The sequence below is a fragment of the Hetaerina americana genome, unplaced genomic scaffold (assembly GCF_022747635.1).
Source record: "Hetaerina americana unplaced genomic scaffold, ioHetAmer1.1.p SCAF_192, whole genome shotgun sequence".
In the NCBI taxonomy this organism is placed as follows: Eukaryota; Metazoa; Arthropoda; class Insecta; order Odonata; family Calopterygidae; genus Hetaerina; species Hetaerina americana.
Genome location: NW_027286755.1, coordinates 41,178 through 185,356, shown reverse-complemented (window position 1 = coordinate 185,356; position 144,179 = coordinate 41,178). Strand labels below are relative to the sequence as shown.

Below are 144,179 nucleotides of genomic sequence, written 5' to 3'. Positions count from 1 at the left end.
GAAACTATCACTTTTGACTATGGAATAAAAGATCTAGTAATGTAAACTGTGTCGCAATAGTGTCTGGAGTACACTTTCCTAGAATTCCATCTTCATGTTTACAAAAAACATTTTAATTCTAGTTTTTCTTATGCCTTAAAAGATTTTGGCATACAGCACTCAAGTCAATTGTAATGAAATAATTATTTGAAAAGAGTTATTCTGCAATAAAAATTCTAGTTTAATGTCGGGAAAATCTAACTATTCCAATTCTGGCTAAATCAACATCATTATCAGTGAATCTATCCATGAAAGGACTTAAGTGGAATTTTTATCACAGGCACTACTTCAATATTGTGCCTTTTCCTTCATTTCTCATTATTAATATCCTCTCCTAATGTTTGTTGGAATGTCTAATTTTTCCTTCTTCCTCTATTCCCACTTCCATTCCCTTTCATAACCATATTCTGCATGCAGGCCCTCATTATGTTATGGTTTATCCAGTCAATTTATCTTCCCTTTCCTTACACTTTCAGGCATATCTCTTTTTTTCTCCATTTTTTTCATTACTTCCTCATTCCTAGACCTATCTGACTAGTGAAATGTTCTCAATAATAAACCGCAACCCACATCTAAAAACTTCCCCAGTACTTTTTTTCACTTTTCCTAATATTCTTTGTTTCACATCTATATACAGTGTTGCTCTCAATATAGCAATTTGTGAACATTTTTTTCTTATTTCTCTACTGATACTCATAGTTGATAACTTCTTTTGCACATCAATCGTTCCAAATGATATATTCCCGAGGATGTTAAAATACTGTTCTTACTTTCTCAACTTCCTTCCCTTAACAGTCGCTTCATAAACCTAAAATCTTTCCAGTCCCCTCTAATTTCTTTTGAAATCCTCCATAAAATTCTCCAGTGGATCTATAATATGGTGATTACTTTTCCTTTTCACCATCATATGCCATTGGCTGATAGTTGGTCCAGTGCCTTTGGGAAGGATTTCTTCCCTTAGGGATGGACAAAAAAATGTCACATCTCCATCTTGTGACAATATTTACTAATTACTCTGGAATTCACTTCTTCTCCTCTATTCTCAACCACATGCCTAGCCTTGTTTGATCACGTATCGCCCACTCTCACCCATGAGGAATTGAGGGCAGGGGTTTATCTTACATTAGACCTGAGACCTATCTCACATTTCTCAGACCATCCAGTACTTTTAGAGAGCCAATGCAATGTAGGAAGTGAGTAATTCAAAACTATAAACAGTCCCTGGCCAAGGTAAATTAATATTGCAATTGTCTTCCCTATTCAGAAAATTCTGGCATCTATATTCATTCCAATATCTTTCCAGAATACTCGTAAGTTGTTTGAAATATTTTCTAATTAACAGAAAAGAAAATATTGAACACAATGAAACATGAAACAATCATTTACCATTCGATTAAAAATAACTGAAAAATGTGGTTATTATGAGTAAAATGGCCAAACGTTTCATAGTTTTCCCTCCTGGTTTCATTTAAATTTATAAATAGAAATGATACCAGATAGCCAATGGTTACAGGGACCAACTATGGCTACTTCCAGTATCCTCCATTATAGAAGCAAAGCTCTTATCAGTTTTGAATTGAAGAAAGTGTTATTTTCTGTAATATTTCTTTCGCCGTATGTTTTAACTTTTGAGAATCAATTATCTTGTTGTCAATTAAATGGACACATGCACATGGCCTTCACCGATGACATTGGACTGCATGAGCAGGGTGAGGAAAGAGAAAATAATGTGGCCAATCGGACATCTTGTTTGTTCTCTGTCTCTATCTAGATACACGAAGATCTCCATACCGAGATAATTTTTTTGAATCATCTGAGGAACAGATTGTGACATTTATTGAATTTTATTCACTTTCAGGATCGGGATCATTTGTAAAATTTTGCTCGCAATTGGACTGACGCCTCACGCCATACCACTCATGTTTGTTTCCTAGGCATTCGATGTCAGTCGAATCCCCGAGGTCATCAACTCACCTCGTAATTCTTGAGCGAGATCTCCTTCCCTCCCCATGGTATGTAGCAAGTGCCGTGCGCTGGGTGCACCTTCCCGGGGACGAATGCGTTGTTATACCGAGCCCGTCCCACGTACAGGTCGGTGCTGCCGTCTTTACCCGCGACGAAGGCCTCGGCGGGAACGTAACCGTTGCTGGCTCCAATCCACATGACCGTAGTATTTCCCAATCTGCCTGCAATTTCACAGGGTTCCGAAATGTTTACGTCGGATGGGGAAGGGTACTTGCCATCGTCGTATTTTCGAATTATAAGCTTGCAGCTGGATGAACCCCGTTCACAAAATAAATCGACTTTTTTCGTGTCCAAAATTACTTTCATCGGAGGCGGAAAGCAGTTTAATGGTGGCATTCACAATTTAGCGGTTTTTAAGCAATTGATCGTGTAAACTGAACAATCCTGCCTACTGATTTTGACGTATTCATTTTCCCATTTATTTGTGCTAGCATATTTACTGATTCGTTTTCGTTGTAACTAACGAAATAAACTTTCGCTCGTATTTCTCTTTGAAATTGTCCCACATATGCGTATGTAAAGAAATAGATTTCGAGCCATTCACTCCTGAGCTTCAATTTGGAACCGACTCATATTCGAAACAGCGACGCCAGTGACTGACAGCCGAGGCTCTTCTCTTTCGATATCCTTCATGCTCGATTCGCGCACCCATTTGGCACTTCTTGTCCCATTAATTACCATTTCGACTCCACCATTTTCTTCGCATACACTTTGAACGGCACCAGTGATAATGATAAAGCCTGCCTTAGTCCGGCGGCTTTCACTGTCATTCTTGAATCTCACCCGATACCCGTACCCGGTCACTCTGAGAAGTATACATTTGAGATAAGTCACATAACCCTTCCGTCTTTTCCAATTTCTACAAAACTTCCTTAGCAGCTTTTTTGCTCCATTATTTCAAATACCCTCTCAAAATAAATCTACGAAACATACACAGACCTGGTTGTATTCTATACTCCTTCCCGTATAAGTGCTCTCATTACCCTTTTAACATTATGCTCATACCCTATTTCTTGACTCAAACTGATGTTCCCTTAAGTAATGATTTAATGAGGTGGCGTTGTAATCTAGGGGGAAAGATCGTTGGACTACTAACTGAAAAGCCCGGGTTCGATTCCAGGGCACGCATCTCGGCACTCTCAGTTTCACCCACAGCTCGGGTGAAGCTGAGAGTGCCGAGATTTTTCGGTCCAGGGAACGGAACTGGTCTCCCTTGTCACCCTGATGTATGAATTTCACACGGGGTTGGGCTTTGTTATAGGTGAGCTCTACCCTCACCTATCATACCGACCTTGGGGTTGATAACTGTGGAAATTATTTACCTTTTACTCTTCTCCATTATTTAGCTATTTATCCTAAGTACTACCTATACTGTTTGAGAAATCAAACGCATCGTCCTGTGGCTCGTTAATGCTACCTCCTTGCCATTTTTTGTGATATAAATTAAAACTAACTGATTGAGCAAAGTCCTCAGGCAAATTCTACATGAGCTCATAAAATTTATTCTTCTACCCTTATTTAAACCTCATTCTGGCATTAAATATTCCTTATTTATTTGGCCAAGTACTTATGAAGCGAAACTTAAGGCTTTACTAAGAAAAGATAGATATCCGAAATATCGCAAACAGTTTTACATTGATAAATATTTTTTACAGGAGAAATATTTGTTCGCCGATATCGTATAAAATGCTTTTGGCATTCTTCTGGGAACCCCTGGAGTGTAGTCTTTTGCTGAATTATGCGCTATTTCATGCGAAAAGGTGTCGATTGTTGTAAAATTTCTCGTTGAATTTTTATTGAGGAGCGAAATAATGTATTTTTGAGGTCTTTGGCTGCATGTTGATGATATAGCGGATTTATATATTGTATATATAAATATATAAAAAACCACAAATACAGTAATCAACCCGAAGGTCGGTTTGGTAGGTGGTGGATGGCAGAGTTCACCCAGTATTAAACCCGACGGCGTGTGAAATTCACACATCAGGGTAGGGGGGCCAGTTCCTTTCCCTGTGCTGGTTATGGTCTTCCCAGGAAGATCTGCATTGGGTGGAGCTGCAGGTGACCAGAGTGCCTTGCCTGGGAATTGAACCCGGGACCCTCCGGTCAGTAGTCCAACGCTCTACCCACTGGACTACCGCGACCCACATAAATATATGCATACACACGTATATAGCGTGTGTGTGGGTAACCTATTCTGTTCGTACCCTTTCCTTGTTTGCCATTCTCCCCTCTATCACAGTCTTCAACATCCCAATGTCGATCAATACGCCCTTGATCCATTTTTCCTACCTCCTTATGATTTCTCCTAACAATATAGTCTCCTCCCCCACCGCACCTAGCACTTCCTCATTTGTTTTCTTTTCCGCCCACTTCATTTTCTTCATCATTCTCCACACCCACATTTCAAAAGTCTCCTATCTACGTCTATCATTCTGCTTCAATGACCATGTTTCCGCGCTGTACATCTACTGTCGCATTCCAAATCCCCATAAATTTCAAATGCTTCTCTGCAGAAACACACCCTCTATTATATCCTCTAACTGATCGTATATCCTATAGATTACTTCCTTTTTATGATTGCTTGGTGGCACGTATACCTGAACAATGACCAAGTTCGTCAGTTTCGATTTTACCTCTGCTAGAAATATTCTATCCGTTGCTTGCTCTATGTTGACTCTGCTTCTTCCTACCTTTTTACTCAATATTATGGCAACCCCTCGCAGACTATCGTCCCCTCCGCTGTATATAACTCTAACTATCACTCCAATAATTCCTGCCAACCTTCCGCCAGTGGTTCATGCTTGTACATTTTATATATATATAGGAATGCTCTTATTTCAATAATCGGACATTTCATGAGTAATCCCCCACCATCGATAAGAATTGTGTTTGAAACTTACCGATAGTGATATTAGTTGAATAATTTTTCTCTTGGCTATCGAAATCTGAGAAAACCGTGCTCACATCAGTGGAAACCACTGAACTGTTCTAAAAAATTCCGATCTTCGATTTATTTGGAAAAAATCTTATCTTATCGAAGATGTAAAGTAAACGCTGGAAGAAATGAATAACAAAGATATTTAAGTGGATTTCTAACCGTGGGGAGAAGTTCTTCCTCCTAATCAGTTGTCGAGTGTTCTCATGTACAATGCCACTTCGTACGAGGGTCATCCGGAAAGTAGTACCCGTTCGTGAAATAAAGACACAAAAGTAAATATTAACAAACATAAAAAATTTTATTTGAAAGACTTTAAACTACTTCTCAACATAATCTCCAAGCAAATTAAGGCATTTGTCATAACGTGTGACAAGTTTCTGTATTCCTGCTGCATAGTCCTTCGCCGCCAGCTCATTGAGATACGCGAGGGACCCATCTTGCACAAATTTTTGCATAATGCAGATGGTGTTTAACAATTTCATGAACAATTGTTCGAGAAACATTGGGAAAATGCTCACAGATGTCATCAATTGTGACGCGCCGATCGTTCCTCACGAATTCGTCAACTGAGCTCACCAGTTGGTCTGTAATGACAGACGGTCTCCCCGAACGCTCATCGTCGTGTGTGTTCCCCCTCCCCATGTTGAAGTTGCGACACCACCGCCGAACAGACGACTCGTCCATTACATTGTCTCCATACACCTCCTTTAATTGGCGATGAATATCACATGGGCGAACGTTTCTTGCATTGAGGAATTTAATCACTGCCCTCACTTCACAACTGGCGGCGTTCTCAATTTTTTTTAAACATTGTAAACAATCACAGAAACAACACAGGCAATGCTAGCGTCACGCAACTTGGCTCAGAGAAGGCAGACAAGCCACTGAAGCTATCTGACCTCGTCCAGCGGCTACTCGCGTCGTCAGCACTTCATGCGGCACGAACGGGTACTACTTTCCGGATGACCCTCGTATATAGGTTAGATAATATTAAGGTGGTGTATGGCCTCTTTTGGAATAGTTGAGGCGTAGTCAGCAGCCGAGTAGCGATGCATGCAAGATGCACCATTAGAAGAAGAGTTGAGGCCGCAGTGAAATCTGGCCGCTGATTCCCTAGGGATCACTTAATCTATCCTTTACCTAATATGTTGCAGGGAATGGGCACAAGTTAGCTCGATAACAAGTGAGTATCATATTTCTGTTGTGGGAATGGATTGGGGGAAGCCAGATTGAGTATTTTAATGCGAAATTGTGTCAGTCTGTTTCTCTTCGTAAATACGAGTATTATATGGGACATACGAGTATTATATCGAGTATTGCAACATCCAGGGTCTTCAACTACCGATATAATGTTGGTTTTTATGAATTCCCACTTCGGTGCCGGCGGTAAAAAACTCGGTAATGCAATACCTGTGTACAGGAGAACCACTTAGTCAGAAAATAGCCAGGAATTGCGATACCCAGTTCGATTCAGGAAAAGGCAGGGAAAGGGCCGATTTCCTTGTAAACCTGAAATTCGGAATCTGACTCGGGTTTTGGAATGGAAATCGGGAAATCCCGATGTCAACGATGTTCTCTTAATAATGAGTAATTGTTTCTTGGTAGGCCATCGTGCGTTCAGACCCTGATAGAAACCCGACCTTAAGTTGCGCCGGTTTCAACTAAAAACAGCGGCCTTCGAAGCGATGGGGCGACGTCCGCAGATATACGAATCACATTCCATGCATTCGGGAAGTGTTCGTCGAGAAAATCATCGGGAAAAATCGGAAATGGGGAATCCGTGAAATGAATGTCCACCCTCATGTAAAGGTTTGCGTCTGATCTGTTCTCCTTTGGCCCTCAGCCTGGATAGTGTGTATTCATTAGCAGGAGTTGAAGGTTATTGGGAAAGGGGCCAGTTTCAAGTGGTTATTCCTTCGAATTGCTTCGTTTTTGTTATCTTGGGGTCGGAAAAATCCACGAAGGAGAAAATTATTTCAATTTATTTTTCTGAAAATCTCCAAATTCTCAACGAAAAACCTTATATTTCACTTTTCTGTAAATTCTAGCGTTGGTGGTTTTCGAAATATTTTTCGGTCTGACGCCATCAACCCAAGCTGAGCCACGTTAAGACTAAGCGAACCCTTATTCTCATTTAAAAAATAAAACATCGTCTCCTTACTTTGCTATTTCCTCCATGAAATTTTGCAGTGATTGTGACCCCTATGTACCTGAAACGTAGCAAGTTAAAATAGCTTGTAGACAGTAAGTATCGTGTTTCCCATTCCTTTTGCCTTCGAAACTGATTGACCGAGTATTTGCTCCTGTTTCTTTCTAATCCACTTTCTGCAATACAATTGATAGGTGACTATTAAAATGATAACGGTCAATCTGAATTGCACGTGGAGTGGGTTTTGTCCTCGATGGCTATGCACGACTTTTCCATCCCTTCATAGGGTTCAACGCAACTACTGCTAAGTATTCCGAAAGTCTTAAGGCTTTGGTCTATACATAGCCGCGCACAGTGCTTGATATCACGAGTCGCCGCTAATGTTCCATTCGATGGAGGGGCGATGAGGCTTGTGCTTCGGAAGGCGGACAGGGAACCCAGATTAATGAATCGCCCGTCTGTGGGACCAGGCCGGATGGAGGAGAAATTCAGTACGTGGTCTCGCGAAAAGGGTTCAGAAATTAGTAGAAATTTACGTATTACTTACATCCGTCCATTTCACAGTTTTGATAGTCTCAGCGTGTGACGAGTGGCAGGCCGACCAGGACTCACGCCATACACTAATTCGCTGTATGTAGGCGCTGATTTTTCGTAAAGTTATCATCCGTGTTATCAAATTTTTTATCCCTGCCCACGTCTCCCTCCCTCTCGACCTCTTGGAAGTCTGTCTGTCTCCCTCCCTCTTCCGTTGTAGATAGGTCTCACTCTTGAGCGGGAGCACGTAGTACGGACGGTGCTATTTCCGAGCAACTGTGCCTGGTCCACGGCGAGGGTTAATGTACGGAAGAAGCAATTTTTAGGTCTAAGTTTTTGGCATCCTCATTTCCGTTAAGATAAAAATTTACTGATAAGTGGCCCAATATTTATTAAATATTGGATTACTTATCCATTCATAAATACATTTTTTCTTAAAAAAATGAGAGTTGAAGTATTTTCTTAAATTCCATAATTACTTTTAATGCGATTAATTTCCTACGCACTTCGAAGTACCTGGAGTTTATAGCTTCCATTGATTTCTTAGACCAGGATTTTTTTTAGAGCTGAAGGTGTGTATGAAAACCAAATGTAAAAAGGAAAACATAGTATTATTATCACTGGTAGTTTACTCATTAAGGTAGGCTTAGGATGGACACAGACTGAACAGCTGCTAAATTTTTAGCTTCGTCTAACGTTTCCTGTCCTTAAACTCCGCATACATCCTTCATTTCATCCAACGTGCCTGTCCTTTTACTCCCCCTACCGCGCCTACCAAATGACCTCCTCTCTATCACAGTCTTCAGCATTCGGTCGCCAATCAAAATACTCTTTTCCACCCTTCTTCAAATCTACATTTCGAAAGCCTCCGATCTACGCAAATGATGTTGCTTACGCGGCCATGTTTCCGCGTCACAGAAAAACACACCCCAAATCAAAGTTTTTTCTTGCCTTTCTAAGAATTCCTACTTCAAGTCCCTGTCATCAATTCCCTTCCCCTAGTGAAAGCTTCTTGGCCTAATGCGATAATTCGTCTTATGTCCTTACTACGTACTTGGGGCATTTTGGTCCAACCAACTTCCGAATTACGTATTCTGTTCCAACTGCTCTAGTTTATGAACTTGTATTTTGACGTTCATATTAAACAAGTGTAATTTTTCAAAGACTTGAGAAAGTGTGTGGAAAATTTTGATCCCATTTCGACCCGTGTCGAGCCGTGAATTCAATTTTAATTGATATCCTACGAACACTCTTAAAATGAAATTTGACACTTTCCTCCTACCCGTTTGTTTCACCCTGAGGAACCCACGTAGTTACGCCCAAGGGCTCCTGATGGTTATTCACGATGACTTACGGACATCTGTCTGCAACTTGATGAGAATCTGGAGAATGCTATTTGGAGTAAAACGTTTTTAAGAGACCCTTTGCCATTATCCCGCTGGCTTATTCAAGAATAGCGACTTCTTGTGTACCTCGTATGCTCAATATTGCATGCAGTGAGGTGCCTTTTTCCTTGAATTGTGTTACTTAGGCGGATAAAATCCGATAAGCCGAAATTCCATTGCTATCGCTACAAAGATTAACTCTATCAGTGCCATAATTCAACATCGTATTGGTAAACGTCTATAGGGATGACTGTTTCAATCGCTACTTGCTACCCGGGCGAACTATGGGCTCTGGGTAGCATTTATGACCTCTGACAACATAAAGCAAAATGATCATACCAAATGTCCTTTCGGCCCCTATCTGGTAAAATCGACTCGTTCGAAATGCGACGTACGGAATGTAAGCTGCACTTGGTCAAGGAACTCACGCACCAGTGAGCTCCAGCAAACATCCATGCATCATGCATGTCGCTCTGAAATTCTGCTCTGAAAAAATGGCACCCCGTTTCTCTTGCCTCATTCTATTCTCATAAATGTTCTAATGTTTGACGATGCATTTAAGTGTGCTGAGTCTTCATGATGTCGATCGTTCATTGCTGTCCGTCCTGTTAAGGTAGGATTTGGATGTACATAATACACAACAGTACCGTTAACTGATACATTCCCTCACCTCCATCATATTCTCTTTCTATGTCCAAGCTTGCTGAACTAATATCTTTTCCATACAGTTCATCCGTATACTCCTTCCAGCTCTATTGATAGTTTCCTGGTTCAGTTAATAATTTTTCTGACTTATATTCCTTTACATTGATTATCCCCTCTTTCTTCGTGGTAGATTTTTATCTTTCTGTATAGTTCAACCATTTAACCGTTTCTGCGCAAACATTCCATGTCCCTGCACTCCATCTTACACCATGCTTCTTCCTCCGTGTGTTTCCTGCATGAATTTATTATTTAACTCTTTATCTCCTACCTAACAATGTGTTCGCAGTTCCCTTCTCTCATCTAACTTTCTAATCATCTCATCTATACTCCTTAGTTTTCTTGCCCTTTACCTATTCACTGTTCCTATGTTTTCATTTGCGGGTTTCTATATCTCTTTTTTAATATTTTCGCAATTTTCTTGTATTGTATCATCTTCATTTCTTCACTCATAATTTTCTGGACTGCCTGTTGATACTCCTTACTTATCGCCCTTCATCATCAGTATTTCAATCCTAAGATTGGTTTAGTGCAACCCTCCATTCTTCTCTATTTAGTGTTGATTCCCTCACCCTCTGATAGGTTCCCTGTTTTACGTCCTTCTCCATTTGCCCTATGTACTTGTCTCTTGGCCTCCCTCGCGGGATTTTTCCTTCAATATTTCTTTCTATTATGTTTCTAACTAATCCATTGTGCCTCCAGGTATGCCCAGTCCATCTAGTTTTTCTTTGTCGTAGGCAAAGCTCTCCATGTGGTCCTTTCCTCTTCTGCTCTTCTATATTTGTACTTCATCGTTCCTCACTTTTTCTGTTCATCTAATCTTCAGCATTCTCCTCCAGCACCTTGTTTCAAATGCTTCTATTCTTCTTTGGTCCAATTTTCCAATATTCCATGTCTCCGATCCGTAGAGTGCCATGCTCCACACGAACGTTTTGAAGAACTGCTTCCATGTTCGCAATCTTATGTTCTTGGAACATAGTAGTTGCCTCTTCTCAATGGACGTCTTCTTTTCTTGGGCTATTCTTCGCTTGCTGTCGGTCGAGCTTCTTCCAATCCATGTTATGCTGCTGCCCAGATGTAGAGGAAGGATTCCACTTGCTCTGGTTTCAACCCTCGAATTGTGATATCTGCATTCAGCTCCTCTCTTCTACTCACAAGGGTTTTCGTTCTCTTCTTGTTGATGCTCGTATTATATTCCCGAAGTACTTGGTCCATGGAATTCAGGTTTGCTTGCAGGTCCTCTCACGTCTCTGCTACTACTGCGATCATCGTCTGCAAACCACAGCATGTTCATTTCTTCGCCATTCACCTTGACTCCTTTGATCCCCAATTCTGTGCTTCCTATTTTGCCTCTTCTAGATATACGTTGACTATTGCTGGCGAGAGGTTGCATCCTTGCCGAACACTTTTGTTTATTTTGGCCTCTATTTTCCTTCCATTTTCCATTTGCATGGTTGTTACCTGATTCTTGTAGAGGTGGATTATTCTTCTGTCGTTGTGGTCCATTCCAAGCGCTCCTAGTATCTTGAACATTTTGTTCCATTCGACATTGCCGCAGGCCTTCTCCAAGTCCACGAATGCCACATATGATTGCTTGTTTATTTACATGGATCAATTTTTCGGCCAGTGCCCTCAAGCTGAGCATTGCCTCTCTTGCTCCTCGGTTTTTCGTGAATCTGAATTGGTTTTCCGAGAAGCTTTCTCCTACTTTTCCTTCTAATTGTTGGTTTAGTATCAGATTAAGTATTTTCGATGCGTGAGAAGTCAGGCTCAGTGTTCTGTGTTCTTCGCATTTATCTTTTCTCGGTTTCTTTGATATTGCAATCATTACACTCTTCCCGAAGTCCTCAGGTAGTCTTCCACTGTCACAGATATATTTCATTATTTCAAATAGGGTATCCCTTGCATTGGCCCCGAGTACTTTGATAATTTCTCTGTATATTTTATCAACTCCCAGTGCCTTGTTGTTCTTCATGTCTTTCACGGATCGGTCAAATTCACTTCTCAGTATCTCCGGGCCCCGTTCGTCTTTTCTATCATGCTTTCTTCTTTAAGTAAGCCACCTTCAAGTGGTTCGGACCCTTGATAGAGATCTTCAATGTATTCCTTCCATCTCTTCCCAATGTCTTTATCTTCTGTCAGTATCTCTCCATTAGCATCTCGGACGTTGTGGGATTTTTTTCTTACTTCGAATTGTATCTTCACAAGTTTATAAGCAGTTTCACTGTTTTCCTTCCTTATGTTGTCATTGATTTCCTCGCAGCAGCTTTCTATCCACTCTCCCTTGGCCTTCTTGCACTCTCGTATGACTTGGTTCCGCAATTTCTTGTAAAGGGCTTTCTTAATTTTCTTTCTTGGATTCTTGTATTTTCTTCTTTCTTCTCTGTGGTACCTTATTTGAGCTGTTATCCACAGCCGTTTGGTTGGCGTCGTCTTACTCACGAGTTGGTCATCTGCTGCTTCGGTTATGATATTCTTCATTTCCTTCCATAGTCCATCTATGCTAGTCACTTTTATTCACTATATTTTTCTGTCAATGGTCGTGGTGAACTTTCCTCTTGTCTGTTTTTCCTCAAACATTTTTGTTCAATCTGGGTTCCTGTGTCGCTTTCTCAATTTTTTTGTGTCGCAGTTGGCTGGCTGTCCATGGCCACTTCTTGATCGCTATTTAAATTTTCGACGGGTATCCCTTGCATTGCTTAACTTGGTTTCTGTATCTCGTTCTCACGAGGATGTAGTCAAATTGGAACATTGCCCTGTCCCCTGGCATATTCCAGGTGTATCTTCTTCTCTGATGTTGCTCAAAGAGGGTGTTTGCCACTACCACGTTCTTCTCGGTGCAGAAGTCTATCAGTCTTTCTCCCTTGGGGTTCCATTTCCCAATCCGAACTGTCCCACGCTCCTTCCCTCTCGGCCCTTTCCAACCACAGCGTTCCAGTCTCTCATCACGGTTAGGTTCTTCTTCCCTTTAGCTGCTCCTATTACGTCTTCCAGTTATTCGTATAATTCTTCTATCTCCTCTTCTGAATGGCTGGATGTTGGCATATACACCTGCACTATCACTGTGTCTGTAGGCTCTCCCTCTAACCTTATCATCAGAATCCTCTAAATTTGTTGCCAGCACGATTTGACTCTTCTTGCCCACTACTTTAACAAAATGCCCACTCCTGCAATTCTCTGTTCGTCTTCTGAGTGTATAACCCCGTATCCGTCGCTCCAGTAGTTGCCGGCCCCGGCCCACTTAATCTCGCTCACTCCTAGGATGTCGATTCCTTATCTGTCCATCTCCACTTAGCATTTTCCAACTTCCTGCCCGCTCCCAATGATCTTGTCGCGTGGTTGGCGGCCGCTACATCATTGGTGGTAGCGTAGCACAGAATAAGAGAGTTTTATTCGGTTTATGAGTCTTTTATTTAACCATTATCAAGCAATGGGTTCAGGAGTAGGGACGAGCGAGCACTAACGGGTGTAGGGTGCCTCGGGCGTGGTCGTATGCTAGGCCAACGGACTCGGAGGGGGCACGGAAAGTCGAGAGAGGTGCAGGGCCAGGTTGGGCGTCTCTAGTGTCTCTACCGACGGGCTCAGAGACAGGGTATCGGGTGAGCAATCGGAAAGGGAATGGGGCCCCTGCTCCTCCTCCCTATGTGACAAGGGAATTGGGTAGAGGACATTGTCTTGCCTTGGTTTCCGAGAAACCCGCACCACATCACCATACATTGTCCGGAATGCTGGGGGGTACACCTTGGGAGAGTTAACCAATAGTGGGGGTTTCCGAGAAACCCACACTACAATCTCACGTTCCATATTCCTATCCTGCATTTGTCTACCTTGACTGATGTTCCCCTCCCAGTAGTCCCCACCCGGAGATCCGAAAGGGGGACTAGTTTATCTCCGGAATATTTTACCAGATGGAAATCCATCATCTTGCATTTGAATGCAAGGCTGCATCACCTAGGGAGACTAATGCGGTGGTTTCCCGTTGCCTTCCACATCGCAGTACTGCTGCCGGTACCTAACTCTCGCCCACAGCTGTGGCAGCTGATGCCGGGCCGACTCACTCGGTCTGCGCCACCAGTGCCTAATGGTGGAACTGCTGCCTTTAACCATGATGTATATATTTTTTCCGTCATTTTAATCTTGGGAATGATAACTGAGGTAGTTTCCCGTTGCCTTCCTCAATAGTGTTTTTAACGTGACACCATCACTTACTGGCCGCCCCACTGGGGTCAGACGCCATTGCAGGCGGCTCACTGAGGAACAGACGCTTCGTGGACTACCTTTCGTCTGGCTCCTAGCCTTCGACCTATCTGACATGGGTGACCCTACCAGGAGCAATTATCATTACTCCCGCCAGCACAGCTCTAGGGGTCATCGGAACGCACAAGCCCTTCCACCACGCCAAGGTTGTAGTCCATGGGAGGGGTTTTATTGTTATATTTAATGCATATTCATTAAATTCCATCTCAGCTCTCAAGGCCGCAAAACATTTTTTTTCCTCTCTCTATCTCCCGCTTTATATTTTCCAACGTATCTGTCCTTTTCCAACGTCTCTGTTCTCAACATTTTCGTGGAATTCCAGTTCCCTAACAGGCTTATTTTTCTCCTCTGCTACTGCTGTTGATTTTGCTTTGAGAGGATTTTGAGAGATGAAAACCACCCAAGTCTTGTTTCTCCCGCTGCCTGGCATGACACACGGCCGCTTGAGCCGAGTCCCGTAGTTGCCAGGACTCATATTCTCTCTAGTGACCATCATATAAAACTTGGAAATAATAATTGAGGTAGTTTACCGTTGACTCACTCAATAACGTTTGTAGCGTGACACCATCACTCCATGGTCACCCCTCTGGGGTCAGAGTCCTTTGCAGCTGCCTCCCTGAGTAACAGGCACCGCGCTGACTACCTTTCGTCTGGCCCCTACCCTTAGGGGCCAGGCGAAAGGTAGTCAGCGTCTGGCCCCATCTTCGAGTATCTCGTAGCATGGATGACCCTAACAGGAGTAAATATCATTGCTGCCGCTAGCCAAACTTGTCCTGAGGAAGGATCTGGTGCATTAATGGCTAAATTAATATTTTATCTGTGTTAGCGTTGTATAAAAAATTTACCAATCATATTTTTAGATCTAGAAATGGCGTACCTAAGAATGATTCTTATGGCTACTTCAGACTTGAATATGGTCCCCTCTCACCCCGCCCCCGTCCACAAATTAATGGATATACCATCGGTTATCGCCTCTGTTGAAGAGACGGTTTCTATATCATCGAGAAGGATTCGGAATTAAATCATAAAATAAGAAACCATGTTCCTTTTAGTTTGTCAGATGAAATTTGGACTAATGCGATTGCCAAGCAAGCGGGGGGGGGGGGGGGTGTGGTCACTTACATGCCCAGATGAACATTTTTCAGTGGATTTCGGGTTTCAATTTAAAACCTATTTTCGCCGTCGCTCTAGTTAAGTAATGTTATTCTTCGACGTATTGAGTGGAGAAATCCCCGATTTGAGGCGTCATTTTGCTTGCCACACATTTAAATTGGTGTTGCCACAGCACCAGAGGGGAAATAGACAAATTTGGAATTTACTTTCCTAAACAAAGGACGAAATTTCCACATTTCTTTGGTCCTTAAAAAGTAGAAAGCTTACAAATCGGGTGGTCAATAAAAATCAGCATTTTCCACTTAGTAACTTGTTTATAGCATGCATATGCCTAATAAGCGATTTTGATTCATAAAACATAAAAAAATAAATAATAAATTAAAAATTTATCTCTATACGCCCAAGCGAGTGGAAGTGCGATTCACTAGAGTCTTTAGAATCAAGCTAAAATGTGCAAATTTAGTTCATCATTCAACTGGGTCGAAGTGGTTGATGTATCCTCGTGACTATGTGATCCACCGTGCATCGGCAGTTCATCGTGTGGTGACGACGTCTGGTGCTCCGGACGCCATGACATGGTGTCATCGAAATAATCACGGTTGACGGAGTTTTCCCCAAGTGTCGGCAAAAAGCATTATTGCCAAAGTCCTTAAGCCATGAAAACATTTGAAACCCATGGAACATTAAGAGGATCGCTTTAATGTTTTATCTCTACTTGGCGAATCAAAAAAATTAAAATTTCACAAGTTTTAGCTCTCGCGAAATGTATCTAATATAGAAAAAATGTGGCCTTGCAGTGGTTGTGTTGGTAGAAGTCGTGGTAGAGATATTTATTCGGGAGACTTCAGTAGGAGGGTGAGCAACAATCAGAACAGCTGGCATCATTGAACTTTTCCAAATATCCCCTCTGTTTCCATCTCCTGTCTCTTTATAAAAGGCAAAAGAGCAACTCTAATGATGAAATTAGAATTTCATGCTGAACTCGACAAAAAAATATTAACTAATGAAGAAAATTGTTCCTGACATAAAAAAATTGTCTAAACAATTAAAGTAGTAAAAAAGTAATAATAATGAGAAAGTCATAGCAGTAAAAAATATTATGAAGTTCATCTTTTCTTAGCATGGTCGACGTTGAAAAACTATATTTATGCTTTAAAATTTGAAAAAAACAACCAATGGTGAGACTCGCTGGAGGTAAATATGCATGCATTTAGAGGTTGATGTGTGAAAGCCAACATGATTCAAGTGCATGAGAGTGTGATGATATGAACTGTGCATGGGCAATTCCATTATTTTGAACTGACAATCATTCGCCACTTTTATTAACGTCCACTCTCTATCACTGGTAAATATATTTAATCTGATGTCAGTGAATCTGAGAACTATTTGAAGCACATTATGAACTGGCAAAGTTCAGCCTAAGGAAGGCCTGTCCCCCATTTTAAAAAATGTTCTCCATATGTACTCCAAACAAGACATTTCTATGGAGCCTCACGGAAAACGGCAGTGTTTACGTTTACCAAATATTTCATCATGAAATTACTGTTGATGGTCAAGTTATTGCCCAACTAGTAGGTTTAGGCTGACAGAATTATTTTATTTACTTAGTACTCTGCAAATCACTGCCAGTGTGTGTGGCAGAGGATGATTGCACTCCGGACTACTTTGGAACGAAAATGCTTTACCCTCCTGGATCGGTTAGACAACGTTATTCTGATCCCTTATCGGTCCTGGGAAAAATGACATTTTAAATCCATCAGTTCTACACTTTATCTCTCTCTAATTTTATTGATCTGATCTCTCCTATCATATTATGATGGTTCTGCATCATTACCAAAGAGACATGTAAGAAACTTAATCTGTAATTCAACCTTCGTTCCATGATCACTTATCCCAGATTAATCATAATAAATTATTGAAAAGTGGAAAGATATATATATATATATATACTACCTTGATCAAAAAGTTCCCGGAATAACCACCGTGTGGCGCTCCCATCGTTCCGATTTGAGTTCTGTTTTTTTTGTTAAATTGGTACATCTGTTGTTGATATTCCCTTTAAATCTTAGTGTCATAACTTGACATTTGCAAAAGTTACGGTCGGTTTTCGGTATGTCCATCAGTGCTTCCTGCGATTTTTCCATTACTTCCTCTCGGCTGCTAAAACGCGTTCCCCGTAATGGTTTTTTAACTCGATTGAACAGAAAGAAGTCACAGGGAGCCAAATCAGGTGAATTCGGTGGCTGTTGGATGGTATTTGTTGCATTTTTCGTCAAAAAATTACGAATAATGATAGGACTGTGCGACGGTGCGTTATCATGGTGCAAAATCCACGAGTTTTCTGCCCACATTTCTGGTCTCTTTCGGCGAATTGCTTCACGCAAACGTCTCATAACGCCCAAATAATACTCTTTGTTTACTGTCTGGCCTTCTGGCAAAAATTCATGATGCACTACACCGTTGTAATCCATGAAAACCGTCAGCATTGCCTTCTTTTTTGACTGAAAACGACGTGGTTTTTTTGGTCTCGGCTCATTTGGTGAACGCCATTCACTTGCCTGATGTCTGGATTGCGTGTCGTACTCATAAACCCACGTCTCGTCTCCAGTAATGATCCTTTTGATGAATGTGGGATCGGATTCAGCCTCGCAAATCATGTCTTTTGCGACGTCAACACGGTCTCTTTTTTGCATGAAATTGAGGTCTTTTGGCACCAACTTTGCTGCTACACGACGGAAACCCAAATCATTAACCACAATGTCTTGGGCGGATCCATAGGCAATGTTCAAGTCCTCCGCTATTTCTCTGATGGTTAATTTGCGGTTATTGACCAACATTTCTTTTACTTTATCAATTTTTTCACCGACTTTCGATGTCGATGGTCTGCCACTGCGTTCATCATCTTCGATTGACTCACGACCACTTCTGAACCGCTCGTGCCACTGGTAAACGACCGTTTTTTTTAGAGAATCGTTGCCGAAACACTTTTCCAACATTTCCAACGTCCGTGCGCCACTAAATCCGTTTTTTACGCAAAATTTAATACAAGTTCGTTGTTGCAAATTTAAATCCATTTCTGCAATTGTAAAAAATCGCCAACACACACAGAGATAGATGTACTCTTGGCTACGTAACTTTTGCAAATGTCAAGTTATGACACTAAGATTTAAAGGGAATATCAACAACAGATGTACCAATTTAACAAAAAAAACAGAACTCAAATCGGAACGATGGGAGCGCCACACGGTGGTTATTCCGGGAACTTTTTGATCAAGGTAGTATACATATGTGGGTTGCGGTAGTCCAAGGGGTAGAGCGTTGGACTGCTGACCAGAGGGGCCTGGATTCAATTCCCGGGCAAGGCACTCTGGGCATCTGCAGCTCCACCCAAGCTATGTGGTTTTTCGGGTACCTGGCCTTCCTGGGAAACCATATCAGGCACAGGGAAAGGAGCTGGCCCCCCTACCCTGATGTGTGAATTTTCACACGCCGTATAGGGCTTAGTACTGGGTGATCTCTACCATCACCTACTAAACCGACCATCAGGTTGATTACTGTGTTTATGGTTTTTTTAATGTATATTTAATAAAAAAATACCTTAGTGAACTAGTTAAATGAGAGAATAATATTGATTATTACAGCAAAGTGATATAAAAAGATGAGAGGAAAAGCACAAAATTTTGGTTTGTTGAGATGATGCAAAGTAATGAAGAGTGTAAGTCATTGCTTTAGTTATGGCCACTCTGTAGTTAATGGCAATATAGAGTAAATCATTCTAAAATAATCCAAACCATTACAGAGAACCAATCCAGAGAAGCTGATGCTAGCAGCCGAAAGAAGGCCAAAATTAAAAAAAATCGTAATTTTGGAACATTTATTTTTACAAAATGGAAATAATATTCTGAAAGAGACCTAGCAAAAGGTATTAGGAAAGGGTTGATAATGACACCAAATCATTAAATACAAACAGGAAGGGAAAGTTCATGAAGCACTAACCTTTTTCCTTTCGTTTTCTTTATTGTGGAAGTTTAAGAATATGAAATTTAATTTTAGTAACTAAAACAGAACTTTGCCAACATAAAAAATTCCTTGTATCAGATTTAGGCAAAGTATTGTATTTTTATGTATTCAAAAATTTCTTTTAATTGTAAACATTGTATACTTCATGAATCACTCAATTCACACTGATGAAAAAATACCATTTCAAAAGCTTCAATGATACCTAACGTTGTGAAAAAATAAAATTTTCAAATAAATAAGAAACTTTATCTTAGAAAGTGCATGTATGTATTTCATGAAGGTGCATTTTACTTCAAACAGGTTTTCAATGCCAAAACTATCTGCTACATAAAAGTAAGAAATCTATCAAAAAAAGGGGAAGAAGGAGGGGAGGGTTCATAGAGGCCAAAGGGTTTTGAAAAAATGTCGTAGAGGAGTCAAAGTGGAGGAGCCTAATGCCTTACTTGTGAAAATAGCCACAAGTTCATCCAATATGTAAAAAATTTGGTGTTTCAGTGGTAGCTTGACCCATCCTGTATTTTTGTAACTGTTATGCAAGTATGTTTTACGTTTATTTAATTTTTTCCGGCTCAACTTTGTGGAAATTCATTTTAATTAAATGAAGAATACAATGCATATTTCCAATGTCTTTTATTCAGGTACAATCAGTTTCAATGCTCTGATGACGTTTGAGCGTTGAAACTGATTTTACGTGAATAAAAGACAGTGGAAAGATGTATTGTATTCTTCATTTAATGTTATACATAATCAGAGTTGATTTAAAAGAAAATTGGTTGGACTTAGGTGGATCATTTCAGCTTGACATGAAATAGCATCATCAATCATCATGAATTTATCAGTTTTTACATGAGAACAAATTCTCATGTAAAAACTAATAAATTACCTGGGTTCATTTTTTTATACATTAGAAATGACTGTTTGGAAATTTGTACATGCTTAAATTGTCTTTCAGCCAATATCATTAGTGTGTTTTTTTATATGTATTTCATTAGTTGATAGCAACTTTTACAGTCTTGAATTATTAAAATACAAACCTTCTCTGAGCTAACCACTTTGGAATTGTTTCTTCATCATAATTTGCCCCTAGGAGCAAATGTTTTCCCAGAGGAAGTCTTCAAAGGATCTAATCAAAAGCTCCATGGCATGAGAGTCTGTATTGCTTCCCTTGAGGGTCTGCATGCCAGGGTCTGTCCATGAAGCTCATGCCTGTCTGCTCTAAGCTGAGGCTTACCTTACGCATGTGTGCGGGTAATCCCAGAAGTACCCGAACCAACAAAGAAAACACAAAAATTTTGGAGAAAAAAAATTTGTATTTTTCAATATAATCTCTTTTCAGCTCTATACACTTTTTCCAGCGATGTTCAATAAGTCTGATACCATTTTAATGATAAGAACTGTGTTGCTGCACAAAATAGCCATTAACTGCTACTACTGCCGACATCACTTCTTCACGTTTGGTGAATCTTTGACCACCGAGCCATTTTGTCAAATTTGCAAACAGAAAATAATGGGAGGGGGCTAAATCTGGCAAATAGGGTACATGAAGTAGCAATTCAAACTTAAATTCATGAATTTTTGCCATTGCAATAACAGATTCGTGATCTGGTGCATTGTCTTGATGAAAGAACACTTTCTTCTTAGCCAAATGCGGCCCCTTTTGCTTGATTTCTTCCCTCAAACGTTACAATAAGTTTGCGTAATATTTGCTGTTGATAGTTTTTCCTTTTTCAAAATAGTCAATGAAATTTATCCCACGTGCATCCCAAAAATCCGATGGCGTGACCTTGCCTCCAGATGGAATGGTCTTTGCCTTCTTTGGCGGTGGTTCTCCCTTTTGAATCTATTGTATTGATTATTCTTTTGTCTCGGGTGTGAAGAAATGGCCCCATGTTTCATCCATGGTTATAAAACGGTGCAAAAATTCTGCTTTTTTGCTGTGAAACTTTGTTAAACATTCAATTAAAACATCTTCACGACACTGGTTTTACTCGAGGGTGAGCAAACGCAGCACACATCTTGCACACAGCTTTCTCATGTCCAAATTTTCAGTAAATATGCGATGTAGCGCACTTTCCAAAATACCTACTATGTCTGCTAGCTCAAGCACTTTCAGTCGATGATCATCCGGTATTGCTTTGTGGATTTTCTTCACCTTTTCTGGATCATCACCTCATTTGGTTGACCAATGCGATGCTCATCTTGATAGCTCGTGCAGCCTCATTTAAACTGTGCTACCCAATATTTTACTGTTGTAAATGAAGGAGCAGACTCATCCAGAGTAGAATCGAGTTCAGCTTTTTTATTGGTTGGCCTGAGGCCTTTCAAATAAAAGCATTGTAATACATAACAATGATCAATTTTCTCCATTTTTACAAATTCACTGAAAAAGTTCAATATTGATGGCTGCAAACAAATGCTAAACAACATGGCGTCTTCAACCTCGAAAAATATGCTTTCTAGATTGTGTACTTTTTGATACAGTGATATTTTTCAAGCAACTATCACCATCCCTAGGTCAGGCCGGGTACTTATGGGCCCCCCATGTATAGCAGTAAGATTTGTGAGCAATGCATCTGAGATCTTGACCCACCCAGCTCAAACTCAATTCCAATCTTATTAGCTGCTTATTTTACTTGGGCCAGTGTGGATGGGCTGGGTAGCTTACTGGTCTGATTCTTTGGAAATTGCACAATAAAAGAATTCAACAGTCAAAGGAGCTGACTTGATTGAGTCATGCTTTTATTAATTGAGTGGATGCAGAGTAAGATCCTTTGATCGCCAATGGGATTAATTGGAAAACAGACTACAGTCAATGTGTATAGGATTTTTCATAAAACTGTCAACAATATTATTTTCTTGTTGGATTTATTGCACCAAACTTACACAAATATCTCCATTTTATACAAATACGAGTATATCGACTAAGATATTATCGGATAGATAAAATGTGGACACTTGTACAAAAAATGTTTTTTTGGTGATCCTCTCATTCTGGTTTATGCTAAAATTCATATTACAAAAATCAGCAAAGTCCTTTCTCGGAATGGTCCTCAGCTGCCTCGTTGTAATCTCTTTTATCACGTCAATTTCAAGAATTTTGTGATCCAGTAGTTGTAGGAGACGTGCTGCAAGCCACAAATGAAAAGCCAAGTTTTCTAAAAAAGGTCATAACTGGAGATGAGTCATCGGTCTTTGGCTATGACCCTGAAACAAAAGCCTTGTCTTATCTGTATTTGGTTGACGAGATAAAGTATAATGCAGCAAGGCAGCTGATGACTATTCCAAAAAAGATCTTAACTGATTGTTGTTTTGAAAAGTGGAAGAGATGACTTAATGCGTGTGTGGGGTCCCAAGGCAAGCACTTCAAAGGGGAGGACTAAGGCCTCATTGTTCCAGGTAGGCTATTTTTCACAGAATATTGCATGGCTGGATAGTTTTCAGACAGACCTTGTTTAAATATAACAGTCTCAGGTTTAACTTTGTGGAATTTTGCCATAGTGAAATATTAAATCTTTATTGTGGAAGTGTAAAGTTTCTTTTTTACCCTCAGACCTTTTTTTTTGCATTACATACATCTCTTTACAAATTTATACCTGATGATGAACCATATCACGGTGAAACATGTCATGCCAAACAAAACATTTCTGCAGAAAAGAATGTTCTCTCTTTTGATTGATGGATTTTCAAGGGTTAGTTTAATTTTTCTAAACAGTGTGGCGAGCACGTATAAAGTTGCAAAGTTTGTAACTGTACTTCCCGCTATTTGTGGAACAGCTTGTTGCTCTACTATATATCATCGTTTCGTGGAGCACAAGAACTGTCCACTCAAGGGTGATATAAGTTTCAAAATTTCAAGTATTTAATTGAAAGAAACAGTGGCTTCATTCTGGGGCCTTCTCTTTATCTTTGTTCCTAACCCTTCCCCACTTTTACATGCCTCTCCAGTTTAGACGGCTCATGTTAGAATTCTTAAGAGTTTGAATAATTTTGAAGATATCATATACAGCTACCCATTTCCATTTAAAACTGTTCTTTTTACACTATGATTTCTCACTATGATTTGCCTTTCTTTCCAGACACTTTGTATATTTTAAAAAAAATGCACTAGTGATAGTCAGTGTATGTGGCCAATTTTGCATGAGGGCTTCAATTATTTTGGTACATAGCCTATCCCCAAGTTTCAAGAACCTTATTCATTTATGTACTCCCAAAAGTTCTAACAGCCAAATAGCAATCATGAGCAAAGTTTGGTAATGCTAATTTTTCAGTCCTTTTAAGGGCACGGACAAATTTAGACTGCAAAATCCCTTTTTCTCTCATAGTTGTTGAAATACCAAAATATGTAGGCTCAAAGTCAAAGAACCTATTTTTCAGCAATAAATATTATGGGAACAATAATTGGGAAGTTAGTTTTTAAATTGAAGTTTATCATTTTAATCTTTTCTGTACTTTCTTCATTCGTTCATAAGTGATAAAGGGGATACTGATACATACACTGGTAGATTGCAATGAGAAAGGTCCAAAGGGTCAATGACCTTTTCATGATTAAGAGAGTGAGTCGGGAAGGGAGTGACATGTAATATTTAGTATTCTTTAATATTTACATGTCAATAACCTCATTCGATCTTTTCTTTGAAATACCATTTAATAGACTACAGTAAGGAGAAAACTTATTGGATTAGTTGGCAAACTTATCTGTGTTCTTAGAACTGCTAAAACATTTTTAAAGTTACATCCTTAATTCTAATTATCTAAATTTAAATTTCAAATCGATTTTGTTTTTCAGGTTCATATTCTTCTCCGAATGGGTTTTGGGTTAGTTGGTCTCCTTTCCTTCAACTCTAAGTGGTCCCAGTATCTTCATGCCAATCACAATCCTGTATATTCTATAATGCCACAAGTACTTCATAAGAGACATATGCTCTTTCTTTGCCTTTATATGGAATGTAGCACAGCCCTTGGCTTACTTGAATCTTAAAAAATATTAAACATCTCATTAGTGAACAAGACAAAAACATCTTCAGGTTATTGGAGGACTTTACTCAAAAGAATCAAGATCATAATATGAAACCCATTGTAGTCCAAAGTTTGGAGCATGTGATCTAGCTACTGTACGTACTCCTTGAAATGATCAAGTTCAAAAATTAACATGCATTTGAGATGGCTGTGGAATTCCTAAAGAATAGGATCATGTTAACCTGTGAGAAATGCAGTCACAAGTCACAAGAACTTTCTCAGATTCCAGAGAGGTTTAAATTTTTAATTGAAGTGAGGCTCTTAAATGTTTGAATGAAGAGAAGATTAATTCTCCTCATCATTGCATGACATGAAATGTAACTGGATGAGCAATAATTAGTTTTCCTCTAGTCAAGCACACTGGGGCATTTTTTGGGCATTATCCTTAAATTGCAATAAATAAAAATAATCATAAAACTACCTTTCCAATGGTCTGTGTACCATGATGTGTTACACGCCCTATATATAATGTCTCTCCATTTGAAGTGTGTCCTCCAGGAACAGCATCAGTTGGGATTCTACCTCTGCTGCTACTAACCCATGCTAGATATGTTCCGCATAGCACCTAAAAGAGATATAATTCCTAATTTGATATTTAAACCTTTATCATGCTTTCAGTTAGTGGTCATCAGAAATTCCTCTCTGCTGTGGTTTCCATCTGTATACTACACTCCCCACCCCTAACTGAGTAGGACATGCATGAAGAAAAAAATCCTCAACTATAGACTTCCTTTGATCCCACCTACCCGTCCGCTATCTTTTGCTTAAAAATATGCAATTTGGCTATTAATTTCTGGATAATATTCCCTGGTATAGGGAGGATTCTATGAATATTGGATAGAGATTTCATCCAATGAATCATGTAAAAATAGTACTTTTTATTGCAACACTGAATTCATTTAATGCTAATCGGAATTCATAAAAATATGAAGGTGTTATGATGAAAAAGTTTTAAAATTTACACCTTCAAAGTTATGCTTAAAAAATGTTTATAGTATTGAAAAGAAGCATCATATTAGGTTAATTTTATTACTGCTTAAAACCCAAGTCTGTATAAGGTGGTTTGAATAACATACCATATTTAATGGCATATAAGCTGCACCTTTCTTTCCTAATTTATGGTTAAAAAAATGAGTGCATCTAATACAAGTAAATGAAGATTTGAACTCAATGGGGCAATGCCCCATGCTGGATGTTACGTTTACCACAGATGATCGGTAATATCTGTTTTGGAAACATTATATCTAGACCATAATATTTATTTTACGAAATATCTATGTATTATTCAAATGAAGTATGTTGCAATTGCGATTGTTGCTATTTAGCTCAACACTTCTATGTGACGTGAATATCATGTCGCTTGCTTTTGAGATGCCAAAAGAGGTTTGAGCTAGATATAAAACAAACTTGATCATATTTTTTCACAACTACTCATAACAAATAGGCATGTGCTCTTCTTACTTGGTAGAATTATTTGTTCAAAAAATGCCCAAAAATTACCTAAAATGAAGCTGCTAGAGTGATGGGCTTCTGCAAGAACTATTGAAACATTTTGCCTTGTGTGTTCTGTACTCATCAAACAGCAGTAGTTAGGGTTTTAGGGTCCATCGACAGCTATGGTCATTTTGCACCACTGTCAAAAGGCCTCAATATCCTTTTAATAAATGTATAAATAAATACAAAAAGTTTTAAAACCATAAGCCTTAAAAAAATGATACTATAACTATAGTTGTCCCATTAGAAGAGTTTCCCTTAAAAATGCTAAAACCCTAATTGAAGAGTTGGGGTCATTCCCTAAAATATTACCCAAAACACCCCTTATTTTAAAAGTGTCTCACCGTACTCAAATGAGTGTGAATTGTAGATACCAGTGAGTCTTATATGGCATCAAATGTGGCACTCGGTTGAAGTATTTATTTTATTTATTTATTTAACAGCTTTATTTTCAGGAGAGATTGGGACTTTATTGTTCCTTCTTCCACCTAACCCCTGAAGTAAGACCTATAACAGCAGCAGCCTTGTAAACACTTTTAAATTGTCATTTGATTCTCCTTATAACCTTCTTCTTGTTTAAGATGGTTATATCTGTTTGTGATCACAATTTTCTTATGCAGCAAGAATTATCCGTAGTTGTAACTTTTTATTTGGAAAGTATTGAGGATATAAAGAGAGTGATAAAATCTTTTTTAAATAAGTTTTAGAATTGCAAATCAAGTTGAAGCAGTTACTATTTTTAATACTGCTGTCACTCTACCTTATTGGCATATAGACCACATTGTACATGTGATCTCAAGTGATCTCTGCTGACACTCATCTCCTCTGAGAACTGCAGGGTAATAATCTTCATATAATGATTCCCAATGCTAACTCCAAAAAGTTTCCTCAATATGATTAATTAAATAGTTCTAGACTTCTTACTTCTGCTTCTTTGAGACAAACAAAACATAAATGGCAACATTTTTAAAAACTCCATTTCATTGATATTTATGGGACCCACTTTGGAAAGATGATTATGACAGCCAACCCCAGGCAGCTCTCCTGTTGATTACAGTGTCAGATCACATGCTGCCCGAGAAACATTTGAAAATCAAAATAACCAGGATTTCATTGTTTGTAACTGGCTGGTTATGAGAGAGATACCCTTGCATGAATACAAAAATGGGTTCATTATGTTTTCCTCCAGCTGTAAGAAGTGTTTGGGTTACTCAGAACACACAATTAAATTTTTAAAGAAGAGTATAATACATTGTAAAATGTTTTCCATTACTTAATCATTTTATTATTTCAAAAGAGAAATTATTTATTTTAGAATGGGTTTGGTTTGCATATATGATATGTATGAATATTAAACATGGGATATTTTCTGAGTAGCCATTTACTACATACGAGGGTCATCCGGAAAGTAGTACCCGTTCGTGCCGCATGAAGTGCTGACGACGCGAGTAGCTGCTGGACGAGGTCAGATAGCTTCAGTGGCTTGTCTGCCTTCTCTGAGCCAAGTTGCGTGACGCTAGCATTGCCTGTGTTGTTTCTGTGATTGTTTACAATGTTTAAAAAAATTGAGAACGCCGCCAGTTGTGAAGTGAGGGCAGTGATTAAATTCCTCAATGCAAGAAACGTTCGCCCATGTGATATTCATCACCAATTAAAGGAGGAGTATGGAGACAATGTAATGGACGAGTCGTCTGTTCGGCGGTGGTGTCGCAACTTCAACATGGGGAGGGGGAACACACACGACGATGAGCGTTCGGGGAGACCGTCTGTCATTACAGACCAACTGGTGAGCTCAGTTGACGAATTCGTGAGGAACGATCGGCGCGTCACAATTGATGACATCTGTGAGCATTTTCCCAATGTTTCTCGAACAATTGTTCATGAAATTGTTAAACACCATCTGCATTATGCAAAAATTTGTGCAAGATGGGTCCCTCGCGTATCTCAATGAGCTGGCGGCGAAGGACTATGCAGCAGGAATACAGAAACTTGTCACACGTTATGACAAATGCCTTAATTTGCTTGGAGATTATGTTGAGAAGTAGTTTAAAGTCTTTCAAATAAAATTTTTTATGTTTGTTAATATTTACTTTTGTGTCTTTATTTCACGAACGGGTACTACTTTCCGGATGACCCTCGTACTACTACATATAATTTCTTCTCAAATATCACAAGACGTCATTAATGTGAAATATGTTAATGTATCTGAAATAGTTTACATGCATACTAGGATTGATTACCTCAAAGTTGGCCTTTGAATGTGCTTTCCCTTCCCAGCTTACGTAGCAGTAGTTGCAGGCGTAATTCACTTCTCCTGGTAGAAGGTCACCTTTATGATGACTCCGTCCAATATAAAGTTTTTTAAGAGACATTTTTCCGGCAAGAAATGCACATTGAGGTATCAATCTCATTTTAGGAGATATCCAATATATTGGTGAGTCAATGGGTACTCTTCTTGGATCGAATAATATTGTCCTGGGTGCATCTCTACACGTTAGACAAAAGGATAATCAAACAATAATTTTCATTGCAAAACACTGTTACAATTAGTCATTCGTAAAGTTCATGCATAATATAAAATGGCATATATTGCATTTTTTCACAGTTTTTTTATGAGATACTGTAATTAAGAAATGCTGTTGGGTCACTCTTTGAAAATAGCATTTATATATAATCTTTCCATAAATGAGGGCTAAGGAATGATACATTTTATTGCTCATTCAGCAAAAGAGGTACTTTGGATCATCAGTTAGAGGATAGAGAGGAAGGCAAATGATTACCTCCAGGATGATCATTTTGGGTTCAAAAAGAGGAGTGGCATTCAGGATCTAATTATTTGTTTAATATGTTTAGGAGACATTTGATGGAGTCAATTTGCCAGAATACATGAATATGTTGTAGAAAATGGGAGTAGTTGGAGGGAATAGAGGCTTAATCACAACCTGTTCATGTCTCAGATTGCTGAGGTGTGAGTGGTGGATGTAGAGGAGGGATAGGCAGTGTTATCAAGAGTGGATGGGGGGATGATGTCCATTATCACCTGTACTGTTCAACATACATGTAGAGGAAATGGTGAAAGAGGCATGGTGGGAATGACTGGAGATAGGAATGAAAGTTAATGAGGAATTCATAAAATCAGTGAGGATTGCAAATGATGAAGTATTTGCTAGCCAGTCAGCCAAGGGCTGACTATCTATGCTGAGCACATTATAAAATTTGTAATAAGCAGAGAATGACAATCAATTTTAGTTTAGAAAATTTTGCTAGATTTTCAAGAACGTGCTACATCAAATACTACAACTGGAGGGCAAAAACTAGGGTTTACCTGTCTTGGAAGTGCTTTGGACCAAACCGATGATCAAACTAGTAAAGATATAAGAAAAAGATTTGCTTCGGGGAAAGAATCTCCCAAAATGAGAATATTGATGACTGGGACTTTGAGTAAGGATGTTATGAAGAGATTATTAAAGACTTTGGTATGGAGGATGATGTTGTACTGCTTGAGAACTTGGTTCCTGATGAAAGATGGTGAAGATCTTGAGTCTTGTGAAATAAGTGTATGGAGAAAGACACAATGGATAGAAAGGAAAACAGACGAAAATGTTCTATGCATGGCAGAGAAGGAGAGATAGTTTTTGGAAGAGGCCCCAAGGAGGCAGGAAAGATGGATGCAGAGGATTTTGAGGCAATGAAGTACTTAAGACTGCGATAGAGGGGAGAACATTAGCCAAGCAGGGTAGGGATGTTGGGATATAGTATACTATATGGGTATAGTATAGGCATGTTGGAGGGAATGAAGGGAGAAAGGAAGTATGTGGCATTGAAGAATAGCTTGATGTAAAGTGGGATGTCAAGTTGTGCCTTGTTAAACAGTGCTACTGCTGGACTACCAAATAATAACTTCCTTGAGTAAAATTTTATATTTTATTTGTACCAATTCTTGATTTAAGTCTTTTGAAGCATTTACTTACATTTTTAATATTCTAGTCAATGAGCTTCAGGGTTATCGTAGCATATGATCATGCATATCTTTCCCCATCAGTGTTGGCATAATCTAAATAAAAAGTCTTATGATAGCTTAATTTCTTTAATGAAATTCTCTGAGCACTATTTTCATTTTATAATGCCTCTTTTGGTCTCTGAGCTCCAGTGTTATTGATTGATATATTAATTATTGTGTGGTAATAAGTTTAAAATTACAGACAACAGAAGACATTTTATGGGAGAAAAAACTTGAACGGTCAATCTGAAGAGTGAAGTTTTCCATCAGTTTAGCTTATTTGTCTACAGGTATCCCATAGTTTCCCAAGAGCAGGTCATAAATGTGGCCACCATGCAGCTATACCAAGTGCCGTTTCAGGAAATTGTAACATTCTCATTATAAGCTCATGGTCATTGCTTCTTGTAATGATTTTGGGAAAGGTTTTGAATTCTATATCATGGTGTATCATGTTGCAATAAAATTCATTCAAACAAAAAAAGGATTAGAGATGCAAAAAATTTGATGAAATATAAAAAGCACTGCAATACTAACCTTAAAATAAGGAGTTCATAATCTGTGTATTCATACACCCTTCCATTGAATGAAACGTAGCAAACCCCTCTGTCAAGGTGGACCTAAAATAAGATTGCAAGTTATGAGATGTATATATATATATATATATATATATATATATATATATATATATATATATATATATATATATATATATAGTTCCTATTCCAAAAAAGATAAAGGCTACATCATGTGAGGACTACAGGACAATAAGTTTGATATCTCACGCAGCTTAAGTTGTTCTCTAGATCATAAACAAAAGGATAGAGAGTAGGGCAAATGATTACTTACGGGATGATCAGTTTGGGTTTAGGAAGGGGAGAGGTACACGTGATGCCATTGCAGTAATGAGATTATTAATCAAGAGGAATATAGAACACAACCAGGAGGTATTTGCCTGTTTCGTAGATATCGAAAAAGCATTTGATAGAGTGAATTGGGAAAAACTAATGAGTATATTGCAGAAAATAGGAATAGATTGGAGGGAAAGGAGGCTAATCCGCAACCTGTACATGTCTCAGACTGCTCAGGTGCGGGTGGGGAACGGGGAGTCCGGATGGGCAGTGTTAGGAAGAGGTGTAAGGCAGGGTTGTCCCTTAACACCATTGCTATTCAACCTGTATGTAGAGGAAATGATTAAGGAGGCATGGGAAGGACTGGAGATAGGAATGAAAGTGGGCGGGGAATTCGTAAAATCACTTAGGTTTGCTGATGACCAAGCTTTAGTTTGTCAGTCAGCCAAGGGGCTGCAAGCATGGCTGAGTGAATTGTGAATTCAGTGCAATAAATACGGGATGAGAATCAATATTTAATAAAGAACCATAATGCGTTTTTCAGAAAGAGGAAGGCCAATGTTAACATTTAAATAGGTGGGCAAAAACTAGAGGAGGTAGAACAGTTTACCTATCTCAGACGTGTTTTGGACCAAAATGGTCAAATAAGTAGGGAAACAAGGAACGGAATTGCAGTATGCAAAGAGGCTTTCACAAGAAGGAGGGAGTTGATGACAGGGACGTTGAGTAAGGATATTAAGAAAAGACTCGTAAAAACTTTGTTATGAAGTATAGTTATGTACAGCATAAAAACATGGTCACTGAAGCAGGAGGATAGACTATGGAGGCAGAAAAAATGCATGAAGAGCATATTGATCAGCAGTGGGATGTTGAAGAATGTAATAGAGGGGAGAATGTTAAGCAAACGAGGAAAGGGCAGGAAAAGGATATGAATGTTTGCCGGGATGAAGGAAGTGCACCGAAATGAAGAGGAACTTATGTGTGTATATACACACACACATACACATGTATCATTTAATTATTAGAGTGTATTTTTGATGTGAAAAAAATGCCACCAGACAGTATTTGGATATGATTATATGTCAGGGAGTAATTCTGAACTAGTTGCTGATATTTGGAAAAAAATATTACTGTAAGATTTTTTACAATGATTCAATGATATCATTTACCTGCACAATATGTACATCATTTAGAATTTTATGAAATTCTCCACTAAAATTATCAATCTGACCTTTCCTATTGAAAGCCTGCCATTTTGCTGAACACGGCCAATGTAGAGAAGTTCTCCGCTTTGACTACATTTTCCTCCGACGACAGGCTCCCATAATATTGGATGATTACAGTTCCACCACTCGAGGTTATTACCACAAAGTACCTGGTGACATAATAAATAGATAAAGAAACAATATAGTTAGTCCAGAGACCCTTTACGTGGTTTGCCAAATATGTGATGTCATCAGATGAAACCAAGATTTTTGGATTACTTCCATATTTACCATCTGGCTGATAGAGAGTCACTAAGGCAACTGGCCTCTTGTGGATGGGAAAACACTGGCTCCAAATAATTTATACAATGGAATGAGTGAATGAAGTCTATTGCAATTGCAAGAAAACTTACATTGTGCAAACTTCTAAGATCGCTCAGATGCCAATTTTAAGAGTATGATAGAGTGACCAAGGATGGAAGAATAGTTTCTGATTTCAGCTGTTGTAGAACATTTATTATGTTCACCAGCATGCACCATGAATTTTAAATAAGCCAATGTAATCACTGAATATAATAGAAATGTTCCAAGGTAGACTTGTGAGGCCATAGGAAGAGTTGAAACAACAGAGGATGCTATATATAACAGCCAAATATCAGTGAAAAACACTTTGTACTTGAAGATGCTGACTGAAACCAAAGATGCTGACTGAAGCCAAATGAAACAACACAGGAATAAACTAAAAACCCTGGTATCATCTATGCATCACCAGATATCAACAAATCATAACATTTATTTGAAATACAAATATATACGTTGATGATGGTTACCAAAGAAAAATGTTTCTTTCTTCTGAAAGTGTAAAAATCAATCATTTCATTCCAAGGTTCAGTAACTCAATCATGTGTCCAATCGCTTTGACAGAAACATGGTAAAGTATTACAAATATTCTCATATAAACAGTGCTTAGATGGTAAAATTCCATATCATGGAACATTATTCAGTTCCTTTCATATTGAATATAGTATATCAGTATTCAATGGTTATATGCTAATCAGCAGACTTAAATTTTAGAAAATTCTCTCCAAGTTCGCATTAGGACTTCAGAACAAATCCCCTTGCCTAGGTACGTTTTTACACATATCAGCCTCAGCATGTATGGAATCAAAATTCTCTGACACCAATGGTAAGTAAGTAATATGTTCAATTGATGAAGAGAATTGAGTTTTTTGTTAAAATATTAAAAAGGAGGGCTTACTTACTTCATAATTTTTTTTGACATACTCTCTCCCTCTGTATACCACAATGCAATACTTGCTACTGGAAATCACTTTTCCTGGAATGAGGTCCCTATTATGGTATGCTCGGCCCACATAGGTTAAATGGATCGAGTCCTTCCCACCCCTCACTGCTCCTAAGGGCAAATGGCCCCCGGCATCAACCCACTGGTAGCTTGGTAATAGCTGCTGATAATGTTGCCTGCTGGAACACTGGCGCCTTCTTGATAGGTATCCCCCTAGAGGAAAAGAATATTTTGAAGTTTACATGTATTAAGTGGAAAAATAAAAATGAAACCAATTCAAAGTCGACAAAAGTAGGCATTTCGAAACAGAAAGAGGAAACTTTTGAATTTTTACTGACAATTTAAAATTAATAATGACCTAAAGCTGTATTAAAAATCTACTTAATAGTTAGTAGTCAAGTTAAGGAATAGTGGAGAAGAAACACAATAATTAGTATATTCTATTGTTTCAGGCTTCACTTCGTGGAAGTATTTAATATCCATTACTAAAAAAGAAAGAAAGACACGTACTTTTCCACAAAATCTGTGGAAAAGTACGAGTCTTTCTTTCTTTTTTAGTAATGGACAATAGTTAGTAGTCATTGGCAAGATGGTGATGATCCTAGGCATAGTATAAATGTTTTCTTTTCTAAAAGTTCAACAAGGATAAACAATAAAAATTACTCGAGGATAAAAAAGGGAAGCAAAATGAGGAGCATTAACTGGAACAAAAAGAAAGGAGTACCTGGAAGTAGTAGGAAAAAATTATGAGTGAATGCAGGGAAAATTGTTCAGGAGAAGAGAAATGAAAGCATAGCAAAGATGAGATATATAAAGCTGTAAGTAAGACTGTAGGAATAGTAAATTAGAAAATGAATAAGAAACCATATGCTATCAATGAGATTATTTGGAAGATAGGCTAAAGAAGAATATGAAAAGATGTAAACACACACTTGGGCAGAAGGACCTACACAATGAATGACAAATAATAAACTGAGGCGGGTAACTAATAGGGAGAGAGAAGCATGTAGGAAGATGCAGTGCAAAGTCTTTTAAGTCAATGAAAACTTTATTAAGGAAGGGAGAAATATGCTGTGCGGATCGTAGGAAGAGATATCAACGCACACCATTAAAGATCTAGCAAGACAATTTTTTATTGGACCAAAATAGTGAAATGGCAAGAATAGATAGTATAGATATTATGCCAGCATTTTCCCTGATGGGAAGAGAACATTATATTGATAGGGATAAGTTTGGTTCAGGTATGTTTGATATGTGATAGAAAGGGCAATAATGAAATTGAAGTCAATTTAAGTTTCTTGGATGGACTAATTTGGCAAGAACCATTTAAGGGTCTGGGAAAATGTGAAAAGAAAAGTTTTTATGGTTTAATTATTAGCATTTATGAGGTAGGATTTGGTCAGAAGATGTCAGTTCAGTGTTATTTCCTATTCCAAGAAAGAGAAATGCAGTCCTAAGTGAGGACTACATAACAATAAGCTTGATTTTGCTTCTTGTTAAAGTGGTTCTCAGGATCATTAATAAAAGGATGTACAGGAGGGCTAATGATTATGTATAGGAAGATTAGTTTTTATTATAGCATGGGATAGGAAGATGCAGTGCCATAATGAAATATGTCTCCAGTAATGAGGTCATTTGTAGAGAGGAACATAGGCACAATCAGGATCTATTTGTTTGTTTCCCTGATTTTGAGAAGGTATTTGATATCATAAATTGATTTGAATGGCTTTATATGGTAGAATTAATAATTGTGGTGCTGGAAATAGAAGTAGACTGGAAGGATAACAGAAAAATGCTCACTCTTTATACATCACAGACTGCACAGGTGTGAGTGGCAGATGGAGAGTCTGGATGGGCAGTGTTAAAGGAGAGGGGTATGATATGGGTGTCCATTATCACCTGTGCTGTTCAATGAATATGAGAAGAAATGGGGATAGGAATATAACAGCAGTAATGTACTCCAATTTTATGCAACACATTCATTACTTCCACCTAATCTACTCTATCAAACTCCTTCTCGGTATTCATGAAATAAACAAATATATACTGATAGTTTTTATGTTCCTCTCTACTATTGATCTCATTACTTCTATGGTATCACATGTTCCTCGCCTCCTCCTAAATTCAAACTGGTCATCATTCCCTTAGTATTCATTTTCCCTTCTCTCTGTTCTATTATTGATACTCTTGAGAAAGGCTGCTTGGAAAGCCAAACTTATTGTTCTGTAGTCCTCACACATGGCTGCCTCACCTTTTCTGGAATGGGATCTAATACTGATGTGATGAAACCTTCCGATCAAAGTTTGCCTTCCTTAATGCCACAATCATCCATTAAAATTCGTCCTTCCACGCTCCCCTAAACCTTATGTATTTCTGCGGGAAGGTTGTCTACTCCCACAGCCTAATTTGATTTCAATTCCTTTAAATGCCCTTTCTATCTTGCCATCAGATTTGTCTGGACCATAACTATCCTTAATGACGTCATATTCTTTTTTCTTTATCTAGGTTTGCGGGTGTAATGTCTTTACGACGTACATTCCTTCCATGCATAATGTCTGCACGGCTTTATGCATTCCTTCCATCTCTCTTGAATCTTTTTTAGTTAACTTAATATTTCCGGACTTATCTTCGGCTGTTTGCAACGATTTTACTTTGTTACTTCCTGGTGGTGCTTTCTTCTTCCTGTTACGCCCATCAATTTCACCCATCCTTTGTGAACTTTCCATATCCTCCCACTTCGTCTTCCGTCGCGTTTTTTTCTCCATTTTTTTCCCGATGCAATTGATTGTTTACTTCTTTATTCCTCCTTCTACCTAACTCCGTGTTTTCACTCTTCCATTTCCTTCTCATGTGCATCTTTCTAATCATCTCAACCGTGATCTATGAGTACCTTGTTCTTTTCCTATTGACAGTTCCTATAGTGTCCTTTGCGGCTTTTGATATCCCTTTTTTAGCATTCTCCCATTTTCCTCCTATGGTACCCGCTCCCTTTTCTCACAAATGATTTTCTCTACAGCCTGTTGATACTCCTTTCTTATAGCATCGGTGAATATATGATACATTCAATGTCCCAAACGATCTTCCCTGTTTTTTTTAAACAGACGTTACACCTCATTGTTAATCAATAATTATTTGAGTCCACATTCGCTCCCGGGAAAGAGTGCGAATTCATCACAGTTTGAGACCCACTGACATCTTCCGGAATACCCGGAGATTTTTTCCCTTCCGTCTCCATCCTTACCTAGTTAACCGCAGCTTTACAATCTCCCGTCACTACAAATTTTCCCTTCAAGAATACCCATGATTATGTACCCTAGCTGATCGTATACCCTATCGACTTCTTCCTACCTACGATTGCTTCATGGCATGTACGAGTATACGCAGACCTGAACAACGAGCAAATTCGGTGGCTCAGCTTTTACTTCTAGTTATAATAATTTATAATGATGAATCATTCTCTTGCTCGATGTTCACTACACTTCTTCCTACCTTTTTATCCAGTATTATTCCCATCCCTCGCTGGCTCTCTTCCCTTCTGCAGTATTTTACCCTGCATCTACAGCTCCAGTAATCGCCGTTATTATTCCATCTCACCTCGCCCAGCCACAAAACATCATGTATCCTCCCTCAATCTCTTGGTTTTTATTTTCTAATTTTCCTGTGCTTAACATTGATCTAACATTTCAAGTCCCTATTCCAACTAGTTTGGTCCTTTTAGTCATCGCTGTCTCTTTTGTTCCGCAAGAAGGCGTGGGATGAGGACCACGGGAGCCTTACCTCTCCCGCTGCCGGGCATGAAACAGTCCTGTCCTTGGAATGAGTCCTGGGGCCGAGCCCCTTAGTTGCCAGGACTCATTCTAATAATCCCGTCCATCATTGGTTGATAATAATTAAGGTGGGGTCCAAAGGCCTTCCTCAGTGGTGTTTCTAATGTGACACCGTCACAAAAAGGCCGTCCTAATGGGTTCAGTCGCCTTTGCACACGCCCTGCAGCTTCGCGAACTACCGTCTGCATGTCTTCTACCATTCAAACTATCAGGAATGAGTGACCTCACCTTGGACAAATATTGCTGCTCCCCCCCAGCACAGGTCAAGGGGTCATCGGGGCTCACAAGCACTTCCTCCACGTCAAGGTTGTAGTGATGGAGACGGAACTGCTTTTATTTTACGTACAGTTAGAAAAATGCCCAAACTCTCTGAGGAAATCATTACATAAGGAAATTATCGTACATCCGAAGGAAGGTGGTTTTGTTTTAGTGGTACTTGCTCATTTAGTGTCATGATGTGCTTGTTTTGTGGTGTGTGTTGCATTGGGTGGGGTTATTTGAAGGTGGTCTTGCTTAGTTGTAAAAAGAGACGTTTCAGGCGTGATATGGTGGAATATTATGATTAATTGAAAATTCGCAATTTTCCACAAAATAAAATTTAATGCGACCGGTTTCAATGGAACTACCTCATCGTCATCTGACGATAAAGTATTTACATTGAAACCGGTCGCATTAAATTTTATTTTGTGGAAAATTGCGAATTTTCAATTAATTGTTTAGTTGTGCTTGATGTCACTATTTCTTTTGAAATGTAACCTCCTGGATTACTTGCACCGTGCATTTTGGTTGAAATTCACGCTAATAGTCCTCTTTATTCACTCGGAGACTATCTCATTTCACATATTTCACCATTTCAACCATTTCCATATGTTACCCATCACTTCCCGATATTCCCACGAAAGCTTAAGTATGAAATAGCACTCACATATACACATAGCGTCGAATCCGTCCTCACCATAGAATAGCTTGCTAAGAGAAACTTGAAATTAGTTTTCGCGAAGCTCACAGCTTTGGGCGTCGTCTCCACACAGTCGGACGCAGAATTGGCGCGGGATCCTTCGAATCGCTATCGCCGAATGTGTACGACGAGTCAGGGAACCGAAAGCTTTCCGTCGGGAGAAAGAGGGCGTGGGTTTGCCGCTCCCTTCCGCACCCTCTCACTCCTGGATCCTACTTCCTATCGCGACGAGGGAGCTTATTCTGGAGATTCACAGAGTCGAGTTGATTTCATCCATTCAGTGACACTCCGATCTGTCAGCTTACGCAGCGAATTAGTCATTGGGATTCGGGAGCCTATCAATGCCTTTGATACATACTACCGGAACGAGTCGCAAAATCTTACGAAAGATGATATTGGATAACTCTCACCAATGGGAAATGGGCTGGAAAGCTGAGGTATACAGTTGCGGGCAACAAGCCCTCTCAACTGGAGTGACGTATAAGAGTAAGGGGGAGGGGTGAGTAATCGAAGATAAAGAGAAGAAGGCCCCGGAATGAAGCCACTGCTTCTTTCAATTCAAATTTTGAAAGTTATATCACCCTGGAGGAGACTGTTCTTGTGCTCCAGTAAACGATGATACATAGTAGAACAACAAGCTGTTCCACAAATAGCGGGAAGTACGGTTAAAAACTTTACAACTTAGTACGTGTTCGCCACACTGTTTAGAGAAATTAAACTAATCCTTGGAAATCCATCATTCGAAAGAGAGAACGTCCTTTTCCACGGAAATATTTAATTTGGAAAGTTTAAGGAAGTAATATAATTGGCGGTCGGTGTGTGTCCAAAGGCAAAGAATGCCATTTAAATACCTAGTCTCCTTAATTGAATAAGTTTGGCGCGTGAGTTGAACAATGTTCTTCAATAGAATTGGCGAAGAAATCGATTAAGAGTGGGCATGAGAGTGCCGAAGAAATCCGGGGCATGATAGAGCCAGCATATGATAGGCTTATCGAGATTGAGTGATATCGCAAGATAATAGATACATTCATACTTGAATCAATTCTGAGTATCGGACGCCCGTGGTACCGACAGCGATGAGTCTGAATTTCACGTGAGTGCTTTCCAATTTCATTCTGCATGTGATCACTTCGTACGTCTTCGAGCACTCGTATTCACAGAAGTAGATACTTGCAGTATAATAGCGATACAAACATCTGTAATCTATTCGCAACGTTTTTAGGTGTAGAAAGCAATAAGATTTAGGGAACGTGAACCCATAAATCGTTCGAAGGGATTTATGTACGAGGTCTGTTCAAAAAGTATCGCGAATTTTGAATTTCCGCAGATTACGTTTATTTGATTTTCGATTTTTTGTGACATTATGTTGGTACTTATGTCTCTCACTTATGCCGAAAATTTCGGTCATTTTGATTGTTCAGTTAATTGTTGACAGCTGTTTTGCTTGGGCGTGTTTCGGCTTGTCCTTGATTTTGCCTGTTCTAAAAAATTGACCAAATAATCTGTATCATATTTTGTGTAAAGAACGAAATTAAGTACGCGGACGCATTCAGAATGTTGACTGTAGTATATGGAGAAGCTACTTTGGACCAAAACAACGTTTATCGGTGGTACAAAATGTTCTCAGAGGACCGAGAAGATGTGAACGACCAAGAGATCGTTCGGCACGAACAACCGAGCACGCCTACAACAGACGAAAACATTGATGAAGTGAAGAAGATAGTATTGGCCAATCGTCGAATCACCGGTAGAGGTTGTTCAGGACCTAAACATATTGATTGGCTTGTGCCATTCGATTTTTACCTATGATTTGGGCATGACACGGGTCGCCACGAAATTAATACCAAAATTGCTCCATTTCGATCAAAAACAGCAACGCATCAACATTGCTAATGAGATCCGCGACGACCCAAATTTGCTCCAGAGGGTCATAACCGGCGACCAATCATGGGTTTATGGTTATGACGTGGAAACTAGAGCTAAAAAATCCAAATGGAAGCTGTAGCATGAGCCAAGGCCGAAAAAAGCGCGCAAAGTTCGGTCGAATGTGAAATATTTGCGTACAGTTTTCTTCGATTGCAGGGGCGTAGTGCATCATGAGATCTTGCCACAGGGTAGATCGGTAAATAAGGAATATAATCTGCAAGTAATGCGCAATTTGCGCGAAGAAATCCGCCACAAACTCCCGGATTTGTGGAAGAACAAAAATTGGCCTTTGAACCACGACAACGCCCCTGCTTACACATCGTTACTTGTGCGCGAATTTTTGGCCAAAAACAACACACTAATGATGCCGCAGCCACCGTATTCCCCAGATCTGGCCCCCAGTGACTTTTTCTTGTTCCCGAAACTGAATAGGCACATGAAAGGACGACGCTACGCTTCGATTGACGAGATAAAGACTTCATCGAGGGAGGAGCTGAACAACATAAAAAAAAATGATTTTTTGAATTTCTTCGAGGATTATAAACAACGTTGGTACAAGTGTATAATATGTAATGGGGATTACTTTGAAGGGGACAAAATAGATATTCTTGAATAATTAATTAATTTTTGAAAAAACACAAAGGTCGTGATGTTTTTTTTAACGGACCACGTACACACCGAGCATAAAACGTTCAATCCATTCACAATAATGAATCCAATCCGATGAAATCCATCCATTGTTTGCTGCGTATAAATCCATTTAGATAGTTCTTTTAAAGAAATTGATTATAGTTTTTTATACATGGAAGGTAAGCATACATGCGAGTACAAGGTAGTCCACGCAGCGTCTGTTCCTCAGTGAGGCGGCTGCGAAGGCGTCTGACCCCAGTGGGGCGGCCAGTAAGTGATGGTGTCACGTTAAAAACACTATTGAGGAAGGCAACGGGAAACCACCTCAATTATCATTCCCTAGAAAAATATGATGGACAATAGAGATATTTTGAGTCCTGGCAACCACGGGGCTCGGCCCAATCGGCCGTGTGTCGTGCATGGCAACGGCGGAGGCAACGCTTCCGCGGTCGTCATCCCACGAAACCCTTACAAGGGAAAACCGGCAGCAGCTGGGTAGAAGACGCATTAGAAGAAGACCACATTAGTTAGAATAGGAACGTGGAATGTTAGGACAATGATGAGGACAGGGAAATTGGAGAATATTAAGCGAGAGATGGAATGGGGAAAATAGATATTATAGGTCTATACGAGGTGAGATGGAAGGATAGTGGGGATTACTGGAGTGAAAATTATAGAATAATATACAGCGGCGGGGACGAGAGCCAACAGGGGGTTGCCATAGTATTAAATGAAGAAGTAGGAAGAAGCGTAGTCAACATAGAACAGGTAACGGATTGACCATTCCAGTAGAGATAAAAGCAAAATCGACGAACTCGGTCATTGTTCAGGTCTACATCCCACCAAGCAATGGTAAGGAGGAAGAAGTTGATAGGATATTTGATCAGTTAAGAGGACATCATCGCGTGTATTTCTACCGAAAAAACATGTGATAGTGATGGGGGATTGGAATGTGACCTTTGGAAGGTGATAAGATGTGAAACAAGAGTTTAGGTGAATGCGGATGTTCAGGATGGGGACTCCGCAACCTTAACATGTCTCAGACTGCTCAGGTGCGAGTCGGGAACGGGGAGTCCGGATGGGCAGTGTTAGGAAGGGGTGTAAGGCAGGGTTGCCCATTATCACCGTTGCTGTTCAACCTGTATGCAGAGGAAATGATTAAAGAGGCATGGGAAGAACGGGAGGTAGGAATAAAAGTGGGCGGGGAATTCGTAAAATCAGTTAGGTTTGCTGATGACCAAGCCTTAGTTTGTCAGTCAGCCAAGGGGCTGCAAGCATTGCTGAGTGAATTGTGAATTCAGTGCGACAGGTATGGGATTAGAATCAATATTAATAAAACAAAGGTTATGCGATTTTCTAGAAAGAAAAAGGGCAAGCTTAACATTAAAATAGGAGAGTAAAAACTAGAGCATGTAAAACAGTTAACGTATCTCGGAAATGTTTTGGATCAACACGGTCGAAGTAGGAGGAACGTAAGGAGATGGATTGCGCTAGGCAAAGAGGCTTTCACAAGGAGGAGGGAGTTGATGACAGAGACGTTGAGTAAGGATGCTAAGAAAAGTCTCGTAAAAACTTTAATATGGAGCGTAGCTATGTACGGCGTGGAAGCGTGGCCATTGAAGCAGGAGGATAGACGTAGATTGGAGGCTTTTGAAATGTGGGTGTGGAGAAGAATGGAGAAGGTGAAATGGACAGAGGGGAAAACAAATGAGGAAGTACTAGTAATGGCGGGTGGGGAGAGGGGTTTGTTGGGAGAAATCCTAAGGAGGCAGAAAAAATGGATGAAAAATATATTGATCGGCAGTGGGATGTTGGAGGTTGTGATAGAGGGTAGAATGTCACGCAAAGGGTAGGAATAGAATAGGGATGAAGAGAGGACGAAGAGAATAAGAGAGGAAGGAAGTATTCATGGACGAAGAGAGGCTTGCCGTAGAGTAGGATCTTGACTTGTGTATTGTTAGGAGAAACAAAATATTTACTTGGCAGTTGTGTCCATCGAAAACCTATCTTATCTGTTAAATCTCCCAATATATCTTCGCGGAAGTTCAACTCAAGACGCCCGATAAATAAATTCCTGTACTGAGATTTTAGACGTAATTACACGTAGGATGAACACTCAGCACTCGGATGAAAGGGCATTAGGATGAAGCCGGAATTATTTTGGTCTATGTTAAAGCTCTTTGTGGACCTGTCAATTATTGTCTCCCAGACGAGCCTCGCTCGCGCACTGCTCGACTTGACTTTTGTTGCCTAGGCCTCCACACAACCGATGGCCCACGCCCTCCCCCCACTCTCCCTCTACTCTCTCCTGCCGGTCCACTCTCCGCAAAAAAAACAACGCTCGCTTTTTTTCTGCGGATGTTTACTCATGGGTAGGTGAAATCCTCACTCGATACAAATCAAACAAAAATGTTACCATGGTGTGTATTGTAGTTCATTTTCATCAAATAAACAAAATAAAACCCAGAATATATCATTAAAGAAAGGAAATGAGAATAAAAGATGCCTCAGCGCAAGTGTTAATGTTAGTAAAAGAGCCAAAATTTCAAAAAATATCGCGAAAAACAACAATCCTCAATTATAGAGTGAATGTTTGAGGTGTATAGAAGGCATTTATTTCATTTTTAGAAATTTTAATTTTTCACATTTTTCCATGAAGAGTGCCAATACCCCCCCTTTGGGTTCTAGGTGAAATTCTCACTCGTCACAAATCAAACAAAAATGTTTCCATGGTGTGTATTGTTGTTCATTTTCATCAAAAAAACAAAATAAAACCCAGAATAAATCATTAAAGAAAAGAAATGAGCATAAAAGATTCCTCAGCGCAAGTGTTAATGTTAGTAAAAGAGCCCAAATTTAAAAAAATATTGCGACAAACAACAATCTTTTCTTATAGAGTGAATGTTTGAGGTGTATAGAAGGCATTTATTTCATTTTTAGAAATTTTAATTTTTCACATTTTTCCATGAAAAGAGCCATTACCCACCCCTTTGGGTTCTAGGTTTAATTCTCACTCGACACAAATCAAACAAAAATGTTTCCATGGTGTGTATTATTGTTCATTTTCATCAAATAAAGAAAATAAAACCCAAATTAAATAATTAAAGACAAGAAATGAGCATAAAATATGCCTTAGCGCAAGTGTAAATGTTAGTAAAAGAGCCCAAATTTCAGAAAATATTGCGAAAAACAACAATCTTCCATTAAAGAGTGAATGTTTGAGGTGTATAGAAGGAATTTATTTCATTTTTAGAAATTTTAATTTTTCACTCTTTTCCATGAAAAGTGCCAATACCCCCCCTTTGGGTTCTAGGTAAAATTCTCACTCGACACAAATCAAACAAAAATGTTTCCATGGTGTGTATTGTTGTTCATTTTCATCAAATAAACAAAATAAAACCCAGAATAAATCATTATAGACAAGAAATGAGCATAAAAGATGCCTCAGCGAGAGTGTTAATGTTAGTAAAAGAGCCCAAATTTCAAAAAATATTGCGAAAAACAACAATCTTCCATTACAGAGTGAATGTTTGAGGTGTATAGAAGGCATTTATTTCATTTTTAGAAATTTTAATTTTTCACATTTTTCCATGAAAAGTGCCAATACCCCCCCTTTGGGTTCTAGGTGAAATTCTCACTCGAAACAAATCAAACAAAAATGTTTCTATGGTGTGTATTGTTGTTCATTTTCATCAAATAAAAAAAATAAAACCCCGAATAATACATTAAAGACAAGAAATGAGCATAAAAGATGCCTCAGCGCAAGTGTTAATGTTAGTAAAAGAGCCCAAATTTCAAAAAATATTGCGAAAAACAACAATCTTCCATTATAGAGTGAATGTTTGAGGTGTATAGAAGGCATTTACTTCATTTTTAGAAATTTTAATTTTTCTCATTTTTCCATGAAAAGTGCCACTACCCCCCCCTTTGTGTTCTAGGTGAAATTCTCACTCGACACAAATCAAACAAAAATGTTTCCATGGTGTGTATTGTTGTTCATTTTCATCAAATAAACAAAATAAAACCCAGAATAATACATTAAAGACAAGAAATGAGCATAAAAGATGCCTCAGCGCAAGTTTTTATGTTAGTAAAAGAGCCAAAATTTCAAAAAATATTGCGAAAAACAACAATCTTCCATTATAGAGTGAATCTTTGAGGTGAATAGAAGGCATTTATTTCATTTTTAGAAATTTTAATTTTTCTCATTTTTCCATGAAAAGTGCCAATACCCCCCCCCCCCCCCTTTGGGTTCTAGGTGAAATTCTCACTCGACACAAATCAAACAAAAATGTTGCCATGGTGTGTATTGTTGTTCATTTTCATCAAATAAACAAAATAAAACCCAGAATAAATCATTAAAAACCAGAAATGAGCATAAAAGATGCCTCAGCGCAAGTGTTAATGTTAGTAAAAGAGCCCAAATTTCAAAAAATATTGCGAAAAACAACAATCTTCCATTATAGAGTGAATGTTTGAGGTGTATAGAAGGCATTTATTTCATTTTTAGAAATTTTAATTTTTCTCATTTTTCCATGAAAAGTGCCAATACCCCCCCCTTTGGGTTCTAGGTGAAATTCTCACTCGACACAAATCAAACAAAAATGTTTCCAAGGTGTGTATTGTTGTTCATTTTCATCAAATAAACAAAATAAAACCCAGAATAAATCATTAAAAACCAGAAATGAGCATAAGGGGAGCCTCAGCGCAAGTGTTAATGTTAGTAAAAGAGCCCAAATTTCAAAAAATATTGCGAAAAACTACAATCTTCCCTTATAGAGTGAATGTTTGAGGTGTATAGAAGGCATTTATTTCATTTTTAGAAATTTTAATTTTTCTCATTTTTCCATGAAAAGTGCCAATACCCCCCCCCCCCCCCCCCCTTTGGGTTCTAGGTGAAATTCTCACTCGACACAAATCAAACAAAAATGTTGCCATGGTGTGTATTGTTGTTCATTTTCATCAAATAAACAAAATAAAACCCAGAATAAATCATTAAAAACCAGAAATGAGCATAAAAGATGCCTCAGCGCAAGTGTTAATGTTAGTAAAAGAGCCCAAATTTCAAAAAATATTGCGAAAAACAACAATCTTCCATTATAGAGTGAATGTTTGAGGTGTATAGAAGGCATTTATTTCATTTTTAGAAATTTTAATTTTTCTCATTTTTCCATGAAAAGTGCCAATACCCCCCCCTTTGGGTTCTAGGTGAAATTCTCACTCGACACAAATCAAACAAAAATGTTTCCAAGGTGTGTATTGTTGTTCATTTTCATCAAATAAACAAAATAAAACCCAGAATAAATCATTAAAAACCAGAAATGAGCATAAAAGATGCCTCAGCGCAAGTGTTAATGTTAGTAAAAGAGCCCAAATTTCAAAAAATATTGCGAAAAACTACAATCTTCCCTTATAGAGTGAATGTTTGAGGTGTATAGAAGGCATTTATTTCATTTTTAGAAATTTTAATTTTTCTCATTTTTCCATGAAAAGTGCCAATACCCCCCCCTTTGGGTTCTAGGTGAAATTCTCACTCGACACAAATCAAACAAAAATGTTTCCATGGTGTGTATTGTTGTTCATTTTCATCAAATAAACAAAATAAAACCCAGAATAATACATTAAAGACAAGAAATGAGCATAAAAGATGCCTCATCGCAAGTGTTAATGTTAGTAAAAGAGCCCAAATTTCAAAAAATATTGCGAAAAACAACAATCTTCCATTATAGAGTGAATGTTTGAGGTGTATAGAAGGCATTTATTTCATTTTTAGAAATTTTAATTTTTCTCATTTTTCCATGAAAAGTGCCAATACCCCCCCCTTTGGGTTCTAGGTGAAATTCTCACTCGACACAAATCAAACAAAAATGTTTCCATGGTGTGTATTGTTGTTCATTTTCATCAAATAAACAAAATAAAACCCAGAATAATACATTAAAGACAAGAAATGAGCATAAAAGATGCCTCATCGCAAGTGTTAATGTTAGTAAAAGAGCCCAAATTTCAAAAAATATTGCTAAAAACAACAATCTTCCATTATAGAGTGAATGTTTGAGGTGTATAGAAGGCATTTATTTCATTTTTAGAAATTTTAATTTTTCTCATTTTTCCATGAAAAGTGCCAATACCCCCCCCCCCCCCCCCCCTTTGGGCTCTAGGTGAAATTCTCACTCGACACAAATCAAACAAAAATGTTGCCATGGTGTGTATTGTTGTTCATTTTCATCAAATAAACAAAATAAAACCCAGAATAAATCATTAAAAACCAGAAATGAGCATAAAAGATGCCTCAGCGCAAGTGTTAATGTTAGTAAAAGAGCCCAAATTTCAAAAAATATTGCGAAAAACAACAATCTTCCATTATAGAGTGAATGTTTGAGGTGTATAGAAGGCATTTATTTCATTTTTAGAAATTTTAATTTTTCTCATTTTTCCATGAAAAGTGCCAATACCCCCCCCTTTGGGTTCTAGGTGAAATTCTCACTCGACACAAATCAAACAAAAATGTTTCCAAGGTGTGTATTGTTGTTCATTTTCATCAAATAAACAAAATAAAACCCAGAATAAATCATTAAAAACCAGAAATGAGCATAAGGGGAGCCTCAGCGCAAGTGTTAATGTTAGTAAAAGAGCCCAAATTTCAAAAAATATTGCGAAAAACTACAATCTTCCCTTATAGAGTGAATGTTTGAGGTGTATAGAAGGCATTTATTTCATTTTTAGAAATTTTAATTTTTCTCATTTTTCCATGAAAAGTGCCAATACCCCCCCCCCCCCCCCCCTTTGGGTTCTAGGTGAAATTCTCACTCGACACAAATCAAACAAAAATGTTTCCATGGTGTGTATTGTTGTTCATTTTCATCAAATAAACAAAATAAAACCCAGAATAATACATTAAAGACAAGAAATGAGCATAAAAGATGCCTCATCGCAAGTGTTAATGTTAGTAAAAGAGCCCAAATTTCAAAAAATATTGCGAAAAACAACAATCTTCCATTATAGAGTGAATGTTTGAGGTGTATAGAAGGCATTTATTTCATTTTTAGAAATTTTAATTTTTCTCATTTTTCCATGAAAAGTGCCAATACCCCCCCCTTTGGGTTCTAGGTGAAATTCTCACTCGACACAAATCAAACAAAAATGTTTCCATGGTGTGTATTGTTGTTCATTTTCATCAAATAAACAAAATAAAACCCAGAATAATACATTAAAGACAAGAAATGAGCATAAAAGATGCCTCATCGCAAGTGTTAATGTTAGTAAAAGAGCCCAAATTTCAAAAAATATTGCGAAAAACAACAATCTTCCATTATAGAGTGAATGTTTGAGGTGTATAGAAGGCATTTATTTCATTTTTAGAAATTTTAATTTTTCTCATTTTTCCATGAAAAGTGCCAATACCCCCCCCTTTGGGTTCTAGGTGAAATTCTCACTCGACACAAATCAAACAAAAATGTTTCCAAGGTGTGTATTGTTGTTCATTTTCATCAAATAAACAAAATAAAACCCAGAATAAATCATTAAAAACCAGAAATGAGCATAAAAGAGGCCTTAGCGGAAGTGTTAATGTTATTAAAAGAGCCCAAATTTCAAAAAATATTGCGAAAAACAACAATCTTTTCTTATAGAGTGAATGTTTGAGGTGTATAGAAGGCATTTATTTCATTTTTAGAAATTTTAATTTTTCACATTTTTCCTTGAAAAGTGCCAATACCCCCCCCTTTGTGTTCTAGGTGAAATTCTTACTCGACACAAATCAAACAAAAATGTTTCCATGGTGTGTATTGTTGTTCATTTTCATGAAATAAAGAAAATAAAACCCAAATTAAATAATTAAAGACAAGAAATGAGCATAAAAGATGCCTCATCGCAAGTGTTAATGTTAGTAAAAGAGCCCAAATTTCAAAAAATATTGCGAAAAACAACAATCTTCCATTATAGAGTGAATGTTTGAGGTGTATAGAAGGCATTTATTTCATTTTTAGAAATTTTAATTTTTCTCATTTTTCCATGAAAAGTGCCAATACCCCCCCCTTTGGGTTCTAGGTGAAATTCTCACTCGACACAAATCAAACAAAAATGTTTCCAAGGTGTGTATTGTTGTTCATTTTCATCAAATAAACAAAATAAAACCCAGAATAAATCATTAAAAACCAGAAATGAGCATAAAAGATGCCTCAGCGGAAGTGTTAATGTTAGTAAAAGAGCCCAAATTTCAAAAAATATTGCGAAAAACAACAATCTTCCATTATAGAGTGAATGTTTGAGGTGTATAGAAGGCATTTATTTCATTTTTAGAAATTTTAATTTTTCTCATTTTTCCATGAAAAGTGCCAATACCCCCCCCTTTGGGTTCTAGGTGAAATTCTCACTCGACACAAATCAAACAAAAATGTTTCCATGGTGTGTATTGTTGTTCATTTTCATCAAATAAACAAAATAAAACCCAGAATAATACATTAAAGACAAGAAATGAGCATAAAAGATGCCTCATCGCAAGTGTTAATGTTAGTAAAAGAGCCCAAATTTCAAAAAATATTGCGAAAAACAACAATCTTCCATTATAGAGTGAATGTTTGAGGTGTATAGAAGGCATTTATTTCATTTTTAGAAATTTTAATTTTTCTCATTTTTCCATGAAAAGTGCCAATACCCCCCCCTTTGGGTTCTAGGTGAAATTCTCACTCGACACAAATCAAACAAAAATGTTTCCAAGGTGTGTATTGTTGTTCATTTTCATCAAATAAACAAAATAAAACCCAGAATAAATCATTAAAAACCAGAAATGAGCATAAAAGATGCCTCAGCGGAAGTGTTAATGTTAGTAAAAGAGCCCAAATTTCAAAAAATATTGCGAAAAACAACAATCTTCCATTATAGAGTGAATGTTTGAGGTGTATAGAAGGCATTTATTTCATTTTTAGAAATTTTAATTTTTCTCATTTTTCCATGAAATGTGCCAATACCTCAAATATAATAAATATAGATAAAGAATAGAGATAGAGAGCAGATATAAATAGAGAGCAAACCTGAGACCTTGTGTCAACTGAATTCAGCATTGTTCCAAGGTTACAATTCCAGAACTTTATACATCTATCGGCAGTACCACCTCCACTAGCCAGTATTTGGGGCTGCCAGGGACACCATGCTAGAGCCTTCACAGCTGCTTGATGGGCACTGAATGTGTGGACAGGTTCAGTGGCTGAGTGAATTTGCCCACCACCTGCAGCTGGCCATATATTGAGAATGTTGTCATTACCCCCGGACGCAAGATACCGCCCTCCTGGTGACCACTTAATTCCACACACCTCCTGGGAGTGGCCATTAAGATCAGCAACTAGTGATTCAGCCTGCCTTACATCGTGTTGATGAATATGACCAGAGCGACTGCCTGACGTAAGAATGTATGAATTCCATGCCAGGGAACCAACCCGCCCTGAGTGACCAGTGAGTGTTCTGAGAAGTTTCTCTTGTGGGACATCCCACAGCTGTGTGCTTCCATTGCTAATTCCAACAGCCAAATAGCATCCTTCCTGTATCCATGAGAGAGATGAAATATATTCTGCCTGAGAATTTAATTCCATGAGGTGATTGATGTTGCCACTTTCAGCATCCCACAAATACACACTCATTCCCAAAGCCACAGCCAACAAGTTGGTAGATGACCAATCCACAAGGTTCAAGTAATAGTCATCAATGATGTCGGGTGCATCTAAAATTTTTTCAGCAGTCTGAGGTATGTATCTTGTGGATTTCACTGAGCCTGGCGTCTTAGACTGAGTGTAAACCACTTTCATTGAGTTCTGATGCCCCTCTGGAGCTGCTGGGGCTTTGTTACGGAATGCAAGAATTCTGGTCCAAGCTTCATTCCCCATCAGGTTCTCGGACATAATTCGCTGCTTCTCTCTGACAGAAGGGCTGAGGAACTCCAAGTCTTCTTCTCCTTCTGCCTGGTTTAACTTGAAGTGGCCGAAGTCGAAATGTGTGGCTGATCGGTTGGGAATGAAGCGATCCCCACCAACTGGAGTCCTCTGCTTCTTCCCTGACCCGGGAGTGGAGGCGCCTTTCCTTTGACCTGGTGATTTGGATGGAGTTTTCTTGGAAGCCATTGCCTCTGCTGAGCCATTACCTTTGTTCGGAGTCTTGGCGGAGAGAGACTTGTTGCTTGTCGTGGAATTGAGTGAGACATTCATGCTCGAATTCGCCGATTCCAGATATTTTCTTTGCCATCTAGGCATGGGACCTTTCATGGAATCGTCCATTTTAACCAAATTGTTCAATTCATTAAAATACTGAGCATGGGACATGTCGTGAACTCCAATTCCTTCTCTTAAAGCGAAGTAGTAACACCAGATCTAGTGTGATAGATATTCTTCCTTGATATTCAATGAGTTTGTAATGGTCAGAGATCTGGAGGCACCCCCCTTCCGTTATGCGAAACTCGATCGACTGATCCAACTCAGGCGTCGTCCCACCTATATACCCACCCGGACCCCGAATCCGAGGCCGAGCGGGCATAGGGAGGTAGGACGGTCCGAGAAGGACGGTCGGCCGGGTTCAATTCGGAAGGGACATACCTCCAGGTCACATTGCGTGACAATTCTTTTATTAAGGACATGTAAAGCATCAATACATTGGCATTATTAAACACAACTCCTCGACCTTTTACAAAACTATACAATACTGCTGTATTATCCACAAAAATGTTAATTGCCGTGTCCGGCTCTGCCACACTTATGGCGTGATGTGCCGCCATGATAGCTGCCAAGGCTTCGGCGGTTACTATTGGCACTTCCTCTTCTAAGGCCCACACTTCTGTTGCCGATAACATTGGTATTGTCCATGCCACTTGCCATGGTGTGGCATCGCTATAAACGTCCATTATATATTTATAGTTTACAAATTCCCGCGGCTGGTGCCAGGTTCCGTCATCCCATAGACGGGACAACCATGTTGTGTCGCGTTGCGCTGTCTGAGTGATCAGGAACAACGGTAGACGAAGGACATAGACACACCATGAAATAAATCCCGCTGCCTTGGGGATATCGCGGGTGCGGATGCGTTTAATCACGTCTTTAATGTAAAAAATCCGTCTTAGAGAGTAACGCGTTAGTTTCAGGGTCATTGCGACGGTATTGATAATTACGCCTAAGTACTTAATTCTGGTTGCTGGGATTAAACGACTTTTCTTGAAATTTATGGTGATTTGCAGGGTATCGCGTAGGAACTGTACCACGTCTGGTACGAGGTGTTCCGTTTCCCTATTAAACAACAGCAACCAGTCATCCAAATACGCGATCATTACTATCCCGAACTCGCGATGTACTTCGTTTATCACCGCACGCGCCCACCGCTGCATAATGGCTGGGGCGAGCGCGTGTCCCATGGGGAGACGCGTCCATACGTATGTTTCCCCTTTGTGATAAACGCCGTAGTTGTGCCTATGCTCCGGAGCGATAGGTATCTGCCAAAAGGCATCTTTAAGATCTATTTTGACCATGAGTGATCCTGAAGGCCCCCCCCCCCCTTTGGGTTCTAGGTGAAATTCTCACTCGACACAAATCAAACAAAAATGTTTCCATGGTGTTTATTGTTGTTCATTTTCATCAAATAAACAAAATAAAACCCAGAATAAATCATTAAAGACAAGAAATGAGCATAAAAGATGCCTCAGCGCAAGTGTTAATGTTAGTAAAAGAGCCCAAATTTCAAAAAATATTGCGAAAAACTACAATCTTCCATTATAGAGTGAATGTTTGAGGTGTATAGAAGGCATTTATTTCATTTTTAGAAATTTTAATTTTTCTCATTTTTCCATGAAAAGTGCCAAAACCCCCCCCTTTGGGTTCTAGGTGAAATTCTCACACGACACAAATCAAACAAAAATGTTTCCATGGTGTGTATTGTTGATCATTTTCATCAAATAAAAAAAATAAAACCCCGAATAATACATTAAAGACAAGAAATGAGCATAAAAGATGCCTCATCGCAAGTGTTAATGTTAGTAAAAGAGCCCAAATTTCAAAAAATATTGCGAAAAACAACAATCTTCCATTAAAGAGTGAATTTTTGAGGTGTATAGAAGGCATTTATTTCATTTTTAGAAATTTTAATTTTTCACATTTTTCCATGAAAAGTGCCAATACCCCCCCCTTTGGGTTCTAGGTGAAATTCTCACTCGAAACAAATCAAACAAAAATGATTCCATGGTGTGTATTGTTGTTCATTTTCATCAAATAAACAAAATAAAACCCAGAATAAATCATTAAAGACAAGAAATGAGCATAAAAGATGTCTCAGCGCAAGTGTTAATGTTAGTAAAAGAGGCCAAATTTCAAAAAATATTGCTAAAAACAACAATCTTCCATTATATAGTGAATGTTTGAGGTGTATAGAAGGAATTTATTTCATTTTTAGAAATTTTAATTTTTCTCATTTTTCCATGAAAAGTGCCAATACCCCCCCCTTTGGGTTCTAGGTGAAATTCTCACTCGACACAAATCAAACAAAAATGTTTCCATGGTGTGTATTGTTGTTCATTTTCATCAAATAAACAAAATAAAACCCAGAATAATACATTAAAGACAAGAAATGAGCATAAAAGATGCCTCATCGCAAGTGTTAATGTTAGTAAAAGAGCCCAAATTTCAAAAAATATTGCGAAAAACAACAATCTTCCATTATAGAGTGAATGTTTGAGGTGTATAGAAGGCATTTATTTCATTTTTAGAAATTTTAATTTTTCTCATTTTTCCATGAAAAGTGCCAATACCCCCCCCTTTGGGTTCTAGGTGAAATTCTCACTCGACACAAATCAAACAAAAATGTTTCCAAGGTGTGTATTGTTGTTCATTTTCATCAAATAAACAAAATAAAACCCAGAATAAATCATTAAAAACCAGAAATGAGCATAAAAGATGCCTCAGCGGAAGTGTTAATGTTAGTAAAAGAGCCCAAATTTCAAAAAATATTGCGAAAAACAACAATCTTCCATTATAGAGTGAATGTTTGAGGTGTATAGAAGGCATTTATTTCATTTTTAGAAATTTTAATTTTTCTCATTTTTCCATGAAATGTGCCAATACCTCAAATATAATAAATATAGATAAAGAATAGAGATAGAGAGCAGATATAAATAGAGAGCAAACCTGAGACCTTGTGTCAACTGAATTCAGCATTGTTCCAAGGTTACAATTCCAGAACTTTATACATCTATCGGCAGTACCACCTCCACTAGCCAGTATTTGGGGCTGCCAGGGACACCATGCTAGAGCCTTCACAGCTGCTTGATGGGCACTGAATGTGTGGACAGGTTCAGTGGCTGAGTGAATTTGCCCACCACCTGCAGCTGGCCATATATTGAGAATGTTGTCATTACCCCCGGACGCAAGATACCGCCCTCCTGGTGACCACTTAATTCCACACACCTCCTGGGAGTGGCCATTAAGATCAGCAACTAGTGATTCAGCCTGCCTTACATCGTGTTGATGAATATGACCAGAGCGACTGCCTGACGTAAGAATGTATGAATTCCATGCCAGGGAACCAACCCGCCCTGAGTGACCAGTGAGTGTTCTGAGAAGTTTCTCTTGTGGGACATCCCACAGCTGTGTGCTTCCATTGCTAATTCCAACAGCCAAATAGCATCCTTCCTGTATCCATGAGAGAGATGAAATATATTCTGCCTGAGAATTTAATTCCATGAGGTGATTGATGTTGCCACTTTCAGCATCCCACAAATACACACTCATTCCCAAAGCCACAGCCAACAAGTTGGTAGATGACCAATCCACAAGGTTCAAGTAATAGTCATCAATGATGTCGGGTGCATCTAAAATTTTTTCAGCAGTCTGAGGTATGTATCTTGTGGATTTCACTGAGCCTGGCGTCTTAGACTGAGTGTAAACCACTTTCATTGAGTTCTGATGCCCCTCTGGAGCTGCTGGGGCTTTGTTACGGAATGCAAGAATTCTGGTCCAAGCTTCATTCCCCATCAGGTTCTCGGACATAATTCGCTGCTTCTCTCTGACAGAAGGGCTGAGGAACTCCAAGTCTTCTTCTCCTTCTGCCTGGTTTAACTTGAAGTGGCCGAAGTCGAAATGTGTGGCTGATCGGTTGGGAATGAAGCGATCCCCACCAACTGGAGTCCTCTGCTTCTTCCCTGACCCGGGAGTGGAGGCGCCTTTCCTTTGACCTGGTGATTTGGATGGAGTTTTCTTGGAAGCCATTGCCTCTGCTGAGCCATTACCTTTGTTCGGAGTCTTGGCGGAGAGAGACTTGTTGCTTGTCGTGGAATTGAGTGAGACATTCATGCTCGAATTCGCCGATTCCAGATATTTTCTTTGCCATCTAGGCATGGGACCTTTCATGGAATCGTCCATTTTAACCAAATTGTTCAATTCATTAAAATACTGAGCATGGGACATGTCGTGAACTCCAATTCCTTCTCTTAAAGCGAAGTAGTAACACCAGATCTAGTGTGATAGATATTCTTCCTTGATATTCAATGAGTTTGTAATGGTCAGAGATCTGGAGGCACCCCCCTTCCGTTATGCGAAACTCGATCGACTGATCCAACTCAGGCGTCGTCCCACCTATATACCCACCCGGACCCCGAATCCGAGGCCGAGCGGGCATAGGGAGGTAGGACGGTCCGAGAAGGACGGTCGGCCGGGTTCAATTCGGAAGGGACATACCTCCAGGTCACATTGCGTGACAATTCTTTTATTAAGGACATGTAAAGCATCAATACATTGGCATTATTAAACACAACTCCTCGACCTTTTACAAAACTATACAATACTGCTGTATTATCCACAAAAATGTTAATTGCCGTGTCCGGCTCTGCCACACTTATGGCGTGATGTGCCGCCATGATAGCTGCCAAGGCTTCGGCGGTTACTATTGGCACTTCCTCTTCTAAGGCCCACACTTCTGTTGCCGATAACATTGGTATTGTCCATGCCACTTGCCATGGTGTGGCATCGCTATAAACGTCCATTATATATTTATAGTTTACAAATTCCCGCGGCTGGTGCCAGGTTCCGTCATCCCATAGACGGGACAACCATGTTGTGTCGCGTTGCGCTGTCTGAGTGATCAGGAACAACGGTAGACGAAGGACATAGACACACCATGAAATAAATCCCGCTGCCTTGGGGATATCGCGGGTGCGGATGCGTTTAATCACGTCTTTAATGTAAAAAATCCGTCTTAGAGAGTAACGCGTTAGTTTCAGGGTCATTGCGACGGTATTGATAATTACGCCTAAGTACTTAATTCTGGTTGCTGGGATTAAACGACTTTTCTTGAAATTTATGGTGATTTGCAGGGTATCGCGTAGGAACTGTACCACGTCTGGTACGAGGTGTTCCGTTTCCCTATTAAACAACAGCAACCAGTCATCCAAATACGCGATCATTACTATCCCGAACTCGCGATGTACTTCGTTTATCACCGCACGCGCCCACCGCTGCATAATGGCTGGGGCGAGCGCGTGTCCCATGGGGAGACGCGTCCATACGTATGTTTCCCCTTTGTGATAAACGCCGTAGTTGTGCCTATGCTCCGGAGCGATAGGTATCTGCCAAAAGGCATCTTTAAGATCTATTTTGACCATGAGTGATCCTGAAGGCCCCCCCCCCCTTTGGGTTCTAGGTGAAATTCTCACTCGACACAAATCAAACAAAAATGTTTCCATGGTGTTTATTGTTGTTCATTTTCATCAAATAAACAAAATAAAACCCAGAATAAATCATTAAAGACAAGAAATGAGCATAAAAGATGCCTCAGCGCAAGTGTTAATGTTAGTAAAAGAGCCCAAATTTCAAAAAATATTGCGAAAAACTACAATCTTCCATTATAGAGTGAATGTTTGAGGTGTATAGAAGGCATTTATTTCATTTTTAGAAATTTTAATTTTTCTCATTTTTCCATGAAAAGTGCCAAAACCCCCCCCTTTGGGTTCTAGGTGAAATTCTCACACGACACAAATCAAACAAAAATGTTTCCATGGTGTGTATTGTTGATCATTTTCATCAAATAAAAAAAATAAAACCCCGAATAATACATTAAAGACAAGAAATGAGCATAAAAGATGCCTCATCGCAAGTGTTAATGTTAGTAAAAGAGCCCAAATTTCAAAAAATATTGCGAAAAACAACAATCTTCCATTAAAGAGTGAATTTTTGAGGTGTATAGAAGGCATTTATTTCATTTTTAGAAATTTTAATTTTTCACATTTTTCCATGAAAAGTGCCAATACCCCCCCCTTTGGGTTCTAGGTGAAATTCTCACTCGAAACAAATCAAACAAAAATGATTCCATGGTGTGTATTGTTGTTCATTTTCATCAAATAAACAAAATAAAACCCAGAATAAATCATTAAAGACAAGAAATGAGCATAAAAGATGTCTCAGCGCAAGTGTTAATGTTAGTAAAAGAGGCCAAATTTCAAAAAATATTGCTAAAAACAACAATCTTCCATTATATAGTGAATGTTTGAGGTGTATAGAAGGAATTTATTTCATTTTTAGAAATTTTAATTTTTCTCATTTTTCCATGAAAAGTGCCAATACCCCCCCCTTTGGGTTCTAGGTGAAATTCTCACTCGACACAAATCAAACAAAAATGTTTCCATGGTGTGTATTGTTGTTCATTTTCATCAAATAAACAAAATAAAACCCAGAATAATACATTAAAGACAAGAAATGAGCATAAAAGATGCCTCATCGCAAGTGTTAATGTTAGTAAAAGAGCCCAAATTTCAAAAAATATTGCGAAAAACAACAATCTTCCATTATAGAGTGAATGTTTGAGGTGTATAGAAGGCATTTATTTCATTTTTAGAAATTTTAATTTTTCTCATTTTTCCATGAAAAGTGCCAATACCCCCCCCTTTGGGTTCTAGGTGAAATTCTCACTCGACACAAATCAAACAAAAATGTTTCCAAGGTGTGTATTGTTGTTCATTTTCATCAAATAAACAAAATAAAACCCAGAATAAATCATTAAAAACCAGAAATGAGCATAAAAGATGCCTCAGCGGAAGTGTTAATGTTAGTAAAAGAGCCCAAATTTCAAAAAATATTGCGAAAAACAACAATCTTCCATTATAGAGTGAATGTTTGAGGTGTATAGAAGGCATTTATTTCATTTTTAGAAATTTTAATTTTTCTCATTTTTCCATGAAATGTGCCAATACCTCAAATATAATAAATATAGATAAAGAATAGAGATAGAGAGCAGATATAAATAGAGAGCAAACCTGAGACCTTGTGTCAACTGAATTCAGCATTGTTCCAAGGTTACAATTCCAGAACTTTATACATCTATCGGCAGTACCACCTCCACTAGCCAGTATTTGGGGCTGCCAGGGACACCATGCTAGAGCCTTCACAGCTGCTTGATGGGCACTGAATGTGTGGACAGGTTCAGTGGCTGAGTGAATTTGCCCACCACCTGCAGCTGGCCATATATTGAGAATGTTGTCATTACCCCCGGACGCAAGATACCGCCCTCCTGGTGACCACTTAATTCCACACACCTCCTGGGAGTGGCCATTAAGATCAGCAACTAGTGATTCAGCCTGCCTTACATCGTGTTGATGAATATGACCAGAGCGACTGCCTGACGTAAGAATGTATGAATTCCATGCCAGGGAACCAACCCGCCCTGAGTGACCAGTGAGTGTTCTGAGAAGTTTCTCTTGTGGGACATCCCACAGCTGTGTGCTTCCATTGCTAATTCCAACAGCCAAATAGCATCCTTCCTGTATCCATGAGAGAGATGAAATATATTCTGCCTGAGAATTTAATTCCATGAGGTGATTGATGTTGCCACTTTCAGCATCCCACAAATACACACTCATTCCCAAAGCCACAGCCAACAAGTTGGTAGATGACCAATCCACAAGGTTCAAGTAATAGTCATCAATGATGTCGGGTGCATCTAAAATTTTTTCAGCAGTCTGAGGTATGTATCTTGTGGATTTCACTGAGCCTGGCGTCTTAGACTGAGTGTAAACCACTTTCATTGAGTTCTGATGCCCCTCTGGAGCTGCTGGGGCTTTGTTACGGAATGCAAGAATTCTGGTCCCAGCTTCATTCCCCATCAGGTTCTCGGACATAATTCGCTGCTTCTCTCTGACAGAAGGGCTGAGGAACTCCAAGTCTTCTTCTCCTTCTGCCTGGTTTAACTTGAAGTGGCCGAAGTCGAAATGTGTGGCTGATCGGTTGGGAATGAAGCGATCCCCACCAACTGGAGTCCTCTGCTTCTTCCCTGACCCGGGAGTGGAGGCGCCTTTCCTTTGACCTGGTGATTTGGATGGAGTTTTCTTGGAAGCCATTGCCTCTGCTGAGCCATTACCTTTGTTCGGAGTCTTGGCGGAGAGAGACTTGTTGCTTGTCGTGGAATTGAGTGAGACATTCATGCTCGAATTCGCCGATTCCAGATATTTTCTTTGCCATCTAGGCATGGGACCTTTCATGGAATCGTCCATTTTAACCAAATTGTTCAATTCATTAAAATACTGAGCATGGGACATGTCGTGAACTCCAATTCCTTCTCTTAAAGCGAAGTAGTAACACCAGATCTAGTGTGATAGATATTCTTCCTTGATATTCAATGAGTTTGTAATGGTCAGAGATCTGGAGGCACCCCCCTTCCGTTATGCGAAACTCGATCGACTGATCCAACTCAGGCGTCGTCCCACCTATATACCCACCCGGACCCCGAATCCGAGGCCGAGCGGGCATAGGGAGGTAGGACGGTCCGAGAAGGACGGTCGGCCGGGTTCAATTCGGAAGGGACATACCTCCAGGTCACATTGCGTGACAATTCTTTTATTAAGGACATGTAAAGCATCAATACATTGGCATTATTAAACACAACTCCTCGACCTTTTACAAAACTATACAATACTGCTGTATTATCCACAAAAATGTTAATTGCCGTGTCCGGCTCTGCCACACTTATGGCGTGATGTGCCGCCATGATAGCTGCCAAGGCTTCGGCGGTTACTATTGGCACTTCCTCTTCTAAGGCCCACACTTCTGTTGCCGATAACATTGGTATTGTCCATGCCACTTGCCATGGTGTGGCATCGCTATAAACGTCCATTATATATTTATAGTTTACAAATTCCCGCGGCTGGTGCCAGGTTCCGTCATCCCATAGACGGGACAACCATGTTGTGTCGCGTTGCGCTGTCTGAGTGATCAGGAACAACGGTAGACGAAGGACATAGACACACCATGAAATAAATCCCGCTGCCTTGGGGATATCGCGGGTGCGGATGCGTTTAATCACGTCTTTAATGTAAAAAATCCGTCTTAGAGAGTAACGCGTTAGTTTCAGGGTCATTGCGACGGTATTGATAATTACGCCTAAGTACTTAATTCTGGTTGCTGGGATTAAACGACTTTTCTTGAAATTTATGGTGATTTGCAGGGTATCGCGTAGGAACTGTACCACGTCTGGTACGAGGTGTTCCGTTTCCCTATTAAACAACAGCAACCAGTCATCCAAATACGCGATCATTACTATCCCGAACTCGCGATGTACTTCGTTTATCACCGCACGCGCCCACCGCTGCATAATGGCTGGGGCGAGCGCGTGTCCCATGGGGAGACGCGTCCATACGTATGTTTCCCCTTTGTGATAAACGCCGTAGTTGTGCCTATGCTCCGGAGCGATAGGTATCTGCCAAAAGGCATCTTTAAGGTCTATTTTGACCATGAGTGATCCTGAAGGCCCCCCCCCCCCTTTGGGTTCTAGGTGAAATTCTCACTCGACACAAATCAAACAAAAATGTTTCCATGGTGTGTATTGTTGTTCATTTTCATCAAATAAACAAAATAAAACATAGAATAAATCATTCAAGACAAGAAATGAGCATAAAAGATGCCTCAGCGCAAGTGTTAATGTTAGTAAAAGAGCCCATATTTCAAAAAATATTGCGAAAAACAACAATCTTCCATTATAGAGTGAATGTTTGAGGTGAATAGAAGGCATTTATTTCATTTTTAGAAATTTTAATTTTTCTCATTTTTCCATGAAATGTGCCAATACCCCCCCCTTTGGGTTCTAGGTGAAATTCTCACTCGACACAAATCAAACAAAAATGTTTCCATGGTGTGTATTGTTGTTCATTTTCATCAAATAAACAAAATAAAACCCAAAATAATACATTAAAGACAAGAAATGAGCATAAAAGATGCCTCAGCGCAAGTGTTAATGTTAGTAAAAGAGCCAAAATTTCAAAAAATATTGCGAAAAACAACAATCTTCCATTATAGAGTGAATGTTTGAGATGTATAGAAGGCATTTATTTCATTTTTAGAAATTTTAATTTTTCTCATTTTTCCATGAAAAGTGCCAATACCCCCCCTTTGGGTTCTAGGTTAAATTCTCACTCGACACAAATCAAACAAAAATGTTTCCATGGTGTGTATTGTTGTTCATTTTCATCAAATAAACAAAATAAAACCCAGAATAATACATTCAAGACAAGAAATGAGCATAAAAGATGCCTCATCGCAAGTGTTAATGTTAGTAAAAGAGCCCAAATTTCAAAAAATATTGCGAAAAACAACAATCTTCCATTAAAGAGTGAATGTTTGATGTGTATAGAAGGCATTTATTTCATTTTTAGAAATTTTAATTTTTCTCATTTTTCCATGAAAAGTGCCAATACCCCCCCCTTTGGGTTCTAGGTGAAATTCTCACTCGACACAAATCAAACAAAAATGTTTCCATGGTGTGTATTGTTGTTCATTTTCATCAAATAAACAAAATAAAACCCAGAATAATACATTAAAGACAAGAAATGAGCATAAAAGATGCCTCAGCGCAAGTGTTAATGTTAGTAAAAGAGCCAAAATTTCAAAAAATATTGCGAAAAACAACAATCTTCCATTATAGAGTGAATGTTTGAGGTGTATAGAAGGCATTTATTTCATTTTTAGAAATTTTAATTTTTCTCATTTTTCCATGAAAAGTGCCAATACCCCCCCCTTTGGGTTCTAGGTGAAATTCTCACTCGACACAAATCAAACAAAAATGATTCCATGGTGTGTATTGTTGTTCATTTTCATCAAATAAACAAAATAAAACCCAGAATAAATCATTAAAGACAAGAAATGAGCATAAAAGATGTCTCAGCGCAAGTGTTAATGTTAGTAAAAGAGGCCAAATTTCAAAAAATATTGCTAAAAACAACAATCTTCCATTATATAGTGAATGTTTGAGGTGTATAGAAGGAATTTATTTCATTTTTAGAAATTTTAATTTTTCTCATTTTTCCATGAAAAGTGCCAATACCCCCCCCTTTGGGTTCTAGGTGAAATTCTCACTCGAAACAAATCAAACAAAAATGATTCCATGGTGTGTATTGTTGTTCATTTTCATCAAATAAACAAAATAAAACCCAGAATAATACATTAAAGACAAGAAATGAGCATAAAAGATGCCTCAGCGCAAGTGTTAATGTTAGTAAAAGAGCCCAAATTTCAAAAAATATCGCAAAAAACTACAATCTTCCATTATAGAGTGAATGTTTGAGGTGTATAGGAGGCATTTATTTCATTTTTAGAAATTTTAATTTTTCTCATTTTTCCATGAAAAGTGCCAATACTATGAATAAGTGCCAATATTTGGGTTCTAGGTGAAATTCTCACACGACACATATCAAACAAAAATGTTTCCATGGTGTTTATTGTTGTTCATTTTCATCAAATAAACAAAATAAAACCCAGAATAAATCATTAAAGACAAGAAATGAGCATAAAAGATGCCTCAGCGCAAGTGTTAATGTTAGTAAAAGAGCCCAAATTTCAAAAAATATTGCGAAAAACTACAATCTTCCATTATAGAGTGAATTTTTGAGGTGTATAGAAGGCATTTATTTCATTTTTAGAAATTTTAATTTTTCTCATTTTTCCATGAAAAGTGCCAATACCCCCCCCTTTGGGTTCAGGGGAAATTCTCACACGACACAAATCAAACAAAAATGTTTCCATGGTGTGTATTGTTGATCATTTTCATCAAATAAAAAAAATAAAACCCCGAATAATACATTAAAGACAAGAAATGAGCATAAAAGATGCCTCAGCGCAAGTGTTAATGTTAGTAAAAGAGGCCAAATTTCAAAAAATATTGCTAAAAACAACAATCTTCCATTATATAGTGAATGTTTGAGGTGTATAGAAGGAATTTATTTCATTTTTAGAAATTTTAATTTTTCTCATTTTTCCATGAAAAGTGCCAATACCCCCCCCTTTGGGTTCTAGGTGAAATTCTCACTCGAAACAAATCAAACAAAAATGATTCCATGGTGTGTATTGTTGTTCATTTTCATCAAATAAACAAAATAAAACCCAGAATAATACATTAAAGACAAGAAATGAGCATAAAAGATGCCTCAGCGCAAGTGTTAATGTTAGTAAAAGAGCCCAAATTTCAAAAAATATCGCAAAAAACTACAATCTTCCATTATAGAGTGAATGTTTGAGGTGTATAGGAGGCATTTATTTCATTTTTAGAAATTTTAATTTTTCTCATTTTTCCATGAAAAGTGCCAATACTATGAATAAGTGCCAATATTTGGGTTCTAGGTGAAATTCTCACACGACACATATCAAACAAAAATGTTTCCATGGTGTTTATTGTTGTTCATTTTCATCAAATAAACAAAATAAAACCCAGAATAAATCATTAAAGACAAGAAATGAGCATAAAAGATGCCTCAGCGCAAGTGTTAATGTTAGTAAAAGAGCCCAAATTTCAAAAAATATTGCGAAAAACTACAATCTTCCATTATAGAGTGAATTTTTGAGGTGTATAGAAGGCATTTATTTCATTTTTAGAAATTTTAATTTTTCTCATTTTTCCATGAAAAGTGCCAATACCCCCCCCTTTGGGTTCAGGGGAAATTCTCACACGACACAAATCAAACAAAAATGTTTCCATGGTGTGTATTGTTGATCATTTTCATCAAATAAAAAAAATAAAACCCCGAATAATACATTAAAGACAAGAAATGAGCATAAAAGATGCCTCAGCGCAAGTGTTAATGTTAGTAAAAGAGCCCAAATTTCAAAAAATATTGCTAAAAACAACAATCTTCCATTACAGAGTAAATGTTTGAGGTGTATAGAAGGCATTTATTTCATTTTTAGAAATTTTAATTTTTCACATTTTTCCATGAAAAGTGCCAATACCCCACCCTTTGGGTTCTAGGTGAAATTCTCACTCGAAACAAATCAAACAAAAATGATTCCATGGTGTGTATTGTTGTTCATTTTCATCAAATAAAAAAAATAAAACCCCGAATAATACATTAAAGACAAGAAATGAGCATAAAAGATGCCTCATCGCAAGTGTTAATGTTAGTAAAAGAGCCCAAATTTCAAAAAATATTGCGAAAAACAACAATCTTCCATTAAAGAGTGAATTTTTGAGGTGTATAGGAGGCATTTATTTCATTTTTAGAAATTTTAATTTTTCACATTTTTCCATGAAAAGTGCCAATACCCCCCCCTTTGGGTTCTAGGTGAAATTCTCACTCGACACAAATCAAACAAAAATGTTTCCATGGTGTGTATTGTTGTTCATTTTCATCAAATAAACAAAATAAAACCCAGAATAAATCATTAAAAACCAGAAATGAGCATAAGGGATGCCTCAGCGCAAGTGTTAATGTTAGTAAAAGAGCCCAAATTTCAAAAAATATTGCGAAAAACTACAATCTTCCATTATAGAGTGAATGTTTGAGGTGTATAGAAGGCATTTATTTCATTTTTAAAAATTTTAATTTTTCTCATTTTTCCATGAAAAGTGCCAATACCCCCTCTTTGGGTTCTAGGTGAAATTCTCACTCGACACAAATCAAACAAAAATGTTTCCATGGTGTGTATTGTTGTTCATTTTCATCAAATAAACAAAATAAAACCCAGAATAATACATTAAAGACAAGAAATGAGCATAAAAGATGCCTCATCGCAAGTGTTAATGTTAGTAAAAGAGCCCAAATTTCAAAAAATATTGCGAAAAACAACAATCTTCCATTATAGAGTGAATGTTTGAGGTGTATAGAAGGCATTTATTTCATTTTTAGAAATTTTAATTTTTCTCATTTTTCCATGAAAAGTGCCAATACCCCACCCTTTGGGTTCTAGGTGAAATTCTCACTCGACACAAATCAAACAAAAATGTTTCCATGGTGTGTATTGTTGTTCATTTTCATCAAATAAACAAAATAAAACCCAGAATAATACATTAAAGACAAGAAATGAGCATAAAAGATGCCTCATCGCCAGTGTTAATTTTAGTAAAAGACCCCAAATTTCAAAAAATATTGCGAAAAACAACAATCTTCCATTATAGAGTGAATGTTTGAGGTGTATAGAAGGCATTTATTTCATTTTTAGAAATTTTAATTTTTCTCATTTTTCCATGAAAAGTGCCAATACCCCCCCCTTTGGGTTCTAGGTGAAATTCTCACTCGACACAAATCAAACAAAAATGTTTCCAAGGTGTGTATTGTTGTTCATTTTCATCAAATAAACAAAATAAAACCCAGAATAAATCATTAAAGACAAGAAATGAGCATAAAAGATGCCTCATCGCCAGTGTTAATTTTAGTAAAAGACCCCAAATTTCAAAAAATATTGCGAAAAACAACAATCTTCCATTATAGAGTGAATGTTTGAGGTGTATAGAAGGCATTTATTTCATTTTTAGAAATTTTAATTTTTCTCATTTTTCCATGAAAAGTGCCAATACCCCCCCCTTTGGGTTCTAGGTGAAATTCTCACTCGACACAAATCAAACAAAAATGTTTCCATGGTGTGTATTGTTGTTCATTTTCATCAAATAAACAAAATAAAACCCAGAATAATACATTAAAGACAAGAAATGAGCATAAAAGATGCCTCATCGCAAGTGTTAATGTTAGTAAAAGAGCCCAAATTTCAAAAAATATTGCGAAAAACAACAATCTTCCATTATAGAGTGAATGTTTGAGGTGTATAGAAGGCATTTATTTCATTTTTAGAAATTTTAATTTTTCTCATTTTTCCATGAAAAGTGCCAATACCCCCCCCTTTGGGTTCTAGGTGAAATTCTCACTCGACACAAATCAAACAAAAATGTTTCCAAGGTGTGTATTGTTGTTCATTTTCATCAAATAAACAAAATAAAACCCAGAATAAATCATTAAAAACCAGAAATGAGCATAAAAGATGCCTCAGCGGAAGTGTTAATGTTAGTAAAAGAGCCCAAATTTCAAAAAATATTGCGAAAAACAACCATCTTCCATTATAGAGTGAATGTTTGAGGTGTATAGGAGGCATTTATTTCATTTTTAGAAATTTTAATTTTTCTCATTTTTCCATGAAAAGTGCAAATACCCCCCCTTTGGGTTCTAGGTGAAATTCTCACTCGACACAAATCAAACAAAAATGTTTCCAAGGTGTGTATTGTTGTTCATTTTCATCAAATAAACAAAATAAAACCCAGAATAAATCATTAAAGACAAGAAATGAGCATAAAAGATGCCTCATCGCTAGTGTTAATTTTAGTAAAAGACCCCAAATTTCAAAAAATATTGCGAAAAACAACAATCTTCCATTATAGAGTGAATGTTTGAGGTGTATAGAAGGCATTTATTGGATTTTTAGAAATTTTAATTTTTCTCATTTTTCCATGAAAAGTGCCAATACCCCCCCCTTTGGGTTCTAGGTGAAATTCTCACTCGACACAAATCAAACAAAAATGTTTTTATGGTGTGTATTGTTGTTCATTTTCATCAAATAAACAAAATAAAACCCAGAATAATACATTAAAGACAAGAAATGAGCATAAAAGATGCCTCATCGCAAGTGTTAATGTTAGTAAAAGAGCCCAAATTTCAAAAAATATTGCGAAAAACAACAATCTTCCATTATAGAGTGAATGTTTGAGGTGTATAGAAGGCATTTATTTCATTTTTAGAAATTTTAATTTTTCTCATTTTTCCATGAAAAGTGCCAATACCCCCTTTGGGTTCTAGGTGAAATTCTCACTCGACACAAATCAAACAAAAATGTTTCCAAGGTGTGTATTGTTGTTCATTTTCATCAAATAAACAAAATAAAACCCAGAATAAATCATTAAAGACAAGAAATGAGCATAAAAGATGCCTCATCGCCAGAGTTAATTTTAGTAAAAGACCCCAAATTTCAAAAAATATTGCGAAAAACAACAATCTTCCATTATAGAGTGAATGTTTGAGGTGTATAGAAGGCATTTATTTCATTTTTAGAAATTTTAATTTTTCTCATTTTTCCATGAAAAGTGCCAATACCCCCCCCCCCTTTGGGTTCTAGGTGAAATTCTCACTCGACACAAATCAAACAAAAATGTTTCCAAGGTGTGTATTGTTGTTCATTTTCATCAAATAAACAAAATAAAACCCAGAATAAATCATTAAAAACCAGAAATGAGCATAAAAGAGGCCTCAGCGGAAGTGTTAATGTTAGTAAAAGAGCCCAAATTTCAAAAAATATCGCGAAAAACAACAATCTTTCATTATAGAGTGAATGTTTGAGGTGTATAGAAGGCATTTATTTCATTTTTAGAAATTTTAATTTTTCTCATTTTTCCAAGAAAAGTGCCAATACCCCCCCTTTGGGTTCTAGGTGAAATTCTCACTCAACACAAATCAAACAAAAATGTTTCCAAGGTGTGTATTGTTGTTCATTTTCATCAAATAAACAAAATAAAACCCAGAATAAATCATTAAAAACCAGAAATGAGCATAAAAGATGCCTCAGCGCAAGTGTTAATGTTAGTAAAAGAGCCCAAATTTCAAAAAATATTGCGAAAAACTACAATCTTCCATTATAGAGTGAATGTTTGAGGTGTATAGAAGGCATTTATTTCATTTTTAGAAATTTAATTTTTCTCATTTTTCCATGAAAAGTGCCAATACCCCCCCCCCTTTGGGTTCTAGGTGAAATTCTCACTCGACACAAATCAAACAAAAATGTTTCCATGGTGTGTATTGTTGTTCATTTTCATCAAATAAACAAAATAAAACCCAGAATAATACATTAAAGACAAGAAATGAGCATAAAAGATGCCTCATCGCAAGTGTTAATGTTAGTAAAAGAGCCCAAATTTCAAAAAATATTGCGAAAAACAACAATCTTCCATTATAGAGTGAATGTTTGAGGTTTATAGAAGGCATTTATTTCATTTTTAGAAATTATAATTTTTCTCATTTTTCCATGAAATGTGCTTATACCCCCCCCTTTGGGTTCTAGGTGAAATTCTCACTCGACACAAATCAAACAAAAATGTTTCCATGGTGTGTATTGTTGTTCATTTTCATCAAATAAACAAAATAAAACCCAGAATAATACATTAAAGACAAGAAATGAGCATAAAAGATGCCTCAGCGCAAGTGTTAATGTTAGTAAAAGAGCCCAAATTTCAAAAAATATCGCGAAAAACAACAATCTTCCATTATAGAGTGAATGTTTGAGGTGTATAGAAGGCATTTATTTCATTTTTAGAAATTTTAATTTTTCTCATTTTTCCATGAAAAGTGCCAAAAATTTCCATGAAAAGTGCCCTTTGGGTTCTAGGTGAAATTCTCACTCGACACAAATCAAACAAAAATGTTTCCATGGTGTGTATTGTTGTTCATTTTCATCAAATAAACAAAATAAAACCCAGAATAATACATTAAAGACAAGAAATGAGCATAAAAGATGCTTCATCGCAAGTGTTAATGTTAGTAAAAGAGCCCAAATTTCAAAAAATATCGCGAAAAACAACAATCTTCCATTATAGAGTGAATGTTTGAGGTGTATAGAAGGCATTTATTTCATTTTTAGAAATTTTAATTTTTCTCATTTTTCCATGAAAAGTGCCAATACCCCCCCTTTGGGTTCTAGGTGAAATTCTCACTCGACACAAATCAAACAAAAATGTTTCCAAGGTGTGTATTGTTGTTCATTTTCATCAAATAAACAAAATAAAACCCAGAATAAATCATTAAAAACCAGAAATGAGCATAAAAGATGCCTCAGCGCAAGTGTTAATGTTAGTAAAAGAGCCCAAATTTCAAAAAATATTGCGAAAAACTACAATCTTCCATTATAGAGTGAATGTTTGAGGTGTATAGAAGGCATTTATTTCATTTTTAGAAATTTAATTTTTCTCATTTTTCCATGAAAAGTGCCAATACCCCCCCCTTTGGGTTCTAGGTGAAATTCTCACTCGACACAAATCAAACAAAAATGTTTCCATGGTGTGTATTGTTGTTCATTTTCATCAAATAAACAAAATAAAACCCAGAATAATACATTAAAGACAAGAAATGAGCATAAAAGATGCCTCATCGCAAGTGTTAATGTTAGTAAAAGAGCCCAAATTTCAAAAAATATTGCGAAAAACAACAATCTTCCATTATAGAGTGAATGTTTGAGGTTTATAGAAGGCATTTATTTCATTTTTAGAAATTATAATTTTTCTCATTTTTCCATGAAATGTGCCAATACCCCCCCCTTTGGGTTCTAGGTGAAATTCTCACTCGACACAAATCAAACAAAAATGTTTCCATGGTGTGTATTGTTGTTCATTTTCATCAAATAAACAAAATAAAACCCAGAATAATACATTAAAGACAAGAAATGAGCATAAAAGATGCCTCATCGCAAGTGTTAATGTTAGTAAAAGAGCCCAAATTTCAAAAAATATTGCGAAAAACAACAATCTTCCATTAAAGAGTGAATGTTTGATGTGTATAGAAGGCATTTATTTCATTTTTAGAAATTTTAATTTTTCTCATTTTTCCATGAAAAGTGCCAATACCCCCCCCTTTGGGTTCTAGGTGAAAAACTCACTCAACACAAATCAAACAAAAATGTTTCCATTGTGTGTATTGTTGTTCATTTTCATCAAATAAATAAAATAAAACCCAGAATAAATCATTAAAGAGAAGAAATGAGCATAAAAGATGCCTCATCGCAAGTGTTAATGTTAGTAAAAGAGCCCAAATTTCAAAAAATATCGCAAAAAACTACAATCTTCCATTATAGAGTGAATGTTTGAGGTGTATAGGAGGCATTTATTTCATTTTTAGAAATTTTAATTTTTCTCATTTTTCCATGAAAAGTGCCAATACCCCCCCCTTTGGGTTCTGGGTGAAATTCTCACTCGACACGAATCAAACAAAAATGTTTCCAAGGTGTGTATTGTTGTTCATTTTCATGAAATAAACAAAATAAAACCCAGAATAAATCATTAAAGACAAGAAATGAGCATAAAAGATGCTTCATCGCAAGTGTTAATGTTAGTAAAAGAGCCCAAATTTCAAAAAATATCGCGAAAAACAACAATCTTCCATTATAGAGTGAATGTTTGAGTTGTATAGAAGGCATTTATTTCATTTTTAGAAATTTTAATTTTTCTCATTTTTCCATGAAAAGTGCCAATACCCCCCCCCTTTGGGTTCTAGGTGAAAAACTCACTCAACACAAATCAAACAAAAATGTTTCCATTGTGTGTATTGTTGTTCATTTTCATCAAATAAATAAAATAAAACCCAGAATAAATCATTAAAGACAAGAAATGAGCATAAAAGATGCCTCATCGCAAGTGTTAATGTTAGTAAAAGAGCCCAAATTTCAAAAATATTGCGAAAAACTACAATCTTCCATTATAGAGTGAATGTTTGAGGTGTATAGAAGGCATTTATTTCATTTTTAGAAATTTTAATTTTTCTCATTTTTCCATGAAAAGTGCCAATACCCCCCCCTTTGGGTTCTGGGTGAAATTCTCACTCGACACGAATCAAACAAAAATGTTTCCAAGGTGTGTATTGTTGTTCATTTTCATGAAATAAACAAAATAAAACCCAGAATAAATCATTAAAGACAAGAAATGAGCATAAAAGATGCCTCATCGCAAGTGTTAATGTTAGTAAAAGAGCCCAAATTTCAAAAAATATCGCAAAAAACTACAATCTTCCATTATAGAGTGAATGTTTGAGGTGTATAGAAGGCATTTATTTCATTTTTAGAAATTTTAATTTTTCTCATTTTTCCATGAAAAGTGCCAATACCCCCCCCTTTGGGTTCTAGGTGAAAAACTCACTCAACACAAATCAAACAAAAATGTTTCCATTGTGTGTATTGTTGTTCATTTTCATCAAATAAATAAAATAAAACCCAGAATAAATCATTCAAGACAAGAAATGAGCATAAAAGATGCCTCATCGCAAGTGTTAATGTTAGTAAAAGAGCCCAAATTTCAAAAAATATCGCAAAAAAACTACAATCTTCCATTATAGAGTGAATGTTTGAGGTGTATAGGAGGCATTTATTTCATTTTTAGAAATTTTAATTTTTCTCATTTTTCCATGAAAAGTGCCAATACCCCCCCCTTTGGGTTCTAGGTGAAATTCTCACTCGACACAAATCAAACAAAAATGTTTCCATGGTGTGTATTGTTGTTCATTTTCATCAAATAAACAAAATAAAACCCAGAATAATACATTAAAGACAAGAAATGAGCATAAAAGATGCCTCATCGCAAGTGTTAATGTTAGTAAAAGAGCCCAAATTTCAAAAAATATTGCGAAAAACAACAATCTTCCATTATAGAGTGAATGTTTGAGGTGTATAGAAGGCATTTATTTCATTTTTAGAAATTTTAATTTTTCTCATTTTTCCATGAAATGTGCCAATACCTCAAATATAATAAATATAGATAAAGAATAGAGATAGAGAGCAGATATAAATAGAGAGCAAACCTGAGACCTTGTGTCAACTGAATTCAGCATTGTTCCAAGGTTACAATTCCAGAACTTTATACATCTATCGGCAGTACCACCTCCACTAGCCAGTATTTGGGGCTGCCAGGGACACCATGCTAGAGCCTTCACAGCTGCTTGATGGGCACTGAATGTGTGGACAGGTTCAGTGGCTGAGTGAATTTGCCCACCACCTGCAGCTGGCCATATATTGAGAATGTTGTCATTACCCCCGGACGCAAGATACCGCCCTCCTGGTGACCACTTAATTCCACACACCTCCTGGGAGTGGCCATTAAGATCAGCAACTAGTGATTCAGCCTGCCTTACATCGTGTTGATGAATATGACCAGAGCGACTGCCTGACGTAAGAATGTATGAATTCCATGCCAGGGAACCAACCCGCCCTGAGTGACCAGTGAGTGTTCTGAGAAGTTTCTCTTGTGGGACATCCCACAGCTGTGTGCTTCCATTGCTAATTCCAACAGCCAAATAGCATCCTTCCTGTATCCATGAGAGAGATGAAATATATTCTGCCTGAGAATTTAATTCCATGAGGTGATTGATGTTGCCACTTTCAGCATCCCACAAATACACACTCATTCCCAAAGCCACAGCCAACAAGTTGGTAGATGACCAATCCACAAGGTTCAAGTAATAGTCATCAATGATGTCGGGTGCATCTAAAATTTTTTCAGCAGTCTGAGGTATGTATCTTGTGGATTTCACTGAGCCTGGCGTCTTAGACTGAGTGTAAACCACTTTCATTGAGTTCTGATGCCCCTCTGGAGCTGCTGGGGCTTTGTTACGGAATGCAAGAATTCTGGTCCCAGCTTCATTCCCCATCAGGTTCTCGGACATAATTCGCTGCTTCTCTCTGACAGAAGGGCTGAGGAACTCCAAGTCTTCTTCTCCTTCTGCCTGGTTTAACTTGAAGTGGCCGAAGTCGAAATGTGTGGCTGATCGGTTGGGAATGAAGCGATCCCCACCAACTGGAGTCCTCTGCTTCTTCCCTGACCCGGGAGTGGAGGCGCCTTTCCTTTGACCTGGTGATTTGGATGGAGTTTTCTTGGAAGCCATTGCCTCTGCTGAGCCATTACCTTTGTTCGGAGTCTTGGCGGAGAGAGACTTGTTGCTTGTCGTGGAATTGAGTGAGACATTCATGCTCGAATTCGCCGATTCCAGATATTTTCTTTGCCATCTAGGCATGGGACCTTTCATGGAATCGTCCATTTTAACCAAATTGTTCAATTCATTAAAATACTGAGCATGGGACATGTCGTGAACTCCAATTCCTTCTCTTAAAGCGAAGTAGTAACACCAGATCTAGTGTGATAGATATTCTTCCTTGATATTCAATGAGTTTGTAATGGTCAGAGATCTGGAGGCACCCCCCTTCCGTTATGCGAAACTCGATCGACTGATCCAACTCAGGCGTCGTCCCACCTATATACCCACCCGGACCCCGAATCCGAGGCCGAGCGGGCATAGGGAGGTAGGACGGTCCGAGAAGGACGGTCGGCCGGGTTCAATTCGGAAGGGACATACCTCCAGGTCACATTGCGTGACAATTCTTTTATTAAGGACATGTAAAGCATCAATACATTGGCATTATTAAACACAACTCCTCGACCTTTTACAAAACTATACAATACTGCTGTATTATCCACAAAAATGTTAATTGCCGTGTCCGGCTCTGCCACACTTATGGCGTGATGTGCCGCCATGATAGCTGCCAAGGCTTCGGCGGTTACTATTGGCACTTCCTCTTCTAAGGCCCACACTTCTGTTGCCGATAACATTGGTATTGTCCATGCCACTTGCCATGGTGTGGCATCGCTATAAACGTCCATTATATATTTATAGTTTACAAATTCCCGCGGCTGGTGCCAGGTTCCGTCATCCCATAGACGGGACAACCATGTTGTGTCGCGTTGCGCTGTCTGAGTGATCAGGAACAACGGTAGACGAAGGACATAGACACACCATGAAATAAATCCCGCTGCCTTGGGGATATCGCGGGTGCGGATGCGTTTAATCACGTCTTTAATGTAACAAATCCGTCTTAGAGAGTAACGCGTTAGTTTCAGGGTCATTGCGACGGTATTGATAATTACGCCTAAGTACTTAATTCTGGTTGCTGGGATTAAACGACTTTTCTTGAAATTTATGGTGATTTGCAGGGTATCGCGTAGGAACTGTACCACGTCTGGTACGAGGTGTTCCGTTTCCCTATTAAACAACAGCAACCAGTCATCCAAATACGCGATCATTACTATCCCGAACTCGCGATGTACTTCGTTTATCACCGCACGCGCCCACCGCTGCATAATGGCTGGGGCGAGCGCGTGTCCCATGGGGAGACGCGTCCATACGTATGTTTCCCCTTTGTGATAAACGCCGTAGTTGTGCCTATGCTCCGGAGCGATAGGTATCTGCCAAAAGGCATCTTTAAGATCTATTTTGACCATGAGTGATCCTGAAGGCCCCCCCCCCCCTTTGGGTTCTAGGTGAAATTCTCACTCGACACAAATCAAACAAAAATGTTTCCATGGTGTGTATTGTTGTTCATTTTCATCAAATAAACAAAATAAAACATAGAATAAATCATTCAAGACAAGAAATGAGCATTAAAGATGCCTCATCGCAAGTGTTAATGTTAGTAAAAGAGCCCAAATTTCAAAAAATATCGCGAAAAACAACAATCTTCCATTATAGAGTGAATGTTTGAGGTGTATAGAAGGCATTTATTTCATTTTTAGAAATTTTAATTTTTCTCATTTTTCCATGAAAAGTGCCAATACCCCACACTTTGGGTTCTAGGTGAAATTCTCACTCGACACAAATCAAACAAAAATGTTTCCAAGGTGTGTATTGTTGTTCATTTTCATCAAATAAACAAAATAAAACCCAGAATTAATCATTAAAAACCAGAAATGAGCATAAAAGATGCCTCAGCGCAAGTGTTAATGTTAATAAAAGAGCCCAAATTTCAAAAAATATTGCGAAAAACTACAATCTTCCATTATAGAGTGAATGTTTGAGGTGTATAGAAGGCATTTATTTCATTTTTAGAAATTTTAATTTTTCTCATTTTTCCATGAAAAGTGCCAATACCCCCCCCTTTGGGTTCTAGGTGAAATTCTCACTCGACACAAATCAAACAAAAATGTTTCCATGGTGTGTATTGTTGTTCATTTTCATCAAATAAACAAAATAAAACCCAAAATAATACATTAAAGACAAGAAATGAGCATAAAAGATGCCTCAGCGCAAGTGTTAATGTTAGTAAAAGAGCCAAAATTTCAAAAAATATTGCGAAAAACAACAATCTTCCATTATAGAGTGAATGTTTGAGGTGTATAGAAGGCATTTATTTCATTTTCAGAAATTTTAATTTTTCTCATTTTTCCATGAAAAGTACCAATACCACCCCCTTTGGGTTCTAGGTGAAATTCTCCTTCGACACAAATCAAACAAAAATGTTTCCAAGGTGTGTATTGTTGTTCATTTTCATCAAATAAACAAAATAACCCCCAGAATAAATCATTAAAAACCAGGAATGAGCATAAAAGATGCCTCATCGCAAGTGTTAATGTTAATAAAAGAGCCCAAATTTCAAAAAATATTGCGAAAAACAACAATCTTCCATTATAGAGTGAATGTTTGAGGTGAATAGAAGGCATTTATTTCATTTTTAGAAATTTTAATTTTTCTCATTTTTCCATGAAATGTGCCAATACCCCCCCCTTTGGGTTCAAGGTGAAATTCTCACTCGACACAAATCAAACAAAAATGTTTCCATGGTGTTTATTGTTGTTCATTTTCATCAAATAAACAAAATAAAACCCAGAATAAATCATTAAAGACAAGAAATGAGCATAAAAGATGCCTCAGCGCAAGTGTTAATGTTAGTAAAAGAGCCCAAATTTCAAAAAATATCGCGAAAAACAACAATCTTCCATTATAGAGTGAATGTTTGAGGTGTATAGAAGGCATTTATTTCATTTTTAGAAATTTTAATTTTTCTCATTTTTCCAAGAAAAGTGCCAATACCCCCCCTTTGGGTTCTAGGTGAAATTCTCACTCGACACAAATCAAACAAAAATGTTTCCAAGGTGTGTATTGTTGTTCATTTTCATCAAATAAACAAAATAAAACCCAGAATAAATCATTAAAAACCAGAAATGAGCATAAAAGATGCCTCAGCGCAAGTGTTAATGTTAGTAAAAGAGCCCAAATTTCAAAAAATATTGCGAAAAACTACAATCTTCCATTATAGAGTGAATGTTTGAGGTGTATAGAAGGCATTTATTTCATTTTTAGAAATTTAATTTTTCTCATTTTTCCATGAAAAGTGCCAATACCCCCCCCCTTTGGGTTCTAGGTGAAATTCTCACTCGACACAAATCAAACAAAAATGTTTCAATGGTGTGTATTGTTGTTCATTTTCATCAAATAAACAAAATAAAACCCAGAATAATACATTAAAGACAAGAAATGAGCATAAAAGATGCCTCATCGCAAGTGTTAATGTTAGTAAAAGAGCCCAAATTTCAAAAAATATTGCGAAAAACAACAATCTTCCATTATAGAGTGAATGTTTGAGGTTTATAGAAGGCATTTATTTCATTTTTAGAAATTATAATTTTTCTCATTTTTCCATGAAATGTGCCAATACCCCCCCCTTTGGGTTCTAGGTGAAATTCTCACTCGACACAAATCAAACAAAAATGTTTCCATGGTGTGTATTGTTGTTCATTTTCATCAAATAAACAAAATAAAACCCAGAATAATACATTAAAGACAAGAAATGAGCATAAAAGATGCCTCAGCGCAAGTGTTAATGTTAGTAAAAGAGCCCAAATTTCAAAAAATATCGCGAAAAACAACAATCTTCCATTATAGAGTGAATGTTTGAGGTGTATAGAAGGCATTTATTTCATTTTTAGAAATTTTAATTTTTCTCATTTTTCCATGAAAAGTGCCAAAAATTTCCATGAAAAGTGCCCTTTGGGTTCTAGGTGAAATTCTCACTCGACACAAATCAAACAAAAATGTTTCCATGGTGTGTATTGTTGTTCATTTTCATCAAATAAACAAAATAAAACCCAGAATAATACATTAAAGACAAGAAATGAGCATAAAAGATGCTTCATCGCAAGTGTTAATGTTAGTAAAAGAGCCCAAATTTCAAAAAATATCGCGGAAAACAACAATCTTCCATTATAGAGTGAATGTTTGAGGTGTATAGAAGGCATTTATTTCATTTTTAGAAATTTTAATTTTTCTCATTTTTCCATGAAAAGTGCCAATACCCCACCCCCCCCTTTGGGTTCTAGGTGAAATTCTCACTCGACACAAATCAAACAAAAATGTTTCCAAGGTGTGTATTGTTGTTCATTTTCATCAAATAAACAAAATAAAACCCAGAATAAATCATTAAAAACCAGAAATGAGCATAAAAGATGCCTCAGCGCAAGTGTTAATGTTAGTAAAAGAGCCCAAATTTCAAAAAATATTGCGAAAAACTACAATCTTCCATTATAGAGTGAATGTTTGAGGTGTATAGAAGGCATTTATTTCATTTTTAGAAATTTTAATTTTTCTCATTTTTCCATGAAAAGTGTCAATACCCCCCCCTTTGGGTTCTAGGTGAAATTCTCACTCGACACAAATCAAACAAAAATGTTTCCATGGTGTGTATTGTTGTTCATTTTCATCAAATAAACAAAATAAAACCCAGAATAATACATTAAAGACAAGAAATGAGCATAAAAGATGCCTCATCGCAAGTGTTAATGTTAGTAAAAGAGCCCAAATTTCAAAAAATATTGCGAAAAACAACAATCTTCCATTAAAGAGTGAATGTTTGATGTGTATAGAAGGCATTTATTTCATTTTTAGAAATTTTAATTTTTCTCATTTTTCCATGAAAAGTGCCAATACCCCCCCCTTTGGGTTCTAGGTGAAAAACTCACTCAACACAAATCAAACAAAAATGTTTCCATTGTGTGTATTGTTGTTCATTTTCATCAAATAAATAAAATAAAACCCAGAATAAATCATTAAAGACAAGAAATGAGCATAAAAGATGCCTCATCGCAAGTGTTAATGTTAGTAAAAGAGCCCAAATTTCAAAAAATATCGCAAAAAACTACAATCTTCCATTATAGAGTGAATGTTTGAGGTGTATAGGAGGCATTTATTTCATTTTTAGAAATTTTAATTTTTCTCATTTTTCCATGAAAAGTGCCAATACCCCCCCCTTTGGGTTCTGGGTGAAATTCTCACTCGACACGAATCAAACAAAAATGTTTCCAAGGTGTGTATTGTTGTTCATTTTCATGAAATAAACAAAATAAAACCCAGAATAAATCATTAAAGACAAGAAATGAGCATAAAAGATGCTTCATCGCAAGTGTTAATGTTAGTAAAAGAGCCCAAATTTCAAAAAATATCGCGAAAAACAACAATCTTCCATTATAGAGTGAATGTTTGAGGTGTATAGAAGGCATTTATTTCATTTTTAGAAATTTTAATTTTTCTCATTTTTCCATGAAAAGTGCCAATACCCCCCCCTTTGGGTTCTAGGTGAAAAACTCACTCAACACAAATCAAACAAAAATGTTTCCATTGTGTGTATTGTTGTTCATTTTCATCAAATAAATAAAATAAAACCCAGAATAAATCATTAAAGACAAGAAATGAGCATAAAAGATGCCTCATCGCAAGTGTTAATGTTAGTAAAAGAGCCCAAATTTCAAAAAATATTGCGAAAAACTACAATCTTCCATTATAGAGTGAATGTTTGAGGTGTATAGAAGGCATTTATTTCATTTTTAGAAATTTTAATTTTTCTCATTTTTCCATGAAAAGTGCCAATACCCCCCCCTTTGGGTTCTGGGTGAAATTCTCACTCGACACGAATCAAACAAAAATGTTTCCAAGGTGTGTATTGTTGTTCATTTTCATGAAATAAACAAAATAAAACCCAGAATAAATCATTAAAGACAAGAAATGAGCATAAAAGATGCCTCATCGCAAGTGTTAATGTTAGTAAAAGAGCCCAAATTTCAAAAAATATCGCGAAAAACAACAATCTTCCATTATAGAGTGAATGTTTGAGGTGTATAGAAGGCATTTATTTCATTTTTAGAAATTTTAATTTTTCTCATTTTTCCATGAAAAGTGCCAATACCCCCCCCTATGGGTTCTAGGTGAAAAACTCACTCAACACAAATCAAACAAAAATGTTTCCATTGTGTGTATTGTTGTTCATTTTCATCAAATAAACAAAATAAAACCCAGAATAATACATTAAAGACAAGAAATGAGCATAAAAGATGCCTCATCGCAAGTGTTAATGTTAGTAAAAGAGCCCAAATTTCAAAAAATATTGCGAAAAACAACAATCTTCCATTATAGAGTGAATGTTTGAGGTGTATAGAAGGCATTTATTTCATTTTTAGAAATTTTAATTTTTCTCATTTTTCCATGAAAAGTGCCAATACCCCCCCCTTTGGGTTCTAGGTGAAATTCTCACTCGACACAAATCAAACAAAAATGTTTCCATGGTGTGTATTGTTGTTCATTTTCATCAAATAAACAAAATAAAACCCAGAATAATACATTAAAGACAAGAAATGAGCATAAAAGATGCCTCATCGCAAGTGTTAATGTTAGTAAAAGAGCCCAAATTTCAAAAAATATTGCGAAAAACAACAATCTTCCATTATAGAGTGAATGTTTGAGGTGTATAGAAGGCATTTATTTCATTTTTAGAAATTTTAATTTTCTCATTTTTCCATGAAAAGTGCCAATACCCCCCCCTTTGGGTTCTAGGTGAAATTCTCACTCGACACAAATCAAACAAAAATGTTTCCAAGGTGTGTATTGTTGTTCATTTTCATCAAATAAACAAAATAAAACCCAGAATAAATCATAAAAAACCAGAAATGAGCATAAAAGATGCCTCAGCGGAAGTGTTAATGTTAGTAAAAGAGCCCAAATTTCAAAAAATATTGCGAAAAACAACAATCTTCCATTATAGAGTGAATGTTTGAGGTGTATAGAAGGCATTTATTTCATTTTTAGAAATTATAATTTTTCTCATTTTACCATGAAATGTGCCAATACCTCAAATATAATAAATATAGATAAAGAATAGAGATAGAGAGCAGATATAAATAGAGAGCAAACCTGAGACCTTGTGTCAACTGAATTCAGCATTGTTCCAAGGTTACAATTCCAGAACTTTATACATCTATCGGCAGTACCACCTCCACTAGCCAGTATTTGGGGCTGCCAGGGACACCATGCTAGAGCCTTCACAGCTGCTTGATGGGCACTGAATGTGTGGACAGGTTCAGTGGCTGAGTGAATTTGCCCACCACCTGCAGCTGGCCATATATTGAGAATGTTGTCATTACCCCCGGACGCAAGATACCGCCCTCCTGGTGACCACTTAATTCCACACACCTCCTGGGAGTGGCCATTAAGATCAGCAACTAGTGATTCAGCCTGCCTTACATCGTGTTGATGAATATGACCAGAGCGACTGCCTGACGTAAGAATGTATGAATTCCATGCCAGGGAACCAACCCGCCCTGAGTGACCAGTGAGTGTTCTGAGAAGTTTCTCTTGTGGGACATCCCACAGCTGTGTGCTTCCATTGCTAATTCCAACAGCCAAATAGCATATATCCTGTATCCATGAGAGAGATGAAATATATTCTGCCTGAGAATTTAATTCCATGAGGTGATTGATGTTGCCACTTTCAGCATCCCACAAATACACACTCATTCCCAAAGCCACAGCCAACAAGTTGGTAGATGACCAATCCACAAGGTTCAAGTAATAGTCATCAATGATGTCGGGTGCATCTAAAATTTTTTCAGCAGTCTGAGGTATGTATCTTGTGGATTTCACTGAGCCTGGCGTCTTAGACTGAGTGTAAACCACTTTCATTGAGTTCTGATGCCCCTCTGGAGCTGCTGGGGCTTTGTTACGGAATGCAAGAATTCTGGTCCAAGCTTCATTCCCCATCAGGTTCTCGGACATAATTCGCTGCTTCTCTCTGACAGAAGGGCTGAGGAACTCCAAGTCTTCTTCTCCTTCTGCCTGGTTTAACTTGAAGTGGCCGAAGTCGAAATGTGTGGCTGATCGGTTGGGAATGAAGCGATCCCCACCAACTGGAGTCCTCTGCTTCTTCCCTGACCCGGGAGTGGAGGCGCCTTTCCTTTGACCTGGTGATTTGGATGGAGTTTTCTTGGAAGCCATTGCCTCTGCTGAGCCATTACCTTTGTTCGGAGTCTTGGCGGAGAGAGACTTGTTGCTTGTCGTGGAATTGAGTGAGACATTCATGCTCGAATTCGCCGATTCCAGATATTTTCTTTGCCATCTAGGCATGGGACCTTTCATGGAATCGTCCATTTTAACCAAATTGTTCAATTCATTAAAATACTGAGCATGGGACATGTCGTGAACTCCAATTCCTTCTCTTAAAGCGAAGTAGTAACACCAGATCTAGTGTGATAGATATTCTTCCTTGATATTCAATGAGTTTGTAATGGTCAGAGATCTGGAGGCACCCCCCTTCCGTTATGCGAAACTCGATCGACTGATCCAACTCAGGCGTCGTCCCACCTATATACCCACCCGGACCCCGAATCCGAGGCCGAGCGGGCATAGGGAGGTAGGACGGTCCGAGAAGGACGGTCGGCCGGGTTCAATTCGGAAGGGACATACCTCCAGGTCACATTGCGTGACAATTCTTTTATTAAGGACATGTAAAGCATCAATACATTGGCATTATTAAACACAACTCCTCGACCTTTTACAAAACTATACAATACTGCTGTATTATCCACAAAAATGTTAATTGCCGTGTCCGGCTCTGCCACACTTATGGCGTGATGTGCCGCCATGATAGCTGCCAAGGCTTCGGCGGTTACTATTGGCACTTCCTCTTCTAAGGCCCACACTTCTGTTGCCGATAACATTGGTATTGTCCATGCCACTTGCCATGGTGTGGCATCGCTATAAACGTCCATTATATATTTATAGTTTACAAATTCCTGCGGCTGGTGCCAGGTTCCGTCATCCCATAGACGGGACAACCATGTTGTGTCGCGTTGCGCTGTCTGAGTGATCAGGAACAACGGTAGACGAAGGACATAGACACACCATGAAATAAATCCCGCTGCCTTGGGGATATCGCGGGTGCGGATGCGTTTAATCACGTCTTTAATGTAACAAATCCGTCTTAGAGAGTAACGCGTTAGTTTCAGGGTCATTGCGACGGTATTGATAATTACGCCTAAGTACTTAATTCTGGTTGCTGGGATTAAACGACTTTTCTTGAAATTTATGGTGATTTGCAGGGTATCGCGTAGGAACTGTACCACGTCTGGTACGAGGTGTTCCGTTTCCCTATTAAACAACAGCAACCAGTCATCCAAATACGCGATCATTACTATCCCGAACTCGCGATGTACTTCGTTTATCACCGCACGCGCCCACCGCTGCATAAAGGCTGGGGCGAGCGCGTGTCCCATGGGGAGACGCGTCCATACGTATGTTTCCCCTTTGTGATAAACGCCGTAGTTGTGCCTATAGTCCGGAGCGATAGGTATCTGCCAAAAGGCATCTTTAAGGTCTATTTTGACCATGAGTGATCCTGAAGGCCCCCCCCCCCCCCTTTGGGTTCTAGGTGAAATTCTCACTCGACACAAATCAAACAAAAATGTTTCCATGGTGTGTATTGTTGTTCATTTTCATCAAATAAACAAAATAAAACCCAGAATAAATCATTAAAAACCAGAAATGAGCATAAAAGATGCCTCAGCGCAAGTGTTAATGTTAATAAAAGAGCCCAAATTTCAAAAAATATTGCGAAAAACAACAATCTTCCATTATAGAGTGAATGTTTGAGGTGAATAGAAGGCATTTATTTCATTTTTAGAAATTTTAATTTTTCTCATTTTTCCATGAAATGTGCCAATACCCCCCCCCTTTGGGTTCAAGGTGAAATTCTCACTCGACACAAATCAAACAAAAATGTTTCCATGTTGTGTATTGTTGTTCATTTTCATCAAATAAACAAAATAAAACATAGAATAAATCATTCAAGACAAGAAATGAGCATAAAAGATGCCTCATCGCAAGTGTTAATGTTAGTAAAAGAGCCCAAATTTCAAAAAATATCGCGAAAAACAACAATCTTCCATTATAGAGTGAATGTTTGAGGTGTATAGAAGGCATTTATTTCATTTTTAGAAATTTTAATTTTTCTCATTTTTCCATGAAAAGTGCCAATACCCCCCCCTTTGGGTTCTAGGTGAAATTCTCACTCGACACAAATCAAACAAAAATGTTTCCAAGGTGTGTATTGTTGTTCATTTTCATCAAATAAACAAAATAAAACCCAGAATAAATCATTAAAAACCAGAAATGAGCATAAGGGATGCCTCAGCGCAAGTGTTAATGTTAGTAAAAGAGCCCAAATTTCAAAAAATATTGCGAAAAACAACAATCTTCCATTATAGAGTGAATGTTTGAGGTGTATAGAAGGCATTTATTTCATTTTTAGAAATTATAATTTTTCTCATTTTACCATGAAATGTGCCAATACCTCAATTATAATAAATATAGATAAAGAATAGAGATAGAGAGCAGATATAAATAGAGAGCAAACCTGAGACCTTGTGTCAACTGAATTCAGCATTGTTCCAAGGTTACAATTCCAGAACTTTATACATCTATCGGCAGTACCACCTCCACTAGCCAGTATTTGGGGCTGCCAGGGACACCATGCTAGAGCCTTCACAGCTGCTTGATGGGCACTGAATGTGTGGACAGGTTCAGTGGCTGAGTGAATTTGCCCACCACCTGCAGCTGGCCATATATTGAGAATGTTGTCATTACCCCCGGACGCAAGATACCGCCCTCCTGGTGACCACTTAATTCCACACACCTCCTGGGAGTGGCCATTAAGATCAGCAACTAGTGATTCAGCCACCCTTACATCGTGTTGATGAATATGACCAGAGCGACTGCCTGACGTAAGAATGTATGAATTCCATGCCAGGGAACCAACCCGCCCTGAGTGACCAGTGAGTGTTCTGAGAAGTTTCTCTTGTGGGACATCCCACAGCTGTGTGCTTCCATTGCTAATTCCAACAGCCAAATAGCATCCTTCCTGTATCCATGAGAGAGATGAAATATATTCTGCCTGAGAATTTAATTCCATGAGGTGATTGATGTTGCCACTTTCAGCATCCCACAAATACACACTCATTCCCAAAGCCACAGCCAACAAGTTGGTAGATGACCAATCCACAAGGTTCAAGTAATAGTCATCAATGATGTCGGGTGCATCTAAAATTTTTTCAGCAGTCTGAGGTATGTATCTTGTGGATTTCACTGAGCCTGGCGTCTTAGACTGAGTGTAAACCACTTTCATTGAGTTCTGATGCCCCTCTGGAGCTGCTGGGGCTTTGTTACGGAATGCAAGAATTCTGGTCCAAGCTTCATTCCCCATCAGGTTCTCGGACATAATTCGCTGCTTCTCTCTGACAGAAGGGCTGAGGAACTCCAAGTCTTCTTCTCCTTCTGCCTGGTTTAACTTGAAGTGGCCGAAGTCGAAATGTGTGGCTGATCGGTTGGGAATGAAGCGATCCCCACCAACTGGAGTCCTCTGCTTCTTCCCTGACCCGGGAGTGGAGGCGCCTTTCCTTTGACCTGGTGATTTGGATGGAGTTTTCTTGGAAGCCATTGCCTCTGCTGAGCCATTACCTTTGTTCGGAGTCTTGGCGGAGAGAGACTTGTTGCTTGTCGTGGAATTGAGTGAGACATTCATGCTCGAATTCGCCGATTCCAGATATTTTCTTTGCCATCTAGGCATGGGACCTTTCATGGAATCGTCCATTTTAACCAAATTGTTCAATTCATTAAAATACTGAGCATGGGACATGTCGTGAACTCCAATTCCTTCTCTTAAAGCGAAGTAGTAACACCAGATCTAGTGTGATAGATATTCTTCCTTGATATTCAATGAGTTTGTAATGGTCAGAGATCTGGAGGCACCCCCCTTCCGTTATGCGAAACTCGATCGACTGATCCAACTCAGGCGTCGTCCCACCTATATACCCACCCGGACCCCGAATCCGAGGCCGAGCGGGCATAGGGAGGTAGGACGGTCCGAGAAGGACGGTCGGCCGGGTTCAATTCGGAAGGGACATACCTCCAGGTCACATTGCGTGACAATTCTTTTATTAAGGACATGTAAAGCATCAATACATTGGCATTATTAAACACAACTCCTCGACCTTTTACAAAACTATACAATACTGCTGTATTATCCACAAAAATGTTAATTGCCGTGTCCGGCTCTGCCACACTTATGGCGTGATGTGCCGCCATGATAGCTGCCAAGGCTTCGGCGGTTACTATTGGCACTTCCTCTTCTAAGGCCCACACTTCTGTTGCCGATAACATTGGTATTGTCCATGCCACTTGCCATGGTGTGGCATCGCTATAAACGTCCATTATATATTTATAGTTTACAAATTCCTGCGGCTGGTGCCAGGTTCCGTCATCCCATAGACGGGACAACCATGTTGTGTCGCGTTGCGCTGTCTGAGTGATCAGGAACAACGGTAGACGAAGGACATAGACACACCATGAAATAAATCCCGCTGCCTTGGGGATATCGCGGGTGCGGATGCGTTTAATCACGTCTTTAATGTAACAAATCCGTCTTAGAGAGTAACGCGTTAGTTTCAGGGTCATTGCGACGGTATTGATAATTACGCCTAAGTACTTAATTCTGGTTGCTGGGATTAAACGACTTTTCTTGAAATTTATGGTGATTTGCAGGGTATCGCGTAGGAACTGTACCACGTCTGGTACGAGGTGTTCCGTTTCCCTATTAAACAACAGCAACCAGTCATCCAAATACGCGATCATTACTATCCCGAACTCGCGATGTACTTCGTTTATCACCGCACGCGCCCACCGCTGCATAAAGGCTGGGGCGAGCGCGTGTCCCATGGGGAGACGCGTCCATACGTATGTTTCCCCTTTGTGATAAACGCCGTAGTTGTGCCTATAGTCCGGAGCGATAGGTATCTGCCAAAAGGCATCTTTAAGGTCTATTTTGACCATGAGTGATCCTGAAGGCCCCCCCCCCCCCTTTGGGTTCTAGGTGAAATTCTCACTCGACACAAATCAAACAAAAATGTTTCCATGGTGTGTATTGTTGTTCATTTTCATCAAATAAACAAAATAAAACCCAGAATAAATCATTAAAAACCAGAAATGAGCATAAAAGATGCCTCAGCGCAAGTGTTAATGTTAATAAAAGAGCCCAAATTTCAAAAAATATTGCGAAAAACAACAATCTTCCATTATAGAGTGAATGTTTGAGGTGAATAGAAGGCATTTATTTCATTTTTAGAAATTTTAATTTTTCTCATTTTTCCATGAAATGTGCCAATACCCCCCCCCTTTGGGTTCAAGGTGAAATTCTCACTCGACACAAATCAAACAAAAATGTTTCCATGTTGTGTATTGTTGTTCATTTTCATCAAATAAACAAAATAAAACATAGAATAAATCATTCAAGACAAGAAATGAGCATAAAAGATGCCTCATCGCAAGTGTTAATGTTAGTAAAAGAGCCCAAATTTCAAAAAATATCGCGAAAAACAACAATCTTCCATTATAGAGTGAATGTTTGAGGTGTATAGAAGGCATTTATTTCATTTTTAGAAATTTTAATTTTTCTCATTTTTCCATGAAAAGTGCCAATACCCCCCCCTTTGGGTTCTAGGTGAAATTCTCACTCGACACAAATCAAACAAAAATGTTTCCAAGGTGTGTATTGTTGTTCATTTTCATCAAATAAACAAAATAAAACCCAGAATAAATCATTAAAAACCAGAAATGAGCATAAGGGATGCCTCAGCGCAAGTGTTAATGTTAGTAAAAGAGCCCAAATTTCAAAAAATATTGCGAAAAACAACAATCTTCCATTATAGAGTGAATGTTTGAGGTGTATAGAAGGCATTTATTTCATTTTTAGAAATTATAATTTTTCTCATTTTTCCATGAAATGTGCCAATACCCCCCCCCCCCTTTGGGTTCTAGGTGAAATTCTCACTCGACACAAATCAAACAAAAATGTTTCTTTGGTGTGTATTGTTGTTCATTTTCATCATATAAACAAAATAAAACCCAGAATTAATTATTAAAGACAAGAAATGAGCATAAAAGATGCCTCATCGCCAGTGTTAATTTTAGTAAAAGACCCCAAATTTCAAAAAATATTGCGAAAAACAACAATCTTCCATTATAGAGTGAATGTTTGAGGTGTATAGAAGGCATTTATTTCATTTTTAGAAATTATAATTTTTCTCATTTTTCCATAAAATGTGCCAATACCCCCCCCTTTGGGTTCTAGGTGAAATTCTCACTCGACACAAATCAAACAAAAATGTTTCCTTGGTGTGTATTGTTGTTCATTTTCATCAAATAAATAAAATAAAACCCAGAATAAATCATTAAAGACAAGAAATGAGCATAAAAGATGCCTCAGCGCAAGTGTTAATGTTAGTAAAAGAGCCCAAATTTCAAAAAATATCGCAAAAAACTACAATCTTCCATTATAGAGTGAATGTTTGAGGTGTATAGAAGGCATTTATTTCATTTTTAGAAATTATAATTTTTCTCATTTTTCCATGAAATGTGCCAATAACCCCCCCTTTGGGTTCTAGGTGAAATTCTCACTCGACACAAATCAAACAAAAATGTTTCCATGGTGTGTATTGTTGTTCATTTTCATCAAATAAACAAAATAAAACATAGAATAAATCATTCAAGACAAGAAATGAGCATAAAAGATGCCTCATCGCAAGTGTTAATGTTAGTAAAAGAGCCCAAATTTCAAAAAATATCGCGAAAAACAACAATCTTCCATTATAGAGTGAATGTTTGAGGTGTATAGAAGGCATTTATTTCATTTTTAGAAATTTTAATTTTTCTCATTTTTCCATGAAAAGTGCCAATACCCCCCCCCTTTGGGTTCTAGGTGAAATTCTCACTCGACACAAATCAAACAAAAATGTTTCCATGGTGTGTATTGTTGTTCATTTTCATCAAATAAACAAAATAAAACCCAGAATAATACATTAAAGACAAGAAATGAGCTTAAAGATGCCTCATCGCAAGTGTTAATGTTAGTAAAAGAGCCCAAATTTCAAAAAATATTGCGAAAAACAACAATCTTCCATTAAAGAGTGAATGTTTGATGTGTATAGAAGGCATTTATTTCATTTTTAGAAATTTTAATTTTTCTCATTTTTCCATGAAAAGTGCCAATACCCCCCCCTTTGGGTTCTACGTGAAATTCTCACTCGACACAAATCAAACAAAAATGTTTCCATGGTGTGTATTGTTGTTCATTTTCATCCAATAAACAAAATAAAACCCAGAATAATACATTAAAGACAAGAAATGAGCATAAAAGATGCCTCAGCGCAAGTGTTAATGTTAGTAAAAGAGCCAAAATTTCAAAAAATATTGCGAAATACAACAATCTTCCATTATAGAGTGAATGTTTGAGGTGTATAGAAGGCATTTATTTCATTTTTAGAAATTTTAATTTTTCTCATTTTTCCATGAAAAGTGCCAATACCCCCCCCTTTGGGTTCTAGGTGAAATTCTCACTCGACACAAATCAAACAAAAATGTTTCCAAGGTGTGTATTGTTGTTCATTTTCATCAAATAAACAAAATAAAACCCAGAATAAATCATTAAAAACCAGAAATGAGCATAAGGGATGCCTCAGCGCAAGTGTTAATGTTAGTAAAAGAGCCCAAATTTCAAAAAATATTGCGAAAAACAACAATCTTCCATTATAGAGTGAATGTTTGAGGTGTATAGAAGGCATTTATTTCATTTTTAGAAATTATAATTTTTCTCATTTTTCCATGAAATGTGCCAATACCCCCCCCTTTGGGTTCTAGGTGAAATTCTCACTCGACACAAATCAAACAAAAATGTTTCCATGGTGTGTATTGTTGTTCATTTTCATCAAATAAACAAAATAAAACCCAGAATTAATTATTAAAGACAAGAAATGAGCATAAAAGATGCCTCATCGGTGGTGTTAATGTTAGTAAAAGAGCCAAAATTTCAAAAAATATCGCGAAAAACAACAATCTTCAATTATAGAGTGAATGTTTGAGGTGTATAGAAGGCATTTATTTCATTTTTAGAAATTATAATTTTTCTCATTTTTCCATGACATGTGCCAATACCCCCCCCTTTGGGTTCTAGGTGAAATTCTCACACGACACAAATCAAACAAAAATGTTTCCATGGTGTTTATTGTTGTTCATTTTCATCAAATAAACAAAATAAAACCCAGAATAAATCATTAAAGCAAGAAATGAGCATAAAAGATGCCTCAGCGCAAGTGTTAATGTTAGTAAAAGAGCCCAAATTTCAAAAAATATTGCGAAAAACTACAATCTTCCATTATAGAGTGAATGTTTGAGGTGTATAGAAGGCATTTATTTCATTTTTAGAAATTTTAATTTTTCTCATTTTTCCATGAAAAGTGCCAATACCCCCCCCTTTGGGTTCTACGTGAAATTCTCACTCGACACAAATCAAACAAAAATGTTTCCATGGTGTGTATTGTTGTTCATTTTCATCCAATAAACAAAATAAAACATAGAATAAATCATTCAAGACAAGAAATGAGCATAAAAGATGCCTCATCGCAAGTGTTAATGTTAGTAAAAGAGCCCAAATTTCAAAAAATATCGCGAAAAACAACAATCTTCCATTATAGAGTGAATGTTTGAGGTGTATAGAAGGCATTTATTTCATTTTTAGAAATTTTAATTTTTCTCATTTTTCCATGAAAAGTGCCAATACCCCCCCCCTTTGGGTTCTAGGTGAAATTCTCACTCGACACAAATCAAACAAAAATGTTTCCATGGTGTGTATTGTTGTTCATTTTCATCAAATAAACAAAATAAAACCCAGAATAATACATTAAAGACAAGAAATGAGCATAAAAGATGCCTCATCGCAAGTGTTAATGTTAGTAAAAGAGCCCAAATTTCAAAAAATATTGCGAAAAACAACAATCTTCCATTAAAGAGTGAATGTTTGATGTGTATAGTAGGCATTTATTTCATTTTTAGAAATTTTAATTTTTCTCATTTTTCCATGAAAAGTGCCAATACCCCCCCCTTTGGGTTCTACGTGAAATTCTCACTCGACACAAATCAAACAAAAATGTTTCCATGGTGTGTATTGTTGTTCATTTTCATCCAATAAACAAAATAAAAACCAGAATAATACATTAAAGACAAGAAATGAGCATAAAAGATGCCTCAGCGCAAGTGTTAATGTTAGTAAAAGAGCCAAAATTTCAAAAAATATTGCGAAATACAACAATCTTCCATTATAGAGTGAATGTTTGAGGTGTATAGAAGGCATTTATTTCATTTTTAGAAATTTTAATTTTTCTCATTTTTCCATGAAAAGTGCCAATACCCCCCCCTTTGGGTTCTAGGTGAAATTCTCACTCGACACAAATCAAACAAAAATGTTTCCAAGGTGTGTATTGTTGTTCATTTTCATCAAATAAACAAAATAAAACCCAGAATAAACCATTAAAAACCAGAAATGAGCATAAGGGGAGCCTCAGCGCAAGTGTTAATGTTAGTAAAAGAGCCCAAATTTCAAAAAATATTGCGAAAAACAACAATCTTCCATTATAGAGTGAATGTTTGAGGTGTATAGAAGGCATTTATTTCATTTTTAGAAATTTTAATTTTTCTCATTTTTCCATGAAATGTGCCAATACCCCCCCCTTTGGGTTCTAGGTGAAATTCTCACTCGACACAAATCAAACAAAAATGTTTCCATGGTGTGTATTGTTGTTCATTTTCATCAAATAAACAAAATAAAACCCAGAATTAATTATTAAAGACAAGAAATGAGCATAAAAGATGCCTCATCGGTGGTGTTAATGTTAGTAAAAGAGCCCAAATTTCAAAAAATATCGCGAAAAACAACAATCTTCAATTATAGAGTGAATGTTTGAGGTGTATAGAAGGCATTTATTTCATTTTTAGAAATTATAATTTTTCTCATTTTTCCATGACATGTGCCAATACCCCCCCCTTTGGGTTCTAGGTGAAATTCTCACACGACACAAATCAAACAAAAATGTTTCCATGGTGTTTATTGTTGTTCATTTTCATCAAATAAACAAAATAAAACCCAGAATAAATCATTTAAGCAAGAAATGAGCATAAAAGATGCCTCAGCGCAAGTGTTAATGTTAGTAAAAGAGCCCAAATTTAAAAAAATATTGCGAAAAACTACAATCTTCCATTATAGAGTGAATGTTTGAGGTGTATAGAAGGCATTTATTTCATTTTTAGAAATTTTAATTTTTCTCATTTTTCCATGAAAAGTGCCAATACCCACCCCTTTGGGTTCTAGGTGAAATTCTCACACGACACAAATCAAACAAAAATGTTTCCATGGTGTTTATTGTTATTCATTTTCATCAAATAAACAATATAAAACCAAGAATAAATCATTAAAGACAAGAAATGAGCATAAAAGATGCCTCAGCGCAAGTGTTAATGTTAGTAAAAGAGCCCAAATTTCAAAAAATATTGCGAAAAACTACAATCTTCCATTATGGAGTGAATGTTTGAGGTGTATAGAAGGAATTTATTTCATTTTTAGAAATTTTAATTTTTCTCATTTTTCCATGAAAAGTGCCAATACCCCCCCCTTTGGGTTCTAGGTGAAATTCTCACTCGACACAAATCAAACAAAAATGTTTCCTTGGTGTGTATTGTTGTTCATTTTCATCAAATAAATAAAATAAAACCCAGAATAAATCATTAAAGACAAGAAATGAGCATAAAAGATGCCTCATCGCAAGTGTTAATGTTAGTAAAAGAGCCCAAATTTCAAAAAATATCGCAAAAAACTACAATCTTCAATTATAGAGTGAATGTTTGAGGTGTATAGGAGGCATTTATTTCATTTTTGGAAATTTTAATTTTTCTCATTATTCCATGAAAAGTGCCAATACCCCCCCCTTTGGGTTCTAGGTGAAATTCTCACTCGACACAAATCAAACAAAAATGTTTCCATGGTGTGTATTGTTGTTCATTTTCATCAAATAAACAAAATAAAACCCAGAATAATACATTAAAGACAAGAAATGAGCATAAAAGATGCCTCATCGCAAGTGTTAATGTTAGTAAAAGAGCCCAAATTTCAAAAAATATCGCGAAAAACAACAATCTTCAATTATAGAGTGAATGTTTGAGGTGTATAGAAAGCATTTATTTCATTTTTAGAAATTATAATTTTTCTCATTTTTCCATGAAATGTGCCAATACCCCCCCCTTTGGGTTCTATGTGAAATTCTCACTCGACACAAATCAAACAAAAATGTTTCCTTGGTGTGTATTGTTGTTCATTTTCATCAAATAAATAAAATAAAACCCAGAATAAATCATTAAAGACAAGAAATGAGCATAAAAGATGCCTCATCGCAAGTGTTAATGTTAGTAAAAGAGCCCAAATTTCAAAAAATATCGCAAAAAACTACAATCTTCCATTATAGAGTGAATGTTTGAGGTGTATAGAAGGCATTTATTTCATTTTTAGAAATTTTAATTTTTCTCATTTTTCCATGAAAAGTGCCAATACCCCCCCCCTTTGGGTTCTAGGTGAAATTCTCACACGACACAAATCAAACAAAAATGTTTCCATGGTGTTTATTGTTGTTCATTTTCATCAAATAAACAAAATAAAACCCAGAATAAATCATTAAAGACAAGAAATGAGCATAAAAGATGCCTCAGCGCAAGTGTTAATGTTAGTAAAAGAGCCCAAATTTAAAAAAATATTGCGAAAAACTACAATCTTCCATTATAGAGTGAATGTTTGAGGTGTATAGAAGGCATTTATTTCATTTTTAGAAGTTTTAATTTTTCTCATTTTTCCATGAAAAGTGCCAATACCCCCCCCTTTGGGTTCTAGGTGAAATTCTCACTCGACACAAATCAAACAAAAATGTTTCCATGGTGTGTATTGTTGTTCATTTTCATCAAATAAACAAAATAAAACCCAGAATAATACATTAAAGACAAGAAATGAGCATAAAAGATGCCTCATCGCAAGTGTTAATGTTAGTAAAAGAGCCAAAATTTCAAAAAATATTGCGAAAAACAACAATCTTCCATTATAGAGTGAATATTTGAGGTTTATAGAAGGCATTTATTTCATTTTTAGAAATTTTAATTTTTCTCATTTTTCCATGAAAAGTGCCAATACCCCCCCTTTGGGTTCTAGGTGAAATTCTCACTCGACACGAATCAAACAAAAATGTTTCCATGGTGTGTATTGTTGTTCATTTTCATCAAATAAACAAAATAAAACCCAGAATAATACATTAAAGACAAGAAATGAGCATAAAAGATGCCTCATCGCAAGTGTTAATGTTAGTAAAAGAGCCCAAATTTCAAAAAATATTGCGAAAAACAACAATCTTCCATTATAGAGTGAATGTTTGAGGTGTATAGAAGGCATTTATTTCATTTTTAGAAATTTTAATTTTTCTCATTTTTCCATGAAAAGTGCCAATACCCCCCCCTTTGGGTTCTAGGTGAAATTCTCACTCGACACAAATCAAACAAAAATGTTTCCTTGGTGTGTATTGTTGTTCATTTTCATCAAATAAATAAAATAAAACCCAGAATAAATCATTAAAGACAAGAAATGAGCATAAAAGATGCCTCATCGCAAGTGTTAATGTTAGTAAAAGAGCCCAAATTTCAAAAAATATCGCAAAAAACTACAATCTTCCATTATAGAGTGAATGTTTAAGGTGTATAGGAGGCATTTATTTCATTTTTAGAAATTTTAATTTTTCTCATTTTTCCATGAAAAGTGCCAATACCCCCCCCTTTGGGTTCTAGGTGAAATTCTCACTCGACACAAATCAAACAAAAATGTTTCCAAGGTGTGTATTGTTGTTCATTTTCATCAAATAAACAAAATAAAACCCAGAATAAATCATTAAAAACCAGAAATGAGCATAAGGGATGCCTCAGCACAAGTGTTAATGTTAGTAAAAGAGCCCAAATTTCAAAAAATATTGCGAAAAACAACAATCTTCCATTATAGAGTGAATGTTTGAGGTGTATAGAAGGCATTTATTTCATTTTTAGAAATTATAATTTTTCTCATTTTTCCATGAAATGTGCCAATACCCCCCCCTTTGGGTTCTAGGTGAAATTCTCACTCGACACAAATCAAACAAAAATGTTTCCATGGTGTGTATTGTTGTTCATTTTCATCAAATAAACAAAATAAAACCCAGAATTAATTATTAAAGACAAGAAATGAGCATAAAAGATGCCTCATCGCAAGTGTTAATGTTAGTAAAAGAGCCCAAATTTCAAAAAATATCGCAAAAAACTACAATCTTCCATTATAGAGTGAATGTTTGAGGTGTATAGGAGGCATTTATTTCATTTTTAGAAATTTTAATTTTTCTCATTTTTCCATGAAAAGTGCCAATACCCACCCCTTTGGGTTCTAGGTGAAATTCTCACACGACACAAATCAAACAAAAATGTTTCCATGGTGTTTATTGTTGTTCATTTTCATCAAATAAACAAAATAAAACCCAGAATAAATCATTAAAGCAAGAAATGAGCATAAAAGATGCCTCAGCGCAAGTGTTAATGTTAGTAAAAGAGCCCAAATTTCAAAAAATATTGCGAAAAACTACAATCTTCCATTATAGAGTGAATGTTTGAGGTGTATAGAAGGCATTTATTTCATTTTTAGGAATTTTAATTTTTCTCATTTTTCCATGAAAAGTGCCAATACCCCCCCCTTTGGGTTCTAGGTGAAATTCTCACTCGACACGAATCAAACAAAAATGTTTCCATGGTGTGTATTGTTGTTCATTTTCATCAAATAAACAAAATAAAACCCAGAATAATACATTAAAGACAAGAAATGAGCATAAAAGATGCCTCATCGCAAGTGTTAATGTTAGTAAAAGAGCCCAAATTTCAAAAAATATTGCGAAAAACAACAATCTTCCATTATAGAGTGAATGTTTGAGGTGTATAGAAGGCATTTATTTCATTTTTAGAAATTTTAATTTTTCTCATTTTTCCATGAAAAGTGCCAATACCCCCCCCTTTGGGTTCTAGGTGAAAAACTCACTCAACACAAATCAAACAAAAATGTTTCCATTGTGTGTATTGTTGTTCATTTTCATCAAATAAATAAAATAAAACCCAGAATAAATCATTAAAGACAAGAAATGAGCATAAAAGATGCCTCATCGCAAGTGTTAATGTTAGTAAAAGAGCCCAAATTTCAAAAAATATCGCAAAAAACTACAATCTTCCATTATAGAGTGAATGTTTGAGGTGTATAGAAGGCATTTATTTCATTTTTAGAAATTATAATTTTTCTCATTTTTCCATTAAATGTGCCAATACCCCCCCCTTTGGGTTCTAGGTGAAATTCTCACTCGACACAAATCAAACAAAAATGTTTCCATGGTGTGTATTGTTGTTCATTTTCATCAAATAAACAAAATAAAACATAGAATAAATCATTCAAGACAAGAAATGAGCATAAAAGGGTCCTCATCGCAAGTGTTAATGTTAGTAAAAGAGCCCAAATTTAAAAAAATATCGCGAAAAACAACAATCTTCCATTATAGAGTGAATGTTTGAGGTGTATAGAAGGCATTTATTTCATTTTTAGAAATTTTAATTTTTCTCATTTTTCCATGAAAAGTGCCAATACCCCCCCCTTTGGGTTCTAGGTGAAATTCTCACTCGACACATATCAAAAAAAAATGTTTCCATGGTGTGTATTGTTGTTCATTTTCATCAAATAAACAAAATAAAACCCAGAATAATACATTAAAGACAAGAAATGAGCATAAAAGATGCCTCATCGCAAGTGTTAATGTTAGTAAAAGAGCCCAAATTTCAAAAAATATTGCGAAAAACAACAATCTTCCATTAAAGAGTGAATGTTTGATGTGTATAGTAGGCATTTATTTCATTTTTAGAAATTTTAATTTTTCTCATTTTTCCATGAAAAGTGCCAATACCCCCCCCTTTGGGTTCTACGTGAAATTCTCACTCGACACAAATCAAACAAAAATGTTTCCATGGTGTGTATTGTTGTTCATTTTCATCCAATAAACAAAATAAAAACCAGAATAATACATTAAAGACAAGAAATGAGCATAAAAGATGCCTCAGCGCAAGTGTTAATGTTAGTAAAAGAGCCAAAATTTCAAAAAATATTGCGAAATACAACAATCTTCCATTATAGAGTGAATGTTTGAGGTGTATAGAAGGCATTTATTTCATTTTTAGAAATTTTAATTTTTCTCATTTTTCCATGAAAAGTGCCAATACCCCCCCCTTTGGGTTCTAGGTGAAATTCTCACTCGACACAAATCAAACAAAAATGTTTCCAAGGTGTGTATTGTTGTTCATTTTCATCAAATAAACAAAATTAAACCCAGAATAAGTCATTCAAGACAAGAAATGAGCATAAAAGATGCGTCATCGCAAGTGTTAATGTTAGTAAAAGAGCCCAAATTTCAAAAAATATTGCGAAAAACAACAATCTTCCATTATAGAGTGAATGTTTGAGGTGTATAGAAGGCATTTATTTCATTTTCAGAAATTATAATTTTTCTCATTTTTCCATGAAATGTGCCAATACCCCCCCCTTTGGGTTCTAGGTGAAATTCTCACACGACACAAATCAAACAAAAATGTTTCCATGGTGTTTATTGTTGTTCATTTTCATCAAATAAACAAAATAAAACCCAGAATAAATCATTAAAGCAAGAATTGAGCATAAAAGATGCCTCAGCGCAAGTGTTAATGTTAGTAAAAGAGCCCAAATTTCAAAAAATATTGCGAAAAACTACAATCTTCCATTATAGAGTGAATGTTTGAGGTGTATAGAAGGCATTTATTTCATTTTTAGAAATTTTAATTTTTCTCATTTTTCCATGAAATGTGCCAATACCCCCCCCTTTGGGTTCTAGGTGAAATTCTCACTCGACACAAATCAAACAAAAATGTTTCCATGGTGTGTATTGTTGTTCATTTTCATCAAATAAACAAAATAAAACCCAGAATTAATTATTAAAGACAAGAAATGAGCATAAAAGATGCCTCATCGGTGGTGTTAATGTTAGTAAAAGAGCCAAAATTTCAAAAAATATCGCGAAAAACAACAATCTTCAATTATAGAGTGAATTTTTGAGGTGTATAGAAGGCATTTATTTCATTTTTAGAAATTATAATTTTTCTCATTTTTCCATGACATTTGCCAATACCCCCCCCTTTGGGTTCTAGGTGAAATTCTCACACGACACAAATCAAACAAAAATGTTTCCATGGTGTTTATTGTTGTTCATTTTCATCAAATAAACAAAATAAAACCCAGAATAAATCATTAAAGCAAGAAATGAGCATAAAAGATGCCTCAGCGCAAGTGTTAATGTTAGTAAAAGAGCCCAAATTTCAAAAAATATTGCGAAAAACTACAATCTTCCATTATAGAGTGAATGTTTGAGGTGTATAGAAGGCATTTATTTCATTTTTAGAAATTTTAATTTTTCTCATTTTTCCATGAAAAGTGCCAATACCCACCTCTTTGGGTTCTAGGTGAAATTCTCACACGACACAAATCAAACAAAAATGTTTCCATGGTGTTTATTGTTGTTCATTTTCATCAAATAAACAAAATAAAACCAAGAATAAATCATTAAAGACAAGAAATGAGCATAAAAGATGCCTCAGCGCAAGTGTTAATGTTAGTAAAAGAGCCCAAATTTCAAAAAATATTGCGAAAAACTACAATCTTCCATTATGGAGTGAATGTTTGAGGTGTATAGAAGGCATTTATTTCATTTTTAGAAATTTTAATTTTTCTCATTTTTCCATGAAAAGTGCCAATACCCCCCCCTTTGGGTTCTAGGTGAAATTCTCACTCGACACAAATCAAACAAAAATGTTTCCATGGTGTGTATTGTTGTTCATTTTCATCCAATAAACAAAATAAAAACCAGAATAATACATTAAAGACAAGAAATGAGCATAAAAGATGCCTCAGCGCAAGTGTTAATGTTAGTAAAAGAGCCAAAATTTCAAAAAATATTGCGAAATACAACAATCTTCCATTATAGAGTGAATGTTTGAGGTGTATAGAAGGCATTTATTTCATTTTTAGAAATTTTAATTTTTCTCATTTTTCCATGAAAAGTGCCAATACCCCCCCCTTTGGGTTCTAGGTGAAATTCTCACTCGACACAAATCAAACAAAAATGTTTCCAAGGTGTGTATTGTTGTTCATTTTCATCAAATAAACAAAATTAAACCCAGAATAAGTCATTCAAGACAAGAAATGAGCATAAAAGATGCGTCATCGCAAGTGTTAATGTTAGTAAAAGAGCCCAAATTTCAAAAAATATTGCGAAAAACAACAATCTTCCATTATAGAGTGAATGTTTGAGGTGTATAGAAGGCATTTATTTCATTTTCAGAAATTATAATTTTTCTCATTTTTCCATGAAATGTGCCAATACCCCCCCCTTTGGGTTCTAGGTGAAATTCTCACACGACACAAATCAAACAAAAATGTTTCCATGGTGTTTATTGTTGTTCATTTTCATCAAATAAACAAAATAAAACCCAGAATAAATCATTAAAGCAAGAATTGAGCATAAAAGATGCCTCAGCGCAAGTGTTAATGTTAGTAAAAGAGCCCAAATTTCAAAAAATATTGCGAAAAACTACAATCTTCCATTATAGAGTGAATGTTTGAGGTGTATAGAAGGCATTTATTTCATTTTTAGAAATTTTAATTTTTCTCATTTTTCCATGAAATGTGCCAATACCCCCCCCTTTGGGTTCTAGGTGAAATTCTCACTCGACACAAATCAAACAAAAATGTTTCCATGGTGTGTATTGTTGTTCATTTTCATCAAATAAACAAAATAAAACCCAGAATTAATTATTAAAGACAAGAAATGAGCATAAAAGATGCCTCATCGGTGGTGTTAATGTTAGTAAAAGAGCCAAAATTTCAAAAAATATCGCGAAAAACAACAATCTTCAATTATAGAGTGAATTTTTGAGGTGTATAGAAGGCATTTATTTCATTTTTAGAAATTATAATTTTTCTCATTTTTCCATGACATTTGCCAATACCCCCCCCTTTGGGTTCTAGGTGAAATTCTCACACGACACAAATCAAACAAAAATGTTTCCATGGTGTTTATTGTTGTTCATTTTCATCAAATAAACAAAATAAAACCCAGAATAAATCATTAAAGCAAGAAATGAGCATAAAAGATGCCTCAGCGCAAGTGTTAATGTTAGTAAAAGAGCCCAAATTTCAAAAAATATTGCGAAAAACTACAATCTTCCATTATAGAGTGAATGTTTGAGGTGTATAGAAGGCATTTATTTCATTTTTAGAAATTTTAATTTTTCTCATTTTTCCATGAAAAGTGCCAATACCCACCTCTTTGGGTTCTAGGTGAAATTCTCACACGACACAAATCAAACAAAAATGTTTCCATGGTGTTTATTGTTGTTCATTTTCATCAAATAAACAAAATAAAACCAAGAATAAATCATTAAAGACAAGAAATGAGCATAAAAGATGCCTCAGCGCAAGTGTTAATGTTAGTAAAAGAGCCCAAATTTCAAAAAATATTGCGAAAAACTACAATCTTCCATTATGGAGTGAATGTTTGAGGTGTATAGAAGGCATTTATTTCATTTTTAGAAATTTTAATTTTTCTCATTTTTCCATGAAAAGTGCCAATACCCCCCCCCTTTGGGTTCTAGGTGAAATTCTCACTCGACACAAATCAAACAAAAATGTTTCCTTGGTGTGTATTGTTGTTCATTTTCATCAAATAAATAAAATAAAACCCAGAATAAATCATTAAAGACAAGAAATGAGCATAAAAGATGCCTCATCGCAAGTGTTAATGTTAGTAAAAGAGCCCAAATTTCAAAAAATATCGCAAAAAACTACAATCTTCAATTATAGAGTGAATGTTTGAGGTGTATAGGAGGCATTTATTTCATTTTTAGAAATTTTAATTTTTCTCATTATTCCATGAAAAGTGCCAATACCCCCCCCTTTGGGTTCTAGGTGAAATTCTCACTCGACACAAATCAAACAAAAATGTTTCCATGGTGTGTATTGTTGTTCATTTTCATCAAATAAACAAAATAAAACCCAGAATAATACATTAAAGACAAGAAATGAGCATAAAAGATGCCTCATCGCAAGTGTTAATGTTAGTAAAAGAGCCCAAATTTCAAAAAATATCGCGAAAAACAACAATCTTCAATTATAGAGTGAATGTTTGAGGTGTATAGAAGGCATTTATTTCATTTTTAGAAATTATAATTTTTCTCATTTTTCCATGAAAAGTGCCAATACCCCCCCCTTTGGGTTCTAGGTGAAATTCTCACTCGACACAAATCAAACAAAAATGTTTCCTTGGTGTGTATTGTTGTTCATTTTCATCAAATAAATAAAATAAAACCCAGAATAAATCATTAAAGACAAGAAATGAGCATAAAAGATGCCTCATCGCAAGTGTTAATGTTAGTAAAAGAGCCCAAATTTCAAAAAATATCGCAAAAAACTACAATCTTCCATTATAGAGTGAATGTTTGAGGTGTATAGGAGGCATTTATTTCATTTTTAGAAATTTTAATTTTTCTCATTTTTCCATGAAAAGTGCCAATACCCCCCCCCTTTGGGTTCTAGGTGAAATTCTCACACGACACAAATCAAACAAAAATGTTTCCATGGTGTTTATTGTTGTTCATTTTCATCAAATAAACAAAATAAAACCCAGAATAAATCATTAAAGACAAGAAATGAGCATAAAAGATGCCTCAGCGCAAGTGTTAATGTTAGTAAAAGAGCCCAAATTTAAAAAAATATTGCGAAAAACTACAATCTTCCATTATAGAGTGAATGTTTGAGGTGTATAGAAGGCATTTATTTCATTTTTAGAAATTTTAATTTTTCTCATTTTTCCATGAAAAGTGCCAATACCCCCCCTTTGGGTTCTAGGTGAAATTCTCACTCGACACGAATCAAACAAAAATGTTTCCATGGTGTGTATTGTTGTTCATTTTCATCAAATAAACAAAATAAAACCCAGAATAATACATTAAAGACAAGAAATGAGCATAAAAGATGCCTCATCGCAAGTGTTAATGTTAGTAAAAGAGCCAAAATTTAAAAAAATATTGCGAAAAACAACAATCTTCCATTATAGAGTGAATGTTTGAGGTGTATAGAAGGCATTTATTTCATTTTTAGAAATTTTAATTTTTCTCATTTTTCCATGAAAAGTGCCAATACCCCCCCCTTTGGGTTCTAGGTGAAATTCTCACTCGACACAAATCAAACAAAAATGTTTCCTTGGTGTGTATTGTTGTTCATTTTCATCAAATAAATAAAATAAAACCCAGAATAAATCATTAAAGACAAGAAATGAGCATAAAAGATGCCTCATCGCAAGTGTTAATGTTAGTAAAAGAGCCCAAATTTCAAAAAATATCGCAAAAAACTACAATCTTCCATTATAGAGTGAATGTTTGAGGTGTATAGGAGGCATTTATTTCATTTTTAGAAATTTTAATTTTTCTCATTTTTCCATGAAAAGTGCCAATACCCACCCCTTTGTGTTCTAGGTGATATTCTCACACGACACAAATCAAACAAAAATGTTTCCATGGTGTTTATTGTTGTTCATTTTCATCAAATAAACAAAATAAAACCCAGAATAAATCATTAAAGACAAGAAATGAGCATAAAAGATGCCTCAGCGCAAGTGTTAATGTTAGTAAAAGAGCCCAAATTTAAAAAAATATTGCGAAAAACTACAATCTTCCATTATAGAGTGAATGTTTGAGGTGTATAGAAGGCATTTATTTCATTTTTAGAAATTTTAATTTTTCTCATTTTTCCATGAAAAGTGCCAATACCCCCCCCTTTGGGTTCTAGGTGAAATTCTCACTCGACACAAATCAAACAAAAATGTTTCCATGGTGTGTATTGTTGTTCATTTTCATCAAATAAACAAAATAAAACCCAGAATAATACATTAAAGACAAGAAATGAGCATAAAAGATGCCTCATCGCAAGTGTTAATGTTAGTAAAAGAGCCCAAATTTCAAAAAATATTGCGAAAAACAACAATCTTCCATTATAGAGTGAATGTTTGAGGTGTATAGAAGGCATTTATTTCATTTTTAGAAATTTTAATTTTTCTCATTTTTCCATGAAAAGTGCCAATACCCCCCCCTTTGGGTTCTAGGTGAAAAACTCACTCAACACAAATCAAACAAAAATGTTTCCATTGTGTGTATTGTTGTTCATTTTCATCAAATAAACAAAATAAAACCCAGAATAATACATTAAAGACAAGAAATGAGCATAAAAGATGCCTCAGCGCAAGTATTAATGTTAGTAAAAGAGCCAAAATTTAAAAAAATATTGCGAAAAACAACAATCTTCCATTATAGAGTGAATGTTTGAGGTGTATAGAAGGCATTTATTTCATTTTTAGAAATTTTAATTTTTCTCATTTTTCCATGAAAAGTGCCAATACCCCCCCCTTTGGGTTCTAGGTGAAATTCTCACTCGACACAAATCAAACAAAAATGTTTCCTTGGTGTGTATTGTTGTTCATTTTCATCAAATAAATAAAATAAAACCCAGAATAAATCATTAAAGACAAGAAATGAGCATAAAAGATGCCTCATCGCAAGTGTTAATGTTAGTAAAAGAGCCCAAATTTCAAAAAATATCGCAAAAAACTACAATCTTCCATTATAGAGTGAATGTTTGAGGTGTATAGGAGGCATTTATTTCATTTTTAGAAATTTTAATTTTTCTCATTTTTCCATGAAAAGTGCCAATACCCACCCCTTTGTGTTCTAGGTGAAATTCTCACACGACACAAATCAAACAAAAATGTTTCCATGGTGTTTATTGTTGTTCATTTTCATCAAATAAACAAAATAAAACCCAGAATAAATCATTAAAGACAAGAAATGAGCATAAAAGATGCCTCAGCGCAAGTGTTAATGTTAGTAAAAGAGCCCAAATTTCAAAAAATATTGCGAAAAACTACAATCTTCCATTATGGAGTGAATGTTTGAGGTGTATAGAAGGCATTTATTTCATTTTTAGAAATTTTAATTTTTCTCATTTTTCCATGAAAAGTGCCAATACCCCCCCCTTTGGGTTCTAGGTGAAATTCTCACTCGACACAAATCAAACAAAAATGTTTCCATGGTGTGTATTGTTGTTCATTTTCATCAAATAAACAAAATAAAACCCAGAATAATACATTAAAGACAAGAAATGAGCATAAAAGATGCCTCATCGCAAGTGTTAATGTTAGTAAAAGAGCCCAAATTTCAAAAAATATTGCGAAAAACAACAATCTTCCATTATAGAGTGAATGTTTGAGGTGTATAGAAGGCATTTATTTCATTTTCAGAAATTTTAATTTTTCTCATTTTTCCATGAAAAGTGCCAATACCCCCCCCTTTGGGTTCTAGGTGAAATTCTCACTCGACACAAATCAAACAAAAATGTTTCCATGGTGTGTATTGTTGTTCATTTTCATCAAATAAACAAAATAAAACCCAGAATAATACATTAAAGACAAGAAATGAGCATAAAAGATGCCTCAGCGTAAGTATTGATGTTAGTAAAAGAGCCAAAATTTAAAAAAATATTGCGAAAAACAACAATCTTCCATTATAGAGTGAATGTTTGAGGTGTATAGAAGGCATTTATTTCATTTTTAGAAATTTTAATTTTTCTCATTTTTCCATGAAAAGTGCCAATACCCCCCCCTTTGGGTTCTAGGTGAAATTCTCACTCGACACAAATCAAAAAAAAATGTTTCCATGGTGTGTATTGTTGTTCATTTTCATCAAATAAACAAAATAAAACCCAGAATAATACATTAAAGACAAGAAATGAGCATAAAAGATGCCTCATCGCAAGTGTTAATGTTAGTAAAAGAGCCCAAATTTCAAAAAATATTGCGAAAAACAACAATCTTCCATTATAGAGTGAATGTTTGAGGTGTATAGAAGGCATTTATTTCATTTTTAGAAATTTTAATTTTTCTCATTTTTCCATGAAAAGTGCCAATACCCCCCCCTTTGGGTTCTAGGTGAAATTCTCACTCGACACAAATCAAACAAAAATGTTTCCAAGGTGTGTATTGTTGTTCATTTTCATCAAATAAACAAAATAAAACCCAGAATAAATCATTAAAGACAAGAAATGAGCATAAAAGATGCCTCATCGCCAGTGTTAATTTTAGTAAAAGACCCCAAATTTCAAAAAATATTGCGAAAAACAACAATCTTCCATTATAGAGTGAATGTTTGAGGTGTATAGAAGGCATTTATTTCATTTTTAGAAATTTTAATTTTTCTCATTTTTCCATGAAAAGTGCCAATACCCCCCCCTTTGGGTTCTAGGTGAAATTCTCACTCGACACAAATCAAACAAAAATGTTTCCTTGGTGTGTATTGTTGTTCATTTTCATCAAATAAATAAAATAAAACCCAGAATAAATCATTAAAGACAAGAAATGAGCATAAAAGATGCCTCATCGCAAGTGTTAATGTTAGTAAAAGAGCCCAAATTTCAAAAAATATCGCAAAAAACTACAATCTTCCATTATAGAGTGAATGTTTGAGGTGTATAGGAGGCATTTATTTCATTTTTAGAAATTTTAATTTTTCTCATTATTCCATGAAAAGTGCCAATACCCCCCCCTTTGGGTTCTAGGTGAAATTCTCACTCGACACAAATCAAACAAAAATGTTTCCATGGTGTGTATTGTTGTTCATTTTCATCAAATAAACAAAATAAAACCCAGAATAATACATTAAAGACAAGAAATGAGCATAAAAGATGCCTCATCGCAAGTGTTAATGTTAGTAGAGCCCAAATTTCAAAAAATATCGCGAAAAACAACAATCTTCAATTATAGAGTGAATGTTTGAGGTGTATAGAAAGCATTTATTTCATTTTTAGAAATTATAATTTTTCTCATTTTTCCATGAAATGTGCCAATACCCCCCCCTTTGGGTTCTAGGTGAAATTCTCACTCGACACAAATCAAACAAAAATGTTTCCATGGTGTGTATTGTTGTTCATTTTCATCATATAAACAAAATAAAACCCAGAATTAATTATTAAAGACAAGAAATGAGCATAAAAGATGCCTCATCGGTGGTGTTAATGTTAGTAAAAGAGCCAAAATTTCAAAAAATATCGCGAAAAACAACAATCTTCAATTATAGAGTGAATGTTTGAGGTGTATAGAAGGCATTTATTTCATTTTTAGAAATTATAATTTTTCTCATTTTTCCATGAAATGTGCCAATACCCCCCCCTTTGGGTTCTAGGTGAAATTCTCACTCGACACAAATCAAACAAAAATGTTTCCTTGGTGTGTATTGTTGTTCATTTTCATCAAATAAATAAAATAAAACCCAGAATAAATCATTAAAGACAAGAAATGAGCATAAAAGATGCCTCATCGCAAGTGTTAATGTTAGTAAAAGAGCCCAAATTTCAAAAAATATCGCAAAAAAACTACAATCTTCCATTATAGAGTGAATGTTTGAGGTGTATAGGAGGCATTTATTTCATTTTTAGAAATTTTAATTTTTCTCATTTTTCCATGAAAAGTGCCAATACCCCCCCCCTTTGGGTTCTAGGTGAAATTCTCACACGACACAAATCAAACAAAAATGTTTCCATGGTGTTTATTGTTGTTCATTTTCATCAAATAAACAAAATAAAACCCAGAATAAATCATTAAAGACAAGAAATGAGCATAAAAGATGCCTCAGCGCAAGTGTTAATGATAGTAAAAGAGCCCAAATTTAAAAAAATATTGCGAAAAACTACAATCTTCCATTATAGAGTGAATGTTTGAGGTGTATAGAAGGCATTTATTTCATTTTTAGAAGTTTTAATTTTTCTCATTTTTCCATGAAAAGTGCCAATACCCCCCCCTTTGGGTTCTAGGTGAAATTCTCACTCGACACAAATCAAACAAAAATGTTTCCATTGTGTGTATTGTTGTTCATTTTCATCAAATAAACAAAATAAAACCCAGAATAATACATTAAAGACAAGAAATGAGCATAAAAGATGCCTCATCGCAAGTGTTAATGTTAGTAAAAGAGCCCAAATTTCAAAAAATATTGCGAAAAACAACAATCTTCCATTATAGAGTGAATATTTGAGGTTTATAGAAGGCATTTATTTCATTTTTAGAAATTTTAATTTTTCTCATTTTTCCATGAAAAGTGCCAATACCCCCCCCCCCTTTGGGTTCTAGGTGAAAAACTCACTCAACACAAATCAAACAAAAATGTTTCCATTGTGTGTATTTTTGTTCATTTTCATTAAATAAATAAAATAAAACCCAGAATAAATCATTAAAGACAAGAAATGAGCATAAAAGATGCCTCATCGCAAGTGTTAATGTTAGTAAAAGAGCCCATATTTCAAAAAATATCGCAAAAAACTACAATCTTCCATTATAGAGTGAATGTTTGAGGTGTATAGGAGGCATTTATTTCATTTTTAGAAATTTTAATTTTTCTCATTTTTCCATGAAAAGTGCCAATACCCCCCCCTTTGGGTTCTGGGTGAAATTCTCACTCGACACGTATCAAACAAAAATGTTTCCAAGGTGTGTATTGTTGTTCATTTTCATGAAATAAACAAAATAAAACCCAGAATAAATCATTAAAGACAAGAAATGAGCATAAAAGATGCTTCATCGCAAGTGTTAATGTTAGTAAAAGAGCCCAAATTTCAAAAAATATCGCGAAAAACAACAATCTTCCATTATAGAGTGAATGTTTGAGTTGTATAGAAGGCATTTATTTCATTTTTAGAAATTTTAATTTTTCTCATTTTTCCATGAAAAGTGCCAATACCCCCCCCTTTGGGTTCTAGGTGAAAAACTCACTCAACACAAATCAAACAAAAATGTTTCCATTGTGTGTATTGTTGTTCATTTTCATCAAATAAACAAAATAAAACCCAGAATAATACATTAAAGACAAGAAATGAGCATAAAAGATGCCTCATCGCAAGTGTTAATGTTAGTAAAAGAGCCCAAATTTCAAAAAATATTGCGAAAAACAACAATCTTCCATTATAGAGTGAATGTTTGAGGTGTATAGAAGGCATTTATTTCATTTTTAGAAATTTTAATTTTTCTCATTTTTCCATGAAAAGTGCCAATACCCCCCCCTTTGGGTTCTAGGTGAAATTCTCACTCGACACAAATCAAACAAAAATGTTTCCAAGGTGTGTATTGTTGTTCATTTTCATCAAATAAACAAAATAAAACCCAGAATAAATCATTAAAAACCAGAAATGAGCATAAAAGATGCCTCAGCGGAAGTGTTAATGTTAGTAAAAGAGCCCAAATTTCAAAAAATATTGCGAAAAACAACAATCTTCCATTATAGAGTGAATGTTTGAGGTGTATAGAAGGCATTTATTTCATTTTTAGAAATTATAATTTTTCTCATTTTTCCATGAAATGTGCCAATACCTCAAATATAATAAATATAGATAAAGAATAGAGATAGAGAGCAGATATAAATAGAGAGCAAACCTGAGACCTTGTGTCAACTGAATTCAGCATTGTTCCAAGGTTACAATTCCAGAACTTTATACATCTATCGGCAGTTCCACCTCCACTAGCCAGTATTTGGGGCTGCCAGGGACACCATGCTAGAGCCTTCACAGCTGCTTGATGGGCACTGAATGTGTGGACAGGTTCAGTGGCTGAGTGAATTTGCCCACCACCTGCAGCTGGCCATATATTGAGAATGTTGTCATTACCCCCGGACGCAAGATACCGCCCTCCTGGTGACCACTTAATTCCACACACCTCCTGGGAGTGGCCATTAAGATCAGCAACTAGTGATTCAGCCTGCCTTACATCGTGTTGATGAATATGACCAGAGCGACTGCCTTACGTAAGAATGTATGAATTCCATGCCAGGGAACCAACCCGCCCTGAGTGACCAGTGAGTGTTCTGAGAAGTTTCTCTTGTGGGACATCCCACAGCTGTGTGCTTCCATTGCTAATTCCAACAGCCAAATAGCATCCTTCCTGTATCCATGAGAGAGATGAAATATATTCTGCCTGAGAATTTAATTCCATGAGGTGATTGATGTTGCCACTTTCAGCATCCCACAAATACACACTCATTCCCAAAGCCACAGCCAACAAGTTGGTAGATGACCAATCCACAAGGTTCAAGTAATAGTCATCAATGATGTCGGGTGCATCTAAAATTTTTTCAGCAGTCTGAGGTATGTATCTTGTGGATTTCACTGAGCCTGGCGTCTTAGACTGAGTGTAAACCACTTTCATTGAGTTCTGATGCCCCTCTGGAGCTGCTGGGGCTTTGTTACGGAATGCAAGAATTCTGGTCCCAGCTTCATTCCCCATCAGGTTCTCGGACATAATTCGCTGCTTCTCTCTGACAGAAGGGCTGAGGAACTCCAAGTCTTCTTCTCCTTCTGCCTGGTTTAACTTGAAGTGGCCGAAGTCGAAATGTGTGGCTGATCGGTTGGGAATGAAGCGATCCCCACCAACTGGAGTCCTCTGCTTCTTCCCTGACCCGGGAGTGGAGGCGCCTTTCCTTTGACCTGGTGATTTGGATGGAGTTTTCTTGGAAGCCATTGCCTCTGCTGAGCCATTACCTTTGTTCGGAGTCTTGGCGGAGAGAGACTTGTTGCTTGTCGTGGAATTGAGTGAGACATTCATGCTCGAATTCGCCGATTCCAGATATTTTCTTTGCCATCTAGGCATGGGACCTTTCATGGAATCGTCCATTTTAACCAAATTGTTCAATTCATTAAAATACTGAGCATGGGACATGTCGTGAACTCCAATTCCTTCTCTTAAAGCGAAGTAGTAACACCAGATCTAGTGTGATAGATATTCTTCCTTGATATTCAATGAGTTTGTAATGGTCAGAGATCTGGAGGCACCCCCCTTCCGTTATGCGAAACTCGATCGACTGATCCAACTCAGGCGTCGTCCCACCTATATACCCACCCGGACCCCGAATCCGAGGCCGAGCGGGCATAGGGAGGTAGGACGGTCCGAGAAGGACGGTCGGCCGGGTTCAATTCGGAAGGGACATACCTCCAGGTCACATTGCGTGACAATTCTTTTATTAAGGACATGTAAAGCATCAATACATTGGCATTATTAAACACAACTCCTCGACCTTTTACAAAACTATACAATACTGCTGTATTATCCACAAAAATGTTAATTGCCGTGTCCGGCTCTGCCACACTTATGGCGTGATGTGCCGCCATGATAGCTGCCAAGGCTTCGGCGGTTACTATTGGCACTTCCTCTTCTAAGGCCCACACTTCTGTTGCCGATAACATTGGTATTGTCCATGCCACTTGCCATGGTGTGGCATCGCTATAAACGTCCATTATATATTTATAGTTTACAAATTCCCGCGGCTGGTGCCAGGTTCCGTCATCCCATAGACGGGACAACCATGTTGTGTCGCGTTGCGCTGTCTGAGTGATCAGGAACAACGGTAGACGAAGGACATAGACACACCATGAAATAAATCCCGCTGCCTTGGGGATATCGCGGGTGCGGATGCGTTTAATCACGTCTTTAATGTAACAAATCCGTCTTAGAGAGTAACGCGTTAGTTTCAGGGTCATTGCGACGGTATTGATAATTACGCCTAAGTACTTAATTCTGGTTGCTGGGATTAAACGACTTTTCTTGAAATTTATGGTGATTTGCAGGGTATCGCGTAGGAACTGTACCACGTCTGGTACGAGGTGTTCCGTTTCCCTATTAAACAACAGCAACCAGTCATCCAAATACGCGATCATTACTATCCCGAACTCGCGATGTACTTCGTTTATCACCGCACGCGCCCACCGCTGCATAATGGCTGGGGCGAGCGCGTGTCCCATGGGGAGACGCGTCCATACGTATGTTTCCCCTTTGTGATAAACGCCGTAGTTGTGCCTATGCTCCGGAGCGATAGGTATCTGCCAAAAGGCATCTTTAAGGTCTATTTTGACCATGAGTGATCCTGAAGGCCCCCCCCCCCCTTTGGGTTCTAGGTGAAATTCTCACTCGACACAAATCAAACAAAAATGTTTCCATGGTGTGTATTGTTGTTCATTTTCATCAAATAAACAAAATAAAACATAGAATAAATCATTCAAGACAAGAAATGAGCATTAAAGATGCCTCATCGCAAGTGTTAATGTTAGTAAAAGAGCCCAAATTTCAAAAAATATCGCGAAAAACAACAATCTTCCATTATAGAGTGAATGTTTGAGGTGTATAGAAGGCATTTATTTCATTTTTAGAAATTTTAATTTTTCTCATTTTTCCATGAAAAGTGCCAATACCCCACACTTTGGGTTCTAGGTGAAATTCTCACTCGACACAAATCAAACAAAAATGTTTCCAAGGTGTGTATTGTTGTTCATTTTCATCAAATAAACAAAATAAAACCCAGAATTAATCATTAAAAACCAGAAATGAGCATAAAAGATGCCTCAGCGCAAGTGTTAATGTTAGTAAAAGAGCCAAAATTTCAAAAAATATTGCGAAAAACAACAATCTTCCATTATAGAGTGAATGTTTGAGATGTATAGAAGGCATTTATTTCATTTTTAGAAATTTTAATTTTTCTCATTTTTCCATGAAAAGTGCCAATACCCCCCCCTTTGGGTTCTAGGTTAAATTCTCACTCGACACAAATCAAACAAAAATGTTTCCATGGTGTGTATTGTTGTTCATTTTCATCAAATAAACAAAATAAAACCCAGAATAATACATTCAAGACAAGAAATGAGCATAAAAGATGCCTCATCGCAAGTGTTAATGTTAGTAAAAGAGCCCAAATTTCAAAAAATATTGCGAAAAACAACAATCTTCCATTAAAGAGTGAATGTTTGATGTGTATAGAAGGCATTTATTTCATTTTTAGAAATTTTAATTTTTCTCATTTTTCCATGAAAAGTGCCAATACCCCCCCCTTTGGGTTCTAGGTGAAATTCTCACTCGACACAAATCAAACAAAAATGTTTCCATGGTGTGTATTGTTGTTCATTTTCATCAAATAAACAAAATAAAACCCAGAATAATACATTAAAGACAAGAAATGAGCATAAAAGATGCCTCAGCGCAAGTGTTAATGTTAGTAAAAGAGCCAAAATTTCAAAAAATATTGCGAAAAACAACAATCTTCCATTATAGAGTGAATGTTTGAGGTGTATAGAAGGCATTTATTTCATTTTTAGAAATTTTAATTTTTCTCATTTTTCCATGAAAAGTGCCAATACCCCCCCCTTTGGGTTCTAGGTGAAATTCTCACTCGACACAAATCAAACAAAAATGTTTCCAAGGTGTGTATTGTTGTTCATTTTCATCAAATAAACAAAATAAAACGCAGAATAAATCATTAAAAACCAGAAATGAGCATAAAAGATGCCTCAGCGCAAGTGTTAATGTTAGTAAAAGAGCCCAAATTTCAAAAAATATTGCGAAAAACTACAATCTTCCATTATAGAGTGAATGTTTGAGGTGTATAGAAGGCATTTATTTCATTTTTAGAAATTTTAATTTTTCTCATTTTTCCATGAAAAGTGCCAATACCCCCCCCTTTGGGTTCTAGGTGAAAAACTCACTCAACACAAATCAAACAAAAATGTTTCCATTGTGTGTATTGTTGTTCATTTTCATCAAATAAACAAAATAAAACATAGAATAAATCATTCAAGACAAGAAATGAGCATAAAAGATGCCTCATCGCAAGTGTTAATGTTAGTAAAAGAGCCCAAATTTCAAAAAATATCGCGAAAAACAACAATCTTCCATTATAGAGTGAATGTTTGAGGTGTATAGAAGGCATTTATTTCATTTTTAGAAATTTTAATTTTTCTCATTTTTCCATGAAAAGTGCCAATACCCCCCCCCTTTGGGTTCTAGGTGAAATTCTCACTCGACACAAATCAAACAAAAATGTTTCCATGGTGTGTATTGTTGTTCATTTTCATCAAATAAACAAAATAAAACCCAGAATAAATCATTAAAGACAAGAAATGAGCATAAAAGATGCCTCATCGCAAGTGTTAATGTTAGTAAAAGAGCCCAAATTTCAAAAAATATCGCAAAAAACTACAATCTTCCATTATAGAGTGAATGTTTGAGGTGTATAGAAGGCATTTATTTCATTTTTAGAAATTATAATTTTTCTCATTTTTCCATGAAATGTGCCAAAACCCCCCCCTTTGGGTTCTAGGTGAAATTCTCACTCGTCACAAATCAAACAAAAATGTTTCCTTGGTGTGTATTGTTGTTCATTTTCATCAAATAAATAAAATAAAACCCAGAATAAATCATTAAAGACAAGAAATGAGCATAAAAGATGCCTCATCGCAAGTGTTAATGTTAGTAAAAGAGCCCAAATTTCAAAAAATATCGCAAAAAAACTACAATCTTCCATTATAGAGTGAATGTTTGAGGTGTATAGGAGGCATTTATTTCATTTTTAGAAATTTTAATTTTTCTCATTTTTCCATGAAAAGTGCCAATACCCCCCCCTTTGGGTTCTAGGTGAAATTCTCACACGACACAAATCAAACAAAAATGTTTCCATGGTGTTTATTGTTGTTCATTTTCATCAAATAAACAAAATAAAACCCAGAATAAATCATTAAAGACAAGAAATGAGCATAAAAGATGCCTCAGCGCAAGTGTTAATGTTAGTAAAAGAGCCCAAATTTAAAAAAATATTGCGAAAAACTACAATCTTCCATTATAGAGTGAATGTTTGAGGTGTATAGAAGGCATTTATTTCATTTTTAGAAGTTTTAATTTTTCTCATTTTTCCATGAAAAGTGCCAATACCCCCCCCTTTGGGTTCTAGGTGAAATTCTCACTCGACACAAATCAAACAAAAATGTTTCCATGGTGTGTATTGTTGTTCATTTTCATCAAATAAACAAAATAAAACCCAGAATAATACATTAAAGACAAGAAATGAGCATAAAAGATGCCTCATCGCAAGTGTTAATGTTAGTAAAAGAGCCCAAATTTCAAAAAATATTGCGAAAAACAACAATCTTCCATTATAGAGTGAATATTTGAGGTTTATAGAAGGCATTTATTTCATTTTTAGAAATTTTAATTTTTCTCATTTTTCCATGAAAAGTGCCAATACCCCCCCCTTTGGGTTCTAGGTGAAAAACTCACTCAACACAAATCAAACAAAAATGTTTCCATTGTGTGTATTGTTGTTCATTTTCATCAAATAAATAAAATAAAACCCAGAATAAATCATTAAAGACAAGAAATGAGCATAAAAGATGCCTCATCGCAAGTGTTAATGTTAGTAAAAGAGCCCAAATTTCAAAAAATATCGCAAAAAACTACAATCTTCCATTATAGAGTGAATGTTTGAGGTGTATAGGAGGCATTTATTTCATTTTTAGAAATTTTAATTTTTCTCATTTTTCCATGAAAAGTGCCAATACCCCCCCCTTTGGGTTCTAGGTGAAATTCTCACTCGACACAAATCAAACAAAAATGTTTCCAAGGTGTGTATTGTTGTTCATTTTCATGAAATAAACAAAATAAAACCCAGAATAAATCATTAAAGACAAGAAATGAGCATAAAAGATGCTTCATCGCAAGTGTTAATGTTAGTAAAAGAGCCCAAATTTCAAAAAATATCGCGAAAAACAACAATCTTCCATTATAGAGTGAATGTTTGAGGTGTATAGAAGGCATTTATTTCATTTTTAGAAATTTTAATTTTTCTCATTTTTCCATGAAATGTGCCAATACCTCAAAGATAATAAATATAGATAAAGAATAGAGATAGAGAGCAGATATAAATAGAGAGCAAACCTGAGACCTTGTGTCAACTGAATTCAGCATTGTTCCAAGGTTACAATTCCAGAACTTTATACATCTATCGGCAGTACCACCTCCACTAGCCAGTATTTGGGGCTGCCAGGGACACCATGCTAGAGCCTTCACAGCTGCTTGATGGGCACTGAATGTGTGGACAGGTTCAGTGGCTGAGTGAATTTGCCCACCACCTGCAGCTGGCCATATATTGAGAATGTTGTCATTACCCCCGGACGCAAGATACCGCCCTCCTGGTGACCACTTAATTCCACACACCTCCTGGGAGTGGCCATTAAGATCAGCAACTAGTGATTCAGCCTGCCTTACATCGTGTTGATGAATATGACCAGAGCGACTGCCTGACGTAAGAATGTATGAATTCCATGCCAGGGAACCAACCCGCCCTGAGTGACCAGTGAGTGTTCTGAGAAGTTTCTCTTGTGGGACATCCCACAGCTGTGTGCTTCCATTGCTAATTCCAACAGCCAAATAGCATCCTTCCTGTATCCATGAGAGAGATGAAATATATTCTGCCTGAGAATTTAATTCCATGAGGTGATTGATGTTGCCACTTTCAGCATCCCACAAATACACACTCATTCCCAAAGCCACAGCCAACAAGTTGGTAGATGACCAATCCACAAGGTTCAAGTAATAGTCATCAATGATGTCGGGTGCATCTAAAATTTTTTCAGCAGTCTGAGGTATGTATCTTGTGGATTTCACTGAGCCTGGCGTCTTAGACTGAGTGTAAACCACTTTCATTGAGTTCTGATGCCCCTCTGGAGCTGCTGGGGCTTTGTTACGGAATGCAAGAATTCTGGTCCCAGCTTCATTCCCCATCAGGTTCTCGGACATAATTCGCTGCTTCTCTCTGACAGAAGGGCTGAGGAACTCCAAGTCTTCTTCTCCTTCTGCCTGGTTTAACTTGAAGTGGCCGAAGTCGAAATGTGTGGCTGATCGGTTGGGAATGAAGCGATCCCCACCAACTGGAGTCCTCTGCTTCTTCCCTGACCCGGGAGTGGAGGCGCCTTTCCTTTGACCTGGTGATTTGGATGGAGTTTTCTTGGAAGCCATTGCCTCTGCTGAGCCATTACCTTTGTTCGGAGTCTTGGCGGAGAGAGACTTGTTGCTTGTCGTGGAATTGAGTGAGACATTCATGCTCGAATTCGCCGATTCCAGATATTTTCTTTGCCATCTAGGCATGGGACCTTTCATGGAATCGTCCATTTTAACCAAATTGTTCAATTCATTAAAATACTGAGCATGGGACATGTCGTGAACTCCAATTCCTTCTCTTAAAGCGAAGTAGTAACACCAGATCTAGTGTGATAGATATTCTTCCTTGATATTCAATGAGTTTGTAATGGTCAGAGATCTGGAGGCACCCCCCTTCCGTTATGCGAAACTCGATCGACTGATCCAACTCAGGCGTCGTCCCACCTATATACCCACCCGGACCCCGAATCCGAGGCCGAGCGGGCATAGGGAGGTAGGACGGTCCGAGAAGGACGGTCGGCCGGGTTCAATTCGGAAGGGACATACCTCCAGGTCACATTGCGTGACAATTCTTTTATTAAGGACATGTAAAGCATCAATACATTGGCATTATTAAACACAACTCCTCGACCTTTTACAAAACTATACAATACTGCTGTATTATCCACAAAAATGTTAATTGCCGTGTCCGGCTCTGCCACACTTATGGCGTGATGTGCCGCCATGATAGCTGCCAAGGCTTCGGCGGTTACTATTGGCACTTCCTCTTCTAAGGCCCACACTTCTGTTGCCGATAACATTGGTATTGTCCATGCCACTTGCCATGGTGTGGCATCGCTATAAACGTCCATTATATATTTATAGTTTACAAATTCCCGCGGCTGGTGCCAGGTTCCGTCATCCCATAGACGGGACAACCATGTTGTGTCGCGTTGCGCTGTCTGAGTGATCAGGAACAACGGTAGACGAAGGACATAGACACACCATGAAATAAATCCCGCTGCCTTGGGGATATCGCGGGTGCGGATGCGTTTAATCACGTCTTTAATGTAACAAATCCGTCTTAGAGAGTAACGCGTTAGTTTCAGGGTCATTGCGACGGTATTGATAATTACGCCTAAGTACTTAATTCTGGTTGCTGGGATTAAACGACTTTTCTTGAAATTTATGGTGATTTGCAGGGTATCGCGTAGGAACTGTACCACGTCTGGTACGAGGTGTTCCGTTTCCCTATTAAACAACAGCAACCAGTCATCCAAATACGCGATCATTACTATCCCGAACTCGCGATGTACTTCGTTTATCACCGCACGCGCCCACCGCTGCATAATGGCTGGGGCGAGCGCGTGTCCCATGGGGAGACGCGTCCATACGTATGTTTCCCCTTTGTGATAAACGCCGTAGTTGTGCCTATGCTCCGGAGCGATAGGTATCTGCCAAAAGGCATCTTTAAGGTCTATTTTGACCATGAGTGATCCTGAAGGCCCCCCCCCCCCTTTGGGTTCTAGGTGAAATTCTCACTCGACACAAATCAAACAAAAATGTTTCCATGGTGTGTATTGTTGTTCATTTTCATCAAATAAACAAAATAAAACATAGAATAAATCATTCAAGACAAGAAATGAGCATAAAAGATGCCTCAGCGCAAGTGTTAATGTTAGTAAAAGAGCCCATATTTCAAAAAATATTGCGAAAAACAACAATCTTCCATTATAGAGTGAATGTTTGAGGTGAATAGAAGGCATTTATTTCATTTTTAGAAATTTTAATTTTTCTCATTTTTCCATGAAATGTGCCAATACCCCCCCCTTTGGGTTCTAGGTGAAATTCTCACTCGACACAAATCAAACAAAAATGTTTCCATGGTGTGTATTGTTGTTCATTTTCATCAAATAAACAAAATAAAACCCAAAATAATACATTAAAGACAAGAAATGAGCATAAAAGATGCCTCAGCGCAAGTGTTAATGTTAGTAAAAGAGCCAAAATTTCAAAAAATATTGCGAAAAACAACAATCTTCCATTATAGAGTGAATGTTTGAGATGTATAGAAGGCATTTATTTCATTTTTAGAAATTTTAATTTTTCTCATTTTTCCATGAAAAGTGCCAATACCCCCCCTTTGGGTTCTAGGTTAAATTCTCACTCGACACAAATCAAACAAAAATGTTTCCATGGTGTGTATTGTTGTTCATTTTCATCAAATAAACAAAATAAAACCCAGAATAATACATTCAAGACAAGAAATGAGCATAAAAGATGCCTCATCGCAAGTGTTAATGTTAGTAAAAGAGCCCAAATTTCAAAAAATATTGCGAAAAACAACAATCTTCCATTAAAGAGTGAATGTTTGATGTGTATAGAAGGCATTTATTTCATTTTTAGAAATTTTAATTTTTCTCATTTTTCCATGAAAAGTGCCAATACCCCCCCCTTTGGGTTCTAGGTGAAATTCTCACTCGACACAAATCAAACAAAAATGTTTCCATGGTGTGTATTGTTGTTCATTTTCATCAAATAAACAAAATAAAACCCAGAATAATACATTAAAGACAAGAAATGAGCATAAAAGATGCCTCAGCGCAAGTGTTAATGTTAGTAAAAGAGCCAAAATTTCAAAAAATATTGCGAAAAACAACAATCTTCCATTATAGAGTGAATGTTTGAGGTGTATAGAAGGCATTTATTTCATTTTTAGAAATTTTAATTTTTCTCATTTTTCCATGAAAAGTGCCAATACCCCCCCCTTTGGGTTCTAGGTGAAATTCTCACTCGACACAAATCAAACAAAAATGTTTCCAAGGTGTGTATTGTTGTTCATTTTCATCAAATAAACAAAATAAAACCCAGAATAAATCATTAAAAACCAGAAATGAGCATAAAAGATGCCTCAGCGCAAGTGTTAATGTTAGTAAAAGAGCCCAAATTTCAAAAAATATTGCGAAAAACTACAATCTTCCATTATAGAGTGAATGTTTGAGGTGTATAGAAGGCATTTATTTCATTTTTAGAAATTTTAATTTTTCTCATTTTTCCATGAAAAGTGCCAATACCCCCCCCTTTGGGTTCTAGGTGAAATTCTCACACGACACAAATCAAACAAAAATGTTTCCATGGTGTTTATTGTTGTTCATTTTCATCAAATAAACAAAATAAAACCCAGAATAAATCATTAAAGACAAGAAATGAGCATAAAAGATGCCTCAGCGCAAGTGTTAATGTTAGTAAAAGAGCCCAAATTTAAAAAAATATTGCGAAAAACTACAATCTTCCATTATAGAGTGAATGTTTGAGGTGTATAGAAGGCATTTATTTCATTTTTAGAAGTTTTAATTTTTCTCATTTTTCCATGAAAAGTGCCAATACCCCCCCCTTTGGGTTCTAGGTGAAATTCTCACTCGACACAAATCAAACAAAAATGTTTCCATGGTGTGTATTGTTGTTCATTTTCATCAAATAAACAAAATAAAACCCAGAATAATACATTAAAGACAAGAAATGAGCATAAAAGATGCCTCATCGCAAGTGTTAATGTTAGTAAAAGAGCCCAAATTTCAAAAAATATTGCGAAAAACAACAATCTTCCATTATAGAGTGAATATTTGAGGTTTATAGAAGGCATTTATTTCATTTTTAGAAATTTTAATTTTTCTCATTTTTCCATGAAAAGTGCCAATACCCCCCCCTTTGGGTTCTAGGTGAAAAACTCACTCAACACAAATCAAACAAAAATGTTTCCATTGTGTGTATTGTTGTTCATTTTCATCAAATAAATAAAATAAAACCCAGAATAAATCATTAAAGACAAGAAATGAGCATAAAAGATGCCTCATCGCAAGTGTTAATGTTAGTAAAAGAGCCCAAATTTCAAAAAATATCGCAAAAAACTACAATCTTCCATTATAGAGTGAATGTTTGAGGTGTATAGGAGGCATTTATTTCATTTTTAGAAATTTTAATTTTTCTCATTTTTCCATGAAAAGTGCCAATACCCCCCCCTTTGGGTTCTAGGTGAAATTCTCACTCGACACAAATCAAACAAAAATGTTTCCAAGGTGTGTATTGTTGTTCATTTTCATGAAATAAACAAAATAAAACCCAGAATAAATCATTAAAGACAAGAAATGAGCATAAAAGATGCTTCATCGCAAGTGTTAATGTTAGTAAAAGAGCCCAAATTTCAAAAAATATCGCGAAAAACAACAATCTTCCATTATAGAGTGAATGTTTGAGGTGTATAGAAGGCATTTATTTCATTTTTAGAAATTTTAATTTTTCTCATTTTTCCATGAAATGTGCCAATACCTCAAAGATAATAAATATAGATAAAGAATAGAGATAGAGAGCAGATATAAATAGAGAGCAAACCTGAGACCTTGTGTCAACTGAATTCAGCATTGTTCCAAGGTTACAATTCCAGAACTTTATACATCTATCGGCAGTACCACCTCCACTAGCCAGTATTTGGGGCTGCCAGGGACACCATGCTAGAGCCTTCACAGCTGCTTGATGGGCACTGAATGTGTGGACAGGTTCAGTGGCTGAGTGAATTTGCCCACCACCTGCAGCTGGCCATATATTGAGAATGTTGTCATTACCCCCGGACGCAAGATACCGCCCTCCTGGTGACCACTTAATTCCACACACCTCCTGGGAGTGGCCATTAAGATCAGCAACTAGTGATTCAGCCTGCCTTACATCGTGTTGATGAATATGACCAGAGCGACTGCCTGACGTAAGAATGTATGAATTCCATGCCAGGGAACCAACCCGCCCTGAGTGACCAGTGAGTGTTCTGAGAAGTTTCTCTTGTGGGACATCCCACAGCTGTGTGCTTCCATTGCTAATTCCAACAGCCAAATAGCATCCTTCCTGTATCCATGAGAGAGATGAAATATATTCTGCCTGAGAATTTAATTCCATGAGGTGATTGATGTTGCCACTTTCAGCATCCCACAAATACACACTCATTCCCAAAGCCACAGCCAACAAGTTGGTAGATGACCAATCCACAAGGTTCAAGTAATAGTCATCAATGATGTCGGGTGCATCTAAAATTTTTTCAGCAGTCTGAGGTATGTATCTTGTGGATTTCACTGAGCCTGGCGTCTTAGACTGAGTGTAAACCACTTTCATTGAGTTCTGATGCCCCTCTGGAGCTGCTGGGGCTTTGTTACGGAATGCAAGAATTCTGGTCCCAGCTTCATTCCCCATCAGGTTCTCGGACATAATTCGCTGCTTCTCTCTGACAGAAGGGCTGAGGAACTCCAAGTCTTCTTCTCCTTCTGCCTGGTTTAACTTGAAGTGGCCGAAGTCGAAATGTGTGGCTGATCGGTTGGGAATGAAGCGATCCCCACCAACTGGAGTCCTCTGCTTCTTCCCTGACCCGGGAGTGGAGGCGCCTTTCCTTTGACCTGGTGATTTGGATGGAGTTTTCTTGGAAGCCATTGCCTCTGCTGAGCCATTACCTTTGTTCGGAGTCTTGGCGGAGAGAGACTTGTTGCTTGTCGTGGAATTGAGTGAGACATTCATGCTCGAATTCGCCGATTCCAGATATTTTCTTTGCCATCTAGGCATGGGACCTTTCATGGAATCGTCCATTTTAACCAAATTGTTCAATTCATTAAAATACTGAGCATGGGACATGTCGTGAACTCCAATTCCTTCTCTTAAAGCGAAGTAGTAACACCAGATCTAGTGTGATAGATATTCTTCCTTGATATTCAATGAGTTTGTAATGGTCAGAGATCTGGAGGCACCCCCCTTCCGTTATGCGAAACTCGATCGACTGATCCAACTCAGGCGTCGTCCCACCTATATACCCACCCGGACCCCGAATCCGAGGCCGAGCGGGCATAGGGAGGTAGGACGGTCCGAGAAGGACGGTCGGCCGGGTTCAATTCGGAAGGGACATACCTCCAGGTCACATTGCGTGACAATTCTTTTATTAAGGACATGTAAAGCATCAATACATTGGCATTATTAAACACAACTCCTCGACCTTTTACAAAACTATACAATACTGCTGTATTATCCACAAAAATGTTAATTGCCGTGTCCGGCTCTGCCACACTTATGGCGTGATGTGCCGCCATGATAGCTGCCAAGGCTTCGGCGGTTACTATTGGCACTTCCTCTTCTAAGGCCCACACTTCTGTTGCCGATAACATTGGTATTGTCCATGCCACTTGCCATGGTGTGGCATCGCTATAAACGTCCATTATATATTTATAGTTTACAAATTCCCGCGGCTGGTGCCAGGTTCCGTCATCCCATAGACGGGACAACCATGTTGTGTCGCGTTGCGCTGTCTGAGTGATCAGGAACAACGGTAGACGAAGGACATAGACACACCATGAAATAAATCCCGCTGCCTTGGGGATATCGCGGGTGCGGATGCGTTTAATCACGTCTTTAATGTAACAAATCCGTCTTAGAGAGTAACGCGTTAGTTTCAGGGTCATTGCGACGGTATTGATAATTACGCCTAAGTACTTAATTCTGGTTGCTGGGATTAAACGACTTTTCTTGAAATTTATGGTGATTTGCAGGGTATCGCGTAGGAACTGTACCACGTCTGGTACGAGGTGTTCCGTTTCCCTATTAAACAACAGCAACCAGTCATCCAAATACGCGATCATTACTATCCCGAACTCGCGATGTACTTCGTTTATCACCGCACGCGCCCACCGCTGCATAATGGCTGGGGCGAGCGCGTGTCCCATGGGGAGACGCGTCCATACGTATGTTTCCCCTTTGTGATAAACGCCGTAGTTGTGCCTATGCTCCGGAGCGATAGGTATCTGCCAAAAGGCATCTTTAAGGTCTATTTTGACCATGAGTGATCCTGAAGGCCCCCCCCCCCCTTTGGGTTCTAGGTGAAATTCTCACTCGACACAAATCAAACAAAAATGTTTCCATGGTGTGTATTGTTGTTCATTTTCATCAAATAAACAAAATAAAACATAGAATAAATCATTCAAGACAAGAAATGAGCATAAAAGATGCCTCAGCGCAAGTGTTAATGTTAGTAAAAGAGCCCATATTTCAAAAAATATTGCGAAAAACAACAATCTTCCATTATAGAGTGAATGTTTGAGGTGAATAGAAGGCATTTATTTCATTTTTAGAAATTTTAATTTTTCTCATTTTTCCATGAAATGTGCCAATACCCCCCCCTTTGGGTTCTAGGTGAAATTCTCACTCGACACAAATCAAACAAAAATGTTTCCATGGTGTGTATTGTTGTTCATTTTCATCAAATAAACAAAATAAAACCCAAAATAATACATTAAAGACAAGAAATGAGCATAAAAGATGCCTCAGCGCAAGTGTTAATGTTAGTAAAAGAGCCAAAATTTCAAAAAATATTGCGAAAAACAACAATCTTCCATTATAGAGTGAATGTTTGAGATGTATAGAAGGCATTTATTTCATTTTTAGAAATTTTAATTTTTCTCATTTTTCCATGAAAAGTGCCAATACCCCCCCTTTGGGTTCTAGGTTAAATTCTCACTCGACACAAATCAAACAAAAATGTTTCCATGGTGTGTATTGTTGTTCATTTTCATCAAATAAACAAAATAAAACCCAGAATAATACATTCAAGACAAGAAATGAGCATAAAAGATGCCTCATCGCAAGTGTTAATGTTAGTAAAAGAGCCCAAATTTCAAAAAATATTGCGAAAAACAACAATCTTCCATTAAAGAGTGAATGTTTGATGTGTATAGAAGGCATTTATTTCATTTTTAGAAATTTTAATTTTTCTCATTTTTCCATGAAAAGTGCCAATACCCCCCCCTTTGGGTTCTAGGTGAAATTCTCACTCGACACAAATCAAACAAAAATGTTTCCATGGTGTGTATTGTTGTTCATTTTCATCAAATAAACAAAATAAAACCCAGAATAATACATTAAAGACAAGAAATGAGCATAAAAGATGCCTCAGCGCAAGTGTTAATGTTAGTAAAAGAGCCAAAATTTCAAAAAATATTGCGAAAAACAACAATCTTCCATTATAGAGTGAATGTTTGAGGTGTATAGAAGGCATTTATTTCATTTTTAGAAATTTTAATTTTTCTCATTTTTCCATGAAAAGTGCCAATACCCCCCCCTTTGGGTTCTAGGTGAAATTCTCACTCGACACAAATCAAACAAAAATGTTTCCAAGGTGTGTATTGTTGTTCATTTTCATCAAATAAACAAAATAAAACCCAGAATAAATCATTAAAAACCAGAAATGAGCATAAAAGATGCCTCAGCGCAAGTGTTAATGTTAGTAAAAGAGCCCAAATTTCAAAAAATATTGCGAAAAACTACAATCTTCCATTATAGAGTGAATGTTTGAGGTGTATAGAAGGCATTTATTTCATTTTTAGAAATTTTAATTTTTCTCATTTTTCCATGAAAAGTGCCAATACCCCCCCCTTTGGGTTCTAGGTGAAATTCTCACTCGACACAAATCAAACAAAAATGTTTCCATGGTGTGTATTGTTGTTCATTTTCATCAAATAAACAAAATAAAACCCAGAATAATACATTAAAGACAAGAAATGAGCATAAAAGATGCCTCATCGCAAGTGTTAATGTTAGTAAAAGAGCCCAAATTTCAAAAAATATTGCGAAAAACAACAATCTTCCATTAAAGAGTGAATGTTTGATGTGTATAGAAGGCATTTATTTCATTTTTAGAAATTTTAATTTTTCTCATTTTTCCATGAAAAGTGCCAATACCCCCCCCTTTGGGTTCTAGGTGAAATTCTCACTCGACACAAATCAAACAAAAATGTTTCCATGGTGTGTATTGTTGTTCATTTTCATCAAATATACAAAATAAAACCCAGAATAATACATTAAAGACAAGAAATGAGCATAAAAGATGCCTCAGCGCAAGTGTTAATGTTGGTAAAAGAGCCCAAATTTCAAAAAATATCGCGAAAAACAACAATCTTCCATTATAGAGTGAATGTTTGAGGTGTATAGAAGGCATTTATTTCATTTTTAGAAATTTTAATTTTTCTCATTTTTCCATGAAAAGTGCCAATACCCCCCCCTTTGGGTTCTAGGTGAAATTCTCACTCGACACAAATCAAACAAAAATGTTTCCATGGTGTGTATTGTTGTTCATTTTCATCAAATAAACAAAATAAAACCCAAAATAATACATTAAAGACAAGAAATGAGCATAAAAGATGCCTCAGCGCAAGTGTTAATGTTAGTAAAAGAGCCAAAATTTCAAAAAATATTGCGAAAAACAACAATCTTCCATTATAGAGTGAATGTTTGAGGTGTATAGAAGGCATTTATTTCATTTTTAGAAATTTTAATTTTTCTCATTTTTCCATGAAAAGTGCCAATACCCCCCCCTTTGGGTTCTAGGTGAAATTCTCACTCGACACAAATCAAACAAAAATGTTTCCAAGGTGTGTATTGTTGTTCATTTTCATCAAATAAACAAAATAAAACCCAGAATAAATCATTAAAAACCAGAAATGAGCATAAAAGATGCCTCAGCGCAAGTGTTAATGTTAGTAAAAGAGCCCAAATTTCAAAAAATATTGCGAAAAACTACAATCTTCCATTATAGAGTGAATGTTTGAGGTGTATAGAAGGCATTTATTTCATTTTTAGAAATTTTAATTTTTCTCATTTTTCCATGAAAAGTGCCAATACCCCCCCCTTTGGGTTCTAGGTGAAATTCTCACTCGACACAAATCAAACAAAAATGTTTCCATGGTGTGTATTGTTGTTCATTTTCATCAAATAAACAAAATAAAACCCAGAATAATACATTAAAGACAAGAAATGAGCATAAAAGATGCCTCATCGCAAGTGTTAATGTTAGTAAAAGAGCCCAAATTTCAAAAAATATTGCGAAAAACAACAATCTTCCATTAAAGAGTGAATGTTTGATGTGTATAGAAGGCATTTATTTCATTTTTAGAAATTTTAATTTTTCTCATTTTTCCATGAAAAGTGCCAATACCCCCCCCTTTGGGTTCTAGGTGAAATTCTCACTCGACACAAATCAAACAAAAATGTTTCCATGGTGTGTATTGTTGTTCATTTTCATCAAATATACAAAATAAAACCCAGAATAATACATTAAAGACAAGAAATGAGCATAAAAGATGCCTCAGCGCAAGTGTTAATGTTGGTAAAAGAGCCCAAATTTCAAAAAATATCGCGAAAAACAACAATCTTCCATTATAGAGTGAATGTTTGAGGTGTATAGAAGGCATTTATTTCATTTTTAGAAATTTTAATTTTTCTCATTTTTCCATGAAAAGTGCCAATACCCCCCCCTTTGGGTTCTAGGTGAAATTCTCACTCGACACAAATCAAACAAAAATGTTTCCATGGTGTGTATTGTTGTTCATTTTCATCAAATAAACAAAATAAAACCCAAAATAATACATTAAAGACAAGAAATGAGCATAAAAGATGCCTCAGCGCAAGTGTTAATGTTAGTAAAAGAGCCAAAATTTCAAAAAATATTGCGAAAAACAACAATCTTCCATTATAGAGTGAATGTTTGAGGTGTATAGAAGGCATTTATTTCATTTTCAGAAATTTTAATTTTTCTCATTTTTCCATGAAATGTGCCAATACCCCCCCCTTTGGGTTCTAGGTGAAATTCTCACTCGACACAAATCAAACAAAAATGTTTCCATGGTGTGTATTGTTGTTCATTTTCATCATATAAACAAAATAAAACCCAGAATTAATTATTAAAGACAAGAAATGAGCATAAAAGATGCCTCATCGGTGGTGTTAATGTTAGTAAAAGAGCCAAAATTTCAAAAAATATCGCGAAAAACAACAATCTTCAATTATAGAGTGAATGTTTGAGGTGTATAGAAGGCATTTATTTCATTTTTAGAAATTATAATTTTTCTCATTTTTCCATGAAATGTGCCAATACCCCCCCCTTTGGGTTCTAGGTGAAATTCTCACTCGACACAAATCAAACAAAAATGTTTCCTTGGTGTGTATTGTTGTTCATTTTCATCAAATAAATAAAATAAAACCCAGAATAAATCATTAAAGACAAGAAATGAGCATAAAAGATGCCTCATCGCAAGTGTTAATGTTAGTAAAAGAGCCCAAATTTCAAAAAATATCGCAAAAAACTACAATCTTCCATTATAGAGTGAATGTTTGAGGTGTATAGGAGGCATTTATTTCATTTTTAGAAATTTTAATTTTTCTCATTTTTCCATGAAAAGTGCCAATACCCCCCCCTTTGGGTTCTAGGTGAAATTCTCACACGACACAAATCAAACAAAAATGTTTCCATGGTGTTTATTGTTGTTCATTTTCATCAAATAAATAAAATAAAACCCAGAATAAATCATTAAAGACAAGAAATGAGCATAAAAGATGCCTCAGCGCAAGTGTTAATGTTAGTAAAAGAGCCCAAATTTCAAAAAATATTGCGAAAAACTACAATCTTCCATTATAGAGTGAATGTTTGAGGTGTATAGAAGGCATTTATTTCATTTTTAGAAATTTTAATTTTTCTCATTTTTCCATGAAAAGTGCCAATACCCCCCCCTTTGGGTTCTAGGTGAAATTCTCACTCGACACAAATCAAACAAAAATGTTTCCATGGTGTGTATTGTTGTTCATTTTCATCAAATAAACAAAATAAAACCCAGAATAATACATTAAAGACAAGAAATGAGCATAAAAGATGCCTCATCGCAAGTGTTAATGTTAGTAAAAGAGCCCAAATTTCAAAAAATATTGCGAAAAACAACAATCTTCCATTAAAGAGTGAATGTTTGAGGTGTATAGAAGGCATTTATTTCATTTTTAGAAATTTTAATTTTTCTCATTTTTCCATGAAAAGTGCCAATACCCCCCCCCCCCCCTTTGGGTTCTAGGTGAAATTCTCACACGACACAAATCAAACAAAAATGTTTCCATGGTGTTTATTGTTGTTCATTTTCATCAAATAAACAAAATAAAACCCAGAATAAATCATTCAAGACAAGAAATGAGCATAAAAGATGCCTCAGCGCAAGTGTTAATGTTAGTAAAAGAGCCCAAATTTCAAAAAATATCGCAAAAAACTACAATCTTCCATTATAGAGTGAATGTTTGAGGTGTATAGGAGGCATTTATTTCATTTTTAGAAATTTTAATTTTTCTCATTTTTCCATGAAAAGTGCCAATACCCCCCCCTTTGGGTTCTAGGTGAAATTCTCACTCGACACAAATCAAACAAAAATGTTTCCATGGTGTGTATTGTTGTTCATTTTCATCAAATAAACAAAATAAAACCCAGAATAATACATTAAAGACAAGAAATGAGCATAAAAGATGCCTCATCGCAAGTGTTAATGTTAGTAAAAGAGCCCAAATTTCAAAAAATATTGCGAAAAACAACAATCTTCCATTAAAGAGTGAATGTTTGATGTGTATAGAAGGCATTTATTTCATTTTTAGAAATTTTAATTTTTCTCATTTTTCCATGAAAAGTGCCAATACCCCCCCCCCCCCTTTGGGTTCTAGGTGAAATTCTCACACGACACAAATCAAACAAAAATGTTTCCAAGGTGTGTATTGTTGTTCATTTTCATCAAATAAACAAAATAAAACCCAGAATAAATCATTAAAAACCAGAAATGAGCATAAAAGATGCCTCAGCGCAAGTGTTAATGTTAGTAAAAGAGCCCAAATTTCAAAAAATATTGCGAAAAACTACAATCTTCCATTATAGAGTGAATGTTTGAGGTGTATAGAAGGCATTTATTTCATTTTTAGAAATTTTAATTTTTCTCATTTTTCCATGAAAAGTGCCAATACCCCCCCCTTTGGGTTCTAGGTGAAATTCTCACTCGACACAAATCAAACAAAAATGTTTCCATGGTGTGTATTGTTGTTCATTTTCATCAAATAAACAAAATAAAACCCAGAATAATACATTAAAGACAAGAAATGAGCATAAAAGATGCCTCAGCGCAAGTGTTAATGTTGGTAAAAGAGCCCAAATTTCAAAAAATATCGCGAAAAACAACAATCTTCCATTATAGAGTGAATGTTTGAGGTGTATAGAAGGCATTTATTTCATTTTTAGAAATTTTAATTTTTCTCATTTTTCCATGAAAAGTGCCAATACCCCCCCCTTTGGGTTCTAGGTGAAATTCTCACTCGACACAAATCAAACAAAAATGTTTCCATGGTGTTTATTGTTGTTCATTTTCATCAAATAAACAAAATAAAACCCAGAATAAGTCATTCAAGACAAGAAATGAGCATAAAAGATGCCTCATCGCAAGTGTTAATGTTAGTAAAAGAGCCCAAATTTCAAAAAATATTGCGAAAAACAACAATCTTCCATTAAAGAGTGAATGTTTGATGTGTATAGAAGGCATTTATTTCATTTTTAGAAATTTTAATTTTTCTCATTTTTCCATGAAAAGTGCCAATACCCCCCCCTTTGGGTTCTAGGTGAAATTCTCACTCGACACAAATCAAACAAAAATGTTTCCATGGTGTGTATTGTTGTTCATTTTCATCAAATAAACAAAATAAAACCCAGAATAATACATTAAAGACAAGAAATGAGCATAAAAGATGCCTCATCGCAAGTGTTAATGTTAGTAAAAGAGCCCAAATTTCAAAAAATATTGCGAAAAACAACAATCTTCCATTAAAGAGTGAATGTTTGAGGTGTATAGAAGGCATTTATTTCATTTTTAGAAATTTTAATTTTTCTCATTTTTCCATGAAAAGTGCCAATACCCCCCCCCCCCTTTGGGTTCTAGGTGAAATTCTCACACGACACAAATCAAACAAAAATGTTTCCATGGTGTTTATTGTTGTTCATTTTCATCAAATAAACAAAATAAAACCCAGAATAAATCATTCAAGACAAGAAATGAGCATAAAAGATGCCTCAGCGCAAGTGTTAATGTTAGTAAAAGAGCCCAAATTTCAAAAAATATCGCAAAAAACTACAATCTTCCATTATAGAGTGAATGTTTGAGGTGTATAGGAGGCATTTATTTCATTTTTAGAAATTTTAATTTTTCTCATTTTTCCATGAAAAGTGCCAATACCCCCCCCTTTGGGTTCTAGGTGAAATTCTCACACGACACAAATCAAACAAAAATGTTTCCAAGGTGTGTATTGTTGTTCATTTTCATCAAATAAACAAAATAAAACCCAGAATAAATCATTAAAAACCAGAAATGAGCATAAAAGATGCCTCAGCGCAAGTGTTAATGTTAGTAAAAGAGCCCAAATTTCAAAAAATATTGCGAAAAACTACAATCTTCCATTATAGAGTGAATGTTTGAGGTGTATAGAAGGCATTTATTTCATTTTTAGAAATTTTAATTTTTCTCATTTTTCCATGAAAAGTGCCAATACCCCCCCCTTTGGGTTCTAGGTGAAATTCTCACTCGACACAAATCAAACAAAAATGTTTCCATGGTGTGTATTGTTGTTCATTTTCATCAAATAAACAAAATAAAACCCAGAATAATACATTAAAGACAAGAAATGAGCATAAAAGATGCCTCAGCGCAAGTGTTAATGTTGGTAAAAGAGCCCAAATTTCAAAAAATATCGCGAAAAACAACAATCTTCCATTATAGAGTGAATGTTTGAGGTGTATAGAAGGCATTTATTTCATTTTTAGAAATTTTAATTTTTCTCATTTTTCCATGAAAAGTGCCAATACCCCCCCCTTTGGGTTCTAGGTGAAATTCTCACTCGACACAAATCAAACAAAAATGTTTCCATGGTGTTTATTGTTGTTCATTTTCATCAAATAAACAAAATAAAACCCAGAATAAGTCATTCAAGACAAGAAATGAGCATAAAAGATGCCTCATCGCAAGTGTTAATGTTAGTAAAAGAGCCCAAATTTCAAAAAATATTGCGAAAAACAACAATCTTCCATTAAAGAGTGAATGTTTGATGTGTATAGAAGGCATTTATTTCATTTTTAGAAATTTTAATTTTTCTCATTTTTCCATGAAAAGTGCCAATACCCCCCCCTTTGGGTTCTAGGTGAAATTCTCACTCGACACAAATCAAACAAAAATGTTTCCATGGTGTGTATTGTTGTTCATTTTCATCAAATAAACAAAATAAAACCCAGAATAATACATTAAAGACAAGAAATGAGCATAAAAGATGCCTCATCGCAAGTGTTAATGTTAGTAAAAGAGCCCAAATTTCAAAAAATATTGCGAAAAACAACAATCTTCCATTAAAGAGTGAATGTTTGATGTGTATAGAAGGCATTTATTTCATTTTTAGAAATTTTAATTTTTCTCATTTTTCCATGAAAAGTGCCAATACCCCCCCCTTTGGGTTCTAGGTGAAATTCTCACTCGACACAAATCAAACAAAAATGTTTCCATGGTGTGTATTGTTGTTCATTTTCATCAAATAAACAAAATAAAACCCAGAATAATACATTAAAGACAAGAAATGAGCATAAAAGATGCCTCAGCGCAAGTGTTAATGTTGGTAAAAGAGCCCAAATTTCAAAAAATATCGCGAAAAACAACAATCTTCCATTATAGAGTGAATGTTTGAGGTGTATAGAAGGCATTTATTTCATTTTTAGAAATTTTAATTTTTCTCATTTTTCCATGAAAAGTGCCAATACCCCCCCCTTTGGGTTCTAGGTGAAATTCTCACTCGACACAAATCAAACAAAAATGTTTCCATGGTGTGTATTGTTGTTCATTTTCATCAAATAAACAAAATAAAACCCAGAATAATACATTAAAGACAAGAAATGAGCATAAAAGATGCCTCAGCGCAAGTGTTAATGTTGGTAAAAGAGCCCAAATTTCAAAAAATATCGCGAAAAACAACAATCTTCCATTATAGAGTGAATGTTTGAGGTGTATAGAAGGCATTTATTTCATTTTTAGAAATTTTAATTTTTCTCATTTTTCCATGAAAAGTGCCAATACCCCCCCCTTTGGGTTCTAGGTGAAATTCTCACTCGACACAAATCAAACAAAAATGTTTCCATGGTGTGTATTGTTGTTCATTTTCATCAAATAAACAAAATAAAACCCAGAATAATACATTAAAGACAAGAAATGAGCATAAAAGATGCCTCATCGCAAGTGTTAATGTTAGTAAAAGAGCCCAAATTTAAAAAAATATTGCGAAAAACAACAATCTTCCATTATAGAGTGAATGTTTGAGGTGTATAGAAGGCATTTATTTCATTTTTAGAAATTATAATTTTTCTCATTTTTCCATGAAATGTGCCAATACCCCCCCCTTTGGGTTCTAGGTGAAATTCTCACTCGACACAAATCAAACAAAAATGTTTCCTTGGTGTGTATTGTTGTTCATTTTCATCAAATAAATAAAATAAAACCCAGAATAAATCATTAAAGACAAGAAATGAGCATAAAAGATGCCTCATCGCAAGTGTTAATGTTAGTAAAAGAGCCCAAATTTCAAAAAATATCGCGAAAAACAACAATCTTCAATTATAGAGTGAATGTTTGAGGTGTATAGAAGGCATTTATTTCATTTTTAGAAATTATAATTTTTCTCATTTTTCCATGAAATGTGCCAATACCCCCCCCTTTGGGTTCTAGGTGAAATTCTCACTCGACACAAATCAAACAAAAATGTTTCCTTGGTGTGTATTGTTGTTCATTTTCATCAAATAAATAAAATAAAACCCAGAATAAATCATTAAAGACAAGAAATGAGCATAAAAGATGCCTCATCGCAAGTGTTAATGTTAGTAAAAGAGCCCAAATTTCAAAAAATATCGCAAAAAACTACAATCTTCCATTATAGAGTGAATGTTTGAGGTGTATAGGAGGCATTTATTTCATTTTTAGAAATTTTAATTTTTCTCATTTTTCCATGAAAAGTGCCAATACCCCCCCCTTTGGGTTCTATGTGAAATTCTCACACGACACAAATCAAACAAAAATGTTTCCATGGTGTTTATTGTTGTTCATTTTCATCAAATAAACAAAATAAAACCCAGAATAAATCATTAAAGACAAGAAATGAGCATAAAAGATGCCTCAGCGCAAGTGTTAATGTTAGTAAAAGAGCCCAAATTTCAAAAAATATTGCGAAAAACTACAATCTTCCATTATAGAGTGAATGTTTGAGGTGTATAGAAGGCATTTATTTCATTTTTAGAAATTTTAATTTTTCTCATTTTTCCATGAAAAGTGCCAATACCCCCCCCTTTGGGTTCTAGGTGAAATTCTCACTCGACACAAATCAAACAAAAATGTTTCCATGGTGTGTATTGTTGTTCATTTTCATCAAATAAACAAAATAAAACCCAGAATAATACATTAAAGACAAGAAATGAGCATAAAAGATGCCTCATCGCAAGTGTTAATGTTAGTAAAAGAGCCCAAATTTCAAAAAATATTGCGAAAAACAACAATCTTCCATTAAAGAGTGAATGTTTGAGGTGTATAGAAGGCATTTATTTCATTTTTAGAAATTTTAATTTTTCTCATTTTTCCATGAAAAGTGCCAATACCCCCCCCCCCCCCTTTGGGTTCTAGGTGAAATTCTCACACGACACAAATCAAACAAAAATGTTTCCATGGTGTTTATTGTTGTTCATTTTCATCAAATAAACAAAATAAAACCCAGAATAAATCATTCAAGACAAGAAATGAGCATAAAAGATGCCTCAGCGCAAGTGTTAATGTTAGTAAAAGAGCCCAAATTTCAAAAAATATCGCAAAAAACTACAATCTTCCATTATAGAGTGAATGTTTGAGGTGTATAGGAGGCATTTATTTCATTTTTAGAAATTTTAATTTTTCTCATTTTTCCATGAAAAGTGCCAATACCCCCCCCTTTGGGTTCTAGGTGAAATTCTCACACGACACAAATCAAACAAAAATGTTTCCAAGGTGTGTATTGTTGTTCATTTTCATCAAATAAACAAAATAAAACCCAGAATAAATCATTAAAAACCAGAAATGAGCATAAAAGATGCCTCAGCGCAAGTGTTAATGTTAGTAAAAGAGCCCAAATTTCAAAAAATATTGCGAAAAACTACAATCTTCCATTATAGAGTGAATGTTTGAGGTGTATAGAAGGCATTTATTTCATTTTTAGAAATTTTAATTTTTCTCATTTTTCCATGAAAAGTGCCAATACCCCCCCCTTTGGGTTCTAGGTGAAATTCTCACTCGACACAAATCAAACAAAAATGTTTCCATGGTGTGTATTGTTGTTCATTTTCATCAAATAAACAAAATAAAACCCAGAATAATACATTAAAGACAAGAAATGAGCATAAAAGATGCCTCATCGCAAGTGTTAATGTTAGTAAAAGAGCCCAAATTTCAAAAAATATTGCGAAAAACAACAATCTTCCATTAAAGAGTGAATGTTTGATGTGTATAGAAGGCATTTATTTCATTTTTAGAAATTTTAATTTTTCTCATTTTTCCATGAAAAGTGCCAATACCCCCCCCTTTGGGTTCTAGGTGAAATTCTCACTCGACACAAATCAAACAAAAATGTTTCCATGGTGTGTATTGTTGTTCATTTTCATCAAATAAACAAAATAAAACCCAGAATAATACATTAAAGACAAGAAATGAGCATAAAAGATGCCTCAGCGCAAGTGTTAATGTTGGTAAAAGAGCCCAAATTTCAAAAAATATCGCGAAAAACAACAATCTTCCATTATAGAGTGAATGTTTGAGGTGTATAGAAGGCATTTATTTCATTTTTAGAAATTTTAATTTTTCTCATTTTTCCATGAAAAGTGCCAATACCCCCCCCTTTGGGTTCTAGGTGAAATTCTCACTCGACACAAATCAAACAAAAATGTTTCCATGGTGTGTATTGTTGTTCATTTTCATCAAATAAACAAAATAAAACCCAGAATAAATCATTAAAGACAAGAAATGAGCATAAAAGATGGCTCATCGCAAGTGTTAATGTTAGTAAAAGAGCCCAAATTTCAAAAAATATTGCGAAAAACTACAATCTTCCATTATAGAGTGAATGTTTGAGGTGTATAGAAGGCATTTATTTCATTTTTAGAAATTTTAATTTTTCTCATTTTTCCATGAAAAGTGCCAATACCCCCCCCTTTGGGTTCTAGGTGAAATTCTCACTCGACACAAATCAAACAAAAATGTTTCCATGGTGTGTATTGTTGTTCATTTTCATCAAATAAACAAAATAAAACCCAGAATAATACATTAAAGACAAGAAATGAGCATAAAAGATGCCTCATCGCAAGTGTTAATGTTAGTAAAAGAGCCCAAATTTCAAAAAATATTGCGAAAAACAACAATCTTCCATTAAAAAGTGAATGTTTGAGGTGTATAGAAGGCATTTATTTCATTTTTAGAAATTTTAATTTTTCTCATTTTTCCATGAAAAGTGCCAATACCCCCCCCTTTGGGTTCTAGGTGAAATTCTCACTCGACACAAATCAAACAAAAATGTTTCCATGGTGTGTATTGTTGTTCATTTTCATCAAATAAACAAAATAAAACCCAGAATAATACATTAAAGACAAGAAATGAGCATAAAAGATGCCTCAGCGCAAGTGTTAATGTTGGTAAAAGAGCCCAAATTTCAAAAAATATCGCGAAAAACAACAATCTTCCATTATAGAGTGAATGTTTGAGGTGTATAGAAGGCATTTATTTCATTTTTAGAAATTTTAATTTTTCTCATTTTTCCATGAAAAGTGCCAATACCCCCCCCTTTGGGTTCTAGGTGAAATTCTCACTCGACACAAATCAAACAAAAATGTTTCCATGGTGTGTATTGTTGTTCATTTTCATCAAATAAACAAAATAAAACCCAGAATAATACATTAAAGACAAGAAATGAGCATAAAAGATGCCTCATCGCAAGTGTTAATGTTAGTAAAAGAGTACAAATTTAAAAAAATATTGCGAAAAACAACAATCTTCCATTATAGAGTGAATGTTTGAGGTGTATAGAAGGCATTTATTTCATTTTTAGAAATTATAATTTTTCTCATTTTTCCATGAAATGTGCCAATACCCCCCCCTTTGGGTTCTAGGTGAAATTCTCACTCGACACAAATCAAACAAAAATGTTTCCATGGTGTGTATTGTTGTTCATTTTCATCATATAAACAAAATAAAACCCAGAATTAATTATTAAAGACAAGAAATGAGCATAAAAGATGCCTCATCGGTGGTGTTAATGTTAGTAAAAGAGCCAAAATTTCAAAAAATATCGCGAAAAACAACAATCTTCAATTATAGAGGTAATGTTTGAGGTGTATAGAAGGCATTTATTTCATTTTTAGAAATTATAATTTTTCTCATTTTTCCATGAAATGTGCCAATATATATAATAATGTCCCTTTGGGTTCTAGGTGAAATTCTCACTCGACACAAATCAAACAAAAATGTTTCCTTGGTGTGTATTGTTGTTCATTTTCATCAAATAAATAAAATAAAACCCAGAATAAATCATTAAAGACAAGAAATGAGCATAAAAGATGCCTCATCGCAAGTGATAATGTTAGTAAAAGAGCCCAAATTTCAAAAAATATCGCAAAAAACTACAATCTTCCATTATAGAGTGAATGTTTGAGGTGTATAGGAGGCATTTATTTCATTTTTAGAAATTTTAATTTTTCTCATTTTTCCATGAAAAGTGCCAATACCCCCCCCTTTGGGTTCTAGGTGAAATTCTCACACGACACAAATCAAACAAAAATGTTTCCATGGTGTTTATTGTTGTTCATTTTCATCAAATAAACAAAATAAAACCCAGAATAATACATTAAAGACAAGAAATGAGCATAAAAGATGCCTCATCGCAAGTGTTAATGTTAGTAAAAGAGCCCAAATTTCAAAAAATATCGCAAAAAACTACAATCTTCCATTATAGAGTGAATGTTTGAGGTGTATAGAAGGCATTTATTTCATTTTTAGAAATTATAATTTTTCTCATTTTTCCATGAAATGTGCCAATACCCCCCCCTTTGGGTTCTAGGTGAAATTCTCACTCGACACAAATCAAACAAAAATGTTTCCTTGGTGTGTATTGTTGTTCATTTTCATCAAATAAATAAAATAAAACCCAGAATAAATCATTAAAGACAAGAAATGAGCATAAAAGATGCCTCATCGCAAGTGTTAATGTTAGTAAAAGAGCCCAAATTTCAAAAAATATCGCAAAAAACTACAATCTTCCATTATAGAGTGAATGTTTGAGGTGTATAGGAGGCATTTATTTCATTTTTAGAAATTTTAATTTTTCTCATTTTTCCATGAAAAGTGCCAATACCCCCCCCCCCCTTTGGGTTCTAGGTGAAATTCTCACACGACACAAATCAAACAAAAATGTTTCCATGGTGTTTATTGTTGTTCATTTTCATCAAATAAACAAAATAAAACCCAGAATAAATCATTAAAGACAAGAAATGAGCATAAAAGATGCCTCAGCGCAAGTGTTAATGTTAGTAAAAGAGCCCAAATTTAAAAAATATTGCGAAAAACTACAATCTTCCATTATAGAGTGAATGTTTGAGGTGTATAGAAGGCATTTATTTCATTTTTAGAAGTTTTAATTTTTCTCATTTTTCCATGAAAAGTGCCAATACCCCCCCCCTTTGGGTTCTAGGTGAAATTCTCACTCGACACAAATCAAACAAAAATGTTTCCATGGTGTGTATTGTTGTTCATTTTCATCAAATAAACAAAATAAAACCCAGAATAATACATTAAAGACAAGAAATGAGCATAAAAGATGCCTCATCGCAAGTGTTAATGTTAGTAAAAGAGCCCAAATTTCAAAAAATATTGCGAAAAACAACAATCTTCCATTAAAGAGTGAATGTTTGATGTGTATAGAAGGCATTTATTTCATTTTTAGAAATTTTAATTTTTCTCATTTTTCCATGAAAAGTGCCAATACCCCCCCCTTTGGGTTCTAGGTGAAATTCTCACTCGACACAAATCAAACAAAAATGTTTCCATGGTGTGTATTGTTGTTCATTTTCATCAAATAAACAAAATAAAACCCAGAATAATACATTAAAGACAAGAAATGAGCATAAAAGATGCCTCAGCGCAAGTGTTAATGTTGGTAAAAGAGCCCAAATTTCAAAAAATATCGCGAAAAAACAACAATCTTCCATTATAGAGTGAATGTTTGAGGTGTATAGAAGGCATTTATTTCATTTTTAGAAATTTTAATTTTTCTCATTTTTCCATGAAAAGTGCCAATACCCCCCCCTTTGGGTTCTAGGTGAAATTCTCACTCGACACAAATCAAACAAAAATGTTTCCATGGTGTGTATTGTTGTTCATTTTCATCAAATAAACAAAATAAAACCCAGAATAATACATTAAAGACAAGAAATGAGCATAAAAGATGCCTCATCGCAAGTGTTAATGTTAGTAAAAGAGCCCAAATTTAAAAAAATATTGCGAAAAACAACAATCTTCCATTATAGAGTGAATGTTTGAGGTGTATAGAAGGCATTTATTTCATTTTTAGAAATTATAATTTTTCTCATTTTTCCATGAAATGTGCCAATACCCCCCCCTTTGGGTTCTAGGTGAAATTCTCACTCGACACAAATCAAACAAAAATGTTTCCATGGTGTGTATTGTTGTTCATTTTCATCATATAAACAAAATAAAACCCAGAATTAATTATTAAAGACAAGAAATGAGCATAAAAGATGCCTCATCGGTGGTGTTAATGTTAGTAAAAGAGCCAAAATTTCAAAAAATATCGCGAAAAACAACAATCTTCAATTATAGAGTGAATGTTTGAGGTGTATAGAAGGCATTTATTTCATTTTTAGAAATTATAATTTTTCTCATTTTTCCATGAAATGTGCCAATACCCCCCCCTTTGGGTTCTAGGTGAAATTCTCACTCGACACAAATCAAACAAAAATGTTTCCTTGGTGTGTATTGTTGTTCATTTTCATCAAATAAATAAAATAAAACCCAGAATAAATCATTAAAGACAAGAAATGAGCATAAAAGATGCCTCATCGCAAGTGTTAATGTTAGTAAAAGAGCCCAAATTTCAAAAAATATCGCAAAAAACTACAATCTTCCATTATAGAGTGAATGTTTGAGGTGTATAGGAGGCATTTATTTCATTTTTAGAAATTTTAATTTTTCTCATTTTTCCATGAAAAGTGCCAATACCCCCCCCTTTGGGTTCTAGGTGAAATTCTCACACGACACAAATCAAACAAATATGTTTCCATGGTGTTTATTGTTGTTCATTTTCATCAAATAAACAAAATAAAACCCAGAATAAATCATTAAAGACAAGAAATGAGCATAAAAGATGCCTCAGCGCAAGTGTTAATGTTAGTAAAAGAGCCCAAATTTCAAAAAATATTGTGAAAAACTACAATCTTCCATTATAGAGTGAATGTTTGAGGTGTATAGAAGGCATTTATTTCATTTTTAGAAATTTTAATTTTTCTCATTTTTCCATGAAAAGTGCCAATACCCCCCCCTTTGGGTTCTAGGTGAAATTCTCACACGACACAAATCAAACAAAAATGTTTCCAAGGTGTGTATTGTTGTTCATTTTCATCAAATAAACAAAATAAAACCCAGAATAAATCATTAAAAACCAGAAATGAGCATAAAAGATGCCTCAGCGCAAGTGTTAATGTTAGTAAAAGAGCCCAAATTTCAAAAAATATTGCGAAAAACTACAATCTTCCATTATAGAGTGAATGTTTGAGGTGTATAGAAGGCATTTATTTCATTTTTAGAATTTTAATTTTTCTCATTTTTCCATGAAAAAACAAGTGTTGGATTGTAACAACAAACATGAATAAAGAACAAAATTTTGGGTTCTAGGTGAAATTCTCACTCTACACAAATCAAACAAAAATGTTTCCATGGTGTGTATTGTTGTTCATTTTCATCATATAAACAAAATAAAACCCAGAATTAATTATTAAAGACAAGAAATGAGCATAAAAGATGCCTCATCGGTGGTGTTAATGTTAGTAAAAGAGCCCAAATTTCAAAAAATATCGCAAAAAACTACAATCTTCCATTATAGAGTGAATGTTTGAGGTGTATAGGAGGCATTTATTTCATTTTTAGAAATTTTAATTTTTCTCATTTTTCCATGAAAAGTGCCAATACCCCCCCCTTTGGGTTCTAGGTGAAATTCTCACACGACACAAATCAAACAAAAATGTTTCCAAGGTGTGTATTGTTGTTCATTTTCATCAAATAAACAAAATAAAACCCAGAATAAATCATTAAAAACCAGAAATGAGCATAAAAGATGCCTCAGCGCAAGTGTTAATGTTAGTAAAAGAGCCCAAATTTCAAAAAATATTGCGAAAAACTACAATCTTCCATTATAGAGTGAATGTTTGAGGTGTATAGAAGGCATTTATTTCATTTTTAGAAATTTTAATTTTTCTCATTTTTCCATGAAAAGTGCCAATACCCCCCCCCTTTGGGTTCTAGGTGAAATTCTCACTCGACACAAATCAAACAAAAATGTTTCCATGGTGTGTATTGTTGTTCATTTTCATCAAATAAACAAAATAAAACCCAGAATAATACATTAAAGACAAGAAATGAGCATAAAAGATGCCTCATCGCAAGTGTTAATGTTAGTAAAAGAGCCCAAATTTCAAAAAATATTGCGAAAAACAACAATCTTCCATTAAAGAGTGAATGTTTGATGTGTATAGAAGGCATTTATTTCATTTTTAGAAATTTTAATTTTTCTCATTTTTCCATGAAAAGTGCCAATACCCCCCACTTTGGGTTCTAGGTGAAATTCTCACTCGACACAAATCAAACAAAAATGTTTCCATGGTGTGTATTGTTGTTCATTTTCATCAAAATAACAAAATAAAACCCAGAATAAATCATTAAAGACAAGAAATGAGCATAAAAGATGGCTCATCGCAAGTGTTAATGTTAGTAAAAGAGCCCAAATTTCAAAAAATATTGCGAAAAACTACAATCTTCCATTATAGAGTGAATGTTTGAGGTGTATAGAAGGCATTTATTTCATTTTTAGAAATTTTAATTTTTCTCATTTTTTCCATGAAAAGTGCCAATACCCCCCCCTTTGGGTTCTAGGTGAAATTCTCACTCGACACAAATCAAACAAAAATGTTTCCATGGTGTGTATTGTTGTTCATTTTCATCAAATAAACAAAATAAAACCCAGAATAATACATTAAAGACAAGAAATGAGCATAAAAGATGCCTCAGCGCAAGTGTTAATGTTAGTAAAAGAGCCCAAATTTCAAAAAATATTGCGAAAAACTACAATCTTCCATTATAGAGTGAATGTTTGAGGTGTATAGAAGGCATTTATTTCATTTTTAGAAATTTTAATTTTTCTCATTTTTTCCATGAAAAGTGCCAATACCCCCCACTTTGGGTTCTAGGTGAAATTCTCACTCGACACAAATCAAACAAAAATGTTTCCATGGTGTGTATTGTTGTTCATTTTCATCAAATAAACAAAATAAAACCCAGAATAAATCATTAAAGACAAGAAATGAGCATAAAAGATGGCTCATCGCAAGTGTTAATGTTAGTAAAAGAGCCCAAATTTCAAAAAATATTGCGAAAAACTACAATCTTCCATTATAGAGTGAATGTTTGAGGTGTATAGAAGGCATTTATTTCATTTTTAGAAATTTTAATTTTTCTCATTTTTCCATGAAAAAACAAGTGTTGGATTGTAACAACAAACATGAATAAAGAACAAAATTTTTGGGTTCTAGGTGAAATTCTCACTCTACACAAATCAAACAAAAATGTTTCCATGGTGTGTATTGTTGTTCATTTTCATCATATAAACAAAATAAAACCCAGAATTAATTATTAAAGACAAGAAATGAGCATAAAAGATGCCTCATCGGTGGTGTTAATGTTAGTAAAAGAGCCCAAATTTCAAAAAATATCGCAAAAAACTACAATCTTCCATTATAGAGTGAATGTTTGAGGTGTATAGGAGGCATTTATTTCATTTTTAGAAATTTTAATTTTTCTCATTTTTCCATGAAAAGTGCCAATACCCCCCCCTTTGGGTTCTAGGTGAAATTCTCACACGACACAAATCAAACAAAAATGTTTCCAAGGTGTGTATTGTTGTTCATTTTCATCAAATAAACAAAATAAAACCCAGAATAAATCATTAAAAACCAGAAATGAGCATAAAAGATGCCTCAGCGCAAGTGTTAATGTTAGTAAAAGAGCCCAAATTTCAAAAAATATTGCGAAAAACTACAATCTTCCATTATAGAGTGAATGTTTGAGGTGTATAGAAGGCATTTATTTCATTTTTAGAAATTTTAATTTTTCTCATTTTTCCATGAAAAGTGCCAATACCCCCCCCTTTGGGTTCTAGGTGAAATTCTCACTCGACACAAATCAAACAAAAATGTTTCCATGGTGTGTATTGTTGTTCATTTTCATCAAATAAATAAAATAAAACCCAGAATAAATCATTAAAGACAAGAAATGAGCATAAAAGATGCCTCATCGCAAGTGTTAATGTTAGTAAAAGAGCCCAAATTTCAAAAAATATTGCGAAAAACAACAATCTTCCATTAAAGAGTGAATGTTTGATGTGTATAGAAGGCATTTATTTCATTTTTAGAAATTTTAATTTTTCTCATTTTTCCATGAAAAGTGCCAATACCCCCCACTTTGGGTTCTAGGTGAAATTCTCACTCGACACAAATCAAACAAAATGTTTCCATGGTTGTGTATTGTTGTTCATTTTCATCAAATAAACAAAATAAAACCCAGAATAAATCATTAAAGACAAGAAATGAGCATAAAAGATGCTCATCGCAAGTGTTAATGTTAGGTAAAAGACCCAAATTTCAAAAAATATTGCGAAAAAACTACAATCTTCCATTATAGAGTGAAATGTTTGAGGTGTTAGAAGGCATTTATTTCATTTTTAGAAATTTTAATTTTTCTCATTTTTCCATGAAAAGTGCCAATACCCCCCCCTTTGGGTTCTAGGTGAAATTCTCACTCGACACAAATCAAACAAAAATGTTTCCATGGTGTGTATTGTTGTTCATTTTCATCAAATAAACAAAATAAAACCCAGAATAATACATTAAAGACAAGAAATGAGCATAAAAGATGCCTCATCGCAAGTGTTAATGTTAGTAAAAGAGCCCAAATTTCAAAAAATATTGCGAAAAACAACAATCTTCCATTAAAGAGTGAATGTTTGAGGTGTATAGAAGGCATTTATTTCATTTTTAGAAATTTTAATTTTTCTCATTTTTCCATGAAAAGTGCCCCCCCCCCCCCTTTGGGTTCTAGGTGAAATTCTCACACGACACAAATCAAACAAAAATGTTTCCATGGTGTTTATTGTTGTTCATTTTCATCAAATAAACAAAATAAAACCCAGAATAAATCATTCAAGACAAGAAATGAGCATAAAAGATGCCTCAGCGCAAGTGTTAATGTTAGTAAAAGAGCCCAAATTTCAAAAAATATCGCAAAAAACTACAATCTTCCATTATAGAGTGAATGTTTGAGGTGTATAGGAGGCATTTATTTCATTTTTAGAAATTTTAATTTTTCTCATTTTTCCATGAAAAGTGCCAATACCCCCCCCTTTGGGTTCTAGGTGAAATTCTCACACGACACAAATCAAACAAAAATGTTTCCAAGGTGTGTATTGTTGTTCATTTTCATCAAATAAACAAAATAAAACCCAGAATAATACATTAAAGACAAGAAATGAGCATAAAAGATGCCTCATCGCAAGTGTTAATGTTAGTAAAAGAGCCCAAATTTCAAAAAATATTGCGAAAAACAACAATCTTCCATTAAAGAGTGAATGTTTGATGTGTATAGAAGGCATTTATTTCATTTTTAGAAATTTTAATTTTTCTCATTTTTCCATGAAAAGTGCCAATACCCCCCCCCTTTGGGTTCTAGGTGAAATTCTCACTCGACACAAATCAAACAAAAATGTTTCCATGGTGTGTATTGTTGTTCATTTTCATCAAATAAACAAAATAAAACCCAGAATAATACATTAAAGACAAGAAATGAGCATAAAAGATGCCTCAGCGCAAGTGTTAATGTTGGTAAAAGAGCCCAAATTTCAAAAAATATCGCGAAAAACAACAATCTTCCATTATAGAGTGAATGTTTGAGGTGTATAGAAGGCATTTATTTCATTTTTAGAATTTTAATTTTTCTCATTTTTCCATGAAAAGTGCCAATACCCCCCCCTTTGGGTTCTAGGTGAAATTCTCACTCGACACAAATCAAACAAAAATGTTTCCATGGTGTGTATTGTTGTTCATTTTCATCAAATAAACAAAATAAAACCCAGAATAATACATTAAAGACAAGAAATGAGCATAAAAGATGCCTCATCGCAAGTGTTAATGTTAGTAAAAGAGTACAAATTTAAAAAATATTGCGAAAAACAACAATCTTCCATTATAGAGTGAATGTTTGAGGTGTATAGAAGGCATTTATTTCATTTTTAGAAATTATAATTTTTCTCATTTTTCCATGAAATGTGCCAATACCCCCCCCTTTGGGTTCTAGGTGAAATTCTCACTCGACACAAATCAAACAAAAATGTTTCCATGGTGTGTATTGTTGTTCATTTTCATCATATAAACAAAATAAAACCCAGAGTTAATTATTAAAGACAAGAAATGAGCATAAAAGATGCCTCATCGGTGGTGTTAATGTTAGTAAAAGAGCCAAAATTTCAAAAAATATCGCGAAAAACAACAATCTTCAATTATAGAGGTAATGTTTGAGGTGTATAGAAGGCATTTATTTCATTTTTAGAAATTATAATTTTTCTCATTTTTCCATGAAATGTGCCAATATATATAATAATGTCCCTTTGGGTTCTAGGTGAAATTCTCACTCGACACAAATCAAACAAAAATGTTTCCTTGGTGTGTATTGTTGTTCATTTTCATCAAATAAATAAAATAAAACCCAGAATAAATCATTAAAGACAAGAAATGAGCATAAAAGATGCCTCATCGCAAGTGATAATGTTAGTAAAAGAGCCCAAATTTCAAAAAATATCGCAAAAAACTACAATCTTCCATTATAGAGTGAATGTTTGAGGTGTATAGGAGGCATTTATTTCATTTTTAGAAATTTTAATTTTTCTCATTTTTCCATGAAAAGTGCCAATACCCCCCCCTTTGGGTTCTAGGTGAAATTCTCACACGACACAAATCAAACAAAAATGTTTCCTTGGTGTGTATTGTTGTTCATTTTCATCAAATAAATAAAATAAAACCCAGAATAAATCATTAAAGACAAGAAATGAGCATAAAAGATGCCTCATCGCAAGTGTTAATGTTAGTAAAAGAGCCCAAATTTCAAAAAATATCGCAAAAAACTACAATCTTCCATTATAGAGTGAATGTTTGAGGTGTATAGGAGGCATTTATTTCATTTTTAGAAATTTTAATTTTTCTCATTTTTCCATGAAAAGTGCCAATACCCCCCCCCCCCCTTTGGGTTCTAGGTGAAATTCTCACACGACACAAATCAAACAAAAATGTTTCCATGGTGTTTATTGTTGTTCATTTTCATCAAATAAACAAAATAAAACCCAGAATAAATCATTAAAGACAAGAAATGAGCATAAAAGATGCCTCAGCGCAAGTGTTAATGTTAGTAAAAGAGCCCAAATTTAAAAAAATATTGCGAAAAACTACAATCTTCCATTATAGAGTGAATGTTTGAGGTGTATAGAAGGCATTTATTTCATTTTTAGAAATTATAATTTTTCTCATTTTTCCATGAAATGTGCCAATATATATAATAATGTCCCTTTGGGTTCTAGG

At 36.1% G+C, this 144,179-nt stretch overlaps 2 protein-coding genes and 8 pseudogenes across 2 annotated transcripts in view; all 10 read right to left on the bottom strand.

Annotated features, from left to right (window-relative positions):
• The window catches only part of LOC139687410 (natterin-4-like), a 4,261-nt gene extending 2,059 nt beyond the window's left edge, over nucleotides 1–2,202 (bottom strand). The window contains exon 1 of the mRNA XM_071584530.1: nucleotides 2,014–2,202. Within this exon, the coding sequence (XP_071440631.1) occupies nucleotides 2,014–2,202 (189 nt within the window). The remainder of the gene's footprint in view (nucleotides 1–2,013) is intronic.
• A 21,849-nt stretch (nucleotides 2,203–24,051) lies between these two features.
• On the bottom strand, nucleotides 24,052–50,770 carry LOC139687409 (cell division cycle protein 20 homolog). Its single transcript, XM_071584529.1, has 4 exons — nucleotides 49,339–50,770; nucleotides 31,755–31,898; nucleotides 24,603–24,746; nucleotides 24,052–24,138 (listed from the first exon to the last, which is right to left on the bottom strand). The coding sequence occupies exons 1-4, from the start codon at nucleotides 50,677–50,679 to the stop codon at nucleotides 24,052–24,054; spliced, it is 1,716 nt and encodes a 571-aa protein (XP_071440630.1). The 5' UTR covers nucleotides 50,680–50,770.
• A 308-nt stretch (nucleotides 50,771–51,078) lies between these two features.
• On the bottom strand, nucleotides 51,079–54,889 carry LOC139687408 (cell division cycle protein 20 homolog pseudogene; annotated as a pseudogene).
• A 308-nt stretch (nucleotides 54,890–55,197) lies between these two features.
• On the bottom strand, nucleotides 55,198–59,007 carry LOC139687405 (cell division cycle protein 20 homolog pseudogene; annotated as a pseudogene).
• A 308-nt stretch (nucleotides 59,008–59,315) lies between these two features.
• Nucleotides 59,316–72,543, bottom strand: LOC139687404 (cell division cycle protein 20 homolog pseudogene; annotated as a pseudogene).
• A 308-nt stretch (nucleotides 72,544–72,851) lies between these two features.
• Nucleotides 72,852–80,745, bottom strand: LOC139687403 (cell division cycle protein 20 homolog pseudogene; annotated as a pseudogene).
• Nucleotides 80,746–81,053: 308 nt separating this feature from the next.
• Nucleotides 81,054–84,241, bottom strand: LOC139687402 (cell division cycle protein 20 homolog pseudogene; annotated as a pseudogene).
• A 308-nt stretch (nucleotides 84,242–84,549) lies between these two features.
• LOC139687401 (cell division cycle protein 20 homolog pseudogene) lies at nucleotides 84,550–108,395 on the bottom strand (annotated as a pseudogene).
• A 308-nt stretch (nucleotides 108,396–108,703) lies between these two features.
• Nucleotides 108,704–114,707, bottom strand: LOC139687400 (cell division cycle protein 20 homolog pseudogene; annotated as a pseudogene).
• Nucleotides 114,708–115,015: 308 nt separating this feature from the next.
• Nucleotides 115,016–120,077, bottom strand: LOC139687397 (cell division cycle protein 20 homolog pseudogene; annotated as a pseudogene).
• Between the last annotated feature and the right edge of the window lie 24,102 nt (nucleotides 120,078–144,179).

Coding starts and splice junctions, on each gene's coding strand:
- LOC139687409 (XM_071584529.1), bottom strand. CDS start 50,679: ATGTCCCATGCTCAGTATTTTAATGAATTGAACAATTTGGTTAAAATG. Junction 31,899..49,338: donor CTATATTTATTATATTTGAG/GTATTGGCACAT, acceptor TTATGTCACCAG/GTACTTTGTGGTAATAACCT. Junction 24,139..24,602: donor GTACACAGACCATTGGAAAG/GTAGTTTTATGA, acceptor ATATTTTTTAAG/ATTCAAGTAAGCCAAGGGCT.